This window comes from Mixophyes fleayi, chromosome 1, assembly GCF_038048845.1.
Source record: "Mixophyes fleayi isolate aMixFle1 chromosome 1, aMixFle1.hap1, whole genome shotgun sequence".
NCBI lineage: Eukaryota > Metazoa > Chordata > Amphibia > Anura > Limnodynastidae > Mixophyes > Mixophyes fleayi.
Genome location: NC_134402.1, coordinates 341,079,728 through 341,223,906, shown reverse-complemented (window position 1 = coordinate 341,223,906; position 144,179 = coordinate 341,079,728). Strand labels below are relative to the sequence as shown.

Here is a 144,179-nt window from a genome sequence, read left to right as displayed (position 1 = left end):
GAAGAGAAGACAGAAGAGAAGAAGAGAAAAAGAAAGAAGCTGACAGGAGGTAAGTAAAGAAACGGAGAGGCAAGGGGAGAAAAGGGAGTGCTATAAAGAAGGGGGAGTAAAAAAACGGGGGAGAGAGGCTGAGAATAAATAAAAAAGGGGAGAGAAACAATAAATAAAAAAGGGGAGAGAAACATAGAATAAATAAAGGGGAGAGAAACATAGAATAAATAAAAAAAGGGGAGAGAAGCACAGAATAAATAAAAAAGTGGAGAGAAGCACAGAATAAATAAAAAAGGGGAGAGAAACATAGAATAAATAAAAAAGGGGAGAGAAACAGAATAAATAAAAAAAGGGGAGAGAAGCACAGAGTTAAAAAAAAGGGGAGAGGCACATTTAATAGTGGGGACTATTAATTTAAGATGGGATGGTTTGGGGGCTATTGAATATGGGGGTGAGTTTAGGGAGAATGAGGTCTATTTATTAAATGTGACTATGAATTTATTAATGGCAGTGATGGTTGCGGGAAATAGGTATTGCTAGGCTGTTTGCAGGAAGCGAAATAGGTTTATTTATTAAATATGAATACTATTATTTTAATATTGGGGCTGGAGGAAGGCCTAATTATTAATCGTGGGTGCTATTGATTTAACGCCGGGGCTGGCTGTAATTTTCTAAATGTAGCCATTTTTTTCCCCAAATAGGTCCTCCAACATTTCAGGATCCGGACAAGCCGCAACTAAAGAAAGCAGCAGCCACAGATGGTGAAAGTGAGAAGAACAGGTAGGAGAGAGCAGCAGAGTGTGTGAAATGTTGTGATTCTAGTAGGGACAATGGCAATTTTTGGTGAGTGTTGTGCCCAATGTAAGGTGCAGGCCAACACTGAACTCTTTGTGTACACACTGCATTCTTTCTATACTACACTGTGGTGCTAGATGTCTTAAAAGTCAGGAGTGCTGGGACATATGTGACGCTCTGGTAAATTCAGGACCTAGTGATTTTGATGTGCTAGCCACGCCCCAAATGTATGACCACACCCCCGAAATTATTTGCACCACCGTTAGGCTAGCCACGCCCCAACGGCGCATTGACACGCCCCTGAATGAATGCCCACACCCCCAAAAAAAATTGCACCGCCATTAGGCTAGCCACGCCCCAACGGTGCATTGACACGCCCCTGAATGAATGACCACACCCTCGAAAATTTTTGCGACGCAAACATTTTTTAGGGTTTACTCGACTATGAGGGGGGCCCCATGAATTTGTTGTACCCGGGCCCTGAATTCCTCTTGGCAGCCCTGGTAGTTGGTATACCTTTTAAGAGCACAGTTACAAGTCAATGTGGATACGAAACATGCAACAGTATTTTTTACTTAATTTTGTCCTTGAATATCTACTAGCCCTCCAGGCGCCCTCCAGAGCCTGGCGCCCTAGGCAAGTGTCTAACCTTGCCTAATGGGAGCGCCGGGCCTGGTTATTGCCAACACACTGTCACTGTCACTATCCCCTGGGCGGATTACAAAGAAAAACAGCGCATCAACTTACCGAAGGCTCCTAGGCGGCTACGTCGGCGCGATGTAACGTCATCGCGCGGCTGCGCGGATGTTTAAAAAAAAAAAAAAAGAGAAAGAATTGCGGGACTGGAAGCGCAGGGACCGGAACGGCCCATACAGCCATTGGCCCTTCTGGCAAATGCCAGAAGCGCCAGATGGCCAGTCCGGCCCTGGTCCAGACTACTATAGGACTAACCCTTTATTTACTTTTTACTATTTTTTTTTTCCCAGACAATATTACTTGGTTTAGTTTTATTTCTTTTTAGGAATTTGTCATGAGAGGGAAGGGATATTAGGACTGTATTTAATTTATGTTGTACTTGTGTGTTTGAATGTTTCTATTTCGCTGGTCAAAGCGCGCACAGAAATGTGCTTTGCTGCAGAATTGCATCTGGAAGGTGCAAAATGTGTTCTTGTCAAAACTCCTGCATCATAGAGGTGCAGGAAAAGTCTGTGCTTTTACCTGCAAAGCATTCTCTTTTTTTTTGTAAATACTTTAAAATGTAAGAAGTGGTACATAATGGCAGCAATTAATCACTGGATTGTAGGCATTTCAAACCAGCAAGTATAACAAAATCTCTATAATACATGCGCAGCCTAGGAGTGTAGTTGATGTGAATATTTGCCCGTGCATGGTGGAAATGTATCATTTAAGTGAATAAGGGGGAAGCTAGGGAAGGGCAATGGAAACTGAGGCTGGCTCCATGGTCCGAGCAGGATAGTGCCCTCTTTTATAACCTCTTTATCTCATCCCACCTAACAAAATCTTGTTTGTCCATGTTGGTACAAAAGTAGGTGGCCTAATCCATAGTCCACAAGGAAAGCCCCCAATCCATCCAACTCCTTCCATCCTCTGGTGCAAACATTTTCATCCCTGCAGGCACCGCTATCTTGACCTGTATATCCATGTACTGTCCCATGAAACTGGACACAATTCCCCATAAGTAGAAGGGTGATGTCACAAAAACCATTTGCACCATGGGGTTGCACTTGCTGTTCATAAATGGCCCTTAATAACAATAAATGCAAATTGGTCAAAGGAAATCGGTAAACTGGAGGTTGAATTCTTTATACTGATAAAATCCGAAACTGTATAACAAACAAATATAGCAGTAACTCAAACATTCAGTTACATTTAGTGTTAGGTCAATGTTGTTTTGGGAGGTGGGTTTTATATTGTTCATTTAGAGTCGTGATGTTGTACAATCCTACAGTCTCATCAAACAGTAGAGCTGGTGGGCAGCACACCCAGACACCTTTCCTTTATTTGGATTAGTCAATCACTCTACAAGGTGCTACTCTCATGCACCATGTAAAGACCTCCTACAGCTGGCTGCCACCTCTATGGATTATCCCCTGTTTTAGGAATGTTGTTAAAGATGGGAATTTTTCTCTTTTTATATATTAATATTTTTTCTGTTTGGATACATCTTTTTAAAACGTAACATTTACAATCAAGTCTTAATATTATTGATTCACTTATGATGCACATAAACAGGCACAAATATTTGCAATACTGATAGTGTTTGATAATATTTGGGGCAATTTACGAGCCACAAGCCACGTTTTCCTGGCCAGCTTGAGCAGAAGTTTTGTTTAACAAAACAATTTGTGGTGTTTGTAAATGATTACCACTGAGTTCTAACCAAACAAAGAACATTATCAAACAATCCCAAGAAGCATAAAATAGATTTGTATTAGGTAGACTGCATTTTATAATTGTGTTGCTATCTAGCAACACATGAAAACATGTTAATATATATGCAGGTTATAACTAGCAGTTTATTTTTCAACTGTTTCTTTAGGTTTTTATTTAAATGGGTTATTCTTTCACTTGGCCAAAATCAGCATAGGTCCATTCAGTTAGTGCTGAAGTCCAGTGGCCAGATCTACCAATGTACGGGGCCTTCAAAACAAAGAAGGAATTGTTCTCACATTTAAGAAAAAACATACACTAATCGACTACTGGAAGCAAGAATTTGATGACACTACCATAAGCTTTAGGGGATCCATAGATTGTAAGCTTGCGAGCAGGGTTCTCTTACCTCTCTGTCTGTATGTATTACCCAATATTGTCTTATAAATGTTTGTTCCAAATTGTAAAACGCTACGGAATTTGCTGGCGCTTTATAAATAAATGTTGATGATGATGATGATGATCTATGAATTTATGTAAATATGGAGGAAAGAGAACACATTTCCACTCTTTCATCTATATTTGACTACTCCTAATTAATCATTAGTCAGCAGCTCTCTCCACTCCTCCGTATGCCAAAATCCTCTATCACCTCTGAGGTGGCAGCTCTGCTCCCATTTTGAGCAATTCTCTGCAAATCCAGATTGTGGCCTCAGAAGTAAAGAAAAACTCGGAGGATGATATCTGGCTCATGGTTTTTATAGCCATGAGAAACAGGTTTATTTGTCTGTTTTACCTGTGAGGCCAAAGTGGACATAGATGTTCTGCTTGGTGGATGTATCTGCACCACAAGACAAGGAAAAGTACTTTTACTCACACCTACACAAGAACATATACACAAGTTGGGCTACTGTAAGAGGGAATTCAGTTAACCCTGAAGTGCCGCTGGAACCTCATGTAGTGTTCTCCTATGCGCACTTCTGGTTATTACGCTTTTGTTTTCCACTTTCCATTGCGTAGGGCTTGGAATAATGTAGGAGACGCAGGTAGGGAATAGTGCAAATGCCACCATAGATCCATTTTGGTCCCCAAGATTTTGCATTTGCTGATGTAAGATTTCAACAAAGGTTTGTGATCTTTACAAACTAGATGGGCCATCAGTGGCATATGTGCATATGTTACTGCAGCCCAGTTTGTCTGCTTTATTCATTTTCAGCGCAGGTGTTGCTGTGATATGAGGACAAAAGATAACATTTATATTTACGTAATTTCATTCTTTACTCCAATACTTAAGTAATTGTCACATGCAATAATCAATAATGTAAACAAGCTCAGATACTGTATCATGTAGAAGTAAGACACTTTTATGACTGTGTTAAAGACTCATCGAAATAATAAGGGTTTTGGAGATTTGTGAACTGCTCTCTAGTTACAATATGCAAATAAGAAACCACATTATAGGACCAGTCACTTCCGAGAACACTATTTAAATAGCATCTCTTTAATTAAATTTGTTACCAAATGGAGGTTATTATGGGCCCTTGCTTAGACAGAATTGTACCTACAGATGGTGTGTTTTACCCTGTTGGAGACTCCTTATGGTGACATAGCAGTTTCTGCTCAGCAGTGAACTGTAATAGGCAGAGATTAATGAAGCAATAAGAAGAGTAAAAGAGAAGTTATATGCATCTGGTGCAGTTACACCTATGTATTGTTAGCTGTAGCTTGAAAACTAAACTAAATTATAGGGAAGGTTGTTTTCTAACTCCCTTTGTCACTTTGTAAAAGAAACTTAAATTGTCAGTATTGATGGTCTTATTGGCATTATCTGTTAGTACACTACCACAAGTGATGGCTTTTAAAGGGAAATAAAAACAGATGGTGTTTGTTTATTGTAATTCAATTACGACTCCCATTAACAGCAGTCCCCTGATACCTGGTGTTGTCACTCAGAACAATTAGAATGATTGACAGCTGCTCCTTCTATACCTTCCACTTGCAACTAGATTGTGTCATACCTCCACATGCTCACCTTTCACTCTTCTCAAAGCTTTAGAACAACTGGAATTCCTATTGATCACTTTAAATTCATTATAGGGTATAGCTATAAGAAAAGAAGAGCGTGGACACATATAAATAGAAAATATTAATTAATTCATTGTGAATCAAGGTGAGAGTCTCTATGGCGATGCAATATTTTGTATCTTCTGATGGGAGGAATTGGGCGCATTGAGGTTTTCCTCTCAGAGTGTGATCTAGTCACATGGATATCCCTCCCTATAACTACTCATGCAAAAATTAGATTTTGTTTTGCAGGACAGGACTGTTTAAATGAGTTCAAATGGGTGAAAAGGTGCATTTAGCTGCTTACTGTGTGTGGAGAGGTTTTTGTTAGGGGTGATGGGGGATGGGTTGGGGGCCTCAGAGTATTTTCCTTCCCACTTCAATTGTATGGGTATTGTGGAGGTGCCAGGAAATTAAGACATTCTACACTTTCAATGGGACACCTTTTGCACCTTCCAGTTTACAGGAAAGCTCATTTCTTGGTATCTTGGTCAGCATGATAATATTCAAGCACACAAAAGTGATATCAGTAATAAATATCCCCTCACTCTCATTATTATAAATATAAAGGCATTGAACGTGATCAGTATTTTAGAAGAAAAATGGAAAATGTTTAATTAATGAAGTAGCTGTTTTTAAAATGATTGGTAATAGGTTAGGCATTGAAGTGACAATTTCTGCAATGCGCATTTCCAGTTTTACCGTCAATCCTGCAAAAATTAGTGCATATTGATTTTCCAGGTAAAGTTGCAAAAGCCAGACTGTGAGTGTATATATATATAAATGTGCTAGGAAGATCTTTATGTTCATCTATGTATGTGTTAGGAAGACCCCTAGGTGTGTCAATGAATGTGCTAGCCAGACCATTAGGTAAATCTATGACTATGTTAGGGAGACCATTAGGCGCATCTGTGAATGTGCTAGGTAGATCATTAGGCGCATCTGTGAATGTGCTAGGTAGATCATTAAGCGCATCTGTGAATGTGCTAGGTAGACCATTAGGTGCATCTACGACTATGTTAGGTAGACCATTAGGCGCATCTGTGAATGTGCTAGGTAGACCATTAGGTGCATCTGTGAATGTGCTTGGTAGACCATTAGGTGCATCTGTGAATGTGCTAGGTAGACCATTAGGTGCATCTGTGAATGTGCTAGGTAGACCATTAGGTGCATCTACGACTATGTTAGGTAGACCATTAGGCGCATCTGTGAATGTGCTAGGTAGACCATTAGGTGCATCTGTGAATGTGCTTGGTAGACCATTAGGTGCATCTGTGAATGTGCTAGGTAGACCATTAGGTGCATCTGTGAATGTGCTAGGTAGACCATTAGGTGCATCTGTGAATGTGCTAGGTAGACCATTAGGTGCATCTACGACTATGTTAGGTAGATCATTAGGCGCATCTGTGAATGTGCTAGGTAGACCATTAGGCGCATCTGTGAATGTGCTAGGTAGACCATTAGGTGCATCTGTGAATGTGCTAGGTAGACCATTAGGTGCATCTACGACTATGTTAGGTAGATCATTAGGCGCATCTGTGAATGTGCTAGGTAGACCATTAGGCGCATCTGTGAATGTGCTAGGTAGACCATTAGGTGCATCTGTGAATGTGCTTGGTAGACCATTAGGTGCATCTGTGAATGTGCTAGGTAGATCATTAAGCGCATCTGTGAATGTGCTAGGTAGACCATTAGGTGCATCTACGACTATGTTAGGTAGATCATTAGGCGCATCTGTGAATGTGCTAGGTAGACCATTAGGTGCATCTGTGAATGTGCTAGGTAGACCATTAGGCGCATCTGTGAATGTGCTTGGTAGACCATAGATACACCTAATGGTCTACCTAGCACATTGATAGATGCGCCTAATTGTCTGTCTTGCACATTCACAAATGCGCCTAATGGTCTACCTAACAGAGTAATAGACTATGACTATGTAAGATAGACAATTATGCGCATCTGGGAATGTGCTAGGCAGACCATTTTGAGTATTTATGAACATGTTAGTAAAACCATTAGGAGCATCTATAAATGTGTTAGGAAGAGCATTAGGCGCATCTTTGTATGTGCACATTTGTGCAAACAGAATAGCGCTGTGCCCGCATGTTTTGCACTGTTGTAAATGACTTTCAGTGTCTTTCCGCTAGTTTCCTGTTGACATAACTTGTTTATCTGCAATAGCAGCGAATACCACATTTTGTATAAAAGTGTATCTGCTATTTCACTATAAAACATTTTGCCATTAGGAAAAAAAGAATAAGAGGAGAAAGTTCACATTTTAAAATCCCACTTTCAAATGTAAACCAGACGCATTGTTTGGAGTGAATAACAATAGACTAAGGTTTTACATGGATACTGTGTAGTTGTACAACTAAGGGAATATACAATCCATATAACAAATTGTTTCCAGTTACAGAGTACCATTAAGAATTGCAGATGTTTTAGAAAGTAGTTGGTCATAATATACTTAGTTTTGTGGCCATTCCCGGTTTTCTGCAGTATATATCAATTTATATCTGTCAGGAAGTAACCGGAGAAGGGCAGCATTCTATAGAGTTTAATAAACGACTAGTCTGCAAAGCATTAGCACAAATGTGAAAGGCAAAAGCGCAAGAAGAACTACAAGTCCCTGGATCTATTTGCACCCATGATACACTCTACTGCAAGGCTAACTCTTTCACTACCATGAGAGATTAAAGCAGCAAAGGGTAAATGTTTGTTTACTCCTCTGTATTATGGAAGACTGTGTTTTGTTTTCCACACCCCCGAAGCTCCGTATGTTTAATTCCCTGTTGATGCTACATCCTGTTGATGCCAAAGTGACGGATGGCCAAGCCTGGCTGGCTCACATATCCCAATACTGAACGTAGGAGCCCTGGCTCCTCTCACGGAGAAGTCTTCTCTCCATCTGACTGGGTGAATTCCTCATTGCTGCAGGCCACAATGACATTCATCTTTCTTTAAACGAGCGGGACTTCTATTTCAATGCAAAGTGATCCTGGGAAATGTGAAATACTGAATAGTGCTCGTTATGCGTAATATTCCTTTATTTTCCTACAAACATATGTAGGGCTGCTCACTTCATCTGGTTTCAATATAAAAAAAATATGTTTGCATTTTTATGGATTTTTATTTCACTGATACATATCATGTCTATTATACTTGATGTATATTGTTAACATAACCCTCAGCAAACACAGAATTTCACCAGCATATTAACAGAAATGGAAAATGCTGTTGATATATAACCATTGGCAACATTGGATCGTTCCTGGCCTAATGCAGGTTGAGGCAGCCAGTGTTACCGCAAACATCTACATGGAATTATTTAACGTGAATAAAACCCCAAGACCTTGGCCAGTCACTTGTATAAGGGCTGCCTTTGATCATGCAGCACCAGCATTCCCTCTCTGTCATCGTCACTGCTGCTAACATTAGAAGGAGAGGAGCAGTATAAGTGTATGAGCATAGTGCGCTTTTCTCTGTGCGCAGTGACACTAAAAAGTATGGGGAAGAGAGATGTGATTGGCCGGGAGTCTGTGAGGCTCATGCAAAATGCCGGACATTCCGGGAGAGTTGGCATGTATGATATAGCATTAATGAACACATTGGGGAAGCCTAAGTGACCTCCAATGTTCCCAAATGTGAATAAAACCACAATTAACAACTGTATGTTTGTGTTTCACATAGGGGTTCACTGGCGTTTGTACCTTCCTTTTTATCACAAAACAAATCGCAGTATGTATAAGGCCTTATGTTATTTTGCCAAACACAAACTCCTGCAGGGTGGCCCATTTAGAGTGAGGTTACATTTTTTTATTATAACATAAGAAATTATCAAGAAATTAGAATATTATAAATAATAATATTATAAATTATATATAAATTAATTCATAATATTTGACATTTCCGATATACACATTACCAATCCCTTGGGATGACTGAGGAATCTTTTTGCAACATTCTCTTGTCAGTCTACCGAAAATACTGAAGAGTTTTTGCAACTGTAATGAGATCAAGATAACCTTTGACTTTTAAATGGTACAGGTCAAACACAGGCTGACCTCTGACCTTGAGACCGACTGAAATTTCACATCAGGGAAGATCATTTTGATTGTTTCTATGCAAGAACAATTTCTCAGGTTTGTGTTACAGACTATGTTTGTGCACAAAAAGATTGCTTAACTTGCCACAAAATAATGTGTTGAATCTTTGTCATCCAAATATTGAATCTGGCCGGAATAGTGAACTGAAGATGTGTGCATGTAATGTTTTGTGGCACATAAACCGTAATGGCGGGCACATCTGGGAAAACCAGTCAATTGGAGAGTGGCATTGAAAATTGTTCAATCTGTAATAAAGCAAAGACGAGTATTTTGGTTATGTATACAAGCAATGGTTTCAGTTGTAGACATAGTTGTAAGTAGATGAAGTGTGGAACAGTCAATAATCCTACTGCTTTGGGTTTTTTAAACCTCCTTTCTGATTTGGATACACTGCAGAATAGACATCTCGTGGGTGTATATATATATATATATATATATATATATATATATATATATATATATATATATAAATATATGTATATATATATATATATATATATATATATGTATATATTTATATATATTTAGACTTAGATTCTCCTTTTTTGGCGTAGTTGACCTGTACTTGCCGACATGTTACAGTCATGTAGGATCCCTTATACTAACTATTCAAAGTCACGTATACTCTGCATATCTACTGTAATGAAGGGCCGGCTAGGGGGCCAGAGGGCAAATGCCTCTTTGCTTGCTCTTGCTTCTGTTGATGAGGCACAGCACTGACAGAGAGTCTTCCAGAATATAATATCTGGTACCAGTGTTAGTCCTACCCAACTAAGAAGAAGCCTCAGTTATCAGTGATCCTGCAAATATTCGCTCTCAGTAATGCAGAAAAAGCCATTAGTTGCCAGTATGAGCCACTGCCACTAATAAGAAAGTCTGGGCCTCATCTACAAAGTGCAGAACCTCCGAGCACAGCAAGAAACCGTTTGACACCCTGGACATGAATTTACACTAGTGAACTGGATTTCCACCATGGTGCATTGGTTTGTGGAGCAGGATGGCTGAGGTATAGCTTAAGTTTGTACTGGCCGGTGGTAGGAGTTGGGTTTCTGAAAAGTACAGACCAGACGCACTGGTGTGCTTAATTTAGCATTACAAATGAGATTATTCAAATTAAATAACGGGGTGGAGGGGTGCATTTTTAGAAGCGTTATATGCCCTGCACAAGGGCACATATCAATTTTCACTACTCAAAAACATTTGAATTTTTTCTCATCCTATACTTTTAAGAGGACGCATTTTGCAACTTGCAGTTGCACTTCGGTAGAGAGACGCATTTATAGCTGCACATTGCAGAATGTAAAAAAGAGCTTTAAAAACACAAAAGTGTTACATGTAATAAAAATAGCCCAGGTATCTCCCCCTTCTCATTATTAACTTAAGCTAAAAATGAGCAGTACTGAGTAGTATTTTAGGTTCTAAAGTGGCAGGAGGGAGATGTGACACTTTGCACCTCTTCAGCTTTTTCCACCTCCCCTAACCCGGCTGCCCTTATAGTTTGTGAAGGGGACTTCCAAGAGAGCAGGGTAGGTATGCAATACGAAAGCAATATGTGGAGAGAAAGTCTCTTTTGGTTTGTATGTGTTTGGTCATTACCATTCCTGTTCTAAATAGTCCAAAAAATAGAAACCCCTGGCACATCTGTTGCTAAGATCAGGTGTAGATGCCCATATGCTATGGGGCTTAAAGGCGCCCCCTGTCCTCTGGCCATGTGGCCCCGCTGCTTGAAGCCTAATGTGCTATGTGCCCCCGGTGCAGCCTGAGCTGGTGGTGCATGAAAATGCACACGGAGTAATGAGGCATTTTCCCTTTAGGGAAAGGTTCAAAGTTCCAAGCCCCCAAAGCTGGCTTCTGCAGGGCACTGGGTGATTGGAAGCAACACACCTTGGGCTTCAATAAAGTTTGTTTATTTCCTGGACAGAGTCATTAGCAAACCAACTAACCCATTGTATTGTTGCCCAGCACTTTCTGCTTCACAAATAAATGCCAGAGTAACAGGTAGTTAGCGATTCCTGCACAAATAATTGGAACGTATTGCCTCTGGCGACTGTTTATTGAACCTCATGTTAGGTCTACAGAAATTATTAAAATATTGAAGTGTTTAAAATTGTCCATGTGACTGCTGTACTGGGAAAAAATCCAGTTTTTCCCTATCTATGACCAGACAAATTTGACATAGCGCCTGTTTATAAAACAATATTTTTAATACTGTATTATAATTTTATAATAGGGGGACAGAAAAAAGTATACCAAATTTGAGCTTTATAGAAGGTACCCTCATCCACAGGGTCCTTATGGTGAAGTTGGGATAGAGTCAGGTTGGGAAGATAATTGTTAGACACAAACATCATAAAGACTGACATTTTTGTTCAAATGTTAAGTTAAATAGGTATTACCTCTCCACTACATTACAGGCTGATAAAACATCATAGCATATATGTAGGAGACAGTGCTAATGGCATCTGAAGCAGGTCAAAAACAGCTCAGTCAGCTTAGTCACTGGTTGGGCCCCGGTGTACTATTCCACCAATCCACACAGTGCATATTTGTAGATCAAGAGAGAAAGCTTGTCATTCACACTCTGCTGGCTCAGGTAGAAAAGAACCAGTCTGCTATCATAGGAACCAGTTACTTCGTTAAGTTAAAACAGTTCAGATATTTCAGGTATATTATTCAGCTCAGTTGTACACAGCCTTTGTTATATATTAAGGGTGTAGACCACATTTGAATGGGCAGGTCTTTATGTACTTGTCCGTCCATGCAGCAAGCAATCATGTTATTGCCTAAAAATGGGAGCTGGGCCGGAGCCTCACTGTATATGTGCAATGCGCTGCTACAGCATACAATGGGGGAGGTCTCTCTCAGTCCAGTCCTATTCAATGGAGCTGAATATAGAAATCCGGCTGCAAGTAATAGTCGGGAGCCTGAGGGAAGGCACCTCTCATTTTGCTAAATTTGTACCTTCAGGGGACTTTACAAAAAAAATAGACAACCTTTTAAATATCAAATATATTCCTAATGGTAAATAGGTGCTGCTGCTGATGATGATGATGCTGATGATGATGATGATAACAAGCAGGGATAGTTGTCAGCAGTGTCCCTGTTATGAGGCAACTGAAGCACCTGTCTCAGGCAGCCTGTTATAAGGGGCAACACAATGTAGGTAATTAGTTAAACAATGCTAATTTTCTTACAGTAAAGGTCAATCTGTCAATTGCACCCTCTTGGTACATGAAATAAAGACAAATGTGACACTTTATGTGTTTACACTAATACAGATTTTTGTTGTATATTTGTCCAAGTGGGGAGAGTGGCACCAGTGTAATTGCCACCTCGGGCAGCAGAATGGTCGGGCCCGTCCTTGACAATGATAAATATAAAATAATAGTAATAAATACTGTTGACTTGCTTGTGTTTAGATTAGAAAGTTAATTGACTTGGCTCCTAATGTTATTTTGAAAAATGCCCCAAGGACCAAAGTGAAATTTATCTACTTTAGATATTTGCTAGTGCCAAAGATCTACTATTCCGTGATAATTTGTACTGCACAAAGCACATTGGTTGCTCTCCTTTCAATCAAATGAATACAAATAACGTGCAAGCACTTCCAAAATAACTGAATACTTGTTGTACTGTATTATAATTTACATAACACTGCCCCCTGCTGTTGCCATTTAATATAACTGACTGCTGAATATCTGATCCACTTAGGGCTAAATTCACAGCAGAGTTCAAAAGTCCACTGCAGACGTTAGGAAATCTCAATAGCTGTTGCGCCATTGCACTAGCAGAAATCAACTTATTTTGCTAATAAAACACCTGAACTGCATTAGTTAAACTTTTCATACATTTTAAATGACAGAAAATGTAACCACTATCCAGCACAGGCCACAGAACAACAGTTCGGTTTTTATAGGCTGCTATTTCTAATAATATTTTCATACTAATTTGTAAAGCCATTATTTTTTGACTTACCACTGAATTTATTATTATATTAGTTTAGGCACTGCTGTCTCATTTCATTTCACTACCTATGGCATTAAGTGTTACCATAACGATGGGAAATCCTGCTTTACTTATACACTAAGATTAGGCTTCAAACTGCTCTCCATCCCAAACAGGCTTTGACAGTGGACAAATAAGTTTAGTGGCTACAAACTCTAATTTTCTGCAATAGTTACTTTTTCAGCATTTAAAATCTAACTCAACCCAAAGTTAAAATGTTAGATTTGTATTGGGTTAGGTAGCCTTAAATAAAATACAAAGTATTAGCTGAGAGGTTCCAGTGATTCAGAGGGTTCCGGATGCATCCAACAATCCCACCAGAAGATCCTTCCGCCTACTCTGGATCACCGGATCCACCTGGAGCTGGTAAGTAAAACTTTATTTCAGATCATCTAATTCCACCTAAAACTATTTTTTCTTTTTTCATTTTGTGTGTAGTTAGCCAGGATCAGTGTCAAGTTTGTATCCAACATTTTATCAGTGTGCCAGTTTAGATATACAACATTGTATTTGCTAATGGATTGTTTAAAAAGGAAAAAGTGTAATGTCTCTGATTTCTTTTAAAAGGTAACTCAGCTAAAAAAAATATTAAAAATCATTTTGCCTAATTAAAATCATTATGCTGGTTACCAAAACTTACTAGAATAAACCCAAAGGGCTTTGACTTTAATAAAATTGCCTTAGTAAAAAAATGACGGCAAACCACCTACAATCGGCCATTTTTTTGGGAACCGCCACTTGATAAATATACCCCTTAGTTTCCATGGCTACAGATGTCGCAAAGAAATGTTAGATATTCACAACATGTCTGAGTGTTCAAATGCCGATTTAGGGCAGATATCCTATTTCAAGTTTCAGCAGTTAATTTTAAATGCCAAAATACTTTTTTTTAATAATTTTTGAGTGGAGAGGTGGGTCCTTTAATATGCAGTATATACTTGTATGGTGGAGATTAGGTGTTCCAGTGGTGATATCAGCACTTTGCACACACTAAAGGCATGTGACTGGGGTTCACAAAAGAAACCTTTTGGACAACCCTGTCCATACCAAAATATAGTTCATCAATACACATATAAAGATCCAAAGAAGAACACTGCAAATAAATTAAATCAAGTTAAATCTAAAAAATATTCTAAGTTTCCAATGCACACAACAAGATCATACAGACATAAACCATGACACTAGAAAAATATGCATCCAAATTTATTGTGAAATAAAGAGATATAAAATACAATGATAAAAACTCACACAAATATAAACATTGCAAACCACATGGTAACATAGAAGAAAAAAAAGTAAGCTAGGTGGTTGTACTTATAAGTAGAGAGGCTGCAAATACTTATGTAAAAGATGAATGAGGGATTAATCCATAGCTTGTAACTAGACGAAGAGCAGTGCAAGTCACTAAACTAATAGACTATATCTGAATCCCAGAGTCACCACAGGTCTCCATACCTAGGATAACAATCACTGTGGAACAGTGTGACGAAATAAAGGAAAATGTTCATGTTATAGATATTTGATAATCAGTTTAAAATCGCAAAAGTCATTGAAATAAATATCTACATAAATAAGTAGATATGTGACCAATGAAAAGTGATGCAATGTACTGCATCTGGGTAATGATTTTCTGGTGCTACACAGGCAGTATATATATATGGGCTGCTTTAAGAAATTCTTTATATTTTGTACAGTTCTCCTACCCATGTCACAGACTTAGGGCTAGATTTACTAAGCTGCGGGTTTGAAAAAGTGGGGATGTTGCCTATAGCAACCAATCAGATTCTAGCTGTCATTTTGTAGAATGTACTAAATAAATGACAGCTAGAAACTGATTGGTTGCTATAGGCAACATCTCCACTTTTTCAATCCCGCAGCTTAGTAAATTTAGCCCTTAGTGTTTGTCAGTGTTGAGGACAGAAGATGTGTGACATGATAACAGTTGTATCTTACACTTCTCGATTGGTTGGTGGTAAAGAAGTTGCTGGGATCCTATTTTCTATCCTCTCCCCAAAATATTACAGGGACATCTTCCTTATAATGGTCATATAACCCTGCATCCATCTCCTTCCTCTCATTTACATACTAGAACCAATGGCACAAGGCTAGGGATAGCAGCATGTAAATTGTTGTACACTATTTAATGAGAATATGTTACATTGTGCATTTAAAAGTCTTGTCAATAAACGTAGGAAATCATGTGCAAGAAAACAGTTATGTACAAACTGTGTATGGTTTCAATGCGTCTTTAAAAATGTTGTTTTGTATTATTTAAAGAACCACTACATTGGTTTTACGGATCACCTATACATCAGTGCCTATATAGTCTGACATAGGCATCACAAAAAGAGAACAGGTTAACTGTAAGGAGTGGATACATCAAAGGTTGATTTTGATCAAATGTCCTATTTTTTTGTGATTTACACCTAATCTATTAAAGGCAAATCACCATAAAAATCTCCACTTTTTCAAACCTCAAAAAAAAAAATCGCCATAAAATCTCACAATCACAGAAATAATTTATTTCTGTATTGTGAGGTGTAAAGCAGGAGGATCTAGTACGGGGAGATTTGCAAAATTACCATGTCAATCTCCAGTAATTTAATGCTGATTGAAATGATTGGCAAACTGCTTTTTTAAATAAATACATTAAAAAGTCGTAAACACATGAAACTGACCACAAGCACCAGCATGCCAGGGCACGCAGGAGCAGTTACATAGTAGCATTACTCTCTTTTGCAGCTAATGCCATTTGTTTTGAAATGAGCTTGCGATCAGTACATACTCAGCCAATCACAAACAGCCAGCATATAAACATTACTTGTGACTGACTGAGCCATTCTACAGTCAATGCATTTCGGCTCCCTTTGAAAAAATCATTGCCTATTCAAATGAATGGTAAAAGCGGGAATTTAGCTGAGTAGGATAAAATTGCCTGAACTTAACCTAATTTGATTTTTAAATGGAAAGTTTGGGAAACTAATTCACAATATATTTATGGAGATGTTGGGGGCATTTTAACTTCTGAACAAAATCGCCTATTGATAGATCTCTCCCTAAATGTAATAAATAAGTAAATAAATGGGTACAATTCAGAAATACTATAAGAACATCTAACTTCCAGCTAACAAGGTTATTAAGACAAACATATTTTTACATCCAATAATACCGAGCGACTATAAATAAAATAAACAAGATAACGGTATGATCCAATAATTGCAATGTATATTTGCTCTATTATCATACATGTAAAACTTGTTTTAAAAAATGTAATTGTCCAAAAGTTTGTGGGTGCTTGGAAGAAAATGAAACTCTGAGTGACAAACAATATTCCCTCTTTAATGTTAAGTGTAGAACAGCATATTACAGACAGCAGAACATTTCTGGGTTCAGCCCCTTTACCAAGCTTCAGGCTAGTTTAAATGTGAATTTATCGCACAAGCACATGCACCTAACTTCTCTTTCCAGGGAAGGATGATTTGTAGGCTTTTTCCAGAGCAGGACATATATTTAATATTTGCCATATATATATATACTATATATTTCTAGAGTATATGTATGCATAAAATGTAAAATATGAATATTTTGATTAAATGCAAAGTTGTTATCCCCCTTCTCAAAATCCTGCCCCCTGAAATATTGCTGCTGATTTTTTTACTATGTGAATTACAAATGTTTCCCAGAAGCCTATTAAGAATATGACACCCGCTGCATTTATTCGAATATCCATTCTGGGAACAGACTACTTTGTTGAGGATTAGACTAGCCTTACTAATACAAAGATCAACAGGAAAATTACTGATCTAATTTATGTTAGCACATTAACAAATTATCGCAAAAGAAGCTTATTAGACATGTTGGTAAATGCAGTCACAAGATGACTATGGGTTTATTTATTGGCCTATGTGTGTGATGATATTCTAACTGCACTAGTGACTCCGTGACATCAGAAGAGATTCTACTGCTCAGTAGACGGACTGTCACTGGTGTTCCTGGAAGGCGGACTGTCAGTGCAATAAAATCTACTGACAGCCTGTGGATGACCCATTTGTATGTCCACTGTAATGAGAAGTGACACTTCTATTTTGCTGCTTTTTAAAGGTGCCATCTAAGGTAAGGTACTCACAGTACCACATAACACACTCATAAAATAGTATTTTAATGAAACATTCTTTTGGTGGATATGTTAAACTGTGTACACTTAACACCAACAAACTGGCTGGGGATATCATTTTCAAGAAAAGCTTCTCCTTGTGTAGCCAAAAGATATACACACTCCTTACATATGTGTTTACATCATTTACGATAATATAACTTTAAACAGCAAGTTAAGTATCTTTTAAGCATGCAACTGTCTGACTACAAATTATTATTTCCTTTTCAAAATCTCTCTGGAGGTTGCTAGTTACACAGACACAGGCTTACAGCTCTCAGTATATAATGTGAAGACAGGGGAGAGGAGGAACTAAAAGGGAAGGATTTTACTGTACACAGAACAGACAAAGCTCAGAGGGGTGTTCCGAAGTCTGTCTGCTCACTACATTATGTGCCATGTAACTGAGCTTGCCATGGTAGTCCAAGAGACTGCAGATTTATGAATCCTTAATAGCAATCTGAAGAATAAAATAAAGGAGGGACGGTAAATACCAACATTCCTCTTATAGCCTTCCACAATGATTTGTGTTAAAAACACACACCTAAATTTGTAATTAGATTGCTGGTTTACTAAAACATTTTATAGCTAGCAAGCTAATCAATTGCCCCAACATGTGTCAAAAGTATAGTCAATCAGTAAAATGGAAACATCAAGTATTACCTACCCTTTACTTTTTTCTCAGCTAGAAAACAAAACAATATAATAAACATATAACATGCGAACAACTCAGCAAATGTATCAGTCGGATGTGCACAATATTACCTATGTGTCCTGTCATTATTGAGAAAAGTCCAGTGGAAATAATACACTATTGTGTTGTATATGTGCAACAAAATTAAATAAGATTAGAGGCCATTTGTGTAATATATTGGCACCATAAATAAATAAATATATAATATAATATAATTATAATAATATTCAGTCACAGATGTTTAGAGAAGCAGAAACAGTGGACTAATGTCTCTCATACATGGAACAGGCTCAGAGGCAGTCGGTGAATGAAAGATTAGTAGAGCAAGTGCTCCCTCTGCTGCTGAAAGCCAATGTTGCACAGTCCTGGCCTCACAATAATGAGTATACAAATCCATTTCAACATTTGTTTATATTTTGTATAGGTTTTTCACAGCCAGCATCAGACACAAGAAAAAGCGCCAGTTATTTTATTTATTCCTGAGTCGCTATAGAGCTCTGTTTTTGGAGCAGAGCAGCTCCATATGTAAGTATTGATTCTCACAGTGAAGCTCTACTCCAAAATGGCTGAACTCTGCCATATCTGATGTGGCAGAGAGATTTGTCAAACAGACATGCTTTAGGTCTCCCTGATTCCTTCCTCTTACCTTTTCAACAGGCATCTTTTTCTCAGTTGCCCTTCTACAAATCATTATCTCCTTTTAAAAAAGCTCTCTGGAGGTTACAAAATATGGCTGCCAGTTACAGAGGCTCACAGCTCTCAGCATGTCATGTAAAGGCAGAGGGTGGAGTACACAAAACAGATGGAGTTCAGAGGAGCCTTCCAAAGCCTCTCTGCTCACTACATCATGTGCCATGTGACTGTGGTTGCCTTGGTAGTCCAGAATCATAAATTGTTAATAGCAGTATTAAGGAACAAAGCAAGGAAGAATGGTAATTACCAAATTCTTCTTATGATGTGATTGTTCTTATTCTGTGATTTATGTTTTAAAAAACACGGCTAATTTTTTAACGGGATTCTGGAAGAATGGGCAGTTTTCTACTAGCACATAGTATATCCATACATAGATGCCAAATGTCTCTGGACATTTTTGTCCCTAGAAATTTCCCTGTTTTTTAATACTGACGAAAGGCACAATAACATTTCTACATGTAATTCATTCATCTATTCTTATCCTGTAATACTTAGAAGTATATATTTATTGAAAAGGAGCATTTAAAGTGCAAAACAAGTGCACTTTTGTCATGCTGGGAATGTAGTACTGCAAGGTCCACAGAGCTAATATGGCACATTATGGGCCTGATTCATTAAGAAACGTAAACACTGATACGTTCCATATTTTGCATTAAATTGCTCTGCACATGTCCAGAAACTGACTATATGCCAGAGAGAGCAAGTGTGTGTAATTCATCTTCAAGCGCAAAGGACACATACAACAGCCTACAATTTTATGGGTGGAACAGTGAGGGGAAGGGGAGAATGCACGTAGTCAATGTACAATAAGGGCGTGCCAAACTGGAGCTCACGCAGCCAACGTCCAATTCACACTTTGAGCAACTGTAAAAAAATGCATTTTATGTATAGTAGCATCAATAAAATCATGATCATTGTATTTAATGGGGGATGGGAAAACTTTTTTTTTTTAAAATGTTTTTTTCATTAATGACTATATTATTTAAAGGTGATAATAATAGAATACTTTATTTTCTGTGCTTTCTGCTGGGACTATTCCACATATGTATTGGACGTATTCTGCAGTGTATTGTGTCTGTCAGAGCAGAGCGTACCTAGACCTGTATTCAACAAGAGACGTTTCTTTCGATCTGCTTGTAGTTGAATACAGATGTGCGTATTCCCAAATTATGTGTGTTTTTAAAAGAACGGACAATATGTTCGTTTTGCTTGCCTTAATAAATCAGACCCTAGTTGTGTAAATTCAGCAGTTCAGCAGAAAAGCGTCCCTGAAAAATAATTACAAAAAATGTTGGAAGCTATGGTATACATAACATTGTCAACTACTCTCCCTTGTGTACCACAGCTTACGTGAAGATATCCTACTGTATACTTGTGTATACAGTCCACAGTGACTCTCAGGCAATGAGAAATTCACCCTGGATTTTGTATTGCCTTTAGCTAATAGCTTTTGCCCTAATGAATGTTTCTATAGTCATGTATGTTGTACAATTTGTTCCCTACTATGCAGTACTGGTGAATATTTTGGCACCTTACAAATACAGGATAATAAGACAATTGATATTGTTGTGTGAATAAATCTTCAATGACTATGCCACTGCCTCTTGCCATAGTACTTGCCTGAGCATCAATATCTATGGATCCAATGAATATTCTCCTACAGTTACATACAACCTGCAGCCACCACCCATTCAGTGCTGACTCTTTCATCTACAAATAAGGCTAAACCTGATTGTGAATACACAATTCTACTGATAGGGTTTAGATGTCCAACATTATCTTCCAGTAGAAGAGAGAGATTTAATACAAAGAAAGAAATCAAATATCTCTATCCAATGCATCAAATGTGACAGCAAAAGGAAGTCACTCTGATGCTTATCACACAGACACATTGGGCCCTTCCCTTTCCAAACTTGTGCACCAACTTTTCTTTACCTACTTGGCTTTAATCAGGTGTCTGTCTTGTTTTTATCAGCCAACAAATCACAGGTCAAATAGTGTAGCTGCTTTTCACCTTTGCTTGAACATGGTTTGAACTTTTGGTGACAGGGGACACTTACTAAGGGACGTGTCATGATCAGATAATCCCAGGATCTCTTCACGGGCCCTTGGGGCTTTATTCATTCCCCCTGCAGTTTCTAGAGTCTATTGTAGCTGATCAGCAGGGACAGAAGTGTGTGTAGCTCCCGAGCAGGTCTCTCAGTGGCAAAAGCACAGTATTGCTTCATGTTAACCCATGTCCTGTACACCTTGTGCTATTGACTGACACTAATAGATTAAAAACCATATAAATAATTAGAAATCTTTCCTCTGCATTTTTATGTTGTTTATTTTCAAATGGTGTAACATGTACAAAATTGGTATTGTTCTCTCAATACCTATGACAAAGTAAATGCACCTGATATACATATTAAACAAGGTTAATAGACTCATCATATCTGACTCTTTGCCAAGCTCTACATAAGTGTTCAGATTCAGAAGACTGATCCAAACTAATAATTCTTCTTCTTCTTCTTCTTCTTCTTCTTCTTCTTCTTCTTCTTCTTCTTCCTTTGTCCTTCTTCCTTCTTCTTCCTTCTCATATTATTATTATTATTATTATTATTATTATTATTATTCTGGCTACAGTATATGGGCTCTACATCTATTATATATTATATTCAGTTGTGAATTGTTGACCACAGGTTTGCTGTATATTCCACCAGGCAACATCATACTACTCATTTAGTAAGATCCCCGCACTCCACCAACTACACACACACACATATATATATATATATATATATATATATATATATATATATATATGATAAGCAAACTTGGGGTGGGTGGGAATAGAATGACTGGTAATTTTTTTGTACGTCTGTGACAGGCAGTGAGGAACTGGGCTTAGATTAAAGAGAAAAGATATTTTTTCCTAGCAAAAATTTAATCTGGGCCTTTAGGTTGATGGGGACAGGAATCCAGGGATCGGAATGGCCCTGTTTGTACACCAACAGGGACTGTAATGACATTGTATTCAAATACATTTACTTTGATTTGGAGTTGGTCCCCCTTTGCAGTGATAACAGTTTCCACTTCTCTTAGAAGGCTTTCCACAAGATGTTGGAGTGTTTCTGTGGGAGTTTGTGCCCATTCATTCTGTAGAGCATTTATGAGGTCAGGCACTGATGTTGGACGAGAAGGCCTGGCTTGCCATCTCCATTCCAGTTCATCCCAAAGGTGTTCAATGGGGTTGAGGTCAGGGCTCTGTGCAGGCCAGTAAAGTTCTTCCACACCGAACACATCAAAGCGTGTCTTTGTAGTCCTTGCTTTGTGCACTGGGGCACAGTCATATTGGAATAGAAAAGGGCCATTCCCAAACTGTTGCCACAAAGTTGGAAGCATAACATTGTTCAAAATGACTTGGTATGCTGAAGCATTAAGATTGCCCTTAACTGGAGATAAGGGACTTGGTCCAAACCCTGAAAAACAGCCCCATACCATTATCCCTCCTCCACCAAACTTCACAGTAGGCAAAATGCAGTCAGGTAGGTAATGTTCTCCCGGCATCCACCAAACCCAGACTCGCCCATCTGACTGCCAAACAGAGAGCCGTTTTTCGTCACTCCACAGAACACGTTTCCACTGCTCCACAGTCCAGTGTCGGTGTGCTTTACACCACTCCATCCGACGCTTGGCATTGGTCTTGGTTATGTGAGGCTTGCATGCAATTGCTCGGCCATGGAAATCCATTCCATTAAGCTCCCGCTGCACAGTTTTTGTGCTTACATTAATGCCAGTGGAAATTCAGACTTCTTCAGCTATGGAATAAGCAGAGAGCTGGTGACTTACACACCATGCGCCTTAGTAGTTGTTGACCCCGTTCTGTGATTTTAGGTGGTCTTCCACTTCGTGGCTGAGTTGCTGTTGTTCCTAAGCGCTTCCACTTTCTAATAATATCATGCAGTGCTTTTACACTTCCTATGTCTAAATATTTCAAGTACCTGTCATGCAGTTTTGAAAAATCTAACATAGCACAGCCTCAATGAATGCCTAATTATATTGTTATAACTATACATACCATTCTTGTTAAAAATCAGCTATAAAACTGTGGCCATGCTTCCATGTATATACATTTCCTAGGGCCTAGGCCAGTGATGGCTAACCTGTGACACTCCAGGTGTTGTGAAACTACAAGCCCCAGCATGCTTTGCCAGTAGATAACTAGCTGATAGCTGGCAAAGCATGATGGGGCTTGTAGTTTCACAACACCTGGAGTGTCACAGGTTAGCCATCACTGGCCTAGGCCCTCTCATGAGATCACACAGAGTGAAAGTACTGAAACCTGGCAATTTGATGATGTCACGCAATGTTTCTCATGAGCATAGTGAGCATGCTTCTACCATACATCTCATTAATACTTATACTGTCACTTTCTGAGGTAATTTATCCCTGAAATATGTCCCATGTCCCTAGTATTATGTCAGTGACGTTGTACTATGGCCCCTAGTGGCAGCAGGCGATGGATCAGGTCCCCAGATTACAGGGGGGTCCCAGGACCTCCTCCCCTCTGTCCTGGGTCCCTGGCTGTCCCTCTCCACACACAGGTTGTGGTCCCTATACCAGACTGATGTTGCTAAGCAACATTCCTGCTGTGTCTCCTGTGAGTCTCCTTTGGGTCTTAGTGCCGGGGTACAACTTCAGTCACTGGAAAATGTGATCAACACCAGAGGGGGTGTTACACTGTAATTATGTGGGAAGATTTGGCAGTAGTCTGCCACTCCTCTAGTCCCAAACCCGAGGACTAGAGAATTGCAACTCCAGATATCCATCCCGTTAGAGCCCAGAAAGAGCATTGTTTTAATGGAGCCCAGTGCATGGCTGCATGCCCTGGGGCTCAATACAAACCTGCTGAGGCTGAGTTTGGTAAGGAGATGGAAGTAAGTTTGGGTCAGAGATTTGAGGGTGAGATCTCCCAGCCCAGACTAAAGGGAGCCAGTGTCCAGTATGGCTACCCCTACCACTAAAGTGAAAAACCAATGTGAGCAGGTAAGGGGGTTATCCAGGTTAGTTTACACCATCCACTGTGTAATAGTATGTCTCTCGGGATCAAGTAACAGAAGCAGTTTCCTCCTAATTGCTGTACGAAGTAGGAAGTTATTATAAAACTTGATTGTCCAAAAAATGTACAACCTGTTTCATAAAGCTCTTTATATCCTCTTAGCAAAGTAATTTACTTTTGTTGCCATTGGATATTATACAGGTCTGCTCTGCTATCTGAAGCTCCATACCCTATCCAAGGGCAAAGAAAATAAACAACTCTGCGAACATATAAAGCCCTGAATGCGAATAACACAAGACAGTCATATTAAGTAATGTGTATAGTTACAAATAACTATTTAAAAGCCAATAAGTGACTTGACCATGGTGCTGAGAGAATGCTGATTGTTTGAGCTCCCGACACATACTGGGAATAGCAAGATATTGCTGACTTAATTCTACCTAAAATGGGCAAAAGCACAATAAGGGGGTAGCGGGCCCCGGGGTTGGCTTGTTAATATGGAGCAGATGTCACAATTTCCCCTGCTTTCTCACTGGCCCACATTTTGTGATACCTAAAAAAGAAAAGTACCTTGCCTTGTGCACTAGCTATAGATTAATATCTCTCCTTAATGTTGATACAAAGCTTTGTGCCAAAATCTTGTTTTATTACTTAAAGCAACATCTGCTATACTGGATCCATCCGTCCAGGGTTTGTCCTTCACCATGAGGCCTATGATAATCGTTAATGATTATGGATTATGCCAGATCCTGTCACATGCCTTTAGCCTGTCTATGTTCCGATGCAGAGAAGGCATTAGACAGAATAGACAGGACTTTTATGCTCTTTATTTTGCAGCACATGTGCTTGGCGAACACTATGTTGTTCTTCATCGGATCATTACCCTCCAAACCAAGGGCCATTGTTAGGATGAACGGTTACTTATCCTCTCCTGTCTCCATAGGCAACACCACACTTTAGGAGCTAAACCAAATATATATGTCATACAGATGGCTCTCAATAACATTTGTTGGCTGATTTTGCAGATAATATTTGTTTTTGTTTCCCAACTCATAACTATCCTCCCAAATGTATTAGTTGTATTGTGTCAATTCAGCAAATTGTCTAATTGCAAAATACATCTCTGTTCTCATTTAATTACTCTCAGTTATTGTGTAATGGAACTACAGAATAGGCTGGGGCTATATAAATTAATTAATTAATTAATTAATAATAATAATAATAATAATAATAATAATAATAATAACAACAGTGATATGGAGCATTGGCACCTCCCTCATTTACCTGGTTAGGAAAGATCAGTATCATTAAAATAAGTATTTTGCCACTTTGTTTTCATGTCAGATGCTAGCTATAACCAGGGGAATAACTCCAGAGGTAGCAGGTGCTGCAGCTGCTGTGGGATCCAACATCTGAATGGGCCCACTTTAAGTTCCCTACAACAATTTAACAGTTGTTTTAGTTCGAATACATGGTCTTTCCCCACTAAGTAATAGAAATGTTGGGCCCCATTAGGTTATACATTGGGATATAAGATCTAAGCAGTGCCTCATGGCTAACCTCGGCTTAGAAAGTCACTCTACTTTCCACTTTGATGATCATGATGCTTTAATTGTGAAGATGAATTTTGATATTACGTGGTTCTCCTGACCTTCACTGCTCACAGTGTTTACAGGATTTGGACTTTGGATAAAATAGTATTTAGAATGTGGGAGCCTGTTGACCACTTGACACTTTATCAGGTTCTATGTGGAGGAATTTGGGAATCACTCTTTAGACTATTGGAAATACGCTCAGTTGTCAGCTTTCTTTTTCAGTCGCTAAGTGATCTGATTTGCTCACTAGATGAATTGACAACATTTTTCCGCTCTAAATCACTGAATCTCCATTTTATATAACATGTTATCAGTAGAAGGAAATAAGTCATAGCCAAAAATGGGTAGCTGAACTTTGAAAACTATATTGACAAGGCCATCATGCAAAGGACACTTTTTCCCACATTTATTGGTTTTGTCAATATATTCAGACATACTGCAAAGGAAAGTTGCATATTTGTAAATGTGTCTCTGTTATAGAGATCTCCATGAGCCGTGGGTAGTCCTCTTACATTGCACCAATAGACCCACTAGGACATACAGAAGTCTTTTACTCCATTCCAATTCAACGCAGCCTAAAGTTTAATCCCAAAATACTGTAAGACACACTGAGAGTACATAAATAGCTGAGCGCAGTAGACCATCTTAGAATTTCAGAGGAAATCACATTAACTACGAGAATTACATATAATGAGTATTGAAGGCTATGGGTGGCTTGGTTGTTATTCATCGAGAGTAAAAAATACAAGAGATGTCTCCTACTCTAAACTGACTTTTAATACCTTAGGAATTTCCTTTGCCTTTTGACTGCTGCTGGTATATGGTATACTCAATTTTTGCCCTTGTGCATCTAATTTCCCTGATGTGGCTCTCTATGCTTTTGTTTCCGTAATCTGAGTTTTATAGTTATTGCTTACTCAGTCAATGGCGGTAGTGTTATATCCAGAAATGATGTCAAGCTCTGTATTGTTACAATGGAAAATGTGTATGAAAAAATGGATGTGTTGGTAGGGAGAAAGATTTAATATATTTAACCTGTTTCAGTATATAAAGTGGATGTCATTAAAACACCAGTCCTTTGTAGCATCAGCCATCTCTTTGGGTGGCATAGAAAAGATGTGAACCTTTGATACTCTTGTATGGAATAGGACTCTACCTGCATAGCTTCTCATTCTCATTACCATGACCCAAGCTATCATTACTCTGAACTCAAAGCTTCCCTGCTTCACTTTCATGAGCACCATTACAATATGTCAATAAATAAATAATGCTTTTCATGGGAGAGACCAGTCGATTGGGAATGAGGGTCCTCATAGCAGGATTGCCATTTCCCAGAGTCCCTTCTCTAACGTTCTACTGACAGATTGGTATCCTAGACAGGAACAAGAAGCACATTTTTCCCACAATGACAATGACACATTGACAGACATGCTTCCATCAGCATGCTCACTGTTTGTGTGTTCCTACACTTCATACCTTTATGCAAATTGTGTCTATTTGAAGTTAGTGCCCAGGTGCTGAAGTTAAAAGCTGCAGGAGACGATGAGCTGGGAACTGGCCCGTCCTAGTGCTGAAAACACTCTTGTGTTAGAAGTCAATGGCCGGCTGGAGCAAGCCTGCATTAGAGGAGGTGATGACAGTCACAGGTAAGGAGCTGCCACACAGGTGACTAGGTTTCAGCATAGGTACAAAAAAAGGAACTTTAAAGTGTGGTATGCAGAGGAAAAGCACCTTCCCTTTATTAGCCTCTGACCTCTGACACCAGGATATCATTTAACTCTGTGCTTTCACAGGTATCAGCTGTTGTCTTCATTACAGACCAGTCTGGCAGCTAAAGAGTTAACCTTGTCAGAATATATTTGCTTTAAAGTAATGTACATAGGACACTCTTCTTCCGTTTTCACTGTATAAAGTTTACAGTGTGCCAAATAGTTACTCAGCAAACACAATGGGGTATATTTGCTAAACTGCAGGTTTGAAAAGGTGGAGATGTAGCAACCAATCAAATTCTAGCTGTCATTTTGTAGCATGTACTAAATTAATGATAACTAGAATCTGATTGGTTGCTATAGGCAACATGTCCACTTTCGCAAACCCGCAGTTTAGTAAATATATAGACCAATGTATTTTTATATGTAGTTGCCCTATTAGTGAGTGGCTACCATGTATTTCAGAAAAGTGTAGTTTTATGGCAACATCCAAAGAAGTGTGCATAGTACCAATCATTCACTATGGCATTTTTGTTACCACTTTGCAGGTGTATTTTTCCTGGCCACTCCTCAATTAGTCCTCCTGGCCTGAGGCCATAAATCAAGGCAATAATAGGATGCCTGTAAAATAAACACACATTGTCCCTCCTTCTCCTATTCAGATGTAGTGAGCTGGGAAGGGCTCTTTCTGTCTGAGTGGCTCAGGGATCTTCTGCTTCATTGCTCCCTCAAGAGGAAGCCCAATGAGCCCAGTATCTATACAGGTGACCAGGTCACAGAGGGGACCAGTGACTTCTAGGAAAGTGCCCTTTAAATAGGGGTCAACATAAGGACACAGGCCCTCTAATTTGCAGGGTGGCTGAACTAAGGATCTCCATAATTTTTATGCTTTGACCCATATGATATATAGTGATCTCTTTAGATTTCGTATTCCAATCTAAAAATAAATAAGCAATGGGGAAGAATGCCTGTTTGCTCGGAGATGCAGATACACCTGTCAGTAGCTATATCACTTTTGGGTGCCTAAGAGCAAGTGCAAATACACCTACAGTCACCAGTACTAGCTAGACACTTTTGATTGGCAGAATGTGGATTCAACGCTGAAGCTGATAGGTGCTTGTGTCTATATTAAATGATTTTGTGGGAAAATTCCGGAGAGCTTTACAATTGGGAACAAACACAGTAATAAAATAATACTTTATTGCACTTTGTTTTTTTACTACCCTGTATGCCGTGTACTATTTTGTCCCATGCTCTATGTATTGCACTGCTGAAAATTTGTGGCTCCTCATAAATAAAAGATAATAATAATGGGCAATACAGACAGACAGAGAGGTAAGAGGGCCCTGCTCGCAAGCTTACAATCTATAATATCCAGCATATACCACCCCATGTCCACAACATACAGATCCGTATAACAGCCTCACGCCCAGGGCCGCCATCAGGGGGGCACGGGGGGTACTGTTGTAGTGGGCCCGGGCTCACCAGGGGGCCCGGTACAACAGCGCAGCACAGACGTACCTGGGGCCCCGCTGGTCTCCGCTACTCTGTCTTCAGCCTGGCTGTCACCGTGACAGCCAGGCACCAGGATGCGATCGCAGGGGTGGAAGATTCATTCCCCCTGCGATCATGTGATCTGGCTGTCACAGGCAGATCACATGATCGCAGGGGGAATGATTCCTCCACCCCTGCGATCGCGACCTGGTGCCTGGCTGTCACGGTGACAGCCAGGCTGAAGACAGAGTAGCGGAGACCAGCGGAGCCCCAGGTAAGTATGTGTTGCTGTTGCTCATGGGGAAGGGGCTCAATGGGAAGGGGGGGGCAGGGGACATGAGGGACCCGTACTGGGCCCCATGATTTCTGAAGGCGGCCCTGCTCACGCCTACCGCTATCACATACAGTAAAAAAATATTGTCCATTATAGTCAAATGCCAGAATGTACTAAACAGTATTATGCCAATGTTATTCAAATATAGTCCTCTAGGTCAGAACAACTTCATGACACAATATATACCTTTGTCAGTATAATAAATACATGGCATCAATGTATGCAGACCCATGCCAGCATAGCATCATGATCACCCAGAGCGCATTGTTCACCATATTATGCCCACCGCAGTAATAGTCCCAATACGAACCATATATGGTCACATACCAGCATAGCAGCCATGTGCTACATTATACATCTCTCTGCCAGCCTAATAACCTAATGACCTGATATACAGACAGTACTCACTGCTACTCAGGCTGGTGCCTTCGCTTAAGTGCTGACAAATGAATTTATTAGCAGTGGATTCCTAAGCATTTTCCCAGGAGATTGCCTGTGCTCTCACACCAGATAAAAGTGTCTCCATGCAAATGTGAGAAGGAAAGTTTTTAAATTATATATGATATAATATATAATGTACTGTTTAACTGGTAGTTATTAGTGTACACACAACCTATAGGAAATGGCCTGCAATATGAAGCACACATGACCAGTTGACCTTGTCTGACCTGTAGACCTAGAAAGACTCATGCATACGATACTGAGCAATGGAATACAGGCTTTATATTTATTAATTATGCCGTTCTTCTGACTCGTTTTATGTTTTGCTGAATCCATTTACAAAGCCAATATTATGAAGAAGGTGTTCTGCCAATGTGAAGGAAGGTCCTGCTGATTCATTAATATTATTTCAGGTTTGACTCATTCAGAGCGCATGGTAACAGTACAAACCAAACACAGTCCAGGTGACCCTACATACAATTGCAATATGCACAATGGGCTGATAAACTATTGATTAAGTGCAGGGAAGGAAACAGCAGAGAGAAAATAACCTTCTTTTCACTGTGTCATCCCCCTATACAGACGCAACAAGTGTAGCAATGTACTCCTGGTTTTGTCAATTGTAGAACAATACTGGTCTCGGTTTTGATGGATTGTTGATATACAAGATGAGAGCTTGATTAGACCAATAATGGAGAAGACTTTACATGGCACTTGCTGAATGGGTTCCTGACTTTTCCTATTTGCTTAGAGATAAAGGCAGAATGCCATAGTTATCAGTAAACAGGTTCAGCTCCGCCCTCTAGAGGTTGAAGCGCAGGCTTGAGGCCTTTGTACGTAAAATGTACATCCATGCTGCTGGATGAAGATAGTGATCTCTGAGGTGAGAGCCACAGGCCAAGGGACAATGGACAGAGCTGGGGTGGGAAGCTATTCATCACTGGGGGGACAAAGCAACTGTCAGACGAGACAGGAGCATCCTGCAGGCATGTCAGCTAGGGAGATGACAGGACAGGCTAGATCACCAGGCCGAGGAGTGTGCAAGGGTGACATGGAGAGACTGGCCTGTAACAAATGTACACACAGATATGTATCGTCTGCAAACACTTGCACACACACAGATACATACAAACATATTGTATGCAAACACTTATGCTAACTGATACATGCAAACATATCGTACATAAATATTTGCACATCTCTGATACTTGTAAACACACAAACTGACATACAAGTAGATTATATTCTTAAAAATCTCTGTCATCATTCTCAGGCTTGATGGTTAGTGGCGCTGCTTAGTTACACTGGTCTTAGTGTTTGAAAATCATTTGCGCACCAGATTGTCTTAGTTCTACCAAACATGCACCTTGTAACATTGGTTGTAGTAACAAGACTGAAGTTAGCTTCTTATTCGACCAGCTTCCTATTCACTTCTTATTCATGCTCCAGCTTCTTATTCAGAAAAACTTATTTTTAAAGGATTACATCAAGTTGGATCACTGATTTCACATCAGATTAACACTAAAGCGGGTCCCTTTTACAAACTGTTATAGTATTTAGCCTGACCCAACAAGGTTTTGGGCATGAAATCGGAGCAAAGTGGGCGAAGTCACCATATTTTATCATTTTGAATAAGTAGCTGCAGTTTTGGGCCACCAATTTGACAGTGGGAATCAACACAGGGTGGTCAGTTGCATATAAAACATCTGTCTTTTGCCTGGCCCAACACTGTTTTTGGCTTGCCATCAGGTGACAAAGTGGGCACAGATAGCATTTTGAATAAGTAGCTGCAGTTTTGCAAGGATTGATTTTTTTTCAATTAAAAATTTAAACAAAAATAAATTCCAAATTATTTTTTCAAAACTAAAATCGACTATATACAACATCAAGGGGTAAAATGGACCAATGGGAACGAAACTTCACATGATCATAACACCCAAATTTCCTCCAATCCCTCCACAAAAACTACTGCATCACTTCACAAATGAGAATTATATACATCAAAGAAACTTGACATCTTCTAACACAATTCTCTGCATTACACCCCGTCACCAAACTATATTACCATCCACACACCCTTTACAGTCAGGAAATGAAAACAAATTTTAAATGTTTGCAAACCTTACTAAAAAAAATTATTTCCACACAATCTAACAGTGAAAGAACAGGATAGATAGCGAAGAATCAAGAGACTGCCAGATGTAAACTACCACTTAAGTATGTCTCAACTTCCGCCAGAGTCTACCTCAGCTCGCAGCATCCATCCGGCCCCTCTCCATTTCCCTTATTTTCAAAACCTCGTGCAGAATACTATCCACCACCTCACTACAGGGAAGGACACTACACACAGTGCATTCAACGTGTAAAATCTAACAACTGCTCTAACTAAAAAAACGAGTACTTAACTCTAAATCCCCACACCTTTTGTGCGCACCATACACACAGTCAGGGTAACTAAGCCCCGAAAGATAGGGAAGGCCTAAGGTGTCTATCACTAATAAAGAAGGGGTGAGAGAAAGACACAGAGTGATAAAGAAGAGGTGAGAGAAAGGCACAGAGTGATAACAAAGGGGTGAGAGAGAGGCACAGAGTGATAAAGAAGAGGTGACAGAGAGGCACAGAGTGATAAAGAAGGGGTGGGAGAGAGGCACAGAGTGATAAAGAAGGGGTGGGAGAGAGGCACAGAGTGATAAAGAAAGGGGTGAGAGAGAGGAACAATGTGATGAAGAAGGGGGGAGAGAGAAGCTCAGTGTGATGAAAAAGGGGATAGAGCATACTTACCTACTTTCTTCAGCTCTCTTCCGGGAGCCAGCCAGTGGAGGGGGGCGTGAGGGGGCGGGGCGGCCAAAATCGCGTCATTTCGGCCCCGCCCCCTGTGACGTCATGACGCAAATTGCGTCATTTGACAGCGGGGGGCGGGGCTAAACGCCGCGATTCATCGGGAATCGCGGCGTTTGGGATCTAATTCTGCCCACTTCACTAGGAAGTGGGCACTTCCTAGTGAAGTGGGCAGAATTCGGGAGATTGCCACACTCGCCCGGGAGTCCGGGAGACTCTCGCAAAATGCGGGAGTCTCCCGGACATTCCGGGAGAGTTGGCAAGTATGGGATAGAGAGAGGAACAGAGTCATAAAGAAAGGGGTGAGAGAGGCACAGAGTGATTAAGAAAGCGGGGGAGAGAGAGGCACAGTGTGATGAAGAAGGGGCGGAGGGAGAGGCACAGTGTGATGAAGAAGGGGGAGAGAGAGGCACAGCGTGAAGAAGAAAGGGGGAAAAACAGCATGGAGGGTGCAGTGTGATCATAAGGGGACAAGGCGTAGTAGTGATGAAGGGGCACAGTAATGTGTATGTGATGGCACAGCTTGTGCAATGTAGTATGTGTGAGGTAGGTGGTGGCTAATTAATGGGTGCTATTTTGTTTGTGGGGTGATGGTGGGGCAATTTAATAGTGGGGACTATTAATTTAAGATGGGGTGGTTTGGAGGCTACTGAATGTGGGGGTGAGTTTGGGGAGAATGAGGTCTCTTTATTAAATGTGAGTATGAATTATTTAATGGCAGTGATGGTTGCGAGAAATAGGTATATTTCTGAAATGTAAATACTATTAATTTATTGCTGGGGCTGTTTGCAGGGAGGGAAATAGGTTTATTTATTAAATGGGAATACTATTATTTTAATATTGGAGTTGGAGGAAGGCCTAATTATTAATCGTGGGTGGTATTGATTTAATGCCGGGGCTGTTTGGAATTAACTAAATGTACCCATTTTTTTCCAAATAGGGCCCCCAACATTCGAAGATCCAGACAAGACGCAACTAAAGAAACCAGCAGCCACAGGTGGTGAAAGTGAGAAGAACAGGTAGGACAGAGCAGGAGGGAGAGTCTGTGAAATGTTGTGGTTCTAGTAGGGACAATGTCAATTTTTGGTCAGTGCTCTCACCAATGTAAGGTGCAGGCCAAGATTTTGAACCCTTTCTGTACACTCTGCATTCTTTCTATACTACTCTGTGGTACTAGATGTCCTGAAAGTCAGGAGTGCTTGGACATATGTCACGCTCTGGCAAATTCAGGGCCTAGTGATTTTGACCTGCTAGGCATGCCCCAATGATGCATTGCCACACCCATAATTGTATAACCATGCCTACTAAAAAGTGTTGGCGCAAAATTTTTAGTGTGCTCGACTATAAGGGGGGTTCCATGAAGTTGTTGTACTGGGGCCCTGAATTGCTTTTGGTAGCCCTGCCCCCCCCAGGTGTGGCTTAATAAATGTAATTAACGTTAACAGCCCGCAGACTTAATGGCGTATGCGCACGGCTGCCCTGTGTTTGCCGGGGTGCGAAAAACTGACAGATTGGTGTCCGACCTTTGTCCTAGCAACGGTCGGGCCGAGAAGCGGAAGTGACGTCCCGGTTGCCATAGGGACGACCGGGACACCAGGAACAGAAGGGAGTGAGGCGCGGCGGTGCACGCGGGCGCCGCGACTCATAACAGTACCCTCCCTTGAGGAGGGGTTAAGGAACCCCGACACCCAGGTTTCCTGGGAAATTGTTTAAACAACTTCTTGATGAGTCTGTTAGCCTGAAGATGTCTCTGTGGAACCCAGGACCGTCCCTCCAGACCGCGATTCTTCCATTGAACCAGAAAATGGACCTGATCTTGGACTTTTTTAGAATTGAGAATTTTTTCGATTACCAATCTCTGGCGTCCATCCAGATCAGATGACAGAGTATTTGAGGTCTGAAGATTTCAGAAGTGAGTTGAGTAGAACACTGGTTTGAGAAGGGAGCAATGAAAAGTGTTTGGAATTCTCAAGGAGCAAGGAAGTTTTAACCTGAAGGCTACAGTGTTCATTTGTTTGATGATAGTGAAAGGTCCAATAAACTTAGGCCCAAGTTTGTTGCAGGGTTGTCTAAGTTTGATGTTGCGAGTAGAGAGCCAGACCCTCTGACCTACTTTAAAAGTCGTACAATGACGGTCAGCAAACTTTTTAGACTGAAATGAAGCCGCCTCAAAGAAGACTGAACATTTTTCCAAATCATCTTGAGATTAGCAGCCGTGGAACGTATTTCCGGGTGGCCAAAATTACAATAGAATGGAGAAGTATGGGTGGAAGAATGACATGAGTTATTGTATGCAAATTCTGCCCATGGTAATAGAGAAGACTAATTGTCGTGGAATTCTGAGGTGTACACACGTAAGAGCTGTTCCAGGGATTGATTAACCCTCTCCGTCTGTCCATTAGATTGAGGGTGGTATGCAGATTAGAGGCTGATGTAGATCCCGAGGAGGGTACAAAAGGATTTCCAAAACTGCGCAACAAATTGGGAACCACGATCAGAGACAATATCTGTAGGGAGACCATGAAGCCGAAACACATGTTGAGCAAAAAGTGTAGCTAGACCTCGTGCACTGGAAAGTCTAGTTAACTGTATGAAATGAGACATTTTACTAAATCGGTCAACAACAACCCATATAGTGTTATGCCCCGCAGAAGATGGAAGATCAACAATAAAATCCATTGATAAATGCGTCCAAGGTTTCAACGGAATAGACAACGGAACAAGCTGGCCTGAAGGACAGTTCCTGGGAATCTTATTCCTTGCACAATTTTCACAAGACAAAACAAAGTTTCTGACATCTGAGGATAATGAGGGCCACCACACAGAGTGTGTAAGGATCTCCACTTTCTTAGAGATACCAGGATGCCTGGCGGTCTTGCTGTCATGAGCTTCAGAAAGGACTGTTTTTCTTAAGTGGACTGGAACAAGCAAACGGTTCACCAGAGTTTCTGCGGGTGCTATCTTTTGAAATCTACGGAGAGTGACACCCTAGTCTTGAGTTAATCCAGCATGAATGATAGATGATGGAATAATAGGCAGTGGTTCAGAAACAGGCACATGATGTGACATGAAGCTCCTTGATAACGCATCCGCCCTGATGTTTTTGGAATCGGGTCTGTAGGTAATAATGAACTTAAAACGGGTAAAAAAGTGTGCCCAGCGGGCCTGTCTGGGGTTCAACCTTTTGGCAGACTTAATGTACTGAAGATTCTTGTGATCAGTTATCATGGAGATTACATGAATGGCTCCTTCCAGCCAATGATGCCATTCTTCAAAGGCCCATTTGATGGCCAAAAGTTCCTGCTTCCCTACATCATAGTTAGTTTCAGCGACAGAAAATTTACGGGAGAAATATGCACAAGGATGTAAATGGTGAGTATGAGGGTCTTTCTGGAAGAGGATAGCGCCAGCTCCTACTTCAGAAGCATCAACCTCTAGTACGAAGGGTATATCTGGATTAGAGTGTCTGAGAACCTGAGCAGAGACAAATGCTTTTTCGAGGACTTCAAATGCAGCTACTGCCTCAAGGGGCCAATTAGCGGGATCCATTCCCTTACGGGTAAGGGCGACAACAGGGGCCACTAGATCTGAGAATCCGTGGATAAATCTTCTATAATAATTTGCGAAGAATCTCTGGACAGCTTTGAGGTTATTGGGTTGTACCCAATCTAGAATGGCTTGGACTTTAGTTGGGTCCATGGAAAAACCAGCAGAGGAAATTATGTACCTCAGGAATGACACCTTATGTACCTCAAATTTGCATTTCTCCAACTTAGTGAAAAGATGGTGATCACAAAGTTTTTGGAGGACCTGCTTAACATGTATGATGTAGAGAGAATGACTATGAATATATCAGGATGTCATTCAAATACACAACATCGAACTGGCTGAGAAATTCACGGAGCACTTCATTAACTAACTGCAGGTGCGTTACAAAGACCAAATGGCATGCTCAGGTACTCGTAGTGGCCAGAATGTGTGTTGAATGCTGTTTTCCATTTGTCCCCCTCTCTGATGTGTATAAGGTTGTATGCTCCGCGGAAATCAATCTTGGTGAAGATGGTGGCAGTCTTTAGTTGATCAAAAAGCACAGAGATGAGGGGAAGAGGATATGTATTTTTTAAAGATTTTATTTTTTGTAAGGGTCAACCAAAAGTAACATTCTGTACAGCACTGTGTTATAAACATCTGAAGAATACATATGCAATAAAACATACAGCGTCTTATTAGAAGAGAGCATTAGTAAGGATGTTGACCCAATTTTTCAAGGGAAGCAATAATTTTAGAAAGAGAAGTAAGACTGAGGAGAGTAAGGAGGGGGGGGGGGGGGGGCGGCGTGGCGGGCCGCCTAAGTATAAGAGAGAGGAAGGAGTGTAGTAGAATATGGAAAAAGAAAATGAAGAGATGGGAGGGATGGAATAGGGAAGGGAAAAAAGGATCCAGATGGAGTGATGCTGTAGAATCAAATGACAAAAGGGGTTTGGATTTGGAAGTATGAGGTCCACGACGCCCAAACCTTAATGAATGATTTAGAGGTATTACGGATTATGCATGTCATGTATTCCATTTGATAAACATACCAAATCTTGCCGATAATCGTCTGTAGAGTTGGAGCATTGGGCTGCTTCCAGTCCGTAGCAATCTGGCATAGGGCAGCAGAGACTACATGGCGAAACATTTTCATTTGATGTTTGGTGGCCGATGGGATCCCGAGAGGGAGAAGGAAAAACCTGGGAGAAAACGGGATGTCAATCTGCAGTAGCTGTGAGGCGAAGTCCCGAAGTTCCGTCCAAAATGGGGCAAGTTTAGGACACTGCCACCAGATATGGAGGAAGGACCCTTCTGCGCCACAACCTCTCCAACATGTGCTAGATGAATCTGGGAAGACTTTTTGTAGTTTGGTTGGAACCAGATACCAACGATAAAGTAGTTTATAAGCATTTTCTTTCAGTTTAGCACAAATTGAACTGGAGGCTGTGTTAGTTCTAATTTCCTCTCAGTCATCATTGTCTAGTGTTTCCCCCAGGTCTCTCTCCCAAGCCCTCTCATGAGAATCTCGGTCGTCCGAATCAGGGACTTTGAGTTCCCAGTATAGTAAGGAAATGAGACCTTTGGTAGAAGATCGCCGGAGCGAAAGCACTTCGAAAAAGGTCAACAGTCTATGACCTAGAGTTAATTTATTGGTAGAGTGAAAATTTCTTAATTGCAGGTATTGGAAAAAATATGTGTTTGGGGTATTAAGTTTTGTTTTTAATTCATCAAATGAGGGAAATGAGATGTCTTTGGTGATATCATTGAGGTAGTGTATGTCTTTTCGTTTCCAGTGTTCAAAAGATGAAGTTATACACCCTGGTGGAAATTTGGGGTTATCAAAGACTGGTATGATCAGGCTGGGAGTAGGAGCAAGGTTAAATTTCATGTTTGCTCGATCCCAAAGAGATAACGAGTGGGCTACAATTGGGTGATGAGAAATGGATTGTGGACGACTGGTGCGAGGGAGCCACAGGAGAGAGGATGCAGAAGAGATACCCAAGCTTTCTGCTTTGATCGAGACCCAGACCCTGGAGGAATTAGGAGAGTTCCATAACACGCATTGGGCAAGTTGCACTGCTAAATAATACTGCCTAAAATTGGGTACCCCTAAGCCACCACCTCGCGCTGACCTCTGCAGGACTAGAAGGCGGACTCTTGGGCGTTTTTTGCCCCATATAAATTGCGATGTGTAGTGTTGTAGAAATTTGAAAACATATGGGGGAATGCGTATTGGTAAGGCTTGATATAGATATAGTAATCTAGGCAAGATGTTCATTTTGATTGAATTGATGCGTCCTATCCATGAGATAAAGTGTTGGTTCCAAGCTTCAAGATCAGATTTAATCTGGGAGAGTAATTTTGGGTAATTAGCTTGAAAAAGTTGGTTATATTGCTTAGTGACGTGAATGCCTAAATATTTAATCTTTTTTTTTATGCCATTTGAAGGGGATTTGCTGAGAGAGGGAAGATCTAGTTTTATCTGTCAGAAAGAAATCAAGAATTTCTGTTTTTTGGGGATTTATTTTGTATCCTGAGATGGCGCTGTAAGTGTTGATATCTGCAAGGAGGGGGGGTAGAAAGACTGCTGGGTCCGAGAGAGTCAGGAGAACATCGTCAGCATACAATCATATTTTGTGTTCAGATTTCCCTGTTTTAATTCCATGAATAGCCTTATTAGATCGAATCTTTGCAGCTAATGGTTCAATTAGAAGGGCAAAGATTAAAGGTGAGAGGGGGCAGCCTTGCCTTGTCCCGTTGGAAATTGAAAAGGGGGAGGATGAGACCCCATTGGCCACCACTGTTGCCCTGGGTGATTGGTATAGAGCTAGTAGACCGTCTAGATATTTACCAGAAAAGCCCATTGACCTCAAGATCCTAGACATGAAGGGCCAAGAAATTCGGTCAAATGCTTTTTCAGCGTCAAGCGCCATAATCAGTGATGGGTGTTTAGTGGCATTAATAGAGTGTACGAGGTCAATCATCATCATCATCATTTATTTATATAGCGCCACTAATTCCGCAGCGCTGTACAGAGAACTCATTCACATCAGTCAATAGCGCGTCTAGTGTTATCTATGGCTTGGCGGCCTGGTATAAACCCGACCTGATCTGGGTGGATCAGGGAAGGAAGGAGGACATTCAACCGATTAGCTAAAATTTTTGCGTATATCTTAAGATCTACATTCAGTAGCGATATTGGTCTATAGCTGGAGCACAAGGTGGGATCTTTGTCTGGTTTTGGTATAACAACGATGGTGGCCAAGGTCGTCGCTTCGTTAAACGGGGAACCTGTTAATACTTTATTAAAAAAGTCTGTCATGTGAGGGGCAAGAACTTTAGCAATTTTTTTGTAATATTGTGGGGTAAGTCCGTCAGGACCCGGGGTAGAAGACGATTTCATCATCTTAATCGCTGAGACCATCTCTGTCTGAGTGATATCAGCGTTTAAGAAGGCGAGATCACTGTCTGAGAGATGCGGCAATGAAAGAGATGATATAAAGGATGTGATCTTCTCTTCAAGAGAGTCGGCAGAGGATGTGGCACCGTGGAGATTGTACAGTGCTTTATAATAATCGTGAAATTCTTGGGCGATTTGCACAGGGTCATACACCGGCTGAGAGTTAGATGTTTTTTTAAGTTTTGTGATCAGTCCTTTAGCTTTTCTCTGTCGAAGTTTATTAGCTAGTATAGAGTCTGCTTTGTCAGTTTTATCATAGTATTGCTGGTTTAATTTTTTTAAGTGTATTTGCAGCTTTGCAGGAGAGGATTGTATTCAGTTGGCCTCTGACTGCAGAAATTTGTGTTAGAAGAGTAGTAGATGGGTGTAGTTTATGTTGGGAGAGCAGTAAGGCTAATTTTTTCTCAAGGCATATTATTTCTTGAGAGGCCAATTTTTTAGCTGCGGAAGTCTTGCTTATCATTTTGCCTCGGATGGTAGCCTTATGAGCTTCCCAAATAATTCCTGGGGCGATCTCTTCTGAAGTATTCAGTTCAAAGTATTCTTTAATTGCTTCATTAATCTCTTGATGGACAGTGTGGGACAACAACAGTGAGTCATCCAGGTGCCATCGACGAAGTTTTGGAGCTAATTTTATCAAGTCAAGAGTGATATCTACTTCTGCATGATCTGTCCAGCTAAGAGGGGTAATTCCTGCATCTAATATCGCACGAGTGAGTGAATGGGAAACAAAAATCATGTCTATGCGAGAATAGCTGCCATGAGGGGCTGAATAATGTGTGAAGTCTTTTGCATCCGCATTTTTAAGTCGCCAAGTGTCATGTAGAGCCAAATTGTGTAGACATGCCAGTAGAGATTGAGAGTCTCTTAAGGAAGTGGGTGAAGGTTTTTGGTTGGAGGTGCTAGAGGATCTGTCTAGTGTTGGGTGTAAAATTGTATTCAAGTCCCCAGCAAGAATTATATGACCCTGTGCAATGCGCCCAACACGATTAAACACTTCAGAAAAAAAGGAACTCTGGCCCTGATTAGGTGCGTATAGAGAAATTAGTGTAATCTGCTCAGATCGGAGTGTGCCAATCAGAATCAAGTACCGACCGTCTGGGTCTGAATTTGATTTAGTTAGGAGAAAGTGAACCCTATTGTGTATTAAAATTGCCACCCCACGCTTCTTGCAGTCCGCAGAGGCAAAAAACGTTTGCGTATAAAGCTTACTTTGTAGACGAGTGTGTTGTCCCGTGAGGTGGGTCTCTTGAAGGAAGACTATATCAGCTTTCTGTCTCCTGCAGGCTCCCAAGACCACCGCACGTTTAATAGGTGAGTTCAGACCGTTGACATTAATCGAGAGTATCTTAAGCGCCATGGGTGCAGGGGGAAGCGTAATTTCTACATAATTTTAGTAAAAAAATTACATGAGTGAATAAAAAAGAAAAAAGATCTTCAGTCCATCTGGAAGCTTGGGGGGAGGATGGGGGAAAGGGAGGGATGCCACAGGTAAGAGAAAGGTAGAAAAAAGAAAGAGAAAGAGGCCTAATTAGGCCAATACCCTCAGAGAGGAGAGCCCTGGGTAGGGCCATCAATAAAATTATCAAACAATGAAGAAAAAACATTGTAATACAAGGGTGCGTGTGGGGGGTGGTTAGTTTTAGTGAGATACTGATAGGCCGCAAAAGGGGCCAGGTATAATTATCTAGTATGATAGATTGGAGTATTCTGAGCAAAGTTGGAGTGGAAAAGTGACCAGAGGAAGGGATGTTGGGGGAAAAGGGGGGAGAGGCGAAAATAGCAGAAAGGAGGGAGGGGTGGTAGAAGTTGGGGGTGGGAGGAGGACAAAGTGGGGAAAGTGTGGCGAAGGAGGAGAGAAGTAAGGGAAGAACGGTTGTGAAGGAAAGGGATGGGAAGAAGGGAGAATCCGGAAGGTAGAGCTGGAAAAGGAGGGGGGGGGAGTGAGAGGAGAAATTAGACTAAACAATATGAACATTCATGTAACGTTGAATTTGTAACAACAACATCAAGAATAACAGGTGACATCTGACCAAGTCCCTAATAAGACTGTCCGACATCCGAGGACTTGTTTACATTTTAACTCCCGTAAGGGGATATAATATAAAAGCAGAGAAATACTAGGAGTACATGACAAAAGGCAATTTGGTTATTAAGTGCCTACAGTGAGCAGAAGGCAAACAAGAGTTAGGTGTTAGACTTAAGTCCAAGAAAAAGTTTGAAAAATGTAATGAACTTTTTGTAAGTTACCACTCAGTCTGGATCAATGGAAGGTCTTGTTAATCGACTATTCACCGTTGTCCAGGTAGGAGGCGGTGCTAAATCTCTTGCAGGTCTTGAGGAGTTGTTGCGTGCCGTGGATGAGGTAGAATCTGGAAGAATTTCAAGCTTGGAGAGGATGTCTTGTCCTTGGTCAAGCGATTTGGCATATAGGACAGAGTTCCCAGCAAATACTTGTAATTGGAATGGAAATCCCCATCGATACCGGAAGTTGTGTTGACGTAGTATTATTGTAACCGGTTGAAGATCTCTACGTTTCTGAATAGTAGAGGGGGCCAAATCTTGGAATATCTGAAGCTGCATTTCTTGAAAGTCAATCGAATCTGTGAGTCTGGTTGCATTAAGTAATTTTTCTTTCGTTTGATAATAATGAAGGCGGACTATGATGTCTCGCGGTCTTTGATCAGCTGCTGGCTTGGCTCTAAGAGCTCGGTGTGCTCGATCCATTAGAATTTCGCTGTTAGGTCTGGAAGTAGGTGTTTGAAAAGGCTGGAGAGGAAGTCAGGCAGAGAAGAGCTTGTTACAGATTCTGGTACCTGGCAAATCCTCAAATTGTTTCGCCGTGATCTGTTCTCTTGGTCTTCTTGTTTCTCTTTCACTGAGTCCACCTCAGTACGAAGCAAGGCTAATTCACGCTCGAAAGACGTCTGAGCACGACACATGTCATCAGTTTTTGATTCAAGAGTATCAGTTCTATTGCCGAGGGCTGCTATTTCTAATTTGAATTCAACAATAGCTTTCTTAAGTTCCTGTTGGAAAGTAAGTTTTATATCATTCGCTAAGTTAGTAATAGCTGCTTGAACTTTGGGATCTATGTCCGAATCTAGCGGAGAGCTGGGACTTGAGGTGTGAGATTGATCTGCTGGAGGCGAAGAAGCCGTCACTTTCTTAGAGGCAGCAGTAAAGATGGGAGCCGTCCCTCCTGTGGCATGTCTTTTGTTTTTAGTAGACATCTTCAGTGGGACTTTTTCGTGTTTTTCAGTTATTTTTTATTTCTTTTATAAAGAATTTTTTGTTTTGTTTTGTTTTTGTTTTGTTTTTTATTTTTTTGTTTGTTTGGTTTTTTTTTGTTTTTGTTTTGGTTTTTTTTTGTTTTTTAAAATTATTATTTCTCCTGAAATTCCTCTACCAGAGCGATGGAATAGGTGAGAGGGGAGAGCGGGAGGGTGTAGAAGGGGGACTGGTCACATAGATAGCGAATGAGAGAATACACTTATCAGGTCATCCTGGCCTCTTAGGCGGCCGAATCCGCTTGGGGTTTACATTTGTTTATTTGTTTTGAAGCTATGGGAGTGTGGTTCAACACATCAGTGTGCCACAGAGAACAAGTAGTTAATCAGCAGCAAGGGGTTATCAGAATATTAGAAATAGGTAAGTTCAATAAATGGCCACAAGGTGGCAGCAAAGTTCCTTACAGAGAATGAAGCAATCTGATCTGTGCAATCTGCTAAGTCTGGAGCCGGCAACTGTCACAAAGAACTCAACAATGAAGGACACTCACTATCAGTCGCTGGACCTATGAATCAGAGGAAGTCCCGGGCAGTGTATGCTGCTCTGAGATGTCAGAGGATCCTGTTACCGGACAGAGGCTGCAGGCAGACGGAGACACACTCCGACGCTGGAGCTGGATTCAACAGCGGTCAGCGCATCCAGAGCAGAGATCCAGGGCAGAGAAGAAGCTCCAAGATCACTTGCAGCCGGAGTCTCCCACCGCGGGCGGGATCAGGTATGTTGATTGTGGAGAATGATGTCTCTGGGAGCGCTGTAGGTACACTAGGATATTTTGAAAACCCTCTTGGTCCCGCGGCCAGTTAGCGCAAATAGCGGTTCCAGGGTATAGATCTGTGCCACCAAGCTGTCGCAGCGGATCAGATGCACCTGTCAGTTGTGCAGACGGTGTCCCCGCTATCAGGGTTCTTCTTCTCTTTAATTTTATTTTATTTAATGTCGGGACTGCCGACTGCTCCCGTAGGAGAGAGAGGGATCACCGAGGATATAGAGAGAGGTTTTGTCCCGGGTGGATGTGGGCTCTGGAAACCCGATGCCCGGGTCCCGCAGCAACGGGATTTCTCCCCGAAAAGTGGAATCTGCTTGTTTCAGATGGGGCAAAACAGAGCTGACCGTGGGTACGGGTGGTTTCGGTCACTTCCCCGAGCTGTCAGTGGTCACGAGCAGGCTGTGAGCGGTTTAAATCAGCGATTTAGGGGTATTTGAGCACGGAGCTTAAATGAAACACGTCTAACTACAATGGCGTCCATGCCACGCACCTCGAGGATATGTGTTTTTAATCGTAATTTGATTGAAGTCCCCGGTAGTCGATGCAGAGCCGCAATCCACCATATATTTTTGATACAAAGAAGCATCCGGCTCCTACTGGGTATTTAGAAGGCCTAATAAAGCCCTTTTCCAGATTTTCCTCTATGTACTCCTACATGGCCTTGGTACAACCTCCCTTTGGGTAGTCTAGAACCTGGAATCAAATCGATGGAGCAATCAAAGTCACAATGTTGAGGCAGAGTCAGTCACTTTTTTAAAGAACACATCCTGTAACTCATGGTATTGAGGAGGGAGCTGCTCAGACACTGGTTGCAAGACCCGGAGGGGCAAGGTAAAGCAGGACTGTGAACAGTAAGGGCTCCATTGAGTAAGCTCCCCTTTAACCCAATTAACTACAGGGTTGTTAAGGGAGAGCCAGGGATGGCCCAAAATTAATGGGACAGATGGACAATCAATGTGGTGAAATGACAGTGTCAGGTTAGCTCACGAATAGATGAGTGAGATCCTGCTATCTCGACTGGTATTGGCCAGACTTCCCTAGAGGCGCGGAGTCTAACAAGGTGGAAGGTATTCACCAGAGACTCCCACAAAGGAATTTGGGCTTTAGCGGCTTCCACCCTGCAGGTCGCGGCCCTCCAGGGAAGTTCCCAGTGAGAAAGATGGAGAACAGATTGAATAGCAGAAGAAATCCAATTCTGACATCAAATGGTGATAATAAAGATTACCACTTTATGCTAAAATATAATACAAAGTTCACTGAAGGTTGAATAAACTGTAGATGATGATCACGATAATATACAGAGTAGGAACCATCAGTAAATTTCAATAATGCAGACTGAAAGCATAATAAGCAAAGTCACCACTTATACCACTAAGGAGTGGAACATAATACAAAATTCAATGAAGTTACTGTAGATGAACAGATCAATGAAATCCAGATATGCAGCAGCAATGAGTCACTGCTCACTACGGAGATGTAAAACGACCCAGCACTAGACAACAATGTTGATAGCGTAGATAGCAAGCGTAGTTCCCACAGCAGGTACACTGAGGTAGCAGTCTCAGGTATATACAGCAACAATGAGCCACAGCTTACCACAGGGATGTGGAAGGCAGCAGCAGTAGTCAGCGGTGTAGCCAGGATAGACAACAGGCGTTGATCTTAACAATTGGCACGATAATGGAACTGGTGCACAAGGATCAACATAGTCCAAATATATACAGCAACGATGGACCACAGCTTACCACAGGGACATGGAACAAGGCAGTAATAGTCAATAGTGCAGACCGAGTAGGTAGCGGGTGTTAATCACAGCGATTACCACAAATAGTGGAACTGGTGCACAGAGTCCAGATGTATACAGCAACAATGAGCCACAGCTTACCACAGGGATGTGGAACAAAACAGCAGTAATCAGCGGTGCTGACAGGATGAATAACGAGCGTTGATCATAACAATTACCACTGTAGTGGAACAGGTGCAGAGAGGTCAGCGGAGTCCAGACACACAGCAGCGATGAAGCACAGCTTACCACAGAGATGTGGAACACGGCAGCAGTAGTCAATGGTGCAGCCGAGTAGGCAGTGGATGTTGATCACAGCGATTACCACAGGTAAGCTGAAAAGGTGCGCAGAGGTCAGCGGAGTCCAAATACACAGCAGCGATGAAGCACAGCTTACCACAGAGATGTGGGACACAGGAGGGCATCAGAATCAGGTCAGTTATGACTTGAAGAACCAGCAATGAAAGGATGAATGGAGGGGCCTTAGAAAGGGAGGCTGACGAATAGCAGAACTGACTCAGGTGAGGTAATCACAGGTACAAAGCATAGCTGACAGCCTGTACTAAGAAGAGAGATATAAAGTGAAAGTCAGTGTTTAGAGGCTCGGGTGGAGATACCTGGGGAATGGAGTGTGACAGACAGGACTTCTGAGTGGAGAGCACCCACGGTTAACTGTAGCAGAGGAGTCTCATAAACAATTTTACCACCAGGCAACCGACTACCATCCAGGCCACAAACAGTGATAGCAGAGTCAAGCTTCACAGAAGGAATCCCAGAGGAATGAGCGAACCCGATGTCCAGAAAGTTGCCAGCGGCACCTCTATCTATAAAGGCTGAGATGGCCTTAGAACAGGCACCGTGATTGATGTGTTCAGGAACTAGAACTGCATTTTTGGAGGAGATGATTTGCAGACCTAGGTGAACTTCCCCCTCGTTCCCTAGGCATGCTCTTTTCCCGATTTGTTAGGATAGGAGTGAGAACAGTGGCCCTCAATGCCACAGTAGAGACAGAGGCCTTGAGTTTGTCTTCTAATCTTTTCCTCAGACAAAAGACGGCATGCTCCTTATTGCATGGGCTCTTCAAAGTCTGTTGATATGGGAACAAAGGCAGCTGAAAAAGATAGCGACTCCTTTTCCGCCTTCCTCTCTTGGATTCTTCTGTCAATTTTGATGGCGAACTGCATGAAGGTCTCCAGAGATGTTGGAGAAGGGTACTGTTCAAGTGTGTCTTTGATCTGTTCTTACAGCCCTAGGCGAAACTTCTGCACAGAAACGTTGTTTCAAGGCCCTAGATGAGCCTCGGTGGAGGCCTCTCGATCCGGGTCATCATAGAGCAGACCCAAGGCATCCACAGACTGCATTATTGGACTTGTTGAGGCCAGACTAAAGGCCCATGACTGAGGATCACCCTGGAGAAGTGAGATGATGATACCGATCATTTGCTTTTCAGAACCGGAAGACTGAGATCTCAGACGAAAATAGAGCTTGCAGCTTTCCTTGATATTCCTGAACAGTGCTCTGTCCGCGGAAAACCGGTCCGGCACATTTAATTTGGGTTCTCCCGCAGGTGCCAAGGTGACTTGTGAAGTTCTAGAGGCTTCCTCTTGCGCAGAGAGCCAATGCGATAATCCCTGAACATCTGAGACAGGGTCTGAATTTGACCAGCCAGGACTTGGGCTGGTTCCATTATCATCCATCCTGAGGAATTCCTCCTAGAAATTTTATAGCCGGTTATAATGTTAGGCTGCCGGTCTGATAATAGAACTGATGGAAGTGGTCTTCGTCTATAGCAGCCGCCTTTCCCTTAGAGCTTTATGTGCTCACAGGTACTTGGATGCCCCCAGGACTTTACTTTTAATGTAGTGTAAGTTTATTAACAACACACAGCGCGGGGCTGGAGGAGGCTGTATAGATGGTAACGGATGGTCAGACGTAAGCCGAGGTCAGGGGTCAGAAGCCAGCAGAGTAGTCAAATAACATGCCAAAGGGTCAGGGTCACCAGCACGAGAGCAAAATCCAGAAACAGAGCAATAAGGTCACAACAGGAGGTCCAATAGTAAACGGGCAGAGTATCCACAGGGACACTGGGGCAAGACAGGAACAGGACAGAAGCAGGTCAACAGACAGAATCCACGCTATAACCGGCAGGGAGGTTATGCCCTCCCTGCCTTAAATAGTCAAGACAGCCAATCAGGGACAGGCAAGGAAATGGTATAATGAGCCCCCCAGGTGTGGCTTAATAAATGTAATTAACGTTAACAGCCTGAAGTCTTAATGGCGTATGCGCCCGGCTGCCCTGTGTTCGCCGGGGCGCGAAAAACTGACAGCTCGGCATTTTTTTTTTTAAATCTCCCACAAAATAGCAACAACGAACAGAGTACTTACACACACATATAGGCAGGGCCGCCTTCAGAAAAAATCGGGCCCAGTACGGGCCCCCCGTGCCACCCCCCCATGAGCGCCCCCCCCATGAGCAACACATACCACATACTTACCTGGGGCCCGCCGCTGGTCTCCGCTATTCTGTCTTCAGCCTGGCTGTCACCGTGACAGCCAGGCACCAGGATCCGATCGCAGGGGTGGAGGATTCATTCCCCCTGCGATCATGTGCTCTGCCTGTGACAGATCACATGATCGCAGGGGGAATGATTCCTCCACCCCTGCGATCGGATCCTGGTGCCTGGCTGTCACGGTGACAGCCAGGCTGAAGACAGAATAGCGGAGACCAGCGGTGGGCCCCAGGTAAGTCTGTGCTGAGCTGTTGTACCGGGCCCCCTGGTGAGCCCGGGCCCGGTACAACAGTACCCCCCGTACCCCCCTGATGGCGACCCTGCATATAGGTAACAGGTACCCTTTTCCCTCAATTAAATAGTAATGGCAGAATTTTCATGAATCATTCCACATGAAATAAAACATATATCTAAAAAAAAACATAACTATTGAATGATCATTTGAACCCCCACGGCTGCATTAAAAGTATTTCCATCTACAGCAAAAAGTCAGAGAAAAATATTTTTTTTTACTACAGTAACTGGAGATGCGTCTTTTCTATTCATTTTAAATAACACAGTGTATAAATTAAGGGGGATAGAGGAGGTGGGTGAGAGATAATTGGATGTGATCCATCAGTTTGATTAGATAGGAAACATTTAGATTATTTACCTGGAGATGTCTAACCCCTTGTCACTCACCGGACCGTGAGTGCCTCTTCCCGGACATTTAGGAACCGTGGCCGTCCTCCATCCTGAGGGACTGCGCATGCGCAGCCCTTTCCATACCTCCAGTGTATGTTCCTTTAACTAAATTGGCAGATCAGGCAACCTCCCTATATTAAGCACCTGTGGTCAACACCACGTTGCCTGATCTTGGAGTCTCATTCCCCATGAGTCTCTGAAGGTGTTCCTGTGTTTCCTCGTTTATTCAGCCCAGCTGATTCCTGTGGTTTCCAAACCACTTCTACCTCTGTGGTTTCCAAACCACTTCTACTACTGTGGTTCCCATACCACTTCTACCATCTACTGTTTCATCGTGACTGTGAGCTGATTCCTATCCGCTGCCTCCGTGCACTACAGTCTTCTAATCACTTCAACTCTACCATGCATCATTGGGACTGTTAGCTGATTCCTATCCGCTGCCTCCGTGCACTACAGTCTTCTAATCACTTCAACTCTACCATGCATCATTGGGACTGTTAGCTGATGCCTATCCGCTGCCTCCGTGCACTACAGTCTTTCATTCACATCCACTCACCTGTTCATGATTGTGACTGCCAGCTGATTCCTATCCGCTGCCTCCGTGCACTACAGGCTTCAACCTGCAACTCGTCTGTGTTTCATCATCGTGACTGTTTGGCTGATTCCTATCCGCTGCCTCCGTGCACTACAGTCTTCAACCTGCAACTCGTCTGTGTTTCATCATCGTGACTGCTAGCTGATTCCTATCCGCTGCCTCCGTGCACTACAGTCTTCAACCTGCAACCCGTCTGTGTTTCATCGTGACTGTTTGGCTGATTCCTATCCGCTGCCCCTGTGCGCTTCAGTCTTCAGCTCTTGCCTACTCTCCCGTGTTTCCTTGAGTCTGCTGCCACTATTGCTACCCGCTACTCTCCGTGACCAACTGTTCCAGTTCAACTCTGCTCCGGTGTCCCATCGTTACTGCACCTGCTGGTTGCTATTGGCTACCTCCGTGTTCCCGCAGAGACCCGCTGCTGTTACATCTCAGCGCTACTCATCCATCTACTGCTGATCCGCTCTCCACGCCTTCCTGTGTTCCCTGCTGGTCTACCTACCTGTGCTCTGCACCTGCTAGACCACCGCTTCACCCATCCAGGGACTTTGGATCCTGCCGGCCTCCTGCCCTTCAGGTATCTCTGCACTCCTGTCTGACTGCTTCTCCTGAACCACGGTATGCATACTTCCCATTGACTGTCCTGTGTATTGCATACCTTGCTGGACTGTGTTGGTTCTCCTCTGGAGTGTACTATCTGCTGACTCTATTGCCATCATTGACTGTGTTATCTCATGCTGGATTACTTCAAGAGACTTTCTATATTGGCAGTGTTGTTCAGTCATTTATACATTTATATTGTGCATATTACTGTGGATCAAAGTCAAGGTGCCCGTGTATATATTGTGTTGCAGTCTCTCCCCGTGCACCTCCTCACATATATATTCAGTGGTACAACTTGCTAGTGGCAGACCACTGACTCCTGTTTACAGTTTCACCCGTTCCAGTATCCTCTCACATAGCAGTGGTACAACTTGCTAACGCAGACCACTGACTCCCCGGATACCTCCACTTGGATTCCATTCCTTCACTCAGACAGCGGTACAACTTGCTATCCGCAGACCGCTGACTCTCATCACCTCCTCGTTTCTGTTGGACATTCCTCCTCACTATAGCAGTGGTACAACTTGCTACCGCAGACCACTGACTACCTTCACGTGTCCTTTGTCCATACAGTTCCTCGTGTATTACTACTTCCATATTGCCAGTGCTGCTAGTCATAGACTTTCCTGAGCATCTCATCATCTGCTATTTCCTGTTCCGTGATCACCCTGCTACCAGAGTACCATATTACCACCTATACTGCTCTGGTAAGCCTATCACCTGGTGATCCCTGGGTAAAGACTCCTAGTGCCCGTGACACCCCTTGACTCACAGGCAGGGCTGACAAGAGGAATTTTGGGTCCCGATACAGCAACTTCTTTGAGCTCCCTTCATATTCAACAATGAAAGACTTGCCTTTCGGCAGAAGTTCATGTGATGCCACACCGTAGTGTGCCCAGTTCATATTATGCCACATCGTAGTGCCCCAAGGTCATATTATGCCACATAGTATTACCCTCAATTCATATTTGGTCATGCAGAAGTGTCCACAAATCATATTATGGCATAGTAGTGCCCCCAAAACATATACCATACAGTAGTGCCCCCAAATCATATTATGTCACAACAGTGCCTCCAAATCATATTATACCACAATAGTGCCCCCAAATAACATTATGCCATAGTAGTGCCCCCAAATCATTTGTAGTGCCCAGACAAAAACTCATTCACAAATAAAAATTGGTACAGCATATCAAATACTGAGTGTGAGTCCCAAGACCAGCTTAATACATCATTTACAATGCAATAAAAAATAGATATATTGACACAATCACAGATAAAATTTATGACAAGTAATGTTTTTTTCTCTTAATTAAAAATCTCTGTACAGATAAATATGCAAAAAACATTACAGCGCAATAATGAGCAATACATAGTGTTAAACATTATTGGATACGCTGTAGTGTCCCCAGTTCAAGAAAGGATGGTTAAAAACATATTGCACACGAGAAAATATATGAACTTACCTGATTATGGCATCCTGTTTTCTGTTCTCCTACTGGGCGCTGGGCGAGGAGGGATCAGCCGCTGTCAGCTCACACAGGCAGTCGGGAGCAGGAACAGAGGGCAGTGGTTGAAGCAGAAATTTAGGAGTGGGGGTATAGAAAATATAAGTGAATGGAATATGAAGGCTTGATTTTTTTATTTTTTTTAACACTTGTCCCCTCTGTGCATTTCCATTCTTCATTACTACTTGTGTTTTATGATAGCTGCATCCCTGACATTCCCAATCTTAAGATGTCTCTCCCTTTACACTTTCTTTTACCTATGTCCCTGCACCATCTTCTCCTTTGTCCCTCTCACTTAACCCCCTGCACCACCTTCTCCCCTGGCGCTCTCACACGTCTTCCTGTACCGTCTACCCCCCTGGCACTCACACGTCTTCCTGTACCGTCTACCCCCCTGGCACTCACACGTCTTCCTGTACCGTCTACCCCCCTGGCACTCACACGTCTTCCTGCACCCTCTACCCCCCCCCCCCCGGCTATCTCACCCCTCTTCCTGCACCCCCTACCACCCCGGCTCTCTCATCCCCTCTCCCAGCACCCCCTTTTCCTTTGGCTCTCTCACCCCCTCTCCCAGCACCCCCTTCCCCTTTGGCTCTCTCACCCCCTCTCCCAGCACCCCCTTTCCCCTTTGGCTCTCTCACCCCATTTCCCAGCACCCCCTTCCCCTTTGGCTCTCTTACCCCCTCTCTCAGCACCCCCTTCCACTTTGGCTCTCTCACCCCCTCTCACTTCCCCTTTGGCTCTCTCACCCCCTCTCACTTCCCCTTTCTCTCTCTTACCCCCTTTCCCAGCACTCCCTACCACTTGGCTCTCTGGTGGCCATATATAGAATATGGAATCTAGTCCATAGTGCAGAGCCGTAACTTAAAATTTAAGCGCCTGGGGCGAGAAACAAAAATGTTGTTCCCTAGCCCTTCATTTTAATCAAATGAACCTAAAATATTCATAAACTGTGCCCCCCTTCAGCTTCGAGCCCTGGGCGGTCTCCCCTATCACACAGCCCTAGTTACGGCTCTGCCCTAGTGACAGTGTATAATCTATAGCCCAGTCCCTGCTGTCCAGTACAATATATATCCCAGATCATAGTTCCTGGTGCCCATGTGTAGAATATGGAATCTAGTCCCTGCTGACAGTGTATAATATATAGCCCAGTCACTGCTGTCCAGTACAATATATATCCCAGTTCCTAGTGGCCATGTGAATAATGTGTAATCTACTCCCTAGTGACAGTGTATAATCTATAGCCCAGTCACTGCTGTTCAGCATGTACAATGTCCCAGTCAGAGGCCGAACTAGCAAGCTGTGGGCCCAGTTGCAGGGAATCGGAGAGGAAGGAACCAGGACCCCCGGCCCTCTGCATCTGCCATGCAGCGGGTCACATTATCTCCTGCCGCACCAATGGTAGAACCAGCACTGGTCCCAGTGCCAGGTGTCCAATGTACTAACCTGCATCCTGTGCATTCCTCTGAGCAGCTCCAGCACAAAGGGTGCCACCTCAGAGGTTGGGACATTTTATAGATAGATAGATAGATAGATAGATAGATAGATAGATAGATAGATAGATAGAAAATAAAAAGTAACAATATGACGGTCAACCTAATCTTACCTAATAACCTTGTCCATCTATAAAATAGTCCTAAAATCAAAAGCACTTCCTTATTTACAGGATGACTACCAAAACTCCAAAAAAACAGATGGTGAGTCCAGTAACAAAAACCTATAAAAGAAAAATGGAGTAAGGGGCGCCTGATAGTGCAGTATTATTGGAAATATATACCAATAATAAATTGTAGTAAATATTCTGCGTACCAGAGATAAGTGTAGGATAGGCAACCACTCTTATCACCACCTCATCAGCAATGAATCTCCAAATAACAGGTACCAAATCAGAGTAACATGTGGAATGAACAGAAGCGCCAGAGATAGTGTATTACTTTATAATCAAGGTGACCCAGTGATATAACACCAAAAGCTTATGTGCGTACCAGATAGATAAATATATAGAGACTTATCTGTTTCTGCAGGATCCTGGTATCCCCAGACACTTCTGGATGGCATCAGCTAAATTGCTCCAAATATAAAATAAGGACCATATAGTGGACTTTAATAAAAAAAACAATTAAAAATGCACTCACAAACAAACATAAAATCAGGGCTTATGTGTTGTTATATTGTCTCCATTCATTAGTTCTTATATACAGCAGTGCTTATAGACCGAGTCCTTAGATTCCTGGTGATAACAATCATCCAAATGGTCCCAGAATCAGTGGTGGTCTGGTGGAGATACCGCTAGCCGCCTGCTTGTACCCTCAATGCGTTTCGTCTGGTCAAGTCTTCGTCTTGATAGAGATAGATAGATAGATAGATAGATAGATAGATAGATAGATTTGTGATAGCTAGATATGACATAGATAAGGAGCACAAACGCTTGGCAGTGTCAGGCTAGTGGTACAATTGAGTGGGCTGTACTTTTGTTGGGTCTCTTGGTATGAGAAGAGCAACACACAAATGCCACAAGATAGTTAAACATTGTTGTCGATTAGGTTCACCCATTCGTGGCACCATCTGTGATGGGCTTTATATAAACATGAGGGATGAGATAGGAATCTGCAAGGATCAGCATACCTGTGCCACATTTTAATCACTGTTTGGAAGGAAAATAATGGAGAAATCTGTGATTATTTGGATGTACCCTTATATTTTACATAGCTTTTTCTCTGGAGTTTTGGAAGCCAACAGGCTCACTCCTTAAACACAATTTTTTAAACTGCATAACTATCATATTAGATACATTTATGTTATAATAGTGGGATGTCTTTATTTACAAAACTGACCTTTTGGTCTGTTTAAGTCTAGTGGAGTAAAAGTGATAAGTCCTGAAAGGTGGACATATTTCTTTAAGGGATTACTGTACCTGGAGCTTACCAAGTAAACCCTTGATGTCTGCTGCCCTCTAGTGGTTTCATGATGTAACTAATATTATGTGGCTGGAATGTTTAGTAACTGAAAAGGCTGCATGTTTCTGTTTCCACAACCGTCCTCATTTATGCCACTGTAAATATGTTCATTTGTTTTTATTTTATTATTTTAATTTATGAATTGAGACTCCTTAACAGAATTATTATTCCTCATTTTTTTTATTGCAATTGACACTTAAAAGAAAGGTGTGGCTTTCATGAACTGAACAAACTTTATCACATTGGCTTTCTGAGTATCTATTGTGTTTATTGTGGTTTTTTTGTGTTTTAAGAAAATTAAGTGACTGAAGAATTTTGACATTAACTTAAATACGTTTGATATACACTGTGTAGGTAAAACGCCACCTCTCAAACACTGGTCACAGAACTGCTGTGCTAAATGCTAAATCTTGATTGTAAGCTTGCGAGCAGGGCCTTCTCACCTCATTGTCTATTGTGTTTATTAGTTTACTATGTTTGTCCCCTACTGTAAAGCGCTACGGAATATGTTGGCGCTATATAAATAGATTATGATGATGATGATCTTGAGTGTGCCAAGGGGTAGGGCCGTCTCTTCCATTGGGCACAATGGGCAGGTGCCCAGGGGCCCTGCGAGCCAGGGGGGCCGTCAGAGGCAGCGCTAAAAATAAATCCTGCAAAAAAAAAAAAAAACCTTGCGGTCAGCTGGCGATCCGGCTCCCTCCCTGGTCTCCTCCTCCGTGCAGCGCTCGCAGTGCATGTCAGGTGTGACGTCATCATGCCTGCCTGACATCCATTGCGGAGCACAGCACGGAGGAGTCCCCCGTGCAAAAACAACTTTTATCAGCAGGCAGCAGCAGTGACTCGGAAGAAAAGTGAATAAGCCGATTAAAAGGTAAGTTAAGGGTTTTTTTGGTTTTTTTAATTATTTCAAGGGACGCTGACGGCTGACCAGTGCATAAAAAAGTGAGATATATATATATATATATATATATATATATATATATATATATATACTGGCCCCGGTGCACTGCTTTGCCCGGGGGCCCATAATGTTGTTAAGAAGGCCCTGCAATGGGGGAGGGAAATGAGGAGATGTAACAAAGCAAGGATCCACAGTGTGCAGAGACTGAGGGCTAGATTTACTAAACGGCGGGTTTGAAGAAGTGGAGATGTTGCCTATAGCAACCAATCAGATTCTAGCTTTCATTTTGTAGAATGCACTAAATAAATGATAGCTAGAATCTGATTGGTTGCTATAGGCAACATCTCCACTTCTTCAAACCCACCGTTTAGTAAATATACCCCTGAAAGTTCTCCAACACCTGAATGGTACAATCCCTTACGTCACTGCTGATAATAAGACCAGGAGAATTAGGCCACATTCCAGATCTGACAAAACCGCCACTATCCACCCAAACCATGCCACCTAGATGAGATTAAACTCAAATAAAGGCACATTCCATTTGGATGCCAAAACTAGGACTGTCCCAGGAAAATTGGGACTGTTGGTAGGTATAAAGATCTGTTCCAGGTAAACTCTCCACAACACACATAGAAATCTCCATGGCAACATTTACATTAAAGTTATGTGTCATCAAAATATCAACCAGACAGCTCCACTGACATTGCACCACCCGCCTTTTACAAATACATGGCTACATTCCTGCAGCAGACTCACTCTGGTAATCTGGGATTTGTAGTTCCACAACTGCTGGAACAGCATGGGCCATCTACATCTATGACGTGGCTTTATTGAGACTTCATTTTCATCCCTTGACCCTCTCATTCATATACAGACCATATCATTACATTGGGCGGTGACATCCTGAAAGACTGGTCCATTGCATGCACTCCACACAGTTGCACCCCTCTCCCCACCACCCATCGCATTGGTCAAGCTCATTTTATGGAATGTAATATTGGCTTCAATGTGTGAACGGTAACCTGTCACACGCTTCCCAGACAAGACGGCACCAGGCAAAGCTGCCTCATCTGTCCCCTGATTTTCATTTTAACCCTGAATTCTATCCTTCATTCTATTTGTGCAACAACATGATTATTTGAGGGCAGGAAATCAAAGTTCCTGCTTGTGTCATGGCTAATTTTGTAAGTCAGTTATTTCTGTCCCTCCCTTGTTTAATGAAAGCTTTTTTCTCTCTAACCTTAAACCTAAATATTCAAAATCAGTGGCTCTGAAAATGTCCTTCTTTTATTGCTTATATCACAATGTAAGTCTAACTTTCCTCTCTGCTTCCACTCTCTGATGTGTTTAGGAATAGTGCTTTAATCTACTCTCTCATGTGTCTGTGAAATAAACTTCTTGCCATTGCGGTGTGAACTATAGGAGTATCTGCACCACTGGGATATTCTTCTTTCTCCTAATATTCTAAAAATGAATGTGTTCCAACGGCTCCTGTGAATATCCTCATTACAATTTCTTCCTCTCTTTTCAAAACCATCTAGATAGAATTTAGACAAATCTTCTCACATTAAAGTCTCCATCTTGATCTCCCCTGAATTGCTGGGTGGGATGGGAGCACCCAACATTTTTAGATGCTATCATGTTGAACAGGATAGGGGATTGGATAGTGATCTGGTTTCTCACGAAGCCTTACAAGGCCTGGGTTGCCCTTGAATGTTCACTCACTTTCCATTGGCTTCTTAGAATTTATCTAGAATTGACATCCGCCACACACCCTTTACTAACACAGACCTGCTTGGTCTGCTCAACAGTAATTGACAGCAGGTTGATTTGCCATCCCCACATTTTCCTCTATGATACAGTCCAAAATTCCCCCAGGGCAACAGTTCTCCTATTTGCAGGAAAGTTTCCCCAAGTCTGGCTTCTTTTTCCCACCAATCCTGATATGTGCTAGAAGTGTGGTCTGGATAGGGGTTCAATTTTATATCTCTGCTGGACTTGTCCTCAAATGTTTATTCTTTTGATTAGAGGTACACACAATATTAAAAACTAGCACAAGTGCCCAGATGCCACAGAGACCTGCCATTTCCCTAAGATAGATATAGATAGATAGATAGATAGATAGATAGATAGATAGATAGATAGATAATAAGTATGCATAAAATTAATTAACTATGACAACTATTTTCTTAGCACATATAAATCATACTTGCCAACTCTCCCCGTGTCCGGTAGTCTCCCGAAATTTGGATCGGTCTCACGGACTCCCGGGAGAGGCGGCAAGTCTCCCAATCCCGCTACTGTCTTCCCAAAATGACGCGATTCGCAGTGAATCACGTCATTTTGGCCCCGTCCCCGCAACAAACCGTCATTTCCGTTGCGAGGGCGGGGCCAAAATGATGCGATTGGCTGCGCACCACCCCTCCCTCCCTCCAGTCACGCCCCTCTCCCAGAAAGAACTTCGCAAAAGTAGGTAAGTATGATATAAATAATTATTTATATTTATTATAATACACCCTTCCCACCTGACTAATATAAAATTAAATAGCATTGTTACGGTGAGGTTCTAATACAATACCATACGCTTCTCTATAAAAGTTTATTTTTAGACATTCAGTTATTAATGAGGCTCAGCTTCCCTTTTACTTGTTTCTTTATTTTATCATAAAATCAGTGTAGTAATGCTTTTATAATGCCTAGAGATGTATGCGCTCAGGCATTCTGTCATGTCATTCCATACCCAGCTCTCGCAGAGGAATAGCATGGAGAAAGTAATTCCAAGAACATTCTTTCAAAGAGTCAGTGGTGTTTCCGATGCCTCTCCTTGTGCGTTGCTCAGCCCAATCAAATGGGAAGTTCTCAGGGATGGAGGTGATTGACAACATTGCTGCTTTCTAAAGCAGGCCAGCGGTAGGGGCATTGGAGGTTTCATGGAACCCAACAACAATGCTGTCTGATTGAAATGGAACCTATTTTAAAGGTTTTGGTGAAGTTATATATTTAGAGGGGTTAAAAGGACACAATTTCCATCAAGCTCTGCCTTTTATTAATTCTAGATGTGTTGATCCAGATGAAGGCAAAACAAAACCCCCAGAAGACCCTGCCCAGTTATCCTCACGAGGGAAAAAGAAATTCATTCCTAACCCCATAAGATATATTTTTTACAAGTCATCCAAGGTAAAAGGTTGGGTGGAGAACTCGTCAAGCCCCCTCTATCCAGATAAGAATGGGAAAAAAAATGCAGATGTAAAAGAATGCTGTCATTTATTCAACATAGATGGGACACAGCAGAGATATAGGGAAGTAGTCATGTTATTGGATGACACAACATTTCACAACCTGTGGGCTCTTAACTGAGTCCACAGATTGTCAAATAAAGTCATTTATATCTACTTGTGTTTTAGGTGTTTTTTCTTTATAATTTCATGAATTAGGCACATTAAAATCAACATTCCTTCCCATTCTAACTATGAACATGAGCCTACCTAACTTATCAAATGTAAACTAGTATATTACAATCACTAATACACATTGTATATATGGATGGAACTAATATGTTATTGGTTAAACGTTAACTGTCCTGCAGATCCTTGTATGTCACACATATTCTGCTATGTGGACTTCTTACTAAGAAATTCCAGAGCACATTGCGTTGCACATCACAAACTCCATTGGTTTATGTAGCTGTGGAGGTATATTTGTCAGGTCACATAAGGCATAAAAACAGCAATGGTAAGACTCCCCGAGCTTCTGACTTCTGATTGGCTTCTCTAGTTCAGCCAGTCAGAACTGATTTCACCAATTGCCCAGCACTGGAATGATGACCAAGGCAAGCCTAAATATATTTGCTTAACAGTTTTGTTTCTAATGTTTGTTTACAGATAGGAGTAAAATATCTTATTCAACATAACACCCTACTTGCCTGTCATTCTTCTGTATGTATGCAGTGTGTTACTACATTATATTATCAACTTCTTTTAAATTATCCCCTTTGAATAAACAGCTCTGCCCCAAAAAACAGGTATGATCTGCCCAGTGCTATTGCAGGTTATAGTGCTGGACCTTTTAATTAATTATTGTCATTGGCAGAATGCAGATACATTACTTAAAATACTAATTTTTTAAAAGGAAACAGCTCTAAATGACCAGCCTCATTATGTCCTATCATAGTTACATAACGGTGAGTTGCTATAGATGTAAGTTTCAGAGTTCTGCTGCAGTTCTTTAGCTGTACGTCGGGCCTCCCTGGCAATCCTCTGGAAGCGATGCAAGGATAGAATGACAAAGATGAGGAGGATGCCCTGCACGATAATGAAGACAAAGAGGCAGAACTGAGAGACTAGGGCAAGATTACAGTACCAGTATTGACAGGTGGTCACAAGTTCATCCTCTGTCAGGTACATTATAACTCTGTCCCTCATGGGCTCAGGAGTTACACAAGTGACATCACGATACTGTGCTCTCTTCTGCTGTCCTTGAAGCCAACTGCGCAGGTACAGGATGTCGCAGTCACAGTGCCAGGGGTTATGCTGCAAGTAGACCTCTCGCAGATCTGGCAGGTTGTCCAGGAGACCATTGGGAATTGAAATTAGGTTGTTCTGTTCAAGTCGGATCACCTCTGTGGAGGAGGGAAATGAAGCCGGCAGGGACTTGATGGTAAGACCATTATCGCTGCAGTCCACAATGCCAGAGCTGCAGCTGCACTGTGAGGGGCATCTACAGGCCACGTGAGGAAGGGAGAACAGCAGTGGCAAGAGCCAGGACCAATGCTTCATCATCATGTCTGAAATAATGAAACGTTTGTGTTAATAATAGTTATCACTGATTCCCACATTTGTAAATTACCCTCTATTAATACTTCAATTCAAAACAAGATAAATACAAAGTAGCCAGGAACACTCATGAGTGAAAGCCAGATGAATTCTCCAACTTCCATCTTTTGCAAATAGGGCCATGGTACGGAGACCCTGTGCAGCTGCCTAGGGCGCTGGGTTTGGGGGTGGCGGCAGTGTGGCCGGGTACCCATACTAACAATGTCTCTGAATGAGACATTGTTAGGTGGTGCGATTACCCGTCTGCTATTTCCCCAGTGCTTACCTGCTAAGACAGCCCTCCCCGCATCCCTGTTTTGGGATCCTGACAGCGTTGTGACATCACAAAGCTGTCACTGGAGAGAAGTAGAAAAGCACCAAGAAGCAATGAAGAAACAAGAAAGAAGAAGAAACAAGGGGAGAAGATGAGAAAAGAAAGAAAAGGTATATTATATTAATATAGAGAAAATGGAGGGAGAGGGGCCGGAGAAAATGGGTGGGCAGAGGGGGTTACAGAAAACGTGGAGAGGGGGCTGGAAAAAATGGAGGGGGGGGTAGGGGGAATACAGAAAACATGGAGGGGGGATAGGTGGCTGGGGAAAACATGGAGAGAGTTGGCTGGAGAAACTAGGAGGAGAGGGGCTAGAGAAAATTGGGGGGGGGGGTGGCATTAAGCTGGTTATTTATTAAAATGTTGTGGGCAAGAGGGCATGTAAGAAAAATTGTTTGGCAGAGGGAATGCTTGAGAAAAGCTAGTGGGTGGGAGGGTATTTGAGAGAAAACCTGTAGGGAGGGGGACTTGTGGGGAAAAAACTGTGGGAATGGGGGAAGGAGGACCGATAGCTTTGACTAGTGCACCAAGAAACCTTGCACCGGCCCTGCGCACAGTATTATTGCTCCATTACTCTGCACTCTCTGGAGTCCTGGGATGTGCTTGTAAAATAGAAATAGAGAACATGCTCGAGTGGTGTAAAAACACTGCAAGCAGGAGATAAATTTAAATTTGTAGGGTTATTTTAAATTCATTTTTATCTATTTACAATTAATTAGTGGGCTTATCAGTTTCTAGAGATTACTGATAAATAAAAGCATATCTATTAATCCAACTGGAAAAAATAAAAAACCCTGTAGACGACTCGTACTGATCCATTGCGATTGACAGCCCTCCCAGCTTGTCACTAACTGACCAGAGAGGCTTTGGTCGATATGAACTACATTGATACTATGAAATTGGTATTGTCTTTTTCCTTTCAGAGAAACTGCAATGTTTAATAGACCAATAAAGACCAACAGCTGTTTAGCGTTTTCCTTACTGGTTGAATTATGTACTTGTTTGCTAAAGCTCCATACAGACTTTGTTAATAGAGATGAGCAGCTAAATATATCGCTGCAATTTCAATTGAAGAATAAACAATAAAAAAATTATATAGTTGATAACAGTAATTTAAAATGAAAATCAATCAAACCAGAGGGAATAAATGGTGTAATAAAGCTGTCCTGGAGATTATAGAATAAATTCTATTTGTATCACTGTGGTATTGCACATAAAGTATTGTTTGGTAATTTGAATAGCTGACAAAAATGTCCTAGTAAAAATAGAATACAATTCAATGACATACATATAGACAGCTAGTGCTTTTGTAACACTTCATGGATATACATTTGTTTAATATATTTTTTGTGCTATATAATATATATCTATATTTAGCTTAATAAATATGTATCATTTTAAAACCAGCCACAGTGTTCCATGTACTAATGTACATGGAATATTTTATTTTAATAATATTTTAAATATCTTGACCTTAGGGCACAAAGTTTCTGATAACTGCATGTAAATAGGCAAGTAAAGCAAAGATAAATTGTTTTCCATTAGATTAATGAATACAGATTTCAATGCATGCGTCAAATTAAATTGGTTTGGATCCTATGTGTTTTCTTTGGCTCGTATGTCAATGATATCCAAAATAATAAATGATTTGATTTCTATTGAAAAATACACTTACATTATTGAGTCATTTTTATCTTTTAAACAAAATATACGTTTATGCTTTTATTCTTGGAATAGGAAACATCTATAAATGTTGTCCCATATAATATGGAGCGGCTCGGTGATGTCGTACTTCTGGCAGGAGGTAGGATAATGTGTAATACATTTGGATGTGGGAATATCCTCCATTAATCTGAGATTATGTTTATTTGGCCTAGGTCTGGATAAGAATACACATAGGTTTATTAGGTTACTTGTCACTAACCTGTTTATATTAGAAAAAGTGATCAGTGCCAGTAGGTGGAGTGTCAGGAGGTGGATCACTCCGGAGAGACTTATTCTAAAGGACTGGATTGATCCTGTAGATCAGGCCTGTCCAACCTGCGGCCCTCCAGGTGTTGTGAAACTACAAGCCCCAGCATGCTTTGCCAGTAGACAACCTGTTGATAGCTGGAAGGGCATGCTGGGACTTGTAGTTTCACAAACATCTGGAGGGCCGCAGGTTGGACAGGCCTGCTGTAGATGATACAGTAGGACACCAACAGTTCATGTATGATAGTCGGAATTTGACTAATAAATATGAGAAAAATTGTTACCGATGGAGAATTTCTCCTTATGTTACAGAGGGGCTGAGAGAGGTAGATCTCTCTTAGGAACCGTACCCTAGACAGACGTCTAGCCACTACTATTTTAATATTAAGACATTATAGGTCTAATTGCTTATTTCGAAAAGATGAGGACCACTCGTGGTGAGACTGCACATACCTTTTATTAAGATGTGTTCTCTGTTCTTACCTTGCATACTTAATTACTAATGTTTTCTAATTTACAAAATGATTAGATAACGTATGTTTGATTTTATGACACTATTGTTACCCATGTGTGGGTTTAACTTTAATTTATTGTTGTTAAGGGTTTTTAATTATGTAAAAAAATGTAATAAAAAATAAATGATTTAAAAAAATTATGTTGTCCCTGAACTTTTGTTTAGTCCAACTGGTTTGACATTTTCTATGGTAAAAAAACAACAGGTGGTTGTGTTATTATAGGTCAGTTATTAGTGTTAAGAATCTTTGTTTTCATGTCGGAAAATTTAAAATTCACTACTTAAGTGAATAGTGCTTGTGGTTTTTTTGGGTAACAGCTAAATGTTGTGTTGTTATTAAGTGAAGGTAGGGGGCTAAACAATAAACTTAATTTAACTTTAATAGTTTTTATTGATTTTTCAAAAACGTATGGGTTACAGAAAGCAACAGAAGGGAAGGGTAAGAGAAGGACAGAATGTGGGGAGCAATACAACAATACACAACAAAATATGTTTAATAATTCATCATAGATAAAGACCAAACCATGCAACAAACATAATTTAAATCTATTATTGTCCATGCTCTGAAAATAAGTGTGTACTAATAATAATACATAACTGTTATGCAGATTAGAAGCCAAGCTCAACATTTAATCATTTTTATTTATTTATATGGTGCCACTCATATTACACAGTGCTGTACAGAGAATATGGAAACATTCACATCAGTCCCTGCCCCAGTGGAGCTTACAATCTAAATTCCCTATAACACACACACAAACTATGGTTCATTTGTTAGAAGCCAATTAACCTACAAGTATGTTTTGGAGGAAACCAGAGCACCCAGAGAATATGCATGCAAACACAGGGAGATTATACAAGCTCCGAAACAGATGGTGACTCTGGTCGGAATCGAACTCCTGACCCCAGCACTGTGAGGTTGCAATGCTAACCATCATCATCATCATTTATTTATATAGCGCCACTAATTCCCGCAGCGCTGTACAGAGAACTCATTCACATCAGTGCCTGCCCCATTGGAGCTTACAGTCTAAATTCCCTAATATAGACACACACTCACACACACACACACACACACACACAGACACACACAGACACAGACAGGGAGACAGACAGAGTGGGAGAGACTAGGGTCAATTTTGAGAGCAGCCAATTAACCTACCAGAATGTTTTTGGAGTGTGGGAGAAAACAGGGGCACCCGGAGGAAACCCACGCAAACACAGGGAGAACATACAAACTCCACACAGATAAGGCCATGGTCGGGAATCGAACTCATGACCCCAGTGCTGTGAGGCAGAAGTGCTAACCACTACGCCACTGTGCTCAAGTTCTTTTGTATTCTCTATCTGTATATAAAATATATGCATATAGCATTGTTAAGTTGTATACACTGTGTTTTAAGCTCTGGAAAAATCTACAAACACTCCACAGTGCAATGGTTCTCCCCATATTTTAAACATCATATTCAGTGTTTCTTGTCCACATAGAGATTCTATACACCTACAGAGCCTACTTTGTTTTTATTTATGAAGAAAATACATTTCGGTTCTATTCCATTTGGTGAGAAGAGCAACTATTTCACAATGTTTTCTTGGCCTAGACATCTGCTGTTATTTACAACGTGACATTTGTTTTGTACGATAGTTTACATTATAGTTTGGTCACAAATTGACATTCATCCTAATTAGTAAAGATGATTGGTAAGTGCACCCCAATGCAAATACAAGCAAATAGTCAAATATAAACAAGACTTACCCTGTGCTCTACAGATGTGCCAGTCCCAAAGGACAGTCACTGCGCTGGTGATGACGCTGCCGAACCTAAGCTGAATGATAAGAGCAGAGTGTCAAAGAATGATAAGGGTTTAAGAGAATCCAAAGCAGGAAACAAAGCTTAACTCTTTCCTGCACAAGGCACTCCCACTCTGCACAATGTAGCTGGGCCAGAGGCGCAGAAGATAAAAAGCGAGGGTTTGGCAGTGTCACATGGCTATAAGATGTACATGTGTAGTTATATACTAGGGAACAAACAGTGCATTACTTTACTATTGTATATTGTTTGCTCTGTATTCACCCTTCACGTCATCAAAATATCCACAGGTGCCCCAAAGCCTTAGTGGAAAAATGCCTGAAAGTGACTTCCCTCATGTATCAAAAGCATCCAACAACCATTTTTAAATGTAAATGTTAATCATTTTGTATTTTGTTTATAATGGACCGCATGTACAAAGCACACTGTGCTTGGTTAGCATCTAAATGGCCCTTCCCAGTGGTGGGATTCAAATAAATGAACAACCAGTTCTCTGCCCTAATGACCATTTTAAGTATACAAAAAGATATACCGAAAGATAGTTTAATGTTTCATGCATTTAATACTCAAATAAAAACAATAAACGAGGTACACATAACTAGATTATGTTATAAGAGAGTTTTGTGCCATGCTGCTTTTACCCCCTTCACACTGTGCCATGCTTATTTTACCCCCCTTCACACTGTGCCATGCTGCTTTTACCCCCTTCACACTGTGCCATGCTTATTTTACCCCCCTTCACACTGTGCCATGCTGCTTTTACCCACTTCACACTGTGCCATGCTGCTTTTGCCCCTCTTCACACTGTGCCATGCTGATTTTGCCCCTCAAAACACTCTGCCATGCTGCCCTTGCTCCCCCTTCACACTTTGCCATGCTGCCTTCGCTCCCCCTTCACACTCTGCCATGCTGCCTTCGCTCCCCCTTCACACTCTGCCATGCTGCCTTCGCTCCCCCTTTGTAATGCCTGTGGGGGAACAGGACAGACGCACACAGATATCTTACCTTCCGAACGATGACCACCTTCCGCCCACTTCGGATTCACCCCAGCTGCTCTCCACCTCTGCACCATCTCTTTCGCTTTCTGGCATATCAGCAACTGAACCTCCGTCAGATCACTTCCCTTCTCTATGGGGGAGAAACAGAAATTACAACCCATGCCTACCAGAAAGGGACTGTCCGAGGCTACGGCAAGGAGAAGAGACCTTCACTCAACCCCATCTGCCAACACCTCATTTTGCTCTAGCGAAGGGGGCGCGGGACTACGAGCACTTGGAACTAGGAACAGTCCCGCCCCAAATACTCCACTCTCCCCTCGGTGAAGACCTATCCAGAAGTAGGAATTGAGAGTGATTGTCAGGTTAGCTCACGAATAAGTGAGTGAGATCCTGCTGTCTCAATTAGTATTGACTAAAACTTCCCTGGAGGCGCGGAGTCTAACAATATGGGAGGTATTTACCAGGGATTCCCAGAAGGGAATATGGGCTTCTGCGGCTCCCACCTTGCAGGTCGCGGCCCTCCAGGAAAGCTCCCAATCTGACAGCTGAGTACAAGTTACATAGCAGAGGAGAAGATCCAATTCGAACATCAAATGGTGGTAACGAAAATTACCATTTTATTATAAAACATTAATACAAGAGTTCAATGCAGACTTGCGTAATTTGCAAATGATGATCACGAAGGTATACAGGAATAGTGACTTTCAGCAACATTCATTAATACAAGCTGCACATGCAATAATCAGATTCTCCAGTAGTAGTAAACTTGAGGCACAAGAATCAACAAAGTCCAAAACATACTATAGAGCTTATTACGGATTGTGGAGCTGATAACAGTAATCAACAATGCTGGAAAAGATGTGGTTCATGACGTTTACCACACGCAGTGGAACAGGTATACAGAGATGAAGACAGTCCAGCAAACAGCAGCGATGAACACAGCAGCTTACCACGGATTGTTGAACAGGTAACAATAGTCAGCAATGCAGGTCAAGCAGGTAACAGGTGTAGCTTATAGCGTTAACCACGAGCAGTGGAACAGGCATGCAGTGATTGATAGAGTCCAAACACACAGCAAAGATGAAGCACAGCTTACCACGGATTGAGGAACAGGATATGCATCACAGAGCAGGCATAGAATCAGGTCAGGTATGACTTGAAGAACCAGCAATGAAAAGGTGAAAGGAGGGGCCTTATAAAGGGAAGCTGACCAATGGCAGAACTGACAAACACACAGGTGAAGTAATCACAGGTGCAACCGTGGCAGACAGGCTGACTAAGTAGAGAGATTTAAAATGATAGTCAGTGTTTGAGGCTCAGGTGGAGAGCGGAGTGTGACAGCGATACTCATCTGGGGCACTCCAACTTCCGATCCCTGCTCTCCTGCTTCTCTCCGTCACCTGCGGAACACAGAACACAACACGTCCTCCCTCTACTCTATATGTGAGGCTAAATGTACCACCCACACAACTAGTGCTAGCTAACAACAGGCGCCCTGACCCTACAACAAACAACTAATGGTCGGGTAGCGCAACTTCGCTAAGTACTGGGTGTAGTGCACGCCTTAGACCACCTCCCTCTACCCACGGAGAACACCAGCCGGTGTTCTCCTTCTACTCCGGGGCTGACCCTGTCACTCACCCAGGTTGTACCGAGAAGACTATCATTTCACTATGGGGTCACTCACAAAATCCCAAGGGCCAGGCCATCTGCACGACGGGGCTTAGTGGAGCAACGCGCCACCAGGGTAGTGTCTTCCGCTCGGAACCATCAGTGGTCACTGCCAGAACTCGAGACGGTCGTGTTCACCCTAGTGGAACACCGCCCCAATCTGGAACCGCCAGGGAACGTGACGGAACTCAGACTAGGACATCCAATTGGAACCATGGGACGCACCCCTGGAACTCAAAAGGGCTGTGCTGCACTGCCAGTGAGGTGCCCAATCACTGCCTTTAGGAATTCTTTGTAACCTCAGGGACCTACAGGACGGGAAGACTACTGTGTGTCCTAACCCTCACTGCGTGTGTGCTCTAACTACCCCTTGTCCCCACGGACACAGAGTATCAAAGGATTACAGTCAGGAAACAAGAGCCTACCTTTAATGGGGGCCTGACGTCTTGCACCTGGAAGGAAAAATACACAGCACAACCAAACACAATACATGATACTGTATTTTACCACACAGGCGCAATAACAAGTTGCTACTCATTATGAAAGGCTGACAACGGAAGGCACTTACCTCTACCTAACCAGCCAGTTATGAACAACAACAACAGGAGCCTTCTGCTCAACTGTTACCTCAGGTCTATTGATTGAGATTCACTCTCTCTCGCGCCACGCTACACCTCTCAGACTTGCGCCCTATTCTAATTCAGGGCTCTCACGCCCACTCTAACTCCAGGGGCCTGGTGCCCTGTCTTTCTACTGGGGCCTTGTGCCCCTTTTTAACTACAGGGTCTTGTGCCCTCTTTAACTACAGGGCCTTGTGCCCTCTCTAACTATGGGCTTTAAGCCCAACTAACTAGGGCCTTGTGCCCTTCTGACTATGGGCTCTGAGCCCAACTAACTAGGGCCTTGTGCCCTTATAATTCCCCACCTATACCTATTTGTGGCAGGGCCTTGTGCCCAATAACTGTAGCCACGGGCCTAGTGCCCGACAGTGTCCATGGGCCTTGTTCCTGACCTAACCGCACAGAGCATACTTACCTGCTCCACGCAGGATACTCAACTTGTCCCCGACGCCTTCTTTTCCAGACCCTCCAGCCGGCGGCGCTTCTTCTCCTGTTCTGCGCGTCTCTCTTCTAGGCGGTGACGCTCCTAGCCCCTACAAGGGCTCCCTGCCGGCGACTCCGGCACTGTCTTCTCATGGCAAGGTAGCTCCTTGCCCTTACATGGGCACCCTGCCACTTCTGCCGGCATCTTCTTTCTCCTCCGCGCTGGACGTCCCTCGGCAGTCTTCTTCCTCTGCTCCGCCGACGAACTAAAGATGGCGGCGCCCGGTGGCTTAAATAGCCGCCGGCGCGTTGATGTCACTCTGTGCTGCCGCGAGCGCTGATTGGCACGGCCGGAGGAGAGCCAGGATTGGCTCACCCATTCGGCCGCCGATTAGCCAGCAGGGGAAAGTGAGACCTAATTGGCTCACTTGCCCATTGCTGCCCGGATCTGTGGAAGAAGAAGAAAAAGAAGAAGAAGAGGAGGAGTACTCATCGGCGCTGGAACACAGGAACTGTGAGTAAACTTTCATCTCTTCTTTCTTCACCCTCTTCACGGGCACTTCCGTGGGGCGCATCTTCGCCCTCTTCTTGGGCACAGCAGCAGGGCACTCCTCCACACCTAAACACTCTGCCGTGCTGCCTTTGCTCCCCCTTCACACTTTGCCATTGTGCATTTGCTCCCCCTTGCTTCCGTTCCTTCACTTACCTTTTCTATTGGCTTTTTCTTCTCTTTTCTTCTCTTCTTGCTTACGGACTCCTCTCTGCACCGCTCCTCACTGAACGTCGGGCGTGATGACGTCACACCTGACATTCAGTGCGGACGGAGCAGGGAGGAGGAGTGCCTACGCCACGAACAGGTGAGTATATATATTTTTATTTTTAAAGGACCCTGATCCCCCCACCAACGAAGACTGTAGTGACTGGTTCACTGAACTAAGCCTACAATTAGGTATCGGTTCTGGAACCGGTGAGAACCAGCTGAATCCCACCACTCTCCTGAAACACTGCTTGATGTAGGCTCCTTTATGGCCTAAATGAATCATGAGAATGAGGGGACGTCGGAGCTGTATTTATGCTATATGCCACGTTTGTGTTTGAAACTTTATTTGGGCAAAGTACAGCTAGATATCCGCTCCGCCACAGAAGTGCATCTGGAAGGTACAAAATATGTCCCATTAAACGTAGAGCATGAGACCTGATCTCCACCATCTCTTAGCTGGTGCAAAAATGAATTAATTTCCTGGATTGGAAACGTCAGTTGGGCTCTCGGCACAGCAAGGATGCCCATTAAATCCCCCTCTCCACTCCTATATCTCAATTCACTTTACTGCTTCAAATGAAATCTTTTTTTTGCAAGACATCACACAATTAGGCACACTCAGCGTTTTAAAAGGAACGCTGTCATTGTGCCCAACTTCTCCCGATGGCTAGTGCAAACCTCTGCATCTCTTCAAACACCACGATCGTGCTCCACAAACCTAAGTGCTTTGGCAAAAATCTTGGCAGATTTGTGCAAATCGATGTGCACCAGTAAAGAGGATTATGTGCTGGGCCTTGTCCATTTTGTAGCTTCATAAATAAAGCCTATTGAAGTGTGCCACATAATATTAATTTAGACTCATCGGTGTGCCCCTGTCATTAGATTTCCTGGTTAATCTGAACCTTAGTATCTCTGTACATTGGTCATATAACTTAATATATTGTTACTAGAATAACCCTAGACGGGTCGGTATGCATTGTGTTGATGTTTCTGTGTTCACAGGTATTGGAGGAGGTGAGGAACCTTAATTATAAGGAACATTTCATTTCTTTTATGTGACAAGTGTGGTTGGTGGTAGGAAACCAGAAAATGTTCTGGACTTAGCTGATGATATTACAGTATTTAGACCTGTCACACACATCAATTCACCACATCCGCCAGCAGACACAGCTCATGCCCAAACACTTCCTTCCACTGTTCCCAGGAAATTCAGCTTTTTAAAGTTAAGGTTCCAATATATTTAACAATCTATTGTCAAAGTCTGATATAGATGGATAAAGTCGGCTATATAACTGGTACATTAACCGTGGTTCAGGAAATTCTCTTTACAAACATAATATAACGCTTTGATGAAAAATAATTTATTGAAAGAACTTACGATAGTGGTTGCTGATATGAAACTTTTTGCCCAGGTACTACTATTGGTAGTGATTATATATGTTACCTAATATTCAAAACTAATCCTTTATGCCAGCTACACAAGGTAATATTGTGCTAATTAGGCCACGTGTAAGTGGCTAGATTTGATAAGATTCATTGCTTGGACAACATCACGAGATCTTGTTCTGACACCGCTAATGGAAACCAATGGAAACAGTGGTGGATTAAATTATCAGAAGCCCTGGACTATATGTATGCAAAGGGCCCCCACTGCACCTGTAAGTCTCAATTACACGTCATACAGGTGCGGCAGTCATTCATTCACCATTCTCCATACAGTGGAGGATGGCGGTAAGTGGAGGCCTTCAATAAGCCTTCAAATACATGGGGTTGTATAGCCAGTAAAATATTGAAATATGAAATACCTCAATATGTGTAAATAGTACAAATATGTGTATATGTATGTATATAATATATATATATATATATATATATATATATATAAACACACATACACACACACACACATCATCGTGTGATGCTCTAGGCAATGTTCTGCGGGGAAACCTTGGGTCCTGGCATTCATTTGGATGTTACTTTGACACGTACGATCTACCTCAACATTGATGCAGACCAAGTACACTCCTTCATGGCAACAGTATTTCCTGATGGCAGTGACCTCTTTCAGTAGGATAATGCCTCACTGCAGAAATTGTTCAGGAAGAGTTTGAGGAACATGACAAAGAGTTTGAGGTGTTGACTTGGCCTCCAATTACCCCAGACCTTTATCCGATCGAGCATCTGTGGAATGTGCTGGAGAAACAAGTCCTCGCAACTTACAGAACTTAAAGGATCTGCTGCTAACATCCTTAGTGCCAGATACCACAGGACACCTTCAGAGGTCTTGTGGAGTCTGTGCCCCAACAGGTCAGGACTGGTTTGGTGGCATGAGGGGGACCTACACAGTTTTAGGCAATAGGTGGTCTTAATGTTATGGCAAATCTCTCTCTCTCTCTCTCTATATATATTAGAGATGGGCGGGTCCGGTTCTCCGAGAACCGAACCCACCCGAACTTTGGGTATCCGAGTACCGAGCTGAGCAGCTCGGTACTCTCCCGCCAATTCCGAATCCAAATCGAGGCCGAACGTCATTGTGACGTCGTCGGATCTCGGGACTCGGTTCTCGCGATACTTCAACTTTATAAATACACGCCTCCACAGCAATCCATCGCCATTTGACAGAGGGAGAGAGCAGGGTGTAGTCATAGGCTAATTAGAGCAGGGACAGAGAAAGAATACAATATTGTTCTTGCAATTGCTCTAACCAAAATCGCTAGTGCAGAGAGGAGGATAGAGGTTTATTATTTTTTCTTCATATTTGGCACTCCCCAGCGCTTTTGGGTTGTCCCCCATAATTGTGCATTAATATTTCTGGCTGTCAAAAGTCATATCTGTCAGCAGTATCTACTCAATAAATGTTAGCACTCCTCAGTGTTTTTGGGGTGTCCTCTCTAATTGTGCATTAATATTTCTGGCTGTCAAAAGTCATATCTGTCAGCAGTATCTACTCAATAATTTTAAGCACTCCTCAGTGTTTTTGGGGTGTCCTCTCTAATTGTGCATTAATATTTCTGGCTGTCAAAAGTCATATCTGTCAGCAGTATCTACTCAATAATTTTAAGCACTCCTCAGTGTTTTTGGGGTGTCCTCTCTAATTGTGCATTAATATTTCTGGCTGTCAAAAGTCATATCTGTCAGCAGTATCTACTCAATAAATTTTAGCACTCCTCTGTGTTTTTGGGGTGTCCTCCCTAATTGTGCATTAATATTTCTGGCTGTCAAAAGTCATATCTGTCAGCAGTATCTACTCAATAAATGTTAGCACTCCTCAGTGTTTTTGGGGTGTCCTCTCTAATTGTGCATTAATATTTCTGGCTGTCAAAAGTCATATCTGTCAGCAGTATCTACTCAATAAATGTTAGCACTCCTCAGTGTTTTTGGGGTGTCCTCTCTAATTGTGCATTAATATTTCTGGCTGTCAAAAGTCATATCTGTCAGCAGTATCTACTCAATAATTTTAAGCACTCCTCAGTGTTTTTGGGGTGTCCTCTCTAATTGTGCATTAATATTTCTGGCTGTCAAAAGTCATATCTGTCAGCAGTATCTACTCAATAATTTTAAGCACTCCTCAGTGTTTTTGGGGTGTCCTCTCTAATTGTGCATTAATATTTCTGGCTGTCAAAAGTCATATCTGTCAGCAGTATCTACTCAATAATTTTAAGCACTCCTCAGTGTTTTTGGGGTGTCCTCTCTAATTGTGCATTAATATTTCTGGCTGTCAAAAGTCATATCTGTCAGCAGTATCTACTCAATAAATTTTAGCACTCCTCTGTGTTTTTGGGGTGTCCTCCCTAATTGTGCATTAATATTTCTGGCTGTCAAAAGTCATATCTGTCAGCAGTATCTACTCAATAAATGTTAGCACTCCTCAGTGTTTTTGGGGTGTCCTCTCTAATTGTGCATTAATATTTCTGGCTGTCAAAAGTCATATCTGTCAGCAGTATCTACTCAATAAATGTTAGCACTCCTCAGTGTTTTTGGGGTGTCCTCTCTAATTGTGCATTAATATTTCTGGCTGTCAAAAGTCATATCTGTCAGCAGTATCTACTCAATAATTTTAAGCACTCCTCAGTGTTTTTGGGGTGTCCTCTCTAATTGTGCATTAATATTTCTGGCTGTCAAAAGTCATATCTGTCAGCAGTATCTACTCAATAATTTTAAGCACTCCTCAGTGTTTTTGGGGTGTCCTCTCTAATTGTGCATTAATATTTCTGGCTGTCAAAAGTCATATCTGTCAGCAGTATCTACTCAATAATTTTAAGCACTCCTCAGTGTTTTTGGGGTGTCCTCTCTAATTGTGCATTAATATTTCTGGCTGTCAAAAGTCATATCTGTCAGCAGTATCTACTCAATAAATTTTAGCACTCCTCAGTGTTTTTGGGGTGTCCTCCCTAATTGTGCATTAATATTTCTGGCTGTCAAAAGTCATATCTGTCAGCAGTATCTACGCAATGGATTCAAAGCAGTCCACATATGATCTAAATGAGCAACCAGGTTCTGTCACCAGTCCTGATGTTAGTGTTCCCAGTACGTCATCTGGCCAAGGCGATGTCAAACAACAGAGTGTTTTCAAATTAGTGCAAAAAACAAAAACCAAAAAAAAATTTACTGTATTGAAGCGAAAACGAAGTGTAACTGAGCAAAAGTTAAGTGACGATAAAAAAAAAATTGCAAGCATGCCATTCTACACACGCAGTGGCAAAGAGAGAATGAGGCCTTCACCTTTGGCTATTAGTGGCAGATCCCAAAAAGTTACCCAGCCTACAATTGGTGCACAACTACTGTTACGCGTCAAAGCTGAGCTGCAAGATACCAGTGAGGCATTACAGGAGAATATTTGCTCTGATTCACAAATGACAACAATCCCTGTGGAGAGTCCATCCAACAGTGGGATGTCTAATCGTGAGCATTCTGCTGATGTGTGCCTTAATAGCCCGAGTGTAGCCGGTGATACCCAAATTGAGGATGCCACTTTGGAATTAGAAGAGGATGAGGGGGAGATTTGTGTAGGCGACGAGGGCGCTAATGAGGATGTTGATGAGGATGAGGTTGTTTGTGTAAGTCCTGCACCAGTGGCAGCAGTTCTGGCACGTGACAAGAAAAAGGCCATTGTCATGCCTGGGCATAAAACAAAAAAATCCACTTCTTATGTGTGGAATTATTTCTACCCAAATCCAGACAACAATTGTATAGCCATTTGTAGTGTATGTGAAGCCACAGTCAGTCGAGGGAGGGACCTTAACCATCTTGGAACCTCGTCTATGTTACGCCATTTAACGAGAGTTCATGGCAAAGTGTTGGGAAAAGCTGAAAGTTCTTCCCAAAAGAATACAAGCACTCCCTCATCAGCTAAGACCCTCCGCTCACCGACATACCGACGGCCACAAAATACACCCACCACACCATCCTCATCAATATCCTCAGTAGCGCTCGGAGTTAGCCCGGCATCCCACTTAAGGCTGGATGACTCCGGCACTATTATTGATTCCTCTGAAGAAAGCGTTAGTCCTGCTGCTGCTGTTGCTGCTGCTGGGGGTGAATCGTCATCCCAGAGGCAGGTGAATAAAATGAGCAGTCCTACATTTCAGCAATTAACTGTGAAACAATCCTTTGCGAGGGGAAGCAAATATGACAGCAGTCACCCAGTCGCCAAGCGAATCACAGACGCCATGGCTGCAATGTTAGTGTTAGATCTGCGTCCAATCTCCACCATAAACGCAGCTGGTTTTTCACAGTTAATTGAGGTTTTGTGTCCGCGTTACAGAATTCCATCGCGACACCATTTCTCCCGTAAAGCTATTCCACAACTATACCAAAAAGTGTGTAAAAATGTAGAGATTGCGCTGAAAAATGCCATTCTGCCCACTGTTCACTTAACCACAGATATGTGGACAAGTGGAAGTGGCCAAACCAAAGACTATATGACTGTGACAGCCCACTGGGTTGGTCATTCACCTTCACCAGCAGGAACAGCAGCAGCATGTACACCACTACGTAACATTTGTCACAGGCAGGCCACTCTTTGTATCACCGGCTTCACTAACAGGCATACGGCTGACAATTTGTTACGCAAACTGAGAGATGTGATTGATGCATGGCTTATACCACTCGGACTCTCCCCAAGGTATGTCATTTCAGATAACGCCAACAATATAGTGCGAGCATTACAGCTGGGTGATTTCCAACATATTCCCTGTTTTGCTCACACCATCAACTTGGTGGTGCAGAGCTTCCTACGAAACAACCGTGAGGTGCAGGAGATGCTTTCGGTGGCCCGTAAAATTTCAGGCCATTTCAGGCATTCAGCCACAGCATGTAGGAGATTACAGCAGCTCCAAGAGCAGTTTAACTTGCCCTGCCACCAACTTAAGCAAGAGGTGGTAACTCGGTGGAATTCCACCCTGTACATGCTTCAGAGGATGGAGGAACAGCGCAAAGCCATCCAAGCATATTGCACAAGTCATGACATTGGGAAAGGAGGGGGGATGTATTTCACTCTTGCACAGTGGGGAATCCTTTCAGTGCTGTGCAAGGTGCTGAAACCATTTGAAGTTGTGACATGTGAGGTCAGTGCAGACTCTGCTAGTTTGAGCCAAGTCATTCCTTTAATTAGACTATTGGAAAAGCAGCTTGAGAAAATGAAGGAGGAGCTGAAAGCAAGCAATTCAGCAAAGTATGTTGGCCTTGTCGATCAAGTACTTAATTCGCTTCACAATGATCCTCGAGTTATTAAGATCTTGAACTCGGATCAGTACGTTTTGGCCACTGTGCTTGATCCAAGGTTTAAAACCTACATTGAGTCTTTACTTGTAAATGAGCGAGATGTGAACTTTTGCAAGGAGCTATTGCTCAGCAAGTTGGCCGCTGAACTGGGCCTCGGCTTGACGACGTGTCCTCCTTCACTTTCTCAAGCTGTTGCTCGTAAAAAATTAAATTTCCAAAAAAGAAGCAGGGAAGACACAGGGGGCAGACGAGAACAATTTAACATCTGGGCTGGTTTGAAGGATTTTTCAAAAAAAAGTGTCACTTTGCCCATAAGTCCATCCAATATGAGTATAAACATGCAAAGGATGGTGGAGGATTACTTTCAAGAGGTAGTTGATATGGAAATGTCAGACAGTCCCTTTCCTTACTGGGAAGAAAAGCAAGCTATTTGGAAACCCATGTACAAACTTGCTTTGCAATACCTAAGCTGCCCACCCTCCAGTGTGTACTCTGAACGAGTGTTCAGCACAGCAGGGAACTTAGTCAGTGATCGCCGTAGAAGGTTACTTCCCAAAAATGTGGAGAAAATGATGTTTATAAAAATGAACTACATCTTCCACGAGGAAGGCCTTCACCATCCAAGACATGCAAGCACTGACTGTTCTCTAATGGCGGATTCAAGCGGCGATGAATTGATAGTCTGTGATGATGACGATAACACTGATGAGGGTGAGGATGAAGCTGAAGATGATGCCGATAACATCTTTTTAAAACTTTCTATGTAAGTGTAGGGTGCAATCTACCCCCAAAGAGGAAAGGGACTTGTGGCATTTCCATATCACATACCATCTTGAAAGGCTGCTGTTAGGGCAATTTATCCTTAAGGGTAGGGTGTCATAGACAGAGTGACCCTAAACTGGCTTTGTCCATTTTTCATAATATTGTACAGTCTATAATGGCTGAATTTTTTAGTATTTTATACAAGTGGAGGGGGGCCTAGAGAGACAGAAACCAAACTGGCTTTCTCCATGTCAATTAATATTGTACAGTCTATAATGGCTGAATTTTTTAGTATTTTATACAAGTGGAGGGGGGCCTAGAGAGACAGAAACCAAACTGGCTTTCTCCATGTCAATTAATATTGTACAGTCTATAATGGCTGAATTTTTTAGTATTTTATACAAGTGGAGGGGGGCCTAGAGAGACAGAAACCAAACTGGCTTTCTCCATGTCAATTAATATTGTACAGTCTATAATGGCTGAATTTTTTAGTATTTTATACAAGTGGAGGGGGGCCTAGAGAGACAGAAACCAAACTGGCTTTCTCCATGTCAATTAATATTGTACAGTCTATAATGGCTGAATTTTTGGGTATTTTATACAAGTGGAGGGGGGCCTTGAGAGACAGAAACCAAACTGGCTTTCTCCATGTCAATTAATATTGTACAGTCTATAATGGCTGAATTTTTTGGTATTTTATACAAGTGGAGGGGGGCCTTGAGAGACAGAAACCAAATTGGCTTTTTCCATTTCTTTACATATTTAACTATAAGTGTAGGGTGTAATATACATTCAAAGACGATGGCTGCATTGCCAATATGCATAGATGGAGAGGAAGACAATCTGTTTTGTGTGTAGAATAGGCCTACCAACGAAGAATTAAACTGTTTTTTGGGATGATTTATTACCTCAACAATTAGATTACTTGTCTCTAAAACAGTTGGAGCACTAAATTGGGTTAATTTAGGCCCAAAAACATGGATTTTCCCAAAAAATAGCAAAACAAAACCAAACAAAACCAAAACCAAAACCAAAACACGCAATGGAGGTTTTGCAAAACCAAAACCAAAACCAAAACACGACGGTAATCCAGATCCAAAACCGAATCCAAAACCAAAACACGGGGGTCAGTGACCATCTCTAATATATATATACATGCAAAGTAAAGCACATGTCCTGCTGCTCTGGGCCCTAGGGGTTGTCCACAACCTCCCTCTATTATCATCATTAAATAGAGGTCATCTGGAGTGATCATCCAACCGCATTACCTAACATAACATATCAGATTGGGTTATTATCACATCCTGCAATATTGGGCTAATCTACAGCATGCGGAAAAGCATAAGATTTCTTTTGCATTCAAGTCAGAATTCACAGTTTCTTCTTCATCCATTATAGTATAGACTGAGTTTGCCACCTTCAAGGAAATATAGATTCCCTCCATTTTCTAGTCTTAACCAGCAACATTTGGCCTCAAGGGCTTTCCAATATTTTTTTTGTTACAGCAAGACATCTAAGGGCAGCACGGTGACTTAGGGAATTTAGATTGTAAGCTCCAATGGGGCAGGGACTGATGTGTGTTCTCTGTACAGCGCTGCGGAATTAGTGGCGCTTTATAAATAGCTGATGATGATACCTCAAATATATGAGTAATGGGACTCTGTAAATGCAGTGCTTTGTTGCCATATGGGTGCCATGGGAACTTATTGCTATTTATCTTGTTAATGAATATGTTTCGAGAGTCAAAATTCTAGGAACAATCAAAAATTCTGGTTGCAAAAGCAGAACCGTGCTGGGGACACGTGGGAGCTCTACCCATAGTACATGGGAAACTCTTACCATATTTAAAACAGCAGAATTTTATGGGTAAGCGTACTAAGGTAGCAGCTTTGGAGGAGCCGGCAGACATGCTGCCTTGCAGGACAACCATGGCCATACTCTATCCAGGGCCTGGCTATGGGTTTGAGCCGCCCTAGGCTAATATGCTCATAGCACACCCTCGCCTAGCAAGCCAGGCTAATAAGGGGTAGGTATAAAAAAAAGTTGTCCTTAATTTAGTTTTTTCAGCCTCAACCTCCCACCAATGTTTATGTTTTCAAAAACAGAACTCCACTTTTATTTTTAAAAGGGTCACAGCAATCTGTGGCACTCCTTTCATTAAGATCAGAACTGTATAGCAGAACGGGGGCATGAACGCGCGCTACTGAGAGTGCAGATGTGAAGGCAGAAGGGGTTGCTCCAGTCGCCATTCTTGTCTTTCCTTCTGATTTACCCTTAAGCCCCCACCCAAGGATGACTCGTTGTCTTCAGTCTTCACCATGGGAATACATCAAACTTCAAACCTTACTATACTTTTCTTTCATGTTTTATTTTTATTTGGGAGAACTATTCTCTTATATTTTAAAATTAATTTCAGTTTCTACTTCTCCCTGTCACAATTTTGCACCCACCAAACAAGTCATGCCCTGACTCTACCTATGTTTTCTGGAAGCCTGGTGAAGAAGTCTGTTGTATTATTGCATCACTCATAAAAAAAATAAATAAAAAATAAACAAGTTTCCTTTCTGATGCATTCTCAATCATGTGTGAACAAACTGCATATTGTTTATTTAGTTGTGTAATTCCAATGACGCATTCATGCTTAAAACTTCCCAGGGACACAAAAGCTTGCAGTCATCAGAACTTTTTAGCAGTTAAGAGATATAATCAGAATATTGTACTATTTAAAAAAATAAAATAATAAAAAGTTATGTAGATCAAATTACAAACAACATTTACAAGACATCAAATAACAACTTACCTAATAAAATGTGTGTTAACAACACAAAGAAAGAGCCGTAATTACATCTTCTCTCTTGTGCCCAATGTTCCAAGCCAGCCAGAAATTCCAATGAGTTGCTATTAGTTTTGCCACATCAATGGCAAAATTGGCCCACTCTGGCTGGTCAGCACTTGGGTGGTTCTAATTTTCTGACATGATGCCATTGATTTTGATGAAAATATGCTGAGGCCGGCTGATTATTTAACTAGTTTGTTAATATTGCTGTGTGTGTGGTGCCAGCATCAGACACAAACTAAGAACTAAATGTTAGAATATTATTATACAGAGACCAGAATACAATTTTTTTTAAAGTTTATTAGGATTCTCAGGTTGTAAACATTAATTACAGCAACGATCAGTATAACAAAATAACCACTGGGTGGATGTGCACTGTAGGAGGCGGGTTACCGTTAGACAGTCTTACAGTGGGGCATAGGATTCCACCTTATATATAAGGTGACAGAGGCACCAGGTTAACAGGCAGTGGGTTTGCTTGCCCCTTCAATCCCTACAACTCAATGAGCTGAAGCCAGAGGTGATGTTTAACCAAGGCATAACATTTTCAGGGTTGTCAATTAAGGATATTTATGAACAAGAAAAACTGTGGAGGCACAACAAAAAAGTTACATATTTTGTGACTTTGTGCACCTACTTTTGCACATTCCAACCCATGATAGAGCTGCAAGATGGTGTTTGTTTTGCGGTTGGAGCAGAATTGTGTTCCTTCTGATGAGATTACATGGGCGGATCGGGGTGTTCCATTCTGAATGTAGGCTAGCCACGCACAAGTACCTGATCCTTCTCACAAATACTAAATCAAGTTTATTTTCATTTGTGGGAAAAGATATTCTAATAAGCTTCACGGCCTAAAGAATACATTTAGGATGGCATAACTGATCCGAACTGATTTTTACACGTCCTTGGAGTTGGTGGTGATCGGCCGTTACGTTCACCGGGAAACCTTTTGTGCCATCTAGGTGCAATATATCCAGAAAAGCGCAATAAAACGCACACAAAAATCGATGTAAAGAAAACACAAGCATGTATGATTGGGACTTTTGAAATAAAGCCAGCCTCAATGTTCCCTTACTGTCATTACATAAATAAGAAATACATTTGTCTCTAACATGGACAAATACCAAAGATATAACTGAGTCATGCATCAGCCAGTGGATAAATCGGTGCATTTGCGCCTCCACAATTTTCCAAGTTGGTAAATGCCCCTAACTGCCTTACTAAAGCACTGCACCGGCTTACATTTGCCCTTAAGTAATCATAGAATGCATTCTCACACAAATGGCACAAAATAAGTAATTCCCATTCAATAAAGATGAGTAGAATTCTGTTTATGATCTGACATTCTTTAAAATACAAGGATAGCTATAAAGTGTGCAATAAGAAATTGGTGCATGGCGGAGCGATATGTCTATAATACACACAGCAGTGTACAGGTATAGTCTGTAACGGCATGGTATATAGACAATTGGATGTGCAGGAAGGCATAAATGGATATGTGCCGAGTTACAAGTGTATACATGTCCTGCAGGACAACTACTTCTGTGTCTCATTTATTTCACTACGGACTAAAGTGTGTGCATGTTGGTGATTTAAATAAGTAACAGGCTGCAATGTCAGTTGTGCGCTCACCAGTGAAAGGATATGTTATCATCTTAAATAAAACTCCTACTGCCGTCCCATTAACCATTTCACCTCTGATCGGCAGGTGGATTTCTAAGGCTTATGCTGCAAAGTATTGTAACAGGGGTATGACAACCACAGTCATTTAGTATCACTAACATTTTGCTTTGAACAGTTTTGCAGGTTGAGTAGAGCAAACTTCCATGGAATTTATTTTTGCAGTAACTTCCCGCTACCAATGATTACCAGAACCGCAGGGATCCTATATCTCCCAGAGTTCAGGTAAGCTACTGTTCCTACACCCTGGATTAATGAAGTAAACTCCTACATATGCCAGTGATTGACATGCCGGGACTTGAGAGACCGGCAGAGGTGAGTTTCATCCCTTACCAGGGACCTGCACTGTTCTAGTTGGTAGGATGGACAGTTTACAACAAAAATAAACACATTCCACGGAATTCTTCTTTAATTCACTCATGACTAAATTGGATCCTCTTTTAAACTTACCCTGTTAGTGCCTACCACTGTTCATCTGATCAATATATCTATGAAGATACAGAAGACTGTCACCTCCAGTGAAGGGATGTAGAAATGGGGTCAGCTCTACTCTTTAGTGATATAATGTTAGTGATATATTTGGTCCCTTTCTTATCAGCCGGGCCACCAGCACAGTATTGTCCATTTCATGTTCTGGAGTTGTAAAGAGGATTGTTGGAATTGACACTACACAATGCCTTTACCTGCTTTTACTTGGGAATATAGCTATATATATTTAAGTAAGGCAAACACCGGAATATGGATTAAGTCCTAACACATTAGAGTTGCTCCAGCTGCTAACTGAAGCAAACACTGTGTAGTATCTCCTTCGGCTTTGGACTTGAAGTGATGGACAGTGTAAAAAGATTGAGAATTGTTCAGGGGCTAGCACCTGCACCTAATGACCTTAGGATGATTTTTAGCATGGACAAAGAGCTTAGGAATCCTATGTCAGCTCGGTGCATGGATTTGCTCTGTAGTACCTCCTCTCTGGTGCTCTCTAATGATTAGCAGGTTACTCGTCAAGTCATTTTTACTGTGAGTAAACATTGATACAGCAAAAAAAGAAACAAGTCCTGAGTCCAAGGAACTGCAACACTGTACAAATAAAAAATAACACAAGCTTCTTTTAGAGCAGGGATATTGTGTAGGTAGAAAACAATTACTGAGCTGCCTCCCTTCCCCCAAGAAACACCCCATCTGTGTTAAGGACAGAGCCATGTGGAAGATACAGGATATGTTTGCTTGATAATTTATCACCCCCTATGTCCAAAGGTGCTGTTTCCCATAAGGGTCTGCAGTTGTCCTGACTGCTCCCCAAATGTATTGCAAAGAATGGGGGCTTTGTTGCAACTCCTCAATGCATAAGGGACATGAGTGGAATGCACAGTGGACATTAGACTTTTGTTAAGTGCTTGGCTCCATGGTAGGGGTGTTCTAGAGAAACGGGAGAGGTCAACAGAGGGAGGAGTTCATATTGGACGGGTATTTGAGAACAATAAATAAGATACTGCAATGAGTCCATGGGTACCACATCCATCTCCAAACTGGTCCTTGAAGAGAAGGGCTGGGGGAGCAGGACATTTGAGGAAGCCATCTTCATGGGGTGCTCACTGCTCCTGTATCTGTTGCTGCATTTTCTGCAACATTTCCTGCATTCGCCGCAGCTAGAAGAGAATGAGATTGGATTAGAGAAGTACAAGAATATAGAGACGATGGCTATTATCATCATTATCATTTATTTATATAGCGCCACTGATTCCGCAGCGATGTACAGAGAACTCACTCACGTCGGTCCCTGCCCTATTGGAGCTTACAGTCTATATTCCCTAACACACACACACAGACAGTCACACAGACTAGGGTAAATTTGTTAGCAGCCAATTAACCTACCAGTATGTTTTTGGAGTGTGGGAGGAATCCGGAGCACCCGGAGGAAACCTACGCAAACACGGGGAGAACATACAAACTCCTCCAAGATATACTGCTATACTCATCTATTCAGAAATGAGGGATGTATTTTACTATTTTGCTCCTGCTATAGGGCAGGTTCAAATGCGCGTTAACGATTTATAATAAATGGTGCGCATATACTGCTGATGCAGAAGCGTACGTATCTCAACATGCATATGGGCAGAAATACGCTAGTTTTCCATGCTCTTGTTTAAATTAAGTCACTCCCGTTTTGTATTAAACTCTGCATCAGCGTTTAGAGTTATTGAGAGTTAGGAGCCAGTCCAGCTAAAGGATGTACGCTTTCACATGAACAAACTATGTACTGATGCAAGGGGTACAAATGCAGGGGAAAAAAAAAACCATATCTGTATGTATCACACAAATACTGGAACTTAGAGCAGTCTTGATTTTTAAATTACACTTAAAAATTATAATTTCTAAATGGTAGCATACTTATGAACAGGTCCGCCCAGGGGTGTCAAGAGGTGTGATGGAGAAGCGGATTATGGTGGGGTTGGTTGGGGCAACTACCGGGGTTCATCTATGCCAGACTGTAAGCATGGGGCAGTGACTGCATGGAGCAATAACTTCCTATTGCTGTGCATAGTCATACCCCTCCAGGCTGCGTGCCCAGTTCCTCCTGATGGAATGGATTGGGCGGTTTGGGGACATCCTTGCTGATTGAGTTCCAGGTGAATGAAGTGCCATGTGATGCACTAACATAGAATCCTCCCGAGGACTTGGATTATATGGGAAACCTTTTGCATCTTCCGGGCACATGTATACAGAAAAACACATTTCTGGGCACATTTTTACAAATCTAATAAAAACGTTGAAACACACAAAAGTGACACATGTAGGACAATAGTCCTGAAAATCCCTCACTCACACGATTAATTTAGGACATAAATAAGGCTAACCAGAGCAGTAGCTTAAGAGAACAACAGAGAACTTGAAATAAATGAAGGGGGTGGCCTAAAAGTGGTAGTTAAAGTGACATTTTCTCACTCTTGGGGGTATATTTACTAAACTGCAGGTTTGAGAAAGTGGAGATGTTGCCTATAGCAACCAATCAGATTCTATCTGTCATTTTGTAGAATGTAGTAAATAAATGCTAGCTAGAATCTGATTGGTTGCTATAGGCAACATCTCCACTTTTTCAAACCCGCAGTTTAGTAAATATACCCCTTTGCCTTATATGCACTTCCAGTTTGACCTGTATTCACGCAAATGTAGATGCAAATCATCACACAAAACATGACTTTTGTGTTATAATGTGAAATATGTCATAGTCTGAGATGTTAAGATTATTTTTACAAACAATGGTCATCATTATTCTCTGACAACATTCACGCAAATGTCTGATTCTTGCAATTGGAGAGTAACACAATAGAAGGCAAGGATGTCATTTGAAGACAGAAAAGATTATCAGGCATATAATACTTACCTCTTCATCCTTCATTTTTATGAGTTTCTCTGTTTCAGCGTCAGGTGTTGGCAGAGGCAGGATGGGGATTGGACTCTCTATCCTGTTATCCTGAGTCAGTTTGCTGGGAGTAAAACATAAGAAGATAAGAAGAAAGCCCACTTTGTATTAACTTTTATGTATGTATATATATATATATATATATATATATATATATATATATATATATATATAGTTATAGTTCTAGATATACGCACAAGACATATACACACTCAGGGTGCAGCATTTAATGTGGTTTTACCAAGCATTTTATTTCACAATAACTATTTGTTTGCCTGTCTTGTTGCATGAAATGCATTACTGGAAAGTACATCGCAGTTGAAGTATTAATATATCGGAGAGAATGTTGAAGTGAAACAGGAGTGCAGATAGTGGTGAAACCAAACAAAGGACTGTGTGTATAAAGCAGATAAGGGCAGTGTAGCTTTACTTATTCTCTATATACTACGCACATGCACATACGTGTGCACACACACCAGGTTATTCTTTATATATATATTGAAGAGCTCAGTGACTTCAAGCGTGGTGCCGTTATAGGATGCCACCTTTGCAATAAGACGGTCTGTGAAATTCCATCCCTGCTGGATATTCCACGGTCAACTGTGAGTGATATTATTAGAAAGTGGAATTGTTTAGGAACAACAGCAACTCGGCCACGAAACAGAAGACCATGTAAAATCACAGAACGAGGTCAACTACTGCTAAGGCGCACAAAAGGTGCATAAAATTCGCCAACGTTCTGCAGATTCCATAGCTGAAGAGTTCCAAACTTCCACTGGCAGTAATGTAAGCACAAAAACTGTGCGACGGTAGCTTAATGGAATAGGTTTCCATGGCTGAGCAGCTGCATGCAAGCATCACATCACCAAGACCAATGCCAGGCGTTGGATGGAGTGGTGTAAAGCACACCGACACTGGACTGTGGAGCAGTGTAAACGTGTGGAGTGATGAATCGCGCTTCTCTGTTTGGCAGTCAGATGGGCGAGTCTGGGATTGGTGGATGCCGAGAGAACGTTACCTGCCTGACTGTATTATGTCAACTGTGTAGATTAGTGGAGGAGGGATAATGGTATGGGGCAGTTTTTCAGGGTTTGGGCTAGGCTCCTTATCTCCAGTGAAGGGCAATCTTAATGCTTCAGCATACCAAGTCATTTTAGACAAAGCTATGCTTCCAAGTTTGTGGTAACAGTTTGGGGAAGGGCTTTTTTTATTCCAACATGACTGTGCCCCAGTGTACAAAGCAAGGACTACAAAGACATGGGTTGATGAGTTCAGTGTGGAAGAACTTGACTGGCCCACGCAGAGCCCTGACCTCAACCCCAACAAAAACCTTTGAGATGAACTGGAACAGAGATTGCAAGCCAGGCCTTCTTGTCCAACATCAGTGCCTGACCTCATAAATGCTCTACAGAATGAATGGGCACAAATTCCCAACTCCATATTAAAATATATGTATTTGAATACAATGGCATTACAGTCCCTGTTGGTGTAGTGGTCAAGCCACTTTGTCAATATAGTGTATATAGATAGATATATAAATGACCCTTAGGAACCCAATCATGCATACAAGCGTGTTTGTGTAAAATCAGCGATTACATTTTTCAATTGTTTTGTAGCAATTTTTCCTTTATTTTGATCCTGTAGCCTTGCTGCTGCACGGTAATAATTTTGTTGCCAGGGAGAACATTTCTGCCCAACTTTGGATAATGAAAGCCCCCTGCATCACCAGCTCATCTTCATACTGCCAGGGGAGGGCTGGCAAATTTTAGTCCGAGGAGGGGGAGGGGGAAGTCTCAACTCAACAGCCTATTAGGAACATTTTAAAGGAAAAAAAATGCAGGTGACACAGTAACCAATCCCAAGGTAGCCCACTATGGGACCAGCCTGGGGAGCATATGCCCCCCTCCTCCCACCCAGCCCAGCCTGTCCCTGCATATTGCCAACATCACATTGATTGACAGTCCCAGCCCTATTGCAAGTATCAATGTTATATGTATGCCCAAACATGCAACAGTTCAGCTACAAATCTGAAGGAAGGATGAAGAATAGTGAGCTGTACAATTAACTTAACTCACATTCCATGAACAAATATTAACAGTAAAAGTGATATTCAGCTTTATATTACATACATTACAAGTGAATTATTGATGACTAATCTTCAGACAGGTAAAATAAAATATGTTGTACTCCACACATAGAAACCTTATAATGTAAAAGATCAGTGACAAAATGTGACTTAATCTTAACCCTAACCTTTGTGATGTGTTCTCATTTTCTTCATGCCTTTAAAAGACAAAAAGTGGTATCACTCAATTATTCAGGACTGCAATACTCATCACACTGCAGGTTAATAAAATTAGAAGGTCAGGTATTGCTGTTCTTTTAGATGGGCTGAGGTCACAAGCAAACTCGTTATGACAAATATGATAGCATTAAGCTACAATATCATTTTCTGATCATTTTTGCTGTCACCTCACCGCATGTGTTCCATTGAACCAAATTGAATTGACCAGAATTTGTGGTCTGCACCTCTAGTTTGATCAAGGGAGAAACCATTAAATAGGATCGGCTTTTATAAGCAAACAAATACATGCCCATGCTGCGTGGATCCATAGTCTACCTAATAACTATTGCTGGCATCTGACCGAAGTGCATTACTGTCCGTTAGCCTCTATATTCAAACAGTGTTGGCATTTAAAGCTGCATTACCACCTTACATGGTGAACAGTTTCATTCATCAGTTACAGGAAAACACCACCGGCAACACCACCCTGGTTTTCAGCCAGGGCAGGGACACTAACCACAGAGCTCTGGCAAAAATGGTTACATGGAGCAGCCCCTGGGTCTCCGGGGAGGTGGAGGAGCCAATAAGGTGGTAGTACAGCTTTCAATGGCTGCCTTGGCACCACTATTACCAAGTATTGCTTGATAATTGATGTACCTGTTAGTCATGCTTTGAATAATGAATTGCTTCTGATTTCAGATTCCTGCTACTAACAGGGCAACTATTATAGTTTCATAGCGCTTCAAGTGCTGATTTACTATACCTTATAAGTATCTTTAATTTTTCTACTAACACTCAGTAACACATATGCATACACTAAAAAATGCTTCAAAAATCTTATTTGTTTGCCTATGTGCATCTATTAATATAAGTGTGATCCATAACTGTATTCTGTCTTACTATTTTTGCAGCCAAAATTACACAAGATATTATACTTTCATAGATTCCACTACAACAGTGCTCCCCAGTGGCCAGATGAGTATGCAACAAGCGGCAGGACACTAGCATTTGCTTTAAAAAATGTCAAAGCATCTCTTAGATATAAGAGCTGTTTTACGGAGAGAAAAAATATTTAAACTATGTAATGGTTCTATTTAATGTCCTATATAACACATATTTATTTAATACTATGTTTTATTTCAGTATGCCAGTATCTCAGGGTACCAAATATCCAGTTATTGGTCAGCTAATGCTGGGCACTGCTGCAGACCAATGAAACTACTGGAAACTCTAAACATTAAATTGTTAGGGTTTGTTTGTAAGACAGATCTGCTCAGATAGCAACCTGTGGTTGATTGTGTCCTTTCTGTGCTCCCCAGATCTCATCATTTTATATAATCTATAGATTATACCAACTGGGTCACATTAATGATTTTCTCCCGGCATTTTAATCGTTGTGACATTCTAGCTAAATGCTGTTCCTTAGAAATGATTGTGTCTATATGTCAAGTTGTCAGACTAGAGATTTTGTAGCTGAAAATGGCGGGGAGAAAAGCATTTTGTCAGAAATCGATGTGATAAAATGCAGCGCAGCTGAAAAAGGGATATACTACTGACAGCATGGCTGACTGCCTGAATAACCCTTTCACTGTCAGGGGGCCATGCCATATGTGCACCTCAGGAGACTACACCAGTGAGCCTATATAACATTTTATTTATTACACTACCCAAGAAAATTTTAAATTATTGTTGGAGAGATAGGGCAATTGTTTGATCCCATGGTCAGCATGGTGGCTTAGTGGTTAGCACTTCTGCCTCACAGCACTAGGGTCATGAGTTGGATTCCTGACCACGTGAGGAGTTTGTATGTTCTCCCCGTGTTTGCGTGGGTTTCCTCCGAGTGCTCCGGTTTCCTCCCACACTCCAAAAACATACTGGTAGGTTAATTGGCTGCTATTAAATTGCCCTAAGTCTCTCTTGGTCTGTGTGTGTGTATGTTAGGGTATTTAGACTGTAAGCTCCAATGGGGCAGGAACCGATGTGAGTGAGTTCTCTGTACAGCGCTGCGGAATTAGTGGCGCCATATAAATAGATGATGATGATGATGATAATTGAGTAGGTATCTTTTCAAATTATTGGAATTATATATGGAAAACAGGAGGACATGTAAAAATGCTCTCATGTTCTAGAGATTCTTCCCTTCGCTGCTTTCACAAAAGGAATTCATCACATGAAGTATACCCACATTTCATTACGCCGCTTCGATTGTGTACCGGGAAAACTACACATGGCTGCTACCCATTGCGTTCCTGAACAGTAATGATTACGTCTGAACTAAATGTAACGCAGCAGGTCTATTTCTTGGGTCTTCAAGCTCTATGCAATTAAATTTCTATTTTTTTTTTTTAAAGAAGACAGCCACGTGGAAATTAACATATAACATATACACATCTCTGGGATGGAAGTCTCTAATAACACCATATTACTCCATCTTATTCTCTCCCCTGAACAAACAATCTTTGCAAACCACAGATTCTGGCATTATGTTTTATACATATTGGGTTACTTTTTGTGAGTCACATTATAAAGTTGGTTAGTGTAGTTATTTATGGAAATTCGAGGACCCTTAAATCCAAAATACAAGTTGGCCTTTATTGAAGTTTTATTTGAAACATCCTGAAATATATATAAATGAAGACATTTGAGATAAAGGTGTGATCCTTAGGGGTAGTGGTCGAAGTGAAAGTGTAGAAGTGGCGGTAGGAAAAATATAATGGGAATATATGTGAATGGAATTGGATAGTTTTACAATGAAAACAGTAGGAGAAGTGCTTGTGGGAAGAAAAGTGGTTTTAGGCCTAATATGGCAGCGTGTGTGGCCCAAAAACAACAGTGATGCCTTATAGTAATCCAATTAAAATCAATCAGTAAATGTGCTTGGAAGCTCACCACTGTTCCAAACCCAATAAGAGGCCCAGAGTGATGCAAAAAGTGCAGCCAAACTGGACATTAACCCCGGTAATATCATCCCTTGTGTGGCCAGCTTTAGCCACCTTTCCCAGAAAATGTCTGATAAGAGAACAATAGTATGTTTAATAATATAGAAGACAACGTGTATTTTGGATTTAGTGGCCCTCTAAATGCTGGTGGATATAAGCAGAGTTAGATATGTGCAAAAACTATGGACGATGAAGCACAGTAGAAAAGTAAAATTCCAAATCCAGATTAACTTTAAAAATATGTATTAACATAATCCTTATTTTAAGGTACTTACCTAGTCATCTGCTGGATACACTGGGCTCTGTAGTTCTCATAATGCACGTCACATGTAACATCTTTAAGGTCATGCATGTGAGTCCGGATCAGCATATTTCGCAGCTTGACAAAGTCACAGTGTGCCTGGTTCTCCACTGCGTACAGATAGGGGGCGCATGTGAGTTAGAACAGTACTGCTCAAAGTCTATGTTGATTCACTGACAGGATGAGGCCATTTGGTAGACATATACTTAAAGAGTAATGCAGACTGTCCTATAAAGATTGTGTTATTGTTTTTAGCGGTAGAAACAGGTTTTTTAATCCATTGTGCACAAAGATGTGGTGAAGGCAGAGGAAGTCCACCAATCACCACTTTAATCAGCCCTGCAATCAGTGCTTTGTAGAAATAATTCAAATACATTTATACATCAAACAGCTCAAAGGGAAGTCAGGAGAACTGTTCTATTATGCTATTGTTTTCTTGCTATTTTTAAGCATAGTCTTCTTAAATACTGTTTCTTTGTATTTTGCTATGTATTTAAGGTCACTCCAGCTCAAAGATTAAAGGCTGTAGAACAGTATTTATCTATGCATAAGAAACATATTATTACAAATGGGTGGAGAAATACAAGCTTAAGGCTATATGTTTCTATTTTTCTCTTATTTGCTTTCAATAATGTGCTATAGTTATGTCATACCAGCCCCCTATGTGTAAGGGGTATATATGTAGACACATGACCAACTTACTTCCTGCAGTCATATGTGCATATAAATCAATGTGAGCATGTTCCACTGCATATTGGGTGTTATATAAACTCATTTTGCCTAAGTCATTAAAGAGAGCAAAGCCAAAAAAGGAGGAAGTTTGCTCTTAGACAAACCATGCTACAATGCAAGGGGTGCAAATTAGTTTATTATTTTGCACATAAGTTAAAAACTGGCTGTTTTTTCATGTAGCACAGAAATATTTGATAGCTTTATTTTTACACTGAAATTTAAGGTTGATCTAGGACATGCCCTACCCCAACTATAAATCTGTTCCCACATTTTAAATTTAGCTCCCCCTCCAAAGAAACATGGTTTTGCCAAGGTGCAAAGTTACTCCTTCATTATGCTTTGCTCTCCCTAATGACTCATTGTCTGTTATAGGTTCAGTTTGTGTTCCTGGTGGCTGTGAGTTTCTGCTTACTCTGTACTGATCCCAACTACCGTAAACTCTGCATGCCTCGGACCTCTACCCTTTTACTGACTGCAAATACTGCACCTGTCTTTCCCAACTGGACACAGATTGCTGACTTAATTTTTTTTTGTTGATTACTACAACTTCTGGCTTCTACCCTGGATTCTCTAACATCTAAATATAAAAGGCTAAATTTCTGAAGGCAAAAGAGGACTTGAGACATTGGGTGTCACTGTGCACATCTTTTTATTAGTTTAAGTTAATATACTAATAATTATTTATATATTATAAACATATACACATGGCTCAATTAGAGCTTATTTCAATTTACTAGATTTACTTTATACAGGTGGGAAGCAATGGGCATTGGAACCATGGAGAAGCTACGGTTATAGAAGGGTAAGGAGGCAACACAGAAAAAAGTGGCCTCACGATGCAAAAAATGTAAATATGGGCTTGTTTCTGCCCAAAGGATGTTCCTATAGGTGAAAACCACACACAGACTAATGTCTGGTGTCCCAGGAGTACCCAAAATGACATCCGTCTTTTTCTTAACTTTTGCCAATAGCATTCAGTAACCAACTGCAGCTTACTGATGCCTCATTAAGACAAATCCTAATTTTATTGTATAAATGTATTTCTGTTTTTAAGAAGTCTAGAATAATGCATTATATATTTGATGAGAGCTGCATTACTGCAGACAATAGACAAAATACCCAGCACTATCTGCAAACCTTCTTCAAAAGCAATAGAACCTCATACAAAACCGCTTAGCTGCTGCTTCTAACCAAAATCACTATAGTTGACAGCGTTGGACTGTCATTGCCAGAGACACTTTGTGCTGGGAAGCTGGTGTTCACGCATGTTACACATGATGTACTACAGACAGATCTTAGTCACTAAAAACCCCAATATGACATTTTCATGAAAACGGTTATAATGTATTTTTTTACTGCAAGTACTCTTTATTTATCAAATATTACAGAATTATACAGATTGTACTGTACAGTTAGCGAATACTGAAAATAGCAACACTGTCAATAGAAACAAAAACTTCCAAGGACAAAACCTTGGACTGTCTTTGTAAATTTGGGACAGCTGGCAACTATGCAATACCACCATGTCTACAATCTGAAAAATGGCCATACGAGGACAGTGCTTTTAGACAAATACCTATAGCATAATTATTTATGAAACATGACAGATATTGACACTGGATCATATAAATTACCTTCCACAATTCCCCATGGATAGAGACGACCTCGTACCCTCTGACCTTTGGCCTCTACCACTGTATTGCTTCCAATTACAGCGAAAGGTGCGCTCTCCTGCAGAAAATGAAATCAGTGAATTTGCACAGATGGGCAGAAATCCTAATTATGGTGGAAGCACATCCCACACCAGGAAGTATGCCTTACCTTCAGCTCCTTGTCCTGCTGCTTGAAGTCATCATCTTCATCCGAGTCACATTCTGGGAACTGGTAGACTTTTATCCCAAACTTCTCAATCTCCTCTCTGACCTGTGAAAGGTGAGAGAAGGCCGATATAGAGGTCGGCAGAGAAAAAAAATGCTTTAGAACTGTGAACACAGTGCAAGATAGGCAAGTACAGAGCAATGAGATATCTGAAAGCTGATAAATGTATATAGTGGATAGAAAAAGTCTACACACCTTTATTGAAATTGCAGGTGTTTATGACATAAAGCCTGAAATCATGATCAATGAAATTAAAAGTGAAAATAAAAACCCTACAAAACAGTGGTTGCATAATAGTACACACCCCATAAACTAAAACTTTTTGGAAAAAACTTTTGCTTTTATTATAGCAGTGTCTCTAGCAACCTAACACACCTGGAGGTATATTTACTAAACTGCAGGTTTGAAAAGGTGGAGATGTTGGCTATAGCAACCAATCAGATAATAGCTGCCTTTTTGAAGACTGTACTAAATAAATGATAGGTAAAATCTGATCGGCTGCTCTAGGCAACATCTCCACTTTTTCAAACCCGCTGTTTAATAAATATACCCCCTGGACTCTGCAATTCTATTCTGCTCTTCCATGTAAAAAACTGTGAGGGTATCTCCTGTGCACAGCTCTCTTTAGGTCATTCAACAGGTTTTCAATGGGATTGAGATCCTACTCGGAGTGGGCCACTCTAAGACTTTTATCTTCCTTTTCTGAAGCCATCCATAAGTTGACTTGGATGTGTGCTTTGGTTTGTTAGAAGGCACGATGTTGCTCCCACCATTCTTCACTTTGTGCCAAACATATCCTTAGAAATAAAACCAAAACGTTCAACCTTGGTCTCATCAGACCATAAGCCATTTTCCCCCATGGTTTGTGGTGAATGTATTCTTTTGGCTTTTGCAATATTTAGGCAGGCATAGATGCTGTCTTTTTTTGTGAGACATACCTACTGTCTTGCCACCCTACCCCTTAGTCCAGACAAGTGCAGAATACAGAAGACTATTGGCACCTGCAGGGAGTGACCATTTCCTGTCAGAAATTCATGTTGCTGTAGGCCTCATGGTAGCCTCCCTGATGAGTTTTCTCCTTGTCCTTTGATCATCTTTAGAGGGACATCCTGGACTTGGTAATGTTCCCTGTGTCACCTTTTATCCACTTACTGATAATAGACTTCACAAAAATGAGATCCCGTAGATGTTTCAAAAGTTCCTTGCAGACCACGGCTATCCCAGTAGGGTGCATTCAAGAAAACTGCAAAAATATCCTACAGGATGGGGGTTAGTCACAATCACTTTCACTGCTGGCAGGTGTATGCTGATTACCTTTGAATATGATTTTGAATGTGATTGGACAATTCTGATCACAGCTACAGCCCTAGTATGGAAGGGTGTGTACACTTATGCAACCGGGGTATTGTAGGTTTTTCATCTTCACTTTTTTCCTAAAAATTGTCTGTTCGTTTTTTAACGTATTTTTGTTGGTTGTAAAGTCACATCAAAGGTGGAAAACAGCCTGACATGATTTATCATTATTTCCGGTTTTACATCACAAACACGAGAATAATACCTTGACACTGTTCTTTATAAATATGAAAGCTGCATTTACCATATACAAATAAAATGAAATACAAAAAACTGTTGTTTTCCTTTTTAAAAGTAAAATGAGAATCTTATTTCCTGCCGCAATCCTAATGGAAATATCAGTTGAGTAATGAAAATAGACGGTCACATCTTCATGCACTATGACATTTACACTAATGAATGATGAGCTAGAGGGATCAATCTGCTATCTGCCTATCAGAAGTAGCTAGTGATTCTGATCGACATCACCATTGCGACTCGTTACTAGTACATACAAGAGATATGCCTCCTGACAGGTGTATAGTCGTCTGTGTGCAGGTCTACTTCAGTCACATTTACATGAACTCAACCTTACTGTACTCGGCTATACTTGTCCAGTCATATCGAGTCGTAATTGTAACGTGACAAAATCTGCATAATCTGTGATTTGTGCATAATGCACTTCTAGTGCAAATGAGCAATACTGTAATACATATATTACACAAAAGAAAACATACGAACGTCCAACTCTACATGACTCCCAGTACGTAAACTGAAACATAGTACAGTAGTTTGTAGCTTGTGTGATGACGTTCTGAGAAAGTGAGGACTGCATTACCAAATGACAATTCAGTGACTTTCAAAGGACCTCACCATTCTGATTCCAAGACAGCTACATAATGAACATCATCCTATTTTTGAAAATTATTCTGTACTGCTAACTAATACATTGATTATTTATTTTATTGCATTATTTTGTACAAAAAGCAATTTACTATATAACTAATTTAAGAATAAAATGCTTATAATTAATGTATTTAAAAAGGAAATAAATCATTAATTTAAATCTGAAGTAGGGGTCTCAAATGGAATTCCAGACTTAAGCTGTCCCTACAAATGCAGTAATAACAGCAATTGGCCTGATAAAGCAACACGTGACCCTAAGATATGTACAGGCCTCATGAATAACCCAATCAGAATCAGTCTGATCATTATCTGGCATGTATGTAAGTGAGGTTGGAAGATGGCCGATAGTGACCTGTGTTTGTGAACTCATCTTCAGCAGTTGCTGGGCCCCATAGCAGCCACAACGGTAGATACATCACTGCTCATCCTCCATGTGTTCTGAAAATGAGGCAGATACTTGACTCAAGCACCCAGATTTCATCCAACTTGGCCATTCATGTATGTGGCTAAATAGAAACGTGCAGGATCGGGACCTATGTAGCCAGCATTAGGCCTTAGATCTACTGGCATTAATGTAATGTGTTTTACTAGCATCTGTACAATGTATGCAAATAGGTCTGAAAATAAAACCCACTGTTTTCAATTACAACATACCCACTAGTGTTTTTACTAGCATTCGAGAGTGATGCAGTTTTCCAAACACATCTTGTTCAATTCAATGCATCTATTACAAGTTGACACATTCGGGAATCTTATGATGACCTCCAAAGACATCAAAACACTAGTAAAAATGCATGTCGTACATGTGTCTGCCATACATTTTCATGTGCAGTTTTATTTGCATTTTTTGACGTAAAGAAACCCCCACTAGTGGTGATAACCTGGTCAAGATCCTCTTCACAGTATAATATTTGTATTAATATACTGTACATTGTAAAATGCATATGTTGTCAGTGTAACTAGTATTATATCTGGGAACCATGTAGAATCCACTACTACATTTTGCTGTCTGCAAGCTCTGGCTCATCAGTCTGCTTCATCATAGCACCTCTGAGGACTGGAGCTAAGACTCCTAAGTGTTGCCAGCCCTGGCATTTTGTTAACCATGTGGCACAGCTTAATTCTAGTAAGACTCACCCGTTCTTTCAGCTTGCGGATTTCAGTGGGTATCAGGCAGTCGGCTTTGGCAATCAGAGGAACTATATTGACTTTCTCATGAAGAGCTTTCATGAATGCCACATCCACTGGTCGCAGCCTGACACAAATGACAATAACATAAATTGGTCAACTTAAAGATTCTACAACATCTAATCCATGATTTCTCAATACCTAGCAATACCTTACTCCTAAGACTATGTAATACAGGTTAACTGTAACATTAGTAATGAATAAAACATTTCCAGAAGGCATGTATGTATTATTTACTAAATAACCGTTATAAGGGTACTTAGTAAGAACATGAGATCAGTGGTCTACTGTGAGATATATCAGTACAGAACTCAAATACAGATGCAGTACTTCAGGACTGCACACAGGATAGTGACGTTACTAGACAGATTTACGCTAGTTAATATGAAAAACCTATGGTAGTTTATATGTAAAATCTTTATCAGTTCATATGCAGAAACAACACATTTAGTAAACTACAGATGTTTGAAGGGTAAGATAAATCAGTATAATTAATACATTGTATAATTAAAACATTAACAATGCTGCATAACTCCCAACAGTTATTCAGACAAAATCAGGATTTTTATGCCCCACTCTCATCTACATAAATCCTACCCCTAAGCCAATCAAGCCCACTCCCAACCAGCCACACCCACTTTACTGTGAAGCCACTCCCACTCTTCTGCAAGCTCGCACCTTTCTAGGTCTGTGAATCAGTACGGTCAGGCTGCAATCAAGGTCAGTCGGGCAGTATGTGACTGACATCTATATGAACATACAGACTATTAGGTTAAAGGGTTGTATTTAATTTTCACCACGTTATGTATCTTCCTGGCAGATATAAAATATTCAAATAAATAGCCTCCTTTTGGTATGATAACTGTGCATATGCTTTGAAAATGGTAACAGCAAAAGTTCCAATAGAAGCCGATACTCTCTAATGTTTATGTTTTGTCTGCCACTACATTACATTTCTACTGCTGGGGGTAAATGTATCAAGCTGTGGGTTTGAAAAACTGGAGATGTTGCCTATAGCAACCTATCAGATTCTAGTTATAATTTATTAGTACATTCTACAAAATGATAACTAGAATTTGATTGGATGATGTAGGCAAAATCTTCACTTTTTCAAACCCGCAGTTTGATACATTTAATAAATTTACCCCTTGGTGTCAAACTAGCCAATTCTGTTTAATCAGAGTAGAAATGAGAACGCTCAAACACCTCATGTATTAGAATGCCTAGGTTTACATATGTGGCCCCTAAGTCACTTTATTTCTTACAATTCACTCCTGCATGGCCAGAAACACCAACATGCCCAATGTATATAAAACATGCAGGGTCACCCGCTGTTGCGCGGGTCCGATTTGTAATGTGTAGCTGGTTTAATATATTAGCAAATTATTTGGTAAATAGACCAAAAATGCTATTTAGAAAATATGCAAAATCTCTGATTCGAGAAAAAAAAATTAACTAAAGAAAATTTAATTTCAATAAAATGAACTTAATTTTATTGCAACTATTATTTCTTTTAATTTAAAGTTATACTTTCACTTAAAAAATAGAATTTTTGCCTGCTTACTTTTTCGATATTAAATAACTTTGTAGGATTTGGCAGCTTTAGTTTGAGAGCTGTGAAAGATATTCGCCAACAAACAATAAAAGAGACAGAGAAACAAACTTCTTATTTTATATATATATATATATATATATATATATATATATATATATATATATATATATATATAAAGGGGTGTGGCTTATGGGAGAGTGGGTGTGATGCCACCATAAATGGGCCACAGACTGTTAGAAAGTGGACATGCTTTGTTTGAATCAGGAATAGGGATTACACTGATCGCGAGTGTGGCTTATTTTGACCCAATTTTGCCCAGTTAAATGTTGGGAGGTAGGATACAAGTGATCTCTCAGTAATCTTTTTGGACGAGAGACCACTCCTGATTGGCTAACGTCTATGAACTAGGTGGGCTTGCTGGACATTAACTCATACTTGTCAACTTTGGAGATCTTCCATCCGGGAGATCTCCAAAGCTGCCGCAACCTGGGAGCATGGCCACGCAAATCGCGTCATCCTGGTCCCACCCATCTGTCAAAACTATACCAACCTCAGCCTAATACACCAGGCATCGGGGCAGGATCACCGATTAGCTCCGCCCCCACCCACTTCACTAACGAAGTGGGTAAGATGCGGTAGGTTGCCCTGCTCTCCTGGGAGCCCAGGAGAACTCCCAAAAATTAGGGAGTTTCCCAGATATCCCGGGAGAGTAGGCCACAACAAATTAATTCAATTGGTAATAGGTCCGCTTTGTCTATGAGGGTTTTTTTTGCCATAGGGATTACGAAGGATCAAGACAAGAAGAAGATTCCAGCCAAGTATTTAGTATGGCCATTGCACTACAGAAATTTTATGGGCACAATAATATCATAAATAACAATGGTCCCAAAATAATGATACATTTCTATTACTAAGAAGACACAGTACTAGTTTTATTTATTTTTTGCAACACTTCTAGTGCCACAAGAAAGGGCACTATATTTTAACAATTTTACCATGGTACCTGCTGGGCAAGGGGTAGCAGGAGGGGCCAAATGCTACTTAGCATTGAACCATGCCTCTCTAGGTGCGGGAGCTTGAATGTTTGTTCGGAGCACACACCACGCCACCCCCAAGTAACACAGGTTGTTACAGAAGGGGAGGGAGGGGTATTTTTTCACTTTTTTTATTTCTTTCTTTTTTCCCAATCTCAGACAAGACCGCATGCAGTTTGAGACATCTCACCTCTCACAACCATTTCATTTTGTTCCAGCAATTTGGCAAACTGCAGTGTGATGAATTTCACACTTTATACTCTTTACATGGAATAAAAATGATGACAGCAATGTCTAATGCGGCATTTTGTAAGACAGCTATTTTTCAGTGGTTTGGCCTTTAATAAATCTGGCGATTTAAAAAACTGCCAAGAAAATTGCTGAAAAACCAGCAGTTTAACAAAACCACACTTTAGTAAAATTTCCCCCAAGAGCCTTACACAGAAGTGTTCAGACTACATGCTACTGTTTTTAGCGGATACTGGCCGTTCTGTCTTCCTTCTCTCTGCCTAGACTGAATGAAGGTCTGTAAGGTTCTTTAGTTTATAGATTGATTGGTACAAAGAAGTTTACTGTTGATACAGTTCCTGCTAACTGTTGTACATTGGATAAAATATCTTGGATTACAAATACACAAAAACTTATTTATTTATTGTTATCATTGCCAGCCTGCTTTATATCTATAGGTAAACAAAAAACAACTTACGAGCTAAGTTTAATAACCCAGATAGCCAGTGGTTCTCCTTCAAACCCTCATCTATCCCCCATAAAATAAAAACCCTTAGGGATATTTCCATAAATTTTATCTACCATACCGTCAACATTTGGGAGCATCAATTTCATTCGTCAAGATAAAAAAAATATACTTGCTATGCTTACACAACATTAAATAGTCAGTAATTTTAATACACTAAAACATGAATAATCAGCCTATGATCGCTAAATGAGATTACTAAAATTGTCTACACATTTTGATGGCAAATTTAAACACTCTTACCAAACTGGGCCTATGGCAACTACCACAGAAGGCAGAGAATGCTTCCCCACTGAAAATGCAGATGTGCTGGTAGTTATGGTCATCAGGCAATCATACTAATGGGGGCAAATTTATAAAGCTGCGGGTTTGAAAAAGTGGAGATGTTGACTATAGCAACCAATCAGATTCTAGTTATCATTTATTTAGTACATTCTCAAAATGACAGCTAGAATCTGATTGGTTGCTATAGGCAACATCTCCACCTTTTCAAACCCACAGCTTAATAAATTTACCCCATGGTGTTCCATGAAATCTGTCCAATTTGGCTACCAACATGTTCCAAATTGTACACATAGCTGAATGTTTGGAGCTCATGTTGAATATACAGATCTTAATTTGTGTTATGGTCATGAAAGATCATGCACAGATTTTATGCAGCCTAAACAGGAAGCACCAGTGCCAATTAAGGGCCAAAGATTATAATCAGATTAGTTAGGCCACACAGATGGGGAAAAGTTTATTGTAACATATATGGAACAAACTGTGATAAACAACATTGCCCACCAGGTATTGTAATTAACTATGATGATTATCTCTTAGAACTGCCAGTGTACTTCACTTCAGAACTCTTCAAGATCAGTCTTATATTTCAAAGCAATGTGTAATTTGGTGGCACTATACAAATAAATAATACAAAAATAAATGCTACAGATGTGATGAGAAATTAAAGCCATCAGTTCAAAATGAATACAATCTGCAGACTATAAACAAGTGGTCACATGGTGACTAAAAACAACTTGACACAAAAGCTGCAGCGCTGCGGAATCAGTGGCGCTATATAAATAAATGGTGATGATGATGATGATACGGAGACTAAAAACAACTTGACACTTTAGTGGTTACATGGAAACCATAAACAACCTGACAAAGAAGTGGTCAAACTAATCAGCATGTCAACATTTCTGTGTCAGATTGTTTGTAGTCTGTGACACTTCGGTATCACGTTGTCTCTGTGTGGCCACTTTGTGTCAGGTGTTTTTAGTCTTCATGTGACCACTTCGGTGTGAAGTGTTCTTAGTCTTCATGTGACCATTTCTGTGTCATTTGTTTTTAGTGTCCATGTGACCATACTGTGTAAGTTGGTTTTAGTCTCCATGTGACCATTTCTGTGTAAGTTGGTTTTAGTCTCCATGTGACCACTTCTGTGTAAGTTGGTTTTAGTCTCCATGTGACCATTTCTGTGTAAGTTGGTTTTAGTCTCCATGTGACCACTTCTGTGTAAGTTGGTTTTAGTCTCCATGTGACCATTTCTGTATCAGGATGCTTGAAATCTCAAACACCTGACATAAAAGTGGCCACATGGAGCCTAAACACAACCTGATACAAAAGTGGTCGCACAAAGTCTCAAAACAATGCAACACCGAAGTGGTACCATAAAGACCACAACAATCTGCTACAGAAGTAGTCACATGGAGACAACAAACAACCTGACACAGAAGTGGTCAACTGAGATTTCAAATAACCTGGCACAGAAGTTATAATATGAATATTAAAAATAACCTGATAAAGAAGTGGTTACACGGAGGTTAAAATCATGCTGATACAGAAGTGGCTACACAGAGACTGCAAACAACCTGATTATATCCGGATCATCCATTAGGAAACCTAGGCTGTCGTCCAGGGCCCAGTATGCACTGATGGGCCTGGATTACCCTAACCCATTTTTAGTTTTTTTCACAACTGGATTGGATGAAGGGGGCCCAAACAAGTATGTTGCCTAGGTCTTAGACCGGCTCTGAACATGATACATAAGTGGTCACATGGAGACAACAAACTACCTAATGCCAAAAGTGTTCACATGAAGAATCCAAACATTCTGATACTAGTGGTCATATGAATACTACAAACGATCTTCTACAGAAGTGATCACACTGAGATTAAAACAAAGTGATAAACAAGTGGTTGCATAGAGACTCAAAACAAACCTGACCAAACCTGACACGTAGGTGACTACACAAAGATTTGTAACAACCTGATAAATAAGTGGTCACACAGAGTTTTCAAACAACCTGACCCAGGAGTGGTAACAGGGAGATTACAAACAACTTGACACCAAAGTGGCCAAAGTGGCATGAAGGCTACAAATAACCTAATACAGAAGTGGTCACATACAGATTTCAAACAACCTGACACATATATTGTCGCAGGGAGAGTACCAACAACCGGACAGAGAAGTATCTAATGGAGATTAAAACAACCTGAAAAAGAAGTGGTTACATGAAGACTGACACAGGAGTGGTTACACAGAGATTTCAAACAGCCCGTTGTAGAAATGCTCACCCGTGTCCGAATGGCGAGATAAAGTACAAGCAACAGTGCACTCTGTTATCTTGGATGTTTTTCCGATTCAGTCCACTCTCATCCCGAAAATACTGTTCAAATTGCTGGTCTACATAGTCGGTAATGGCCTTCCAGCTGTAGCAGAAGAAATAGTCATTATATGTGCTGCTTTGTCAATCGTTTACAGAGTTGTAATTCAGAGTGAGCTGGACAGGAACCTTACCACTCTGTGTTGTTCACTGCATCTCCAAAACCTGGAGTATCTACTATGGTCAGCTTCAACTTCACTCCTTTCTCCTCAATGTCCACTGTGTGCTTCAAAATCTCTACTGTCTGACTGATCCTTTCTAGGATGAAGCAAACAGTGCATAACAGAAGGATCCAAGCATGGCATAGTCAATATAAAACTGGGATTCAGAATAAGTACTGTTTGTTCACTCAGAAAATAATTCATAACAGGTCCTCTGAGTGCTGCCATAATCCTGTGAAAAACCGCCCTGTGAAAAACTGCCCTGTTAGAAGCAATGCATGCTACAGCAGATAATAATTCGCCTCCTAGATCAATGAATTAGACTAAAGTTGACCATGTTGCCAGCAGTTGGCCATGTTGCCAGCAGTATTAGACAATAGCTGGTGTGCAGTCCCTAAACAAGCACAATGTCCAAATACAGCCAGGATATAACCGTTTTAAGCCTATTTAGTTAGTTATCGTCTACCAAACTAACAGGCCTCCATGTAGTCTGGAAGTGATAAGGCCACGTGAACCAGGTACTGAACATCCAGATTGTGTCCAATTTGCTAAGCCATTTGTATGGCCAAATTAAAAAGTCAATTACTTGGCACTCAGGTTAGCAGCAGGATCACCTGTTGTGTGTCAGGCATAGTCTAGTCAGTCTGTAAACAGTCTTAAGAAGGAAACTTTCAGTTCGGCTAGATCAGAGGTGCACAACCTTTGGACTGAGATTCAAGTAGGATCCCAGATCCTGTTTATTTATATCTAATGAATGCAATGACTGCAAGGGCAAAAGTTCCAGGGGTGCACTGCTATCGCTCCAACAGCTTAGAGGGTTATGCCTTCCCCGTCAAAGCCCCATGTGTATATGTCAATTTGTCACCATTCGGCGGGACATGGGGCCCTTAAACACCCCTGCTTGTCTGAATACATTCTATTGTGAACAATCTCTTTTGGGGTTCTAGAACAATGGCACACAGGTACTTAGGAGTCCCAGGACAATGGCAGACTGACACCTGATAAAGTACTGATATAGATATCTATAACACATGCATATACTATTCCAAGCACAATAAATTGCCCTTGTCTGAGACCATTGCATATAACAGCAATTGTTAAAAGATGTATAATATATTTAGATTTGATCTCAAAGTATTTTAAGATTATTGTGCTTTAAACTAGTGAAACATGCCAATGTGTGTTTTTACAATTACCATAATTATATTTTCTAATTGTATGAGTCCTAAATACACCACAAATAGCATATGTGTGATGTTAGCTGTGAATTGTTCTATCCATACATAGAATAAGGACAAAAGGAGGATTACAAAGACAGAGAGGAAAGGGGACCGGCCTCCAAAAAAGGATGTCCTTCCCAAAGGAGACAGCTGCTACTATCGTACATATATTTTGTTTTATTTGCTGGTTATAATGTTCACTTCTGAATCTACATCCTGCCTAGCTTAGCATGAGTATTCAACCTACAGGCTTTGTACTGTGGTAATATCATATTATTGATGTAATATTCTATGTCTGCAAATAGTGTATTCCATCAATTATCCTTCCATGAATATGTTATGTCTCAAAATAGCACAGGTTTTACTCTGATATATTAGTTACTCTGGTAAAATTTTGCATCAAAAGAAAATATATTTAACAAATGTTTGCCTGTGTTTGCAATCTACTACAGCTGAAGCAAATAGTACAGTGCGTAGTTTGATTTTCACTGGTCACCACTAAAATACAAGAGTACACATCTGTTGGAATAGACTTGTATCCTGTAACAGACACAATGTTATCAAATGCAAAAATATTTATATCTTTCCTTTGTTGAGAAACCTTGGATTATTCAGACATAAAACAGGATCTAGAACAATTTAACAAAACTAGTATTATAATTATGTTGCTAGATTTGTCCCTATAACTTGGGAATTAAACCTGGTAGAGGGCACAAGCAATGTTATTATTGCCTGCTGTCAGTGTCCAGCATATTATACTCAGGAATGACCAGCATAGTATATGATCTACATTATTTTATTGCCTGTTATCAGTGTTCAGCATATTATACTCAGCAATGATCAGCATAGTATATGATCTACATATTATTGTTTGCTTTCAGTGTCCAGCATATTATACTCAGCAATGATCAGCTTAGTAGGAGAAGTAGCCCTGTGCTGTTGTAATGATATATCTAATCTCATGGAGCTTGCCATCTATGACAGGCAATGGGAGAGTGTGTGGAGGGCAGCCTGATGCAGGACAGGCTGCATGGATATGACACAGACACATTTTTTTTTAAAAAAAGCACTTTCAAATCACCACTTTTGCCTACATGATTCCACCCACCTGAGGCACGGTACGCACCTTGCCTCATGGCACACCCAGGAAACAATAGTTTGAGGCACAGGGACTTTACCTGAGACATAATCTTACAAGAGACAGAGCCCCCAAAATGGCACTGTCCATAGGAAACAGGGATGCCTTGCAACCATATACTATAAGTTATATCACTCAAATTTAAAGTAGCACAACATAAGTTAGCAAAGTATGTGATGTTTCTATCTGTCTCACATAATATAAATAACATGGATTACACAGTGATGTTATTATGAGTAGAAGGGGAAGGAATATTTTTTACCTTCTGCATTGAGCAACTTCCTGTCCTTGTACAGGTCTGTCAGAAACAGGCTGTTCACTAAGGTAGATTTTCCTAGGCCGGATTCTCCTGGGAGGGCGCAGAAAGCAAACAGATCTATTCCAGCATCTTTAGCCCAATATTCTGCAAGCCACCACTTTAACGGATGAGATATTTATATCTGAGCATCATGCATAGTACTACTCACACACACACAGATAAAGTATGTATTAGTCTTATTAATGGATATAATATTAGTCTTATAAATGGACAGAAAACCAAACCCCTACATTAACATGGGATAGGTCTCTCACCGGCCACCATGAGTGTAAAATCAAATCCTTTCTTCACAGATTTCCGGTGGACTTGATTGGGTAATGTTGCAAACCCAACATATTGCTTCTCTTGGTCCTGTAGAGGGAGACAATTAGACTGATAAACCAAGGTATGGATTTGTGTTGACCTTAAAGTCCAATCTTTATATTCTTACATTCTCAACATGTGCTAGTAGCCAGTAAAACATTGCTGATACTTGTGGCAGTGGCCTAGTTTGAAACAAGGTTCCACAACTTTGTCTTCTGGTCCTTGACATAATGGGCAGCCTGACAAACCTAAACAACTTATCTTCTGGTGCTCTGTAAAGTAATCTGTTTTGGTGCCATTTGAAGATTCAGCACGACAAACCCAATGAATAGCAATGTAACTGGAGATTTCCTGGACATTGAATGCATCCGAGAAATCTTCTTTCTTTGAGCAATCCCAATACAGGGGCTCATGTTAAGGTAAACACAAACTGCGTTCTTGGCATACAATACGCTTTTTAGATCTGAGTATGCGCACAAACCACTATTTTCGGAACTAGTGCTTTGACCACTTGCCCAAAAGTAGAAAAGCGTATTATATGCGAAGAACGCAATTTGCGATTAACTTAACATGAGCATCAGTGTGTTCTTTTTAATCAGTGATTGGCAACATGATATTTTTCAGGGCCCTCAATACGGGATCCTGGCTCCACAAGAGGGCTGCAAATTATCATTGTGAAATATTGGATTACATAATCAAATCACAGCAGCAGCAGGATGTGTTCACATTAGAGATGAGCGGGCTCGGATTCCGCTAATCCAAGCCCACCCGAACAGTGCGGCTCCGAACGGGATCCGAGCACTGTTCGGATATTTCCGGCGGGCAAAAAATTGAAAACGGGGCTCTGTCGTCCAAGTCTCGCGTCGAATCTCGCGAGGGGTGGGAGGGAGGGCCCAGAACAATTCCATCTTGTACCTCTTTTTTTGGCATTATGTGCTCAAGCTACCTCGGTGCAACCTTTTGGCCTAAAAACAATATTGTGAGGGTGTTCAGAATAGACTGGAAATTAGTGGAAATGATTGTTATTGAATGTTATTGAGGTTAATAATAGCGTAGGAGTGAAAAAAAAACCACAAAACTGGTTTTTAGCACTTTTTATGTTTTTTTCAAAATAAATCCGAATCCAAAACCTTAAATCCGAACCAAAACCTTTCGTCAGGTGTTTTGCGAAACAAATCCGAACCCAAAACCTCAAGCAAATCCGAATCCAAAACACAAAACACGAGACACCAAAAGTGGCCGGTGCACATCCCTAGTCTAAACTATAGGCTAACTTATGTTTGTAACTTTGTATACAGCACAGCCGCGGATGCTTCTTTGACAGCGTGGTGGCTGCTGTATAGTACAGCGCTGCGCGGCAGCTCTCTCGCTTTTTTTTGGGGTGGGCCCCTGATGGTGGCATGGAAATTAACTAAGGTAAAAATATACCAGCTATTTTATCCCACCAACAGGCTTACAGACACAAGGACTGTCTGGCAGTGGCCTCTATAGTACTTCTTTTATTTCTGCTACAGACCATTAGTGATCCATCATTAAACCGGTCACAAGTGATGCTGTTCCTCCATCTAGACAATAATTGGTGTGTGTGTGTGTGTGTGTGTGTGTGTGCTCAGTAAAACTGCATTGTGTGTTCTTCATAACTGCAGACCTGACGGTCTAATGTAATATGGGTTAACCATTCAGAGGCAGACATGAGTCATATGAGCTGAATATGGAAATAATAAACAACCTTCCTACTCCAAGGACAACGCAAATGTAAATCTCACTATTAAAGGACACACACATCCTGTAAGTCATTTACTCTAACATGTCACATTAGTGAGGGCAAAATACTTTTTCCATAAATAACCATATCCAGCCTTTCTAAAGTTTTTTCATTTTTATAAACAAAACAGAACATATTGTTCTCTATATAAAGCATATGTTGTGCTACAGTTACAATAGCTTAAAGCACTAGTGTGGAAATAAGAATATACATGTACAAGCTACACAGGGCCACCTATGTGTGTATTGTGATCTTATCCATCTACCCATATCCATATCTACCATATTAAGAGGGGACTTAGCCCAGTATAAGCTTCCGGGCACTGCTGGTCCCATTCATTTCCTATTTCATATTTGCCTCTACATTATATATGTATTCAATCTTTCCATTTGCCAGCTGCTCGCCCATCTACCCGGTCACATTCTTTGTGTGCCTTTCCCCCATTTCAGTTGTTCTCATACCACGTTATTCACCCCCTACACTTTACATCCTGTGTATTGCTGAAATACTCCCTTCATGGTTATTTATTAACTAACACACAACTTTGCTGTAACTATATGTCTTCCATTTCCACAGTGAACTGCAGGAACAAGCAGCTTGTTACAAAGCAGTGAGTATGCAGCATTTGAAGAGTTAATGATCTCCTCTAGAAATAGCTTTGTGCACAAACATAACTGCTCATACATACAGTGACCATCAACTATAAATCTTCCAGATTTTCTCATTTCCCTTTTTTCCTCTTTCCCACGGTACCCTCACCCTGCTAGCTGTACCCCTTACTGACTGCTAGTTACCTTCAGCTTCATAGGATAGGTTCTCTGTGTCAGAGTTCTGGGAGACAGCAACCTCTCAGCCAAAAGTTCCTGAATTATGATGGCATCCATACCCACAAGGAACAGCCGCTAAAGAGTTACCACGCCAGGCACTCACACCCATTCATCCCCTCCCACCACTGACCACATCCATGTGTGTGTGTGTGTGTGTGTGTGTGTAAGCTAGAGAATGTGTGACTGCCCTCCCCAGCCTCTTCTCTGGAATTTCCTGTAGCTTCCCATTGGAAAGAAAATGAAGTTTAAGAGCAGGGAAGGTAAATAATGGGAGAAGCAGAAGAGGAAGGAGACTATTAACCCCCAGAAGCCAATTCTAACCTGGCAGAGAGTGAGGTTATCTTTACTGCTGGCAGGCAGGGTAGTGTGCTGCAGTAGAGTACACTGCAGAGTATCCTGGCTATTAAAAATATTAGATTCATGAATCATTTTAAAGATCGCTTCTTGAACAATGTTATTAATATATATTAGCGTTTTGGATACAAAGTAAGATATCCACATTTGTTTTTCACTATTGCTTAATGAAAATAATAGTTTTCTTTGATTACTAAAATCTGTCTACTTCCCTCAGCTTTAGTAATACAATACAAATATAATTTAGAAATAGTGTCACTAATAAAGGGTTTTAAGAAATCCGAAATCCTAGCCCACTTCTATTATGCAGTTTGATTGCACACAATTTTCAGCTCCGAACCGCAGTTTGAGGGCTGAGAACAGAAAACGCAAGCGATGTGCGGCAGTTTTCAAATTCCCAAAGCACACGCAGTTTACCAAATAGAATGTGTGGTCTATAGAAAACCATGTGCAGTTTATAGAAAGCCATGAGCAATTTATAGCAAAGAGCTGGTTTCACATCATACCTCTTGCAAAGATTCCAATTCAATTAATTGAAAAAGTTATAGTCAAAGCTATAACCCTTGCAAATGGTTAAAATAGAGGATTAGAATTTCATCATGGTAAAAAACACTATGCATAACACTGAAATGTAAAAAAATAAAAACGAGTAATCAAGTAATTTACACTTATCATGCTGAAATGTCATGCAGCCTGAGCTAACTAGCCTATCAGAGGCAGGTAAAAAAAAAACACTTCCTTTTTTCTGGCAGTTTGACATGTGGTTTTGCAAACTGCTGCTTAATAAATTGTGCGGTTTGTATACTTGTCATTTGAAAAACTCTGAATGGCAGTTTCAAAGTCCAAGGTTTCAGAACGCTCCATTTCATGTGCGGTTTGGGCTTTAGAAATTCTCACACTTTTCAAACCGTGCGTAAAATTGGCAAATGTGTTTTTGCACTACCGCACTTTAGTAATTTTACCCCATTATCTTTCTAATTCACAACGACATATATTATAATATACAGTGCATGCCACTCAGTGCTGACAATTCACTTATGGATTCAGCATCTACATGTAATTTAATGGGCTTGTACAAATAAGTGACGTTACATGGGAAGCGTTGGTTTTGACAGAAACTGGACATGTTGGTTTTTTAGAAATCCAAAATAGACTCATGCAATACATATTGATGGTGTAGGTTAGCAACTTTTTCAAGACTACTACCAATACCAGTCTATATGTCATGGGGAACATTTCCAAGTCCTACATTTAAGTGTAAATATGCCTCTTCTATTACATCAGATGAAGTTTATTGTACCTATCAGAGTTAGGATATCTATTCCTCTACAGCTGTCCAGACACAGCAGTATGTGGAGAGCACAAGAACATGTGACCAGAAGGGAAGGAGACAGCACATTATATTACTGATATATATTAATATAATATCTGTTACAAGATAGGAATGATGTGTTCTTTCCACCTCTAGTCTATGTAAAAGACTCTTCTCAGATCGTCTAGGTCACAAGGTAAGAATTACTCTCCCTATGTTGACCTCTGACACTTGGGGGGTGAGGGGCGATGCAGCACTTGAATAAACATTGCTATTTTGAATTTAGATGTCTGTCTATGTTCTCACTGTGCCCATACCATCCAACATTCCAAAAGAAATAATAAGGAAAATATAGACTACACATCTGTTATGATGCCTATAACTATGATCCAATAGTCATGCCTCTAATTTGGGAGGTTGCGCCACCTTTATTTGCTGGATATTATAGGTGTATAAAGGCTCATACATTGTAATGCATACATAACACATGTAAATGGTCTCACACTAGAAATATGTGTTTCTAGTCTTATCATACCCATAACCATTTTTATTTGTGCTGCAGTAGCGGTCCATTTTCCTGTATGCTTTTACTGTATGTAAGCTGACAATAAGCTCTAAAATGCTGTGAAAAACACTTAGCAATAGAGTGTTTGCATTTAAAAATCATTTTTTACAAGCATTAAACCACAAGTAAAACATAGGAGCAATGGAGCCTAAGTGTACCAGGTCACTGCAGACAGGAGCACTATCGCAGACCTTTATAAGCTGAAAGGCACAGTCCTACCGACATCATATTCACTCTTGTGTTATATAGGCATCTAAAACTATATAAAGGTCTGTTGGGCAGTGCCTACATGTAGATGCTTTGTACAACCATCTGCAGGGCCAAGCTGGTCATGTGCTTGAATGTAAATGTTCTGCCTACTGGCACGTTTGAACATCCTTCTTAACTTTTAACTTTAATTTAATGTATAGACTGACCCCCAATCTCCGCCACAGGACAATGTACTCTCAGTGACCATCCACTAAACCAGCAATGTCTCCTAAAGAGCACAATCTCCAACCATAGAGGCTTGTTTAAAGATCTTATCCCTTATCTCATTTTTTCATGGAAGTGGCCCCTGTGAGACAGGTCGGGTCATTGTCTACCAAGGCTGCAACTAAGGGGAGGGGCGTTGGACAGCTGTATGATGGTATAATAAATAGGGAAGCAATGCTGGTAAGATATGAGGATAAAGATGGTATACTGTTGGGGGCCCTGTTGAGATAGAAGAGGGGACCCCAAATTTCGGTATGTAGGTTGCAAACATTTGGATTTACTGTTTAATTTGCTGGGCAATAAACTATTTGAAATGGCAAAAGAGGAAGCTTTAAGAACCACAACAACACATATTCATTTATTTCAGCAGGTTTATGGATTATGCAAACAACATAACATAAAACATCTCATGATACACTGCTGTTTATGGACACACAAAGTAAAATCACACAATGGGTGATGTTATATTGCATTGAACGGGAAAACCCTTACCCCTTAATATAACCTGCCCCCTATGTATTTAATTGGGGGTCCTCCATGCTCATGTAGCAAATGGGGAGGTGAGTATCCGCTCTTCTGGGATTCCCCCACCCCATTTCATGAAGCTTCAGACTGCCTTATTTTCACCATAAAACTGCTGCAGCTCATAACCAAGCAGGGGCAGGCTGGGCTGGGAGCATCTGCCCCTCGGGCCAGTCCCATAGTGGGCTACTTTGGGCTGGGACACTGGGCCATGCTTTTTTTCCATTAAAAGAGTCGCGTCATGCTCCCTGGGCTAAAATTTGCCAGCCTGTAGCCAAGTATAACAATCTGGACTGTACAGATCAGTCCTCTAGCAATGTGAGCCATGGTTTGACCCAGCATCCAGGCTCTAGGTATTGGAGGTAAGGAAGTTATAATGGAATGAGGTGTGGTGTGGTGTGTGTGTGTGTGTGTGTGTGTGTGTGTGTGTGTGTGTGTGTGTGTGTGTGTGTGTGTGTGTGTGTGTGTGTGTGTGTTTTACATTATGGGGGATGGATTTTCAAAACTGAAAAACCTTTCAAGGAGCCAAGAGACACTTGGTACTCAACAGATCATTATATCCACATATCAAACAAAAATGAAGCACAATTTGATTATGAGGAGTCACAGGGGGATTTGGTAGCAAAAAGATGGACAGTAGGTAGCAGTGGATTAAAGCTACCATTGGAACTTGCTTGTGCACTAGTCATGGATCACATACTTTTTTCCATTTCTTATTACTTACTGGAACACTGATATTTAAATTGTAATTATAACATACATCAAAGGTTAAATGTTTCAACCTGCGAGTATCCAGTGGGTTTGAAAAGTGGAGCTGTTACCAAACAGATTCTAGTTATTATTAATTTAGTACATTCTATAAAATAGTAGCTAGAATTTGGTTGCTATAGGCAATAGCTCCACTTTCAAACCCACTGGAAACTCGCAGCTTGATACATTTACTCCCAAGTCTCATAATATAAAAAAAGTATTTTTTTTTAATAAGCAGCAAAATATCTTCCCTATGGCTCTCTGTTACCTCCTGGCAAGTTCTTTCTAGTACTACAGAGTTTAAATGGGTAATATCTGGGTCTAGTTACAGCCCTCCAGCCCAGGTTACCAGTCCAAACATCATTATTCTAGTCCACCACCAGTGGGGGTGTATTATTTCATTATATAATTTAAAGGACCTATAAATACAAAATGCAACTAGATTAAGCTTAAAAGGGCGTATTGAAACATTGACAAATGTATAGGTCAATGTTTTTATACCATAACAGGTGGTACACAGATATATACACTGATATACACTGATCAGCTCCAACATTAAAACCACTGACAAGAGAAGTGTAATAACATTGATTATCTCGTTACAATGGCACCTGCAAGGGGTGGGATATAACAGGGCAGCAAGTGAACAGTCAGTTCCTGAAGTTGATGTGTTGGAAGCAGGGAAAATGGACAAGAGGAAGGATCTGAGTGACTTTGACAAGGGCCAAATTGTGATGGCTAGATGACTGGGTCAGAGCATCTCCAAAATGACAGGTCTTGTGGGATGTTCCCAGTATGCAGTGGTTAGTACCTACCAAAAGTGGTCTAAGGAAGGACAACCGGTGAAACTGCGACAGGGTCATGGGCGCCCAAGACTCATTGATGCGTGTGGAAAGCGAAGGCTAGCCTGTCTGGTCCAATCCCATAGAAACACAAATTACTGAAGAAGTCAATGCTGGCTATGGTAGAAATGTGTCAGAGAACATAGTTTATCGCAGCTTGCTGCATATGGGGTTGTGTAGCAGCCCATGCTGACTGCTGTCCACCGCCAAAAGTGCCTACAATAGGCACATGAGTATATGCCAGAACTGGACCATGGAGCAATGGAAGAAGGTGGCCTGGTCTGATGAATCACATTTTCCTTTACATCATGTGGACGGTCTGGTGCGTGTGCGTCATTTACCTGGGGAAGAGATGGCAGCAGGATGCACTATGAAAAGAGGCAAGGCAATGTGATGCTTTGGGCAATGTTCTGCTGGTAAACCTTGGGTCCTGATATTCATGTGGATGGTACTTTGACACTTACCACCTACCTAAAAATTGCTGCAGACGAAGTACACCCCTTCATGACAACAGTATTCCCTGATGGCAGTGGTCTCTTTCAGCAGAATAATGCGCCCTGCCACACTGCAAAAATTTGCTCAAAAATTCCCCAAACCTCAATCCGATCGATCATATGTGGGATGTGCTGGAAACAAGTCCGAGCCATGGAGACACCCCTTCTCAACTTACAGGGCTTATAGGATCTGCTGCTAACGTCTTGTTGCCAGATACCACAAGACATGTTCAGAGGTCTTGTTGAGTCCATGTCTCGACAGGTCAGACCTTTTTGGCGGCACAATGGGGACTTACAGAATATTAGGCAGGTGGTTTAATGTTGTGGCTGATCGGTGTATATTTGCTAAATGATATGTTAATTTTAGGGTGTTTGAACAACTGCCCACCTCCCGCTGACTAGCAGACCACTGTAGGCCATAGTGGTAAGCATAAAGTCAGGGACAGAACAGTAAACACTGTTTTCTGTCCTCCCATCAGGACACCTGCGTTATGGTGTACCAAGCCACACAAACTTCCCTCAGAGCTTGTTGCATGCCAGCGGGTGGGTGGGAGCTTGGAGACAGAAACAAGAAGCCGCCCACCCAACTCACTGTGTAAAAGAGAAGGAAGTGAGCAAAGCAGAGGCCACTACTGAGCATTAACATTCAGGCCCATGTGTCAACTGCATATGCACCAGACCGGCAGTCAAGGGAGGTCGTCCCAGATGTGCCAGGCCTCCCTCACCTCCAAGTAAGGTTGAAGTTGCACTCCCGGCATACCCCATAGTAGTAAGTCCAGTGGATTGCACTAAATGAAAGATGACAACTTAGTGCATGTCTGCGACCATTTACCATAAGTGAAATGTTAAGTTATTCGTAGCTCTTTTAGATATACAGTATGTATATCTATATATATATATATATATATATATATATATATATATATATATATATATATATATATATATATATTACATTTTAGGTTTCATAGGCCTTTCAAAGTTTAACTCTGGAGTTCTCAGGCAGAAATAGAGGTTGATAGGGCAGCTGTCATTAGAGGTACTATAACACTGGCAATATTTGTACTTGTGCACCAGAGGGCAGCACTATTCTGTGGATGAAACATTGTGTTTGCACAAAAATTATATTTAGTGCATACCCTTACTTTTAACACAAAAATATAGTTTGTATTATTGTAATATTACAGTTAACCCTCTCTATATCATTAGTACGGAACATAGGAAACAACTGACATCACTGTTGACATAATTTAATTGATAACACCTCCTGCAGACTTGAAGAAACTGTAGAACTCCTTCATTATACTTCTCCTCAACATTATACCTCCTAACATTCCATTCAATAAGCAGCTTTCATTAAATACTGAAGGTCTCAGACAGAGGAGTCCTGCAGTATACAGGTCACGATTTCTGCTGCCCCCTCCTCTAAAGACTGGAAAAGGGGTAAACATTCCAGCCCGATCATCCAAGTCACTTGCTGCTGTGGGGTAACACATACTTACCAACTTTTTTAAGTTGGTGTCCGGGAGACTCTCTGTAGCAGGTGGGCGTGCGGGGGGGCAGGGCGCAGAAATCGCGTCATTTTGCCTCCGCCCCCGCGACGTAATGACGCAAATCGCGACATTTGACAGCGGGGGGCGGGGCTAAACTCCGCGATTCACCTGGAATCGCGGCGTTTGGGATCTAATTCCCTAATTCTGAAGTGGGCAGAATTCTGGAGATTGCCACACTCGCCCGGGAGTCCGGGAGACTCTCGCAAAATGCGGGAGTCTCCCGGACATTCCGGGAGAGTTGGCAAGTATCACCCCAGCAGGGTTGATCCCTGGACAAATGGAGGATATGGGACAAGGGTACATTTATAATCACAGGTTTACTGGTCCTTTAAGAAGCCAGACAGATATATTGTCGAAAACCAATGAAACGATGCATCCAGAAAATGTATATAAAAATCCAAAAAGGAACAGTATGTAGATAACAGGTATTTTGTTCCAAAAGTGCACTACATCCAAAAATATTGTTACCCATCAAATGTTGTTTCCTCTGTGTAACCTTAGCCGTCAGCCCTGGTGTACCATTCATGTAGAGAAGCACAAAAGCTTTGACTAATACAGATGTGTTATGATTGGGGTGGTAAGATTGCAGATTTAAACCACTACTAAGAGTGAAGCTGTTTTGTCAGCTAGTATAATTGCCTTAGTACAAGTTTTCTGTTATTTGATACTGCTGGGACTCTGTCAATGCACTTACAAACACTTACATAGCCTCAGCTATGCCAGTCACAGTAATTCTCTGTTAGTCTAATTTCAGCGTTATAGAACAACTATCCCAAGCGCTATGAGGATATATACTCAAGGGCAGCGATGGAGCCGACTGTGGTGCATTGCGATTCAGGCATTGCATTGAACGCAGCACTAGGGATCAACAGACTAAAAATGCATTGAACTACATCCAAGGTCCATCTGGCAATTACAGTCAGCACCATAATTCATAGTAATCAGTAGATCATTAATCTGAGGTCCACTCATGCAGCCTTAATTAATGCAGTATAGACCAATGCATTATGGGAAATTCTATAACTACAGATGGGTATCTATAATGTAACATTTATGACTTTATTATGTACATTATTTAGCCAATACTGTTTTAAAGACTGGAACAGGAATGTTGTTGTATTATTTGCCACACTATATGAGAGAGTGAAGAGCAACTCAGTATATGTGTACCTCCAACAGGAGTATAACACTTAATTGCTGGGCCCCATAGCAAAATTTTGGGGTGGGTCTGATGATGCTGGCCCATCCACACACCCACTCTGTACTTCTGAGCATGGGTTGTAGCTGGCGCATGAGCAGCGATGTCCCCCATTGAGGACGGACCAGTATCGCCATGAAAACCTCACAGTTCTGCCATAGCCTCCCAACATTGATTCAAGCAAAATCAAGTCAATATAAGCCCTGCCCTGACTCATATATAACACAAACCAATTCAGACAAGCTACTCCCCAAGTCACTCAATCACATCAATTTTCAGACCAACCAACCCATTTTACAACAAAACCCGCCCACTTTTGGGTTGGATCCACCCATTTTAAGGTCTGCGAATTGGGAGTTAATGGTACAAAACATCTGGAATATGAGCATCCTAGAATAAAAAAACATTAGGGAACAACATGAGAAAAGATAGGTGCCTAGGGAGGGGTGAGAGATAGCGTGCAGCCTGATACCAACAGAGATAGAATGAAAGAAAGCAGTGTTCATATATAGAAAGTAGGCACCATGGGGTTAGACAGTTGTGCAGATCATGCTCAGAGGAGGTACAGGTGGTGGAGGTCTATACATTTACAACCTAGGGTAAAAGAGGACAAATGTGCAGGCAAGGAAAGGGTACAAGGTCCCACAAAGAAGAGGTCCTGCCCAGTCTGTACAGTGACCCAGAGAGAAGGAGCAAAAGGAGTGGGTCTTCTTACCGTGGCAAGGGTCTGAGGGCGGCCCTCATGGGAGCCCAATGTCAAACCACTTCTGAAGCCATCATAACCTGCTGTCTGCAAGAGATTAAACAACATGACTTTCAGGGACCGGGTAAGAAGGAGCAAGGGGGAAACATGGCACCCACCTTCAAAACAGGTAACAAGTGAAAATAAATGCTTATACATTGCAGTAACAGATATGACTTTTTACAATGCAGAATTGGACCATGAAACCGGCAAAGCACAACTTATCTATAACCAGCAGGAAGTATTCCAGATGGTTATCTGATGTTTAAGATGCCTTAAAGCAGGAAGGTAGTCCTCATAGCTCGGTGATAAAACATTAAATATATGGAACTCATAATTGTACGCCATATGCAAAAAATGTGGTCCAGATGTAATTCCCTTTCAAGTACATGCAATGTGTAACACAGGTTGTATTACATACATGAAGATGTGTTCTACATTCATGCTTTGTAAATGTGTTCCACACACAACTATTGTGGGTAGTACTGACCTGACTACAAAGCAAACTGTAAAATGTTCCAATGTTGTCTTACAATAAAACACAAACTTATTTTGTGTACCTTCATCAGATAATACTCATCCTATCTTTCCACTTTAGGCATAATCTGACTTTCCCAGTAATTGTAAAGTGCTCTGCTCTTATGAAAATCAGCCTCTGATCTGTACCAAAAGATGTTGTTGTTTGGGGAGGAACAAATACCCCTCTGCTCTCAAACCTTAAATCAAGGCTAATGTCATCCTCAGAAAGTTGGTGGTGTAGGAATAACACTGACAAGTCAGCAGAAGTCAAGCACACCTTACAGACAGTAATGTACTGCAGAGAGGGACATGAGCATAACATTGTTTGTTGAATGCACCTTAGTGATGGAGTAGCAATAGTAAATCACATGACTTGGAAAGCTCAGGAAAATACATTAGTGGCCCATATATTTGTGAAAGAGCAGTAGTATGCATTTATATAACTGCCAGCAGCTCCAACTTCCGGTGGCAAAAGAAGTGTGGTCTCACCTAAAATAGGCATGGTTTGGTGGACCTGGAATCGGTTTGGATGGATCATGTAGCCTAATGAAGCCCAACATTCCTGTTGGGAATGTGTTATGTTTGCTACTGTATATTTTGAAGCAGAGAATGAAGACACTAATGATTCATTAAGTTTTCTCAGGCAAATAGTTACCAACTGTCCCTAATTTTTAGTCCCTGTTATGGACGGCTGCCAAGTACAATTCCCCTTTTTGGTATTTTGGATGTGATTCTCACTATCTAATCTCATACAGTGTTTCTTGGCAAAAGAAAGTGCAGTATGTAAAATGGAAAAAAAATACATCATAATCAAGTTAAATTAGCATATTAAGATGGACATTGAAGTGCTCAAAAGTCCTCTTAGACAGTACCCACAGTGATGTGCTTAGGTGCATATGGCCAGTAGCAAAGTGTCCCTGAAAAGGATTTTAAAGTATTGGTGACTATGCTATCTACTATCCCTTGGTCTTAACAATAAAACAACTATAGGAATCTATCACCATTAATCTTTGTAATCCAGTACATGCATGAGCCAGGAGCCCAGGAAAATAAACTCTTAAAGATTGCCAGAAAAAAAATCATCACTATTCTTCGAAAACTGGGATATACAATCTACACACAAGGACCTATGTTCCCACAATAACGCTTGTGTTAGTCCACTATTGCTCAAACCTTGATACAGACTTAGCAAGCAATGCAAATTAACGTACAGTGACCGGAGTAGAGGTTAACAAGAAATTATAATTTATTAGGACGATCTATAATTAATTAATGTTATTGTTATTATTGTCATCCCACAAACATTGTATAGAAAACAACCAATGTCTGACATGGTAACACTGGTGCATTATGGGGTAAGGGCAGGGGGTGACAGGCACTGCATGTGACAAGAGCAGCTGCAGTCACTGACACACAGAAACAAAACACAAAGCTGCCTCACAGCTCAGCCAGGTGCTTGGAGTGTCATAGTGTATGAAGCATGGACTGTCTGCCAAAGAAGGAAGTCATTCACACAGCTACCTCTGGAAGAGAAATCTGCTACACCTCAATGCTTCATTAACAGTATCATCAGGAAGCATAGACTAAAATCTAACTGATGGCAGCAAAATAGTAAAATATGCCAAGCTCAGCATCATCCATGTCCATCATAATCAATCTTTATATAAACAATAGTAAAATATATAAACAATAACAATATATAAAATGACACTGTGTAAGTAATGGCAATGGTTAACATGTTCACAGGACTTTCTCAGAGTTCCGAGGCAATGCAAAACAACCTTGGTGTTGCCCTTTGGCCTCTTGAGCCATAAATTGAACAATATATAAAGATTGAATTTTGTAATCTTAAATAAATCTTAAATATATGTTACATAGTTTTAAATAAATACTGTATATATTTGTGAATAGTTCTACTTGAGGTCTTACAAACAAACCCACATTTACATTTAATGGTCTTTTAAATAGTGATTATGAGAAAGAAAATGTGAATATAGTGTGAACGTCTTTTTTAATGTGTGTCATTGACATTGACTGTCAGGGTGTGGATCTGAAACAGAGTACTCGCCCTCCATTTTCCTACCACATGGTACAAACTATCTCCCAGCTACTGTTTCATTTCTGTACATGCAGGCAACTCTCTGCTCACCACTGCTGTGGTGATCCCTGACAGCAATAACAAAATATTTCCCAAGTGGCCGCCGTAGGAATGCGGAACCTCCCCTCTAACGGTTTACCTCCCCTTTAATGCAGTATTACTTATGAGAGGAGTGCACAGCCACCCTTTATTTCCAAAAACACAATGACTTCCCAAAATTAATAACAACTCATACAAGTGGCTGGCTTCAAAGCATCATGTGCTTTAGTAATGTGGTCACAGTAATTAGTGGGTGTGATTTGGTATTTTAGGAAGAGAATCAGCACAGAGATAAACATGGTGTTTGTGGTGATGACACTATTTGTCCAAAGTAGAAATGAAGCCTGGGAATTGGCGGTATAATTTACAAAAGGAAACACTGGGCCTGGTCCAGAAACAGTTTAGGGAGCAGGAGCACCTGTGTTCATCCTAGTCAGTGCTAGCTCCACAAACTCACTGGCAATTAATTCATAAAAGTGATTGTAAAAGGGATGGATCCAGGGCTCCTACCTTTAGGGCACAGAGTTGTCCTATATCTCCATGGTTTCTAACTGTCCCTACTTCCTAGGGACAGTCCCAGATATTAAAGATGTGTTTTTGGATATGTCCCTATTTTTCAGGATTGACTATCTATAGAATGTATGTGATCCTGTTCTGTACTGTGGATGCAGTCATCACTATCTATGCCTATACTTGGTAACAGAAGTTAATATCTACTGAAGAGTAATAGAGTTTAAGTGCTGTAAAATAGTATTACAACCAGTTACAGTAAGCCAATCACAAGGCTTGTAATGTACTAAGTCCACCAATACAGTGCCACGTGTCAGTGATGAACTAACAAAGTAGAAGGCCCTGGTTCAGAAATTAAATGGACCCTCCTCACCCCACTTACATGAGGCCATTTACAAAGCACACAGGATGCACACAGAAAATGTCTTGGTTTTGCAACTGGAGCGTCTGAAAACGATGAGGTGCAGGTCTACACTCCGCTCTCTGGAGACTCATCTACTACCTAGAAGTGCACTTAATTGCAAGTAGAGGTGGAAAATTCTGAAGAGATACACTGTGCAAAACTGTACATGTAACAAAAAAATCAAACCTGATACAACTTTGGAACCACCCCTTTCAATAAAATAACCTTTTCCATTTTTCCATTACGGTACTCCTGTTAGCATTGGTTTAGCCTGAGGTATAGTTTGAAATAACCATGAGAATGTGGGGGGCATATTACATGGGGCAATGGTGTGAAGCTTATTATTGCATTGCTCTGAGTGAGCCAGGAAATGTGCTTCTCCATCTTAGTGCAACATGTAGGTGCCATCATGTTAAAAAGAATGGAACAAAGACCACCAGCTCTTACATGGTGTAAAACTAATCTCCTATTTCAGAGTAGAAATGACATGGCAATACACGCTTCTTAAAATGTGTTTTCCCCACCTGTTTATTTCATGCAATGATCTAATTTCTGCCACTGCTTAGCAACATGAGGAGCATCAGTGTACCTACTCCGTACTTCCGTAGGAACTCCTTCACTGCACCCAATGCCTCCCTCTGCTGTGCAAACTACTGCTCCTATGCTACATAAACCTATGCACCCTGGTGGACATCTAGGTACAAACCGATAAGCATGGAGGGTACAAAGCTGCTTTTGCACGATATTAAACTATGTACTATAAGGATATTATACTTCATATATGACCTTGCTTAAGTGCTCTATGTTACCAGACCCATACCTGCCTACTCTCCAGGAATGTCTAGGAGACTCACGAATTCCCCTGGCACTTCCCCCTACGATCAACCCTGTGAGATCTCCTGGATGGTAGGTTAAACGATAAGTAGTCCAGACCACCTATATACCCCAGAAGATTTTATAATCTCATAGAAATAGAAAACCATAGAACACCACATAGGTGTTGTATTTGTGAGGTACCAGAGTGCAAATTTGGGGTCTGAACATTCTTACCCAATATGCCCTTTTTTAAACCTACCTCCATGTGCTTCACTTCACTTCACTCAGTCTGGTGTTTGGTGTACAACAGAGATCCCATACCAATGACTAGTATACAAAGCTGGACCCAATCTGGTGTCTAATATACAGTCATGGCCAAAAGTTTTGAGAATGACACAAATATTATTTTTCACAAAGTCTGCTGCCTCAGTATTTATTATGGTAATTTGCATGTACTCCAGAATGTCATGAAGAGTGATCAGATGAATTGCAATTAATTTCAAAGTCCCTCTTTGCCATGACAATGAACTTTATCCCCAAAACAACATTTCCACTGCATTTCAGCCCTGCCACAAAAGTATCAGCTGACATCAGGTCAGTGCTTCTCTCGTTAACACAGGTGAGAGACAAGGCTGGAGATCACTTTGTCATGCTGATTGAGTTAGAATAACAGACTAAAAGCTTTAAATGGAGGGTGATGCCTGAAATCATTCTTCTTCCTCTGTTATCCATGGTTATCTGCAAGGAAACACATGCAGTCATCATTGCTTTGTATAAAAAGGGCTTCATAGGCAAGGATATTGCTGCTAGTAATATTGCACCTAAATCAACCATTTATCGGATCATTAAGAACTTCAAGGAGAGAGGTTTGAATAGTTGTGAAGAAGGCTTCAGGGTGCCCATGAAAGTCCAACAAGTGCCAGGATCGTCTCATAAAGTTGATTTAGTTGCGCGATCGATGCACCACCAGTGCAGAGCTTGCTCAGGAATGGCAGCAGGAATGGCAGCAGGCTGTGTGAGTGCATCTGTACGTACAGTGAGGCAAAGACTTTTGGAGGATGGCCAGGTGTCAAGAAGGCCAGCAAAGAAGCCACTGAACTCCAGGGAAAATATCAGGGCCAGACTGATATTCTGCAAAAGGTACAGGAATTGGACTGCTGAGGACTGAAGTAAAGTAATTTTCTCTGATGAATCCCCTTTCAGATTGTTTGGGGCACCTGGAAAAATGCTTGTCCAGAGAAGGAAAGGTGAGCGCTACCCTCAGTCCTGCGTCATGCCAACAGTAAAGCATCCTGAGACCAATTATGTGTGGGTTGCTTCTCAGCCAAGGGAGTGGGCTCACTCACAATTTTACCTAAGAACACAGTCATGAATAAAGAATGGTACCAAAACATCCTCCAAGAGCAACTCAAAACATCAAAATTATCGGTCCATGGCCAAGAAACTCCCAGACCTTAATCCCATTGAGAACTTGTGGTCAATCCTCAAGAGGTGGGTGCACAAAAACCCACAAATTAGAACAAACTCCAAGCATTAATTAGGCAAGAATGGGTGGCCATCATTCAGTATGTGGCCCAGAAGTTGATTGACAGCATACTAGGGGCGAATTGCAGAGGTCTTCAAAAAGAAGGGTCAAGACTGCAAATATTGGCTCTTTGCATAAACTTAATGTAATTGTCAATAAACGCCTTAGAAACTTATGAAATGCTTGTAATTTTACTTCAGTATACTATAGCAACATCTGACAAAAAGGTCTAAAAACACTGAAGCAGCAAACTTTGTGAAAATCAATTCTTGTGTCATTCTCAAAATTTTTGGCCATGACTGTACAAACCCGAGCCACACCTGGTGGATAGTATACAAACCCAAGCCACACCTGGTGGCTAGTATACAAACCCAAGCAACACCTGGTGGCTAGTATACAAACCCAAGCGGCACCTGGTGGCTAGTATACAAACCCAAGCCACACCTGGTGGCTAGTATACAAACCCAAGCCACACCTGGTGGCTAGTATACAAACCCAAGCCACACCTGGTGACTAGTATACAAACACCAGCCACACCTGGTGGCTAGTAGACAGTGCAGTTCTATATTCTGGTAACTGGTGTCTAATGCATTTCCTCAATCTGGATATATATAATATATGTGCATAGCAGTCCCCCAAATTAGTGATCAGTGTGCAAGGATGACCTCAATTTGGTGGATCATGCACTCACAGGCCACATCTACATTAGTCACAAACATTAATGAGGCTTCTGCATTTCTTGCCCTAGACTGAACTTCACTACTCTGCCAGTGTTCAGTGCTGGAGAGGTATCAATGCTCTGTTGGCCCTTTTGTCACCCACTGCTCTTATTGGCTATCTTCCGGCTGACACCTCTATTCCCTTCCAGGACACAATGTTTTTCTGTGGGCACTTTAAGGACATGGGCAGGACTAATTCCTGAAATCCCCTGCTTAAAATGCAGAAACACCCAGTTACTGCCTTTTGACAGACAGGTTGTTTAACTCTGACACTCTTTGGCAAACACTGCAACCATGTGAACAAAGTTTGTTTCCAGAGTAAAACATGTTTCTAATGAGTGCCATAATTTAATAACCTGTCAAATGGCAGCAACAGTTTGTTTCTACATTTTAAGCAGGAAACTTTAAGTACCAAATATAATGATTTAAATTAGGCAATATCGCTTTTGAATAAGATACCTTGATGAAAGATAGGACAGTACTAAATATATTACAATATATTTAAAAATGTGTGGATTGCTGTCCTTGAACTTAGATGTGTTGTGTCTGCTTTACTTATATTACACAAGCCAGAGTTGAGCACATTTTGCAAATGAACGATGTCACGGAAGTCTGGGTCCACTAAGTGCATACTTTAGGGGTGACAATATAGAGAACTGATTACTATACATTTAGATACATGAATAAACAATTCCAGGACAATGGGCAGGAAATCCGACTTTTTGTTACTTAGAGTCACGTAATATGCAAATTCCGTAACCTTACAACAGAATCTTTTCCTGTGTAGACTATATGACCTAAAATAAATTCTTGCTGGTCAGACAAATACTGAGATAAGACAATGTTGTGAATCTTAATAGATTACAAAGGAAAAGTAAGAATTATCATGGGGTTGTTGGGGTAATTCTTCTTAAACAATTCCTCAAATGAAACCCTACATGCTACACGGTACATTATACAGGATAGTACTGTCCAGATTTTAGAACCATGTTTAACAAATAGTTCAAAGAACTTATTATGTCAAGAACTGCCATTTATTATAAGAGTGGAAATAAGACAGTTCTGCAAAGATTTGCCTTAAAGACAATTTATATATAATTAGCCTTGCAATCTGAAGAGTAGTCTGGAAAACAATAGATAGCTATAGGCAATTTACTCTACAGATAAATTAGAATAACCAGGTGCTGCAGCCTGACTAATAGTGCTCCACATGTTACATCACATGCCCAATTGAGTCAAACAGATAATACCAAATTAACAGTTCAGCAGACTGCAAAGCAATTAAAATGCTGAGTCTGGTCCAATCATCTAGTCCTCACCGAGCCCCAAAATGTGATAAATCTAGTCTCATGTGACAACACATTTTACTTTTGTCATTATCTATTTCACAAAAATAGGCCAACTTGTAGAAACCCATGTGTGAATAAGTAAGTACACCAATGACTTTGTATCTTGCTGGCTGCCTTGGTGTAATCCTTGACAAACATTTCAAGAATACGCACATATCTCACACAAGACACTGCAAAAAGGTTAATTCATGCACTCATCATCTCTTTCCTTGAAAATTGTTCTTCCTCTGATGAGCCACTCTGTCAGTCTCTACATTGGTTGCCTGTTTTTTACAGAATCCAATATAAAATTCTTCTACTAACCTACAAGGCCATCAACAAAACTGCACCAACATACATCTCCTCACTTACCTCAAAAAATCTCCCAACCTGACAACTCCGTTCTGCTACTTTCATTACATCCTCCCATTCCCGGTTACAGGACTTTTTTCGGGCTGCACCCATTCTGTGAAATTCCCTCCCTCGCACAATAAGATTTTCCTCTGGTCTACAAACTTTTAAGCGTTCTCTGAAAACCCAATTCTTCAGGCAAGCTTATAATATTACACAACCGCCCTCTTAACCTCAACAGGTTACCCTATTACCAACCTTTACACAATTCGCACAAGACAACAAACCTCTGACCACAGACCAACATTGCTGTATGACTGGATCACATAGCATACAAATCACTTTTAATCCTTTGCAGTATGGCTGGACCAATATGCAGTATGTAAATTTGACCTCATGTATCCAACCCCCATTGTCCCTTAGATGGTAAATTTGCGAGCAGGGTCCTCTTACCTCTTTATCTGTTATACCCAGTATTGTTTGTTAGTGTCTGTCCCCAATTGGAAAGCGGTACGGAGTTTGCTGGCGCTATATAAATAACTTGTTGATGATTGTAGAAACATCTATAGCAGTAATAATATATATATATATATATACATACACACATATACATACACACACACGTCTGCTACCTACATTCAGTTTATAGTGCAATGATTGGAATGAACTGGATTTCTAGTTACAGTGCTGCTGCAAATGTTTTGTGATGACATAATCGAGACATATTTATCTCGCAATATATAAACAAATGCACAGGCTAGAACCAAAATTCCTTTCCCAGAGCATGTACTTTCCACTCATATATTTTCTACCACCCATACTAACTAAACCTCTATGTAGCACCTCCAATCACTGCTGTCATACCGCCAGCTAAAATCTATTTCTCAGAAGCCTTTTTTTTCTTGACAGTAAAACATCCGGGAAAAAGTGGAAGCTGTTATATTTTTTCTCTCCTTGCTTATACAAAACTCTTCCTTAGACAGCAATATAAATCATACTACATAGATCTTACCAGTAAAAAAAAAAATGCAAATACCACAATTGTAGAAAATAAAGATGACCAGAATTCAACACCTAAGGAAATTCTTCAGAATGTATGAACATATCAGCTTAGCATGCAGAGCGAGAGAGGGAAAATGGAATATCAGAAGCCTTTAGAAGACATGTCATGTAAATTAGCTATTGATCAGAATTTTCCAATACCATCATAATACATTTTTGAAGATTTTTCATTGGTGGTGATTGCCAGGCATCTTTATATATTATCACACATAGGACAAGGTTACTTAGAAGATCTCTTGGAATAGCATCCAAGTTCAGCAGCTAAACCCAGTGAGCTCAGCTGTCATCTCTGTTCCCCCTTTGGTGATCTTTACTGCCTCCTTGATTGCACCGAACATCATGGGGAACAACTGTCCTGGGTTGGTTTCCAGCGGAAACAATGGTAGTGAAGAAAAACACCAGAGACTGAGCAACACCAGCGGGTAACTACAATAGTAGCTGTGCTGCATGAAATCCTTTTCTAGAACCAGGGAGGAAGAGGAAGAGGGTCAATAGGGAAGGACAGATATAGTTGACATCAGATGGCTGTTTTCAATATTTCTAAAGTGACTGGTTCATGTTTCTCCGCCTTGCCCTCAGTAACTATACACAAATGCCAGTCACCAAAGGCTTATTTATTATGGTTGGCAGGGGCAGGCTGCTGGAGGGCAGAGGGGCATCTGCCCCCTGGGCCGGTCCCACGGTGGGCTACTTTGGGCTGGGTCACTGGGCCACCATTTTTTTCCTTTAAAATAGGCTCCTGAGTCGAGACTTGCCCCCCAGGCTAAAATATGACAACCCTCCCCTGATGGTTGGCTCATAATGCTGCTGCCTTACTATAGCCACACACACTTTCCCCGTCAACAGCGACAATTGCTATTTCGCTACCTTATCAAGTGTTCCCCACAACTCTTAGATTTGAGACTGGTTGGCACTTTTGGGAAGGGCCATCTTTACCTTCTGTTTCATGTCTTTGTATGTAATTTGTGTCACACACCAGGCTCTCAGGTCCTGTTGCTTACCCTTCGCTGTCTTTCTAAGCTGTTCCTGTGGTTCACAGGCTCTGCTGGTCTCACATCTCTCTGTAGGATGCTGCCCAGTCTGTCTCCACTCCAGAGATCCCTCCAAAACCAGTACATGAGCGCTGCCATTTTGGATCTTGTCACCTGATCCCTCTCAGCCTGTAAGAGTGCTGCTTCAGCTCAGCTTACCGTCATCTCCAACCAAGTAATAGCAGTTAATAGAAAAGGACTTTCTGGAATCCTAACCTGTTGCCAGTGCATCACTGATTCTTCAGATGCCAACCTGGTTCCCAGCAGTCTGCAGGCTCAGGCAGTGCAGACTGTATTCCAGTTCCAGTCGGTCCAGCATTCCGGTTCCTGCCTGGTCTCCTTTGCTAGTCTGATCACCGTCCTAATCTTCTTGACTACTTGCCAGTCTCCAATGCCATTCATATTCTCTAGACCACCTGTACCAGTCCTTTCACTTCCATGCAAAGGAAAATAATCAGCCCACCCAGCTTTGTGCACGTAGCCACCAGTTTAGCTCCAGAGACACAACCCAGTCTGGATACAGACAGATCCTCAGGCGTGACAGTTTGTTTGTTTCATGATGCCCTCAATGTACAGCTCTGTGTAACATGTCAGCATTTTATAAATAAAAAGATAAAGAAAAGAATATTAAACAATTGTGGATATGTCTGCCTGTTTTCAGTGATATGTGCTCCAGGTTCCTGCATCAACACAGACCAGGCACTAGAAGATAGGTATTATAATTTTATTATGCTATAACCCTTATGCTGTCAAATAAGCCACTTCCATGTCCTCCGAGTCCCGTTTATACAGAGGTTTGGCTTTTAGCTGTATTTACCATCTCTTAAAAAAAAAGATAAAATCAAATACTACATTAGCTATGCTCTATAAAATGAAAGTATCGCAGTTTTAATGATATTTATTATTTAGTAAAAAACAATACTGCAAATGTGTATTGCTGTCCACTTAGTGGTTTAGTCAGTGACTAACAGTTCCATAAAAGAAACATATTAGAAAGACACAGTGATACATAGCTTACACAACATAACTTTTTAAATTTTTTGCTGGAAAAATGTTCTAACATTAGATTTACTGTGCAAAAAAATCCAAGCAGTGATAGGTTCAGAGACATGTCACTGCTGGCATCCCGGACAGCCCTCCAGCAACTGTCAGAATAGTAATAATAATGTTACATGATCGTTTGTTTGAACATCTGCACAGATGTGCAAAAACTTATACTTGCCAACAATTTAAATGAATTTCCAGGCACATTATGCTGGTTGTGTGTTGGAAACTACGTACAAGCATAAAATACTTCTCATATTCATCTTGACATCACCGTTGTACATGATCATAATACAATTCTATTACACTCTGTACAGTCATAGGACACCACACCTACCCAACATAACTGGCCATTGGACACTATAATAATACTATTCCATTGCACTGTATACAGACATGGGAAATTACAACTACCCAACAAGATATGGACACTGGACTTGACAATAATGCAAATTATATTATAGCCTGTATAAACATAAGACACTGAACTTACTGCACCCAACATGACATATACATGATCATTATATAATTCTATTACACTCTATATAGATATAGGTCACTACATTTACTCAATAGGACATGAACACTGGATACAATAATAATACATTTCTATTATCCTCTATATAGACAATGGACACTACGCCTACCCAACATGATGTAGCAACTTGATGTCAACATAAGTCTTGTCTATAACACTCTACAAACATACATTGAAAGCTTTGAATAATTGATGCTAAAATCTCAGGTATATCTTCAAAATGTGGGAAAATCCCTATAAATTAAGAAAATTTGGCTATTATGTCTTATGTGAATGTCCTCATAGAAGTTATTACACCATATGGAGTTATTTTTGCTGAATTGATTTTTTGGGAAAGTCATCCATTTGAATTGGCTAATTTTTGTGGAGAGTACAAATATTAGCAGCACAGTGAAAGTGAGACAGTGCTAATAGGATCTTGATAACTGCTCACAGTTTGTGAGTTTGTGAAACTGACTTGTTATATGTTTGTTTACCAGTCTTTGGGGCCTATTTATCAAACAAGAATTTTGTGGTTAATCCCCAAAAACTGATGTTTTCTGGGCTTAACCTCAAAATTCTTATTTATGATAACTGCATCACAGTAGATATCTGCTGCTTTGCATCTGTCTTCGTTTTACAGAGCAGTATGGGCACTGCTTAGTAATGCTATTTACCTATGTACGAAAATCAATGTATTTCGCTTTTTTCCCTTGTTAATGTACGCCAGCTGAAGCTGGTATACATTAACATACGTGAAAACTTTCACTGAAGACAGCTCTGCTCTGACTTGCAGAGCTGCACAGCACATGTGTGGAGGGATCATGCGATCCCTCCCTGCCACATGATACACTGGTAGTGGGACATAGCTCGCTGTGCGCATCCCCGATACCATTGGTCGGCGCATGCGCACTAGGATTTTCAGTGAAATGTCGGAGAGACAGTTCTCTTCACAGCGAAGAGGCTGAGAAATGGTAAGTGATAAAATTTCACAGGGACAGCAGTTTAAAGTGACTGCTGTCCCTGCTGAAGTTTTTTGATAAATATGAAAGATAGTTCAATCCTTAAAAATGTAATAAGGATTGAAAACTATCTTTCATATTATTTGGTGCTACATAAATATGTCCTTTGAGTTTACTCAGAAAATTTGGATTTATGACTCTGTACCTAACCTGACATCACCACTGTACATGAAAATAATACAATAGTACAATTTTATTATATTTAATACTGTCATATTGTAATGTAATGTGAAAGTCAGTTATTAATGTAATGTGGGAATTGGTTGGGGCTATTAATGTAATTTATTGGGGCAATTAATGTAAGGGGGAATTTGGTGGGAGCAATTAATGTAATGTGGGGAGTATTAATATAAGGTAGTGGGGGATTAATGTAAAATGAGGGCTATTCATGTAATATATCAGCAAGTGGTTATTACTATTATATGGGGTATCTTTATTAAATGTGGGCACTGTTAATGCAATGTTGGATTCAAGAGGGCTTTTCTATTAATATGTTGTAGGGGCTATAATATAATGTGAAAGGTCTAATAATTTTATGATTGAGCTAATTGAAGGGAACGAGGCCTACTTATTAAATATGGATGTTACAGTTTTAATGTTGAGACTGGCTCGCAGGGGAGTCCTAAGTTTATATTTACTAAACTGAGGGTTTGAAAAAGTGGAGATGGTGCCTATAGCAACCAATCAGATTATAGCTGTCATTTTGTAGAATGTACTAAATAAATGCTAACTAGGGGCCTGATTCATTAAGGATCTTAACTTGAGAAACTTCTTATTTCAGTCTCCTGGACAAAACCATGGTACAATGCAAGGGGTGCAAATTAGTATTCTGTTTTGCACATAAGTTAAATACTGACACTGCATTACACATCAACAGCTCCCACTACTGCTTCATGGGAGTGATCTGTGGAAAAAGCCAATGACATCATCAAGGAGAGTCAGGGGTGCTTCTTCACACAGAGGTGAGAATTGCTGTGAATACTAGACACAGCCTCCAGCAGACATTACAGCATGTAGGGACCTGACATGTGTGTGGTGGAAACTTGGGGCACAAGGGACAAGGGGAGAAGGGTGGAAGAGGTGGAAGAGCATATGTGACAAAGGGAGAGTGTGGAGGGCATATGTCACACATATGCCTTCACCACTTTCCACATGCTGTATGTTCCCTCATCATGATCCCCTTATCACATATGAGGAGGACACAAGAACCACTCTTACACACAGTCCCATAAAATTCATAAAATGCCCCTGCTGACCACTGGACATGAGCTTAATACAATTCTGTCACACTGTATATAGACATTGGACACTCTACCTACCCAACATGGCATGGCCACCAGACATGATTATAATACAATTGTACTACACTATACACAGACATTAGTGACCCTAGTGTGATTGATTTTGACAAGCCCCCCAGTGCTCACTATGAAAGCTGTGTACACTGTCTCCAGAACCAGCAATCATGCCCATTGTTTACTCATTTGGTTCCTCAGTGCATTGTGCACTGTCTCTGAAGCCATGATCACTCTGCTTCCTGGCTCTAAAACTGTACTCCCAGCTGTCATAGACATTCAGGGGCGCAGTGATAGTGACTCACTGCTGGAGAGGGTCTTGTGCTGTTATTCGCTGAAGTGTCTGGTTCAAATGTTGGGAGGTATTTAATAAAAACCAGTCATTTATAAGGTTTCATTCATCTAAGTTGCACAAAACTAATAAAAGTTAAAATTTGATGATTGTTATGTTTTACAAGATTATATATATTTTATAGCAAGTTTTTATATAAAAGCATGACATACTATTTATGTGTATAATGTAAGTGATGGTGACTGTACTAGGCCAGTCTCTAATCATTCTACAAGTGACTGCAGTGACTGACAGTAAAAAGGCGTTCCAACATTAGTATCACTGTCACCAAACCTGTTTGTCTTGAAATAGAAAATTGCCCAATTTATTATCAGGTGCTAAATAAGGCTAATTTATGTAAATGTAAAAGTGCAAAAGATGAGTGCATATCATATTTGCCAACTTCTATTTTCTCCCTCTCTGGGGAATTCTGGAGGGGAGGTGAAATACTAGTACCAAGGGTGCCAAATTGTGTCATTTTCTCCCCACCACCTATGACACAACTCCGTGATTCCGTCATTACGCTGCAGTGGTGGGGTCAAAATAAAATAAATCATGCCATGGAGGCCTCAACCCAGCCCGCTTCACTAGTAAGTGGGTAGGATGCAGGAGAATGGAATTCAAGAGAGTGGGCACATATGGTGCAAATACTATTTTGTGATGTCATGCATCTAATTTTGAAAAAAAATACACCAGTTTTTAGGGAAAAAGCACAGTTTTGATGGCCAAGATGGCCCATCTCATGGAGCGCAAAACTGTTCACCTGCAGAAGGCAGGCGTTGGACAGATTGGAATAAACAAAGCACTATTTTAGGCTCGACGTGTCTCTCTTTAAACAATGTGCTGATGGAGCTGCAAAACTAGGCGCAGATCTGGGGGAAGGTGCATGGACCTGGAAGTGGTCGTGCACCTTGCAATTTGAGACACAGCAACTGTGAAATATTTGAAACAGATGGTTAACTAGTTACCATATCTTTTGCTAAGGTTCCACTATGGACATGAGAGGGCTGCCAAATGGAGGCAGAGGGGAAATGCCCTCTGTGCCACTCTTTTTTTTATGGGATGATGGTTGGCACTAAAGGATTTCCAATCACAGGAAATTTACTCATGGAGAAATATTTGATATATATATATATCCCCAAGTTAATTTAGCTTATATTAGAAATTAAGGTTTTTTTTTCACCTTTTAGACAAATTTTCCTATTTGCATCAGGATAAACAACAATTAGAAGAAAGATTTAAAGGCACAGAATCAAAAATAATTTGGTGGACTGAACATACTACTCTCATGGAATGTCCAGGAGACTCACGAATTTTGGGGCGTTATCCCTGACTCCTGGGCACTTTCCCGGATCCCATCCACTTCCCCAGTGATGTTGGCAGTGTTGCTGTACAATAAGTCATTTACTTGCATTACTCTTCCAAGTCAAAACCTGCCAGCCCTCCAGACTGGAAGCACAGGGGAGATACATAAATACAAATATTGTTCACATGGAGTTCTGAAAGAGGGCCTGTTGTCTATCTATACGACTGACATTTATTTATGGTAATTATTATATATTTTATTAATATTAATACCCCAACAGAGGCATTTTCTAGTCCTAGTCTAAGATCTTACTGTACTGTAAGTAGTGGATCTAATGGTGGACCCCAACTGCATACATGACACAGGAAATCATGGAAAAAGTGCCTTCATTTTCTACTTGTTTCATTATATCCATAAATTATACTTCTATGTTACTGTAGATAAAGAATCTAAAATGTATGTATTGTATGTATTAATTACATATTTCTTGGATCACTAGAAGATTCGTAGTTGGACACTCCTTGTATTCCAGTGTGACACTGTGAGCAGTAGATAGGTGCCCAGGATCCCTTCAGCATGAACTGTTCTGAAGATTAGTCCATTTATTGTATACACAGGACCCCTGTTTAGACACAAGGTATCTGAACACACTTTCTTGCTGAACATGAGTAATGACTGTCAGAGACACAACAATAATAGTCTCATCTCAACCCAATAATTTTTAATAACTAGGTGTTACCCAGCTGCTCTCCAGGTATTACAATGAGACAGGCAGTTGAGTAATGCAGTCCTGCCAGATAAACAAGCACTGGCTTATCAGGAACAGCCACTTTGACCTATTAAGCAGTGGGAGTGGTGTAAGGAGTCCAATGATAACACTGCTTTGTCACTGACAGTAATGATAATACTATGTTTGCTCCGTTCTTACCCTCAGTTTTCCAGCTACTTGCACAAAACAACTGTCACCCCTATATCAATGTATAAAGTACAGAGCCACACGTGTTACTAAGCTCCCACCATAGAATTGTGGCTGTCATAACATAGGAAATTAAATGTGAGACTCCATATGAAAAACAAGGTTCTCTCTTTTTGGGATTTTTACATATCAGGACATAATTAACAATCATCAGACCTCAACATGTCATAAAATGTGATAAATCTAATCTCATTTGACAAATAACACTAAGGGCTAGATTTACTAAGCTGCGTGTTTGAAAAAGTGGGGATGTTGCCTATAGCAACCAATCAGATTCTAGCTTTCATTTATTTAGTGCTTTCTACAAAATAACAGCTAGAATCTGATTGGTTGCTATAGGCAACATCCCCACTTTTTCAAACACGCAGCTTAGTAAATCTAGCCCTAAGAGATACTATTTTATCATTATTTATTCAACACACACATAAGCCAACATGAAGAGGCCATGTGTGAATAAGAGAGTAAAAACCAAGATAATAACTTGCAGTAATCTTTTTGTGTATGAGTTTAAGAGTCTCTTACGTCATATTTGAAGAATTTTTGCCCACTCTCTCTTACAGCACTGCTTCAGATTATTGATGTTTCCGGGCAGTCGTATATGCACAGCCCTCTTAAGGTTCCACCACAGCACCTCAATAGGGTTAAGTTTTGGGTTTTGACTTGCCTATTCCAAAACCTTTTTTCTTCTTCAGCCATTCAGTTGTAGGTTTGCTAGTGAGCTTAGAATACTTGCCCTATCATGTGATCCAATGCATTTTGCATTAAGACTCCACTTTGATCTCATTTGTCCAAAGAACATTGATCCAAAAGTCCTGTGTTTACTCCAAATGCAATTTTGCAAAGCTCAGCTGTACTACAATGCTTTTTGGGGAGAGAATGGACATTCTCCTGACTGCTATTCCGTGAAAATAATACCTGTTCATTCTTTTTCTGATGATTCATGAACATTACCATTTAACATATTTGACAGAAGTCTGTAGATACCTGGATGTAGCTTTTGGGCCTTTTGAAGGAGAATCATGCAGTGTAATCTTTGAGTGTCTTTTAAGAGATGTCTACTCCTGGGAAGATTGGCAGCTTTCTTCATCTTTCTCAATTTGTAAATAATCCTTCACAGTTTTGAATGATGAACTTCAAATTTTTTGGAAGCGGCATTATAACCCTTTCCAGACTGATGACCAGCAACAATTGCTTCTCTGAGATTACTGCATGTCTTTTTTCCTTGGCATGGTTTTAAAGAAACAGACTGAATTCCCAAAGGTTCTGCTTCTATATAGAGGCGGTAGCTTCATGATGCCCAAGTAATAAAGTGCAATTGATTAGCAGCAGTTGGCTCAAATTACCTTATTTTTTATATGGCAGCGATAAGGGTATACTTACTTTTCACACATGATTTTTTCATGTTATGTAAATTTTTGTTGAATAAATAATGACAAAGTAAAATCTGTTATGGGTTATTCAGTGAGGTCAAGATGATGGTTACTTATATAAATATATGTAAAAACATAAATATGAAAGAGGGTATACCTGACGGAGACAATATCCACTTTAGCCATTGTCATTTTACTAGTCTTTTTGGCCATGGCGCCCCATACAATAAGGATGCAGCACAGTGGCGTAGTGGTTAGCACTTCTGCCTTACAGCACTGGGGTCATGAGGTCAATTCCCGACCATGGCCTTATCTGTGTGGAGTTTGTATGTTCTCCCCATGTTTGCGTGGGTTTCCTCCAGGTGCTCCAGTTTCCTCCCATAATCCAAAAACATACTAGTAGGTTAATTGTCTGCTATCACATTGACCCTAGTCTGTGTTTCTGTATGTGTGTGTGTGTGTGTGTGTGTGTGTATGTTAGGGCTTTTAGACTGTAAGCTCCAAAGGGGCAGGGACTGATGTGAATGAGTTCTCTGTACAGCGCTGCGTAATTAGTGGCGCTATATAAATAAATGATGATGATAGTATAGTAGCATCTGGGCTTACTGTCAGAGGGGAGGGGGGCAATAGTCCATTATAGGGGTGTGTTGGTAGAAGGATGAGGTGCTGTGTAAGGGAGAGAGGCGCCATGATGCATGATGATGACAATCGGGCTGACATTACACGCACATTTGAAGTGCAGAGGTAAAGTCTGAGAGGCACCAGAGCAGATTTCAAGGAGAGTGAGAGGTGGGACAGGCAATGACCAGACATAGGAGAAGAAGTGGGAAGAGTGACATCTCCCATATCTCCACTGACTGTCAGGGCCGGATTAAGGGAATGGAGGTCCCTGGGCTAAGGGGGCCTCCATTCCCCCATGAGGGCCCCCCCCCCCGTGATCCCCCCCCCCCGGCACTTACCTCCTTCTCCGGCGCGCTGCACGCTCTTTACTGAGGAGATCTCGTGAGAGTGAGACTCACGAGATCTCCTCAGTAAGGAGACTACAGCAGTGAAGGACCGCAGTGAAAGTGGAGTGGAGAAGGACCGCAGTGAAAGTGCTCAGCAGCACTGATCGCCCCTGACCGATCAATACTGCTGCTGAGCACTTTCAAGGGCCCCCTGGATGCCACAGGCCCCTGGGCTGTAGCCCAGTTAGCCCTATGGTTAATCCAGCCCTGCTGACTGTATTACATCACCTAGAATCTCGCTGATTACATACAGCCACATCTCTGTCATCTGCTTTGCAAATGACTGTCTCTTACTGATGGTTATACCATGCAATAAGGCACCTGTTTATACACAGAAACTACACAAAAACAAAGGAGCTCATACAACAACATATCCTGGTTGTGAGTCGGCACAATCCAAACACCTGTCTAAAAGTAAATAATGCAAATTTCTAAATGAATTTCGAAACTACCAGTATCTTGACACAACAATGTTTCTTTCTCTTTTATGGCCTTGATTTTTTTGCTTATTTTACAGGGACAGCAAAAAAAAAAACAAAAACAAAAAAAACCATTACATATAGCGGAATAAAGTAATTTTGCAACTAAAGCCATAAAGGCACAGCCAGAACAGGCCTTCAAAGCTCTGCTATGTACCGCAGGCTCCAATGTGTTACACCACTGGATAACGAATCTATATCTTTGCTATAGGGGGTTTAGTACCCAACATCCCTTGTCTCGATCCCACCCATTATATTAGTAATGAGTGATATAGCTGAAGGGCCCACATTCCTGCAAAATGATAAATGGTCTGGGTTTTTTTTTTCAACATGTGCATTATATTAGCAGCAGATTTCAAACAATACACCCATATAGTAATAGGAAACACAAAATGCAGAATTTGGAATTAATAACATAGTGTTATATGCCATTTTATGATTTAACTCTTTAGATAAACCTGTTATTTTAAATAAACTGCTTTCTTTTTCCAGGACATTCCTATATATACACACACTATATAAAATTATAGTTTGTAATTTTATCAATTTATAAAATTAATTTATATATTTGCATGTACCTACCTACTTATGCTTGTTTACATATTATAATGTATACAGGCTATACACTTCCATACTGCTAGCATTGCACCTTATTCTTATTAGAGAAGAACTCCTATTGGCTATTTGCAATGTGTACATTAGGATGTGTGATCCTTGGAATGTTGTCTTATGAACCCTCCCAGCCTGACTTCCCTCCCCTTACAGATGATGAACGAGTTAAATCCTCATCCAGATGACATCTTTCCTTCACCCATGCAATATGTTATTAGAAATAAGCCATAAAAAGACGAAATGAGGTCACATATCCCACCTACACCATGATCCCACTGACGTTATTAATTCCACACAATGTTTATTATTGATAATAACGAACGGGTAGGTGGTATTTCAGGCTTGCACTACAGTAGTGGTTAGAAACAGGAATTGTTAGCAAAATATTCGTATTCCATTCGTGCAGCTGCTGAAGATGAAAGCCATGTTTCATCACGCGCATTATTATGAGTAAATGAGTTATTATATGTACCAATACCGTTATGATAAAATGTTGCAATGTGTTTAGGAGATACTAATGGTAACGATTGGTCCAGTAAACCACTAACCTCGCTGCACCAGGTATCCCATAGTAATAATACATAATTAAGCAAAGGTATGCCATGTTCCTGGAGCCTCCTTGCACTACAGTAAAATGCATACATCATACAAAAAATGATGGGGCTCTTACCTCCTTCTCGTCTGTGAGGGTCCCGAGAGGCCGCAGGGAATCCAGCAGGAGAAAAGAGAGGAAACAGACAGGTCAGGGATGTGATCATCCCGGCTCCCCCCTCATACACTCAGGGGCCCCTCCATCTCACCTGTCTTCAGCAGCTTGCTCTTGTACCTGATGCTGGTGCTCATGGTGCACAGTGTGGTATGCAGTGATCAGTGCAGTGTGTGATGCAGTGTGCAGTGCAGTGTGTTCTTTGTGCTGCTCCTGGCTGCTGCTCCCTTACAATAGACTCCTAGGGATGGGGAGATCAGGCTCATGCAGCATTACTGAGCTCACGGCCATTTGCCATTGGCTCAGCTTGTCCCAGCCCACAGCGGGCAGCCAATGAGACACAGCGAGTACCCTGGAAGAGCCCGCCTCCCGCTGTCTGCTTTCATCGTACGGTGCTGCTGTGTCAATGTGCCCGCGTAGCCCTGACACAGTGACACAAAAACACACACATAATACATAGTGCACCACAATAATAACACATTGAACTAGTCAAGCAATGACAGCATTTAACAATGTTGCACCGGCTTACACTCTGCTGTTTCCATAGGGACATAAATGTCGGTAGCAGATCTGGCATGACCATGTCACAACGTGTTTTGAGAACTATTCTTACCATAAATACGTGGTTTTCACTTTGTCACCATTGATAACGCTATTTGACTCTGCCAGCACTCTAAAGCTATGTAACCATTAATGTTAAACTAATTAATAATCACTGACAAGCATCTCAATATTTATGGTGCAGCAGGTTTGCAATGTTGTCATGAAATGCCATGGTCATTTGCCAACTGTCCAGATTTTAAAGATTTGTCCTTGGAAATGTGTGCAGGGGCTGGTCAACATATTTTAGCCTCAGGGGCGAAACTTAGCTCAGCAACCTAGTAGGAACATTTTAAAGAAAGAATAATGCAGGTAGTCCAGTGACCCAATGCAAGGTAGCCAGGGGAGGGCTGGCAAATTTCAGCCCCGGGGGGCAAGACTCAACTCAGCAGCGTATTTTAATGGAAAAAAAATGCAGGTGGCCCAGTGAGTCAGCCCAAGTTAGCCCATTATGGTACCGGCCCGAGGGGCAGATGCCCCCCAGCCCAGCCTGCCCCTGAAGGTAGCCCACTATGGGAGCGGCCTGGGGGCTTGATGCCCAGCCAGCCCCTGAAAATGTCTTAATCTTTCAGCGTTAATAAACTGTACAGCAATATTAATCTTTTTCTGCATTTTAGATGACATATTTACTAATTTTACCATCTGTTCTTATTATATAGGCCCCATAATGTAGGATTATTGTAGAGTAGTATCTACACAGCAAAAAGTGCATTATAATTATATGTTCTGTAAATGACACATGACAGAAAATAATAGTACACCAAGGTCCACGGCGACAGTATTACTTGTGACATGCTTAGATCCATCGACCCAGCAGACTCGTGTCCCTGCAAATATTTTAAAATGTTGGTTATTATGGGGGCGATTCCATCCAGTGCGAGCTGCTTTGTTCGTCATTTCTTTGCATCTAATCCTGTGAGAGCTGCTCAGTTACAGAAACCACAATGCTCATTGTGACTGAAAATAGGGCTTGATTTAACCAAAATTGCTTGTATCCTAAGAGGTACTAGCAAAAATTACCAAAATCAAACCCTATTTTCAGTCTAAATGAGCATTGCGGATTGAATAGTTCTCCAAGCATTAAACATGGATGTATATCTTGTGAGGCAACTTGTCCAGAATTCAGTTGGCCCCTACAAATTTGGTTGTTTACTATGGCAGTCATGTAGTGGGACTTCTTAGTATCCTGTCATCGCGAATCACTTAAATGGGAGTTTTGCTAATGCTCCTGCCTACTTGTTATTTTTTCATACAGGAGCATGCAGAATCCTGGAAATCATTGGCGTCTGCATTATGTTGGGGGATCCACCAAAACTCGCATCGGATACAACCCAGATAACTAATCTTTTGGGATAAGGTATAACGTGATAAATCACCTAAAACTGTCTGAGTATGATCCTCTCATACCTTGTATGGACAATATCCTTGACAGCTCCCTAAAGGTATTTTGTCAGTGATCGAATCCCAGGGAGTCCTACTTTGTAATGTATAAATCGGGTCACCTTCCCCCAATTAGTTTATAAGAGGTTTCTGTCCTCCCTGAGCTCACCTATGGATACCTGCATTGCGGCTTGACAAGTCTACCACCCCTGCCACTGTCCTTATGGGGTCCCTGCAGCCTAATAACAGGCTGTAATCTGTCCCACCCCTCATTCCAATGACTAACTAAAAACGTTCTCTCTGGTTTGTATTTATACAAACTTGAGCAGACTCTGTTGGCTGATATATAAAGCAGAGCCAATTCAGGTGGCTAGTCTACAAACAGATCCAATTCATGCTTAGTAGGTGAAGCATATTGTGATAGTTGCAGGCTTGGTGTCACCTGTCTAGGCCCTGGAGTTTTAGATCATCCCCTACAGCATTAAAAGGGGATGTGACCATACCTATCTGCAGCTCAGTACAGGGCAAAAAGGAGAAGGCTAGGACCAGTTGTAGACGGAAGAGTCCCAGGAGACTGGAATCCACCAGACAGATGCTCAATAAGGAGCTGAGGGCCCAAGAGTTAGCCGACTGTGTTTCCTGCAAGAAGCAAAAGTTCTGAAAACATGCTCGGAGAGGCGTTGAGAAGACGGCTTGGAGGTGAGAGCTCACAAGACAGGCAAGTGAGGACCTGTAGTGTGACCTACAGGAGGCGGGCAAGAGAGAATCTGCAGACCCTGAAAAGTGATCTGTTTATTCAGAGTAATTTGTGCAAGACAGGAGCAGAAGAGAATCCTGTCCTACAGAGAGAATGAGAGAGAGACCACAGTTACTGGCAGATGAGGATACCCTGGATAATCAAGGGGGGTGGGGGTTTTTCGAGCTGGGGTGTGGGGCTAGGGTGTGGCACAATATGGCTGGTGGTGGTGGTGGGATGTGGCTGGGGGTGGTGTGATGTGGCTGGAGGTGGTGTGATGTGGCTGAGGGGGGTGTGATGTGGCTGAGGGGGGTGTGATGTGGCTGAGGGTGGTGCGATGTGGCTGGGGGTGGTGCAATGTGGCTGGGGGTGGTGTGATGTGGCTGGGTGTGGCGTGATGTGGCTGGGTGTGGCGTGATGTGGCTGGGGATGGTGTGATGTGGCTGGGGAAGGTGTGATGTGGCTGGGGGTGGCGAGATGTGGCTGGGGGTGGCGTGATGTGGTTGGGGGTGGCGTGATGTGGCTGGGGATGGTGTGATGTGGCTGGGGAAGGTGTGATGTGGCTTGGGGTGGTGAGATGTGGCTGGGGGTGGCGAGATGTGGCTTCTTAAGGTGTGATGTGGCTGGGGTTGGTGCGATGTGGCTGGGGGTGGTGCGATGTGGCTGGGGGTGGTGTGATGTGGCTGGGGGTGGTGTGATGTGGCTGGGTGTGGCGTGATGTGGCTGGGTGTGGCGTGATGTGGCTGGGTGTGGCGTGATGTGGCTGGGGATAGTGTGATGTGGCTGGGGAAGGTGTGATGTGGCTGGGGGTGGCGAGATGTGGCTGGGGGTGGCGTGATGTGGTTGGGGGTGGCGTGATGTGGCTGGGGATGGTGTGATGTGGCTGGGGAAGGTGTGATGTGGCTTGGGGTGGTGAGATGTGGCTGGGGGTGGCGAGATGTGGCTTCTTAAGGTGTGATGTGGCTGGGGTTGGTGCGATGTGGCTGGGGGTGGTGCGATGTGGCTGGGGGTGGTGTGATGTGGCTGGGTGTGGCGTGATGTGGCTGGGTGTGGCGTGATGTGGCTGGGGATAGTGTGATGTGGCTGGGGAAGGTGTGATGTGGCTGGGGGTGGCGAGATGTGGCTGGGGGTGGAGAGATGTGGCTGGGGAAGGTGTGATGTGGCTGGGGGGGGCGAGATGTGGCTGGGGGGGTGGAGTGATAAATGTAATATTTTATAATGTATGTATTATATACTGCAAGATCTGTGCTGTGTGCTGAGTTCACTTATTGCTCGGTTTTTCATATTTTATGTAGCTATATATTTTCCAAAAAGGTCCCAACATTCCAGGATTCATAAAAGAATCCAGTACCAGGTTGTGAAAGCTGCAATAATAGTTAGGTGAGAATAACACAGTTTTAATACACAATATGTCATATCCTAAGAAGTGCAGCCATGCCCCATGCTAACCACACCCCAACACTATGCGACCACGTCTTCTTTGGCAACAATGTCGATGCGCGGCGGCACAAAGCCCTTCTCCTACTCATCTATGAATGAGATACTTTGCTGATAATTAAATCGAATTTCTGTTTAACTTGTGATTTTCCTGAGAGTAGACCCAATTTCGCATTAAAACAGTAGGCACTGACCAAAAAGATGCAGTTTTTGAGTTCCTGTTACAACACAGAATATATTCAGCTAGCACTCCTTTGGCCAATCTTGTGGTTAGTGTATAAAATGGTGGCTGGCATCATGTAAAGTAACTTTCAATCTGGTGGCTAGCATTTAGCAGCTCTGCAATCTGTGGTTCCAGGTGTATAACCGTTTCTGTAGACCAATGCTTTACCCATTTTGGGGTCCCAGTACAGTAGTATGCTGACCTTTATGGTAGCAATTAAAAAAGAAAAATGCTGAGGTCCCCTGACCCAGCAATCAGTTCCAGGTACTGGTTTGTTCATAGTGCGACACTGGAAACTGTCTGCACAGTTTTCCTTTTCTGACATTAGGAGCAAATTAGTGTGGGGCAGAGTGGAAGACTGCACTATAAACCTTAGGAGTGCTGGACCCTCTCGCACTCTATTTTATGTATATAATTAAATTGTATAATCCTTAGCACTTATAGACAAAAAGCGATTTGTGAACATCTAGTCACACCTATTGTCATCCAGCTGCTTTATATTGTTTGCCATTTTAGCTAAAGAATAAGCAGAGGAGAGGGCAGGATTCCTAACAGGGACAGATGATTTGTCTTATTGAAACGCCAGTAGTAAATAGCATCCAAAAGTGAGAAGGTCCCTGGTACCCAATTTCCAACACTCAAGCCTTAACCACACTGTCCACTGTTGGTGAGATGAAGTGGGCATCTGGCAGTCATCTTTAGCTTTTAAGTGGCTGTCAGTATGAATACACCACTTGTTAGCACCAAGTCATGGACCAGCGGCAGATTATAATATGGGTCATACATATTTGTTATTCATCATCATCAGTTATTTATATAGCGCCACTAATTCTGCAGTACTGTGCAGAGAACTCACTCACATCAGTCCCTGCCCCATTGGAGCTTACAGTCTAAATTCCCTACCATACACACACAGAGAGAGACTAAGGTAAATTTTGATAGCAGCCAATTAACCTACCAGTATGTTTTTGGAGTGTGGGAGGAAACCAGAGCACCCAGAGGAAACCCACACAAACACGGGGAGAACATACAAACTCCACAAAGATAAGGCCATGGTTGGGAATTGAACTCATGACCCCAGTGCTGTAAGGCAGAAGTGCTAACCACTAGGCCACTGTGCTGCTCACTTCTGAGGATAAAATCTAATTTATGTGTGTAACTGTGTTAGATTGATAAAGCTGTATGTTGTGCACTGAATTATTGGATATTGTTTGGTCATGGAGCAGATATCTGTGAGCAGATGTAAGTCAAGGAGTGGAACTGGGAAGTGGTTTGGGGAGATAGAGAAGAGAGGAGGTGCAATATTTTGGTATGGGGATAGTAATTCCTAGTTACACCCCAGATAGCATGCCTGAGTATTTATGGAAATAATTTAAAGGGTCAGTACGATGCTCCCAAATGTTTCTCTTTTTCTTTTCAGTATCAGTTAATATACAGTTTCAGTGCATGAATGATGCTTCTTGACTATGACTGGTGGAGCAGTGATGAAATCTTTAGCACAAGCCAGTTTATAGTGCGTTGTTTCCATGGATATGGACGTCCTCTACTTCCATCATGTTTACATACATTTATTTTTAGAAAGTGTCACATTTCATCCAAATAAAGTACTTCAATTTAGTTTCCACTTCAATCCATCTTCAAGTAACCAAGTAAAACAATAAAACCTTACCAGTATATATTTCAGAATTGTTGCTATTGTATTTGTGCACTATAGTCAGTGCAGACCTACATCTAGTAAAAAAGAAATCATAAACTCATCATGCTTGAGTCATCTATTTTAACTGATAAATAGAAAAATGGATTTCCAATTTCATTTGTATTGATAAGATGGGTGCAATTATTGGCGACAGGTTTGAAATCTAGTAATTCAGACATTTATCCTTCTGTGTACACATTTAATTAGGACATGTACCTTACATTACTTGTGGTAAACCAGCTATATGTTAACATTCTTCTTACTAGAGATGTTCACTGACACCTGTGTTTTTGTTTGGTTTTGGTTTTGGATCTGGATTAACTTCGTCTTTTTAGTTTTGGTTTAGGCAAAACGGCCCTCGTGTGTCTTGGTTTTGGTTTTGGATCCCAATTTAATTTTTTTCTAAAATCACATAATTTGGCTCTTTTCTACATTGTTCCTACATTATTATTAGCCTCAATAACATTAATTTCCAGTCATTCCCAGTCAATTTTTGTCAAGTGACAAGAACACTGCTACCTGTTTCTATATGAGCAATGGCACTGAACAATGACACTGGAGACTGGAGACTGACAAGAACACTGCTACCCTTGTGTCTGTGTGAGCAATGGCACTGGAGACTGGACAGTGACAAGAACACTGCTACCCCTGTTTCTGTGTGAGCGCTGGATCTCCTGGGGA

At 41.3% G+C, this 144,179-nt stretch overlaps 2 protein-coding genes across 6 annotated transcripts; both read right to left on the bottom strand.

Moving 5' to 3' along the window:
• Positions 1–58,183: 58,183 nt before the first annotated feature.
• Positions 58,184–64,402, bottom strand: GP1BB (glycoprotein Ib platelet subunit beta). Its single transcript, XM_075192594.1, has 2 exons — positions 64,320–64,402; positions 58,184–59,719 (listed from the first exon to the last, which is right to left on the bottom strand). Exon 2 carries the CDS (start codon positions 59,715–59,717, stop codon positions 59,091–59,093), a length of 627 nt encoding a protein of 208 aa, XP_075048695.1. The 5' UTR covers positions 59,718–59,719; positions 64,320–64,402; the 3' UTR covers positions 58,184–59,090.
• Positions 64,403–79,446: 15,044 nt separating this feature from the next.
• Positions 79,447–137,687, bottom strand: SEPTIN5 (septin 5). Of its 5 annotated transcripts, XM_075216436.1 has the most exons (14): positions 137,521–137,687; positions 137,391–137,401; positions 116,334–116,408; positions 104,914–105,010; positions 104,603–104,689; positions 101,956–102,079; positions 101,733–101,867; positions 95,777–95,894; positions 92,345–92,446; positions 92,158–92,254; positions 89,766–89,901; positions 86,521–86,550; positions 84,229–84,331; positions 79,447–82,492 (listed from the first exon to the last, which is right to left on the bottom strand). In XM_075216436.1, the coding sequence occupies exons 1-14, from the start codon at positions 137,561–137,563 to the stop codon at positions 82,436–82,438; spliced, it is 1,215 nt and encodes a 404-aa protein (XP_075072537.1). In that variant the 5' UTR covers positions 137,564–137,687; the 3' UTR covers positions 79,447–82,435. The 5 variants fall into 5 exon arrangements, with proteins under 5 accessions (XP_075072537.1, XP_075072544.1, XP_075072570.1 ...); XM_075216443.1 differs by lacking the exon at positions 86,521–86,550 and having other exon boundaries at positions 137,521–137,686; XM_075216469.1 differs by lacking the exon at positions 116,334–116,408 and having other exon boundaries at positions 137,391–137,684.
• Between the last annotated feature and the right edge of the window lie 6,492 nt (positions 137,688–144,179).

Bases quoted from the DNA above. Each gene is read 5' to 3' on its own strand.
- GP1BB (XM_075192594.1), bottom strand. From the start codon at position 59,717: ATGATGATGAAGCATTGGTCCTGGCTCTTGCCACTGCTGTTCTCCCTT.
- SEPTIN5 (XM_075216436.1), bottom strand. From the start codon at position 137,563: ATGAGCACCAGCATCAGGTACAAGAGCAAGCTGCTGAAGACAG. The intron at 95,895-101,732 runs GTGAGCATTTCT...CATTTGTGTCAG, and splicing joins ATCTCGCCATTCGGACACGG to GCTGCGACCAGTGGATGTGG. The intron at 84,332-86,520 runs GTTAGGGTTAAG...TTTTACTCCCAG, and splicing joins AATGAGAACACATCACAAAG to CAAACTGACTCAGGATAACA.